This window comes from Pelmatolapia mariae, linkage group LG4 (assembly GCF_036321145.2).
Source record: "Pelmatolapia mariae isolate MD_Pm_ZW linkage group LG4, Pm_UMD_F_2, whole genome shotgun sequence".
Lineage (NCBI taxonomy): Eukaryota > Metazoa > Chordata > Actinopteri > Cichliformes > Cichlidae > Pelmatolapia > Pelmatolapia mariae.
Window position 1 is genome coordinate 30,598,243 of NC_086230.1, and position 119,114 is coordinate 30,717,356.

Consider the following 119,114-nt stretch of genomic DNA (forward strand, 5'->3'; position numbering starts at 1 on the left):
AAACTAAAGCACACAGTAGCACAGTAATAATTCAGCTTTGGCAGCATTCGCATCTTAACCATCCATTTAAATAATTCTGCAGGTCTGCGCCCTCATTAGGGCCCCTGTTTAAATGTTAAGAAGGTTTCACTGTGACAGGGAGGTACAGTTGAGACGGCAAAGTTTATTAAAGGGCTGAGCCACAGAAATGAATAAGGACATCATCTTGACAGCTATCATCTCTCCGAACCACCAACGAGAAGCCACAACTGGAACGGCAGAGCGTCCCATGAGCCTACTTAACAGTGGGTCTAAGATATCAAGGCTCAGCCTTGGCACTCTGGTTGTGATCAAGGCTGGCATACCATGTGTGGCAAACTGAAGGGGAGGCAACACTTCTATTTTGGATAAGGTTTGTTTTTCATGTAGCAATCTATTAATGCCTCTCTCAGCACTTCAATCCTTGAGAGGATCTGTGGCACAGCAGGCAGTTAAAACTTTCTTTAGGCTCCTGCTGAACCATCTTTCCCACCTCTCTCACCCTCTAAATCAGAGGGAAAGTCGGTCACTGAATTTTGCTTTATTAGGTGCTCGTCTGGTCCTCTGTTTTTCAGGGATGTTACCTTGATGTCAGTGTGTTTGCTGGCAGGATTTAATCTTTGACTCAACATGACGTAACCGAAGACGGGAGGAGGTTTTGTTTTTGAGAAACAATTCTCACCCTGAGAGACAACTGGGGCGTTAAATAAATGTCACAAAATCACCATGGAAACAGCCCCGTGCTGATTTCAGATATGTGTGATTAATAATATAACCGTTTTGCCAAAGACGGCTGGAACTCAGAAAGTGTGCGCTATGCACAGGAGTCCCGCTGGTGTCTCACTTTACTGAAGGAAATATCACAGCCTCTCAGAGGAAAATTTCATATGAAAGACTGTTCATAAATGGTTTTAAACCCCACAGAATAACATGAAAGTAAAGTGAGAGAAATTTTCCTGTTAAATTATAGTGAAATACCAGCAGCTGATTTGCCAGCAGTAAACTGTTATTTTACAATCTGACTGCTGTAATCTACAATAACATTCTTTATTGTCAAGAAATCTGCGTTGAATATAATCTTTACACTGTTCAGCTGTTCTTTTACTGTTTCTATTATCACCTCAATAAACAATTTATTACACTGTTTACTCAATTAAGACAAGTTACCATCATAACTTGCACAGCAGTTGTGCAACTATTGCCATCAGAGAATTTTAAAGAAATAATCAATAAAGGGGAACTCTCAGTCGCCAACTTCCAGTTTCATAGACAGCGTTAACAAGAATGAACTGGACCCCAAATTTGCAACAGAAAATGAAGCGGGGGGAAGCATTTTTTTTATTGTCTTTTTGATAGAAAGGACTGAGCAATGATGTAGCTCCATTTTGATATGTTTTACAGGGTTTTGATTGTAGCAAAGTGCGAGGCAGGCGTTACTGAAGCAATCATAACCCAACAGTCTATAGAAAATGTAAAACTAAATGAATAGACAGCAAATTTTTATAGCAGTTTATTGCAACGTACAACAAACAGTACCTGCTCAAAGATCATATCTGGGTCTCAAATGTGCAACTACCTCTTACTAAGCCTTTCAAAAAAGAATTTCTACAGTTTTCCCACAGTTTTCTACAATAGTGTCGTGGTTAGCACTTCCTTCTCACAGTAAGAATGTCCTGGGTTTGACTCCACAGGCCAGCTGGTGCCTTTCTGTGTGGTGTTTGCACATTTTCGTCGTGTTCCCTGTGGGTACTTTGCCTTTCTCCAGCGGTCCAATGGCATGCGTGTTAGATGAATTGATGTTTCCAAATTGGCAGTAGGTGTAAGTGTAAGCATGCATGGTGTGTGTTTGGCTCTGAAACATATTACTGTCCAGGTTGTACCCTGCCTCTCCAGCCCCCATGCAACCCTGAACTGGATAATAGATAATAATAGAATTGTAATAAAAAGCTATGTTGTACACCTGTAATTGCACATTAATAAAACCCAGGAAGGCAAGCCGAGTGTGAGTACATTTTCCTCACATTGTTTGATGGTGAAAGAGCGTTTCCTGACTAAAAGCAGTTCTATAGCTTTCTATTTTTTCTGTACAGCTTTCTTAGATGTAAAAGTTTCAGCTGTCATCGTATGAAATCTCAGTCGGAGCTTCATTCAGTGTCAGCGGAGCAGCAGCACAGCAATATGAGAGTGAATGAGAGTTTTGGTTCACTGGTGTCAAGATATGAGAGAAAGATATTGACGCTCAGAGACTCTGGTTTGACTGTCTTGAAATGTTATATGTGGTGTGACATCTTAAACAACCTTCACAGCTCAGATTAAAACTGTCACTGCGGTTAAAGCTAAATCTGCAGTTGCAGGCATTAATGGGAGGCGTCCGAAACAACAGATGAATAAAACAAACATTTTGGTCACGTGATAAACTGGAGACACATTAGAGAGGAGATTAGACTTGCTAATTTGCATCCCAACTGACAACCTTTTTTTCCCCCCTTACATCATAACTTGAAAATACGATGACAAAACAGCACAGGCTTTTTAAAACAAACGTACGGTATAAGATCTTTTTACCCTGTAGCTGCGTGCTGTCTCACGGCAAACAAGCACGATAGTGACACACTCACCAGTCTCTGCGCAGTTTCCTCCACTACACCCAGCAACGTTCATTGTGCAGTAAATTGAGTTTCACAAAAGAATTTTTAGCCCTCAAGGTCACTGCCACCTCCTCTCTGCATGATTACGCAGGGATTTTATACATTATCAGGATCACCCTTTCACATCTAATTTATAAGCTTTTCACTGCTCTGGATTGGTTATTTTTTTCCCATTTAGGTAGTTTGCATCATGAGGGTAGTATCAGCAAGCGCTTTAGATTTTTTCTGTGTATCCCAGGTGAAACATTTTATGCAGATGATGATAGAGGGGTGAAAAAATGCAAATTATTACCCAGCATCCAAAATGCAGCACGGAGAAAATATTTAAAGATGTACAAGGGACGTTTTACACTCGCAGCTGCAAGTGGCAATAAACGTGAAAAAACAGACAGCATGTGAAGTGTAAAAGACACACAGATTGCTTCTGTTTCCAAGAAGTGAAATGTCAAATAGCGGCGAGACAATATTTCTCTCAACACAATACTCCTTCTCTGCTGTTTATGAGGCCGGCCGCATTTGTACTCATTTGTTAATATGTTGAAAATGAGAAGCTTTGAGTGCTAAGAGGCCAGTAGGATCTCTTTCTTATCGCTCTACCAGACGGGTCTCCCACTCGACAAGCCGATCTATTCATTCAGAGAGCCAAGTAATTCGCGTGCGTACCTCGGCAATCCTTTGGATAAGTAAGTGAATTATTTTTGGCACACCCCCTGAGGCATAAAATACTCACACTGATGCCAAAGAGCTGATACTGAGCAGGTTTGCAATGTACACCATCTTACTTTAGTGTGTTGGAAAACCAAGATAGAGCATTAGCTAACATTAAATCACCTTAGAGCTTTTTTTTTCTTGTCTTGTCTCTTCTTTTCTTTTCTGCCATAAGTCAAAATAAAAGACAAAATACTTTTTTATAATGATTAAAAAGTTGGAAATTCAGCAGATTCTTTCATGGTTATCTGATATTTCTTGACATGTTTCAAGGAGTGAAAGATAACTAAATCCATTTACATACACAGCATAATAAAATGCAACCCTGAGCAGGTAAATATTATCTCTCCAGTGGATTTTTATGAAAGTTAACTAATTTTCACTTTGCTGGGTTTTTATATATGAAACATTATAACATACTGTGGAAATGATTTGATGCCCCGAGTCAAGTGAATTTATTTATGAGCAGCTTTAAAAGAAAAACAGATGACCAAAGTGCTGTACAGCTTAAAAAAAAATACGATAAAAAAACCAATAAAATATATTAAAACAATACAAATAAAGACAAATATTAGAACTTAGTCTGGCTTTGAAAGTCAGAAGCTAAAAATAGTATGTAAAAATACATTTTAAAATAACTCTCAAGCAAATAAAACATTTCCACGAGCAGCAGCCCAGTCTGGAAGAGATGATGCTCACTTTCTAGAAAACTACCCAGCATCCATTTTCTGTTTTTATTTCATTTTATTTTTGTTTTGGGGGGTTTTTTCTGATGCCAAGCTCAAAAAGAAATCAGGCCTGCTGATGACAGGGAATAGCGAACACGACATCCAAAATCAAGCTGGGAAACTAAAGCTCTGGTGTTTAAGGCTTTGCTGTAATGACCTTTCAGATGACATATTATTAGGCCTACAGATTAAGCTACCCATAACTGTGTAACTCAGTTGAAATTGGCACCACATTTACCAGCTGCAACATTATTTGATTACCCATTAAAGCTGAGCTAGGCAACATATTTTTGGCATCACTGGACATAAATATATATAATAACCTCTGAGTATGTTTTTTTTTTCAGGCCTTAGAAAATCTAGCCCACAATGGAGAACTCTGGCCATTGGCAAGACTTTTCAGACCATATCAGTTGAGTTAAGGGAGTAAACAGTGGTGTGATAGGCTGAAAGAGCAGAATTCAGCAGGAGGAACGTTCTCTAGATTTGTGTAGCATTATTGCAAATTCAAGTGATATAACATGGCTCATTCAGATCCAGGACATTCAAGGCATATCAGTGATAATCTAGATGTTTTTCATCAGGTTCAAGAGGTCCAAGAGGTAAATCCTATGACACACCTACAATCTGTCCCTGAAGCTAAATTTTATGTGAAATGTACTCTAAAAAAAAGCTTTGCTTTACCACAAAACACCATATTTGAAATGTGCACAAAGAGGAAATCTACAGCATCTCAGTTAGTCAAGGTTAGTGACATAGTTCTCTTTTGTAGCTCCACTTTGTGATCAAAGCTGATAAGATGGGTATATTTTATTGCAAAAAAAATCTTGCCTAGTGCAGCTTTTAAAGAACGATTTTATCCTTTTCTAATTATCCATAAGTGACCCGTTTCTCCTTCAGCCCACGCCAGTAGCACTTCTTCTACTGCAGGTCTTTCTGTCCAGCTCTGAGAAACCTGTAAGCAAGCCGCAAAGTCACAACCAGGATCACTGTAACCCTTGAACCCTCCCTGCTAATGCTGAAGGTAATGCACGGCTGATGAAGGCTCTGTCTGTGAGGATCCATCTGCGCTCTCATTACCATCCACGCTTCATCGACAGTCCTCTCTGGCCTAGATAATTTCACTAAACAGCCGTCTGCTTCCCTGTCTTCCAGGTATCTGTTAAATGGATAATGTCTCTTGCGGTCTCCATTCCATCTTACTTTTCACTTAATGCAAATCCTCACTCTCAGCACTTTTCTGTCCCACCAATTCTTTGTCCTACTTTAATCTGATTCCACTCTCTTCTGAAGTAAAGGGCTGAGCAGAGAGGCAGAAACTAGAACTGGGAGAGAGAAGAACAATGAGCCAGACCAACTGGGGTCAAGCAGCTCAAGGATTGGGTTCTTCGGTGGAGGAGATGAGATATAGGCTACATGGTTTATATTTAACAAATACCATGTGAGATGCGTGTTGAAAGAGGATTTACTCAGTTTTCGCTGACCCTGCCACTGCCAATACTTTCTTTAAATACACTCATCGCTTGATGCACAGTGCATCCATAATTATAGACCAAAAGCTTATCACTTATATCATTTTAACGTCTCGAGGACTTTAACACCTCATGACTGTGGCTAAAAACTGATTAAGTCATAAAACTGAAGTCAAGACAGAGGGGGGATTTTTAAGCTAAGTGCCTGGGTAGGGGATTTTCTATCTGACCACAGATACTAAAAGACGTATGCATACCTGAGTTTTCAGTGTGCTTAGAAAATAATCTTTCACCACATAGCGTGTAATAATCCATATAAGTTATGTTTTAGATATTTTACTCATCTTCGTGCACTTTAGAGCAGTTTAATGTTCTAATTTGGTTTTTGAACCAGTTATAAATTAGATTTAGCTCTTGTACATTTTCTTCAACCAGCCTGCAAATATTGCTGTTTTATAAGATCAATGTGTCCTTTGGCACAGCTGCCTTGATGTCACAATAATAGAAAGTCCTTTTACTACCAAACTCCTGACATATTAACACTGAGAAACACCAGTTTTGCCTCACATTTGAGCACAACTGGTTGAGCGTCATTCTTCAGCTTTCACAGCTAATGCGATGAAGGGGCGCATTTTAATCCAAACCACAATATTTTCCTAAACCTATTCAAGTCGGTACTGGTGCTTAACTCTTAGCCAAAAGTAAAAAGCATGTGAAAAAGAAGAAACGGAGTGAGAGAAAACAAACCAAATTAAGGTGCAACACACAAACTAAAGGTAACTTGTGACTTACTCCATCACCACCCCTCCAGCCTCCTTCCTCAGGCTCTGTAGTTCTTCAAAAATCTTTTGTCATGCAGTGTTGCTGTGGCCAATGCGTAAGGCATCAGTGCCAAAGGACATTGTGTGTATGTGTCTGTGATGGCTGCAAAATCTGACATCAGCATTTTTAAATCCTGAAAACAAGTTCCCTAAACCAGAGGCGATAACATTTTTTGCCAGCGAATAAAAGCCCAGGATCACTTTGTTAGCTCTGCTTTTTTTTACATGCAGGTACAAGTCGCTGAAAGAGCAATGAGATTGAACCAAATCAGCACCATTTGGGCTGGCAAACCAAATCTATGCTCTAATGACCCAATTCAAGAAGAATTAGTCAATGCCCATTTGTGTATCCAATTGGCTTTCCCGTGGCTGCTGTATACTTGCAAGCAGCTTTGGAGTTCACCTCTAGCACATCTCTTTTTGTCAGGTTGTATCTAACTTTGTCACTGTCATATTTGTGGTCTTTGATGCCTGCTCTGTTCTGTATGGGGATCTAGCTGCTGCTTTCCCTGTCTCGACCTTTCCATTTAAGGCCAGAGAAGTTCCCCCAGAGCAGAGACACGCCAGCAAATATAAATTGCTACAAGGAAATATCAATCTTATTTCGACTACAGTGATCCTATTCAGCCACGGAGGTGTGTGTTTTTGATCCTACACGGAGTAAAACCAAGATGAAATAATTACAAAAATAATAAATCTGCCACTTCTTTTACCCAATGAGGTGAGGCCCTTGCACGTGCCTCAGAAAAGCATTTATGCAGAATAAGGCTACTGCAAGCTAGAGCTTCTTTCTTTTTTTTTTAATCAATGCTATTGACACTGACCTCAAGACAAGACTTTGTCATGGTCGAGTTCAAACTTTAGGTATTGATCTGCTCGGCACTAAAGAAAACACTCGGCTTAGTGCTTGTGTTCCCTGTAGCGCAAGTGAAACACGCAGCACTGGAGACAGTTTAAAAAACATTTATATTCCAGAGATCACTTATATTACTATTTCCTCTGTAATGTTATAATCATTACAAATCATACGCATTAGAAAATACAATAAGAACCAGCAACTTATGAGTTTTCTGGGCCGTATCGCAATTAGCCTTAAAAATATTAGTTTCTCTTCATAAATCTGAAAACAATAAGTAGATTAATTCTGCGCTGATCCTCGACAGTCTCTCTCGCTCTTGCGCGCTCTCTCTCTCGCTCCGTCCGCCTCTCGCGCTCTCTCCTCCCGTTTTGCTTTTGAAGGGTAACCTCTGTGGAATGTGCTTCGTTAATCTCTCTTGACATTTCCCTGCCTTCCTTTGCTGCGTGCGCCTCCTGCTTATTCAGGCAGTTAAGCCAAAGGAGTCAGGCCAAGACAAACATTTGAATCTTGAAATCTTTCTCATCACTGAACAAAGCCAAAAAGGGCATAGATTCCTCATAAGAATGTGTGTTTTGATGCTAGATACTGAACAGCTGTCTCCTTTAAACTCAGTGACTGATATATCCGATGCTGCTGCAGCTCAAAAAAGGCACCCATTACACGGTTTTGTTTCTGCTGAAGCTTCATGTTGGAGTACCACTGAATACATTAAGCGTGTCTATAACCGTAAGCTATTGCACCAGCAGACATGTTAACCAGAAACTGGGGCTAGTGTGGCCTCCTCTCCAGCTGAGTATAATGCCAATTGGTGGTAACACAGTCCTGCTTCTCATACTTTGTTAATGCATCCTGGCACCGTTTTTCACAGCATCCGTGTCATATCCCTGCACTCTGGATGGGTGTGTCAGGTGAAACTATAAGCTCATGTTGCTGTGTGTGTTTGTTTGCATGTATGTAACAGATCCGTACTTTTTTACTTTTTGGAGTCAGACTTGCTCTAGAGGCAAAATAGCATGAAGACCAGGACTTAAAAACAGGATCTTTCTCCTGTTACACATTTGTAGGACTTGTGTCATTCATGAGACATAATATTTCTTTAAGATGCCAAAAGTTCATTTGTCAGCAGATGGTGATTCAGGAAATCAGACCGAAGAGAAAACCCCAAAGAGTGCGGATCTTAATCATGCAAAAAAATAACATCTGTGCCTCCTAACGGGCTGCACAACATCAAACTGTCTCATATGTGTGTCTGTGCTTATATTGAATAAAATAATTCTATCTAAGATAACTTATTGATTAAGATTACTTCCCACAAAGACACAGAATCAATTTCATGATCTTACAATTGTGTAAAAAAACCCAAAAAAAAAAAAACCAAAAAAACCAGCTTAAGCTTAAGATAAACAGAGGAAAAGGCGTGATGGGATTTTGGTACATGTCCACAAGGGAACTTTTGAATGATGTAGGTCAGTCCACTTACTAGCATTGTGTGCTTAATGGGCATGCCACTACACAGTACTGTGACAGACTTGTGACAATTGCTCTGCTACTCTGACTGTGCAAACTCTCAGCTGGACAAATGCCTCTCATATAACCTGTCTGATCTCAGATTTGAACTACAAACCAATGATTGCTTTTCTGAAAATATGGATTACATTCATATCACACTGAAACATAATCAAAAGATGATTTAATGAATCTGTCTCCATTTTAGGTCACCAACAACAAAATTAAAACATTTGTTTTGGTGTTTCCAGACATATCAAGACAATTTGGAAACCCCTAATTTGAACAGCATAGACTTCAAATGTATGTAAATAAAGACCGAGCAACTCAGTGCATCTCAAATACAGTCAAGTGAAAAAGGACGTTTTTTTCGGGACTTTATGCTTTCTTGTAAAAAAAAAAAAACGAATTACGCCTTTACTGCTTCCACACGATTAAGCAAGTAAGTAGGAGTAAGCAGCAGCCAGGTGCTGCTAGTCAGAGACAGATGATCAACAGATTAGAAGCTAGTGTGAGCACCTCCAGAAGGAGAAGTTTTGGTGCTTTGTTGGTCTGGAGACACATGAAGTGTGTGTTAATACACTACCACAATCATCCTAGGAGTGAACGTCCCATCAAACTGACCCCAAAATAAGACCATTCAAGCATCAGAGAAACTTAAATAAGCCTAAGAGCTACACCTGACACATTACAGGTCTGAACAAGTATGGCTCGTTTAAAAGGGGAGCCAATAGAAATGTCCTCTCCCGAAAAAAAAAAAAAAAGACAATAATAGCACAGCTTAAATTTGCAAAGTTGCATCTAAACACACCAGAATACTTCTGGAAAAATCTCCTTTGGACACATGAGAGCAAAGTTTAGATGTACAGCCCCAACACAGCATATCAATGCAAACACTTCATACCAACTGTCAAGCACAGTGGTGGAAGGCTTGTTTTGCAGCCACAGGACTTGGGCACCTTGCAGTCATTCGTCAAACACAAAGTCATTAAGGTGGGGGAACGTTAAGAGTGCTGTGCATAAATGAAAGCCTGCAAACTTCTGTGAACTCTTTAGTTCACAGAAGTTTGCAGGCTTCTGCAAACTGTTCTGTTTTAAAGAAGAATAGGCCAAAATTCCTCCACATGAAAGACCGATAAAGTCATACTGAAAATGCTTCTTTCAAGTTATTGATGCTAAAGTTGGTTTTACAAGCTACTGAATCAAGGGGTGTACTGAATCAACGTAACGCTAGTGGGCTACGTTTCCTTAAAGAGAGATGTGAGTATGTGGGGTTTGACTTGGCAATGGATGGAAAAAGAAAAGTGTAGGACCCCCGCATTTCATAACACTTTACATTTCTTTATAAGTTGACCCCAAAAAGTGGAATTTAGCCAGACATTTTTAACAGTTTTAATAAATAAATGTGATTCAGGAAGTAATTAAATCATGAACTTCAGAGCTGAGACTGTTCTTTTTGAATTAGTCAGATTTAACTCAACTAGTCAGGCTGCTTCTGCTCTGGGAGCAGCTCTGCTTCTTACTGAGTGATGTTTTCAGTAACTGAAAGTCCAATCCTCTCCAATTCTTACGCATTTTTGAACGCTATTCAACAGGGAATTCCTCAATGCCTGTAAAGCACCTTAATCCCAATATAAAAGCAACTCACTCCATTAATATACGCAGTAATCACATGTGGCCAAGCTGCTGCTGTTGCTACACTTTCCTTAAATCGCATGACGGTGTGACCGAAAGTATTTTTGTATTTTTTGTATTTTCCACAATATTCAGATACACATAAATATTTATATATATAAATGCAGTGTATTAACAGGGGAGAAATAAAAAGAAGATTAATATTAAAGCAGTCTATTTATAAACAGACTCTGTGTATGAGTATCAATGATATTATTGGCACTTGGCTGGCATCCACACTGGGAGCAGAGCATGACTGATGCAGTTTCACCATTTTATGATGAGGATGGAGAGCGAAGCTGTCAACAGAATCTGGGTACGCTTAAGCCTCTGCCCTCCCGATCACTCAATCATTTGCCAAGTTAATTTGACAGTCTTGATGATCTTTACAGCTGCATCACGTACTGAATAGACTGTCTCTCCATGTAGGAGGAGAAGGTAAATGGATAAATCTCGAGTAGCAATTAAATAGTTGCTTGACATGCAGGTAGTAATGGATGGTGTAAAACATCAAAGAGCAGATGTTCCAGTAATTCGAGTGATTGTCAGAATCAAGAAATAATAACTGCACATCACAGAGCAGCTTTCCATGAAATCAATTTTTGACACAGTTTTAAAATAAAAAACATGCAGTTATGAAGATTTTATTGATCTTTTTCTTCTTTTTTTCTGAACTGTTGACCAAAATAACTGCAAATATAAGAAAAAATATTACTTTGAAACTCAAAAAATCTGTATTGATCAAATGTCCACTCATCTGTAAAATGAAAGCCTCAGGAAGGGAGTTATTCTGCCTGGTAAATAGGAACTCGCAGTTTTAACTGCACTGATACAACCAGGAAATAAACAGGAGCGGTCTTTGCAAATCTGGATGACCTACTTTTTGTTTTCGGCTGCTTAGTTTTAGCTTGTTGGAGGGGAAAAAAAAACAATATTTAATATTTTAAGGGATTTTTTTTTCTTATGAACCTTTAAAAGTTGTAAAAGGCGCTTTGAAGAAGATTTAGAAGAAAATGGTTGAACGTATGCTCCTCCAGACTGTGTCTAGGTTTGAACCATTTTAATCATTATTGCCCTCCTTTTTTAAGAAGGTCACAGTTTACATAAAATCTACAATCTGAACAAAGCTTGGTTGAGCAATCTGAAAATATATGCAATAATCTCTGCATTAACCTCAACATTTGCTGCCACTAGCCTCTCAAATGTTCTTCTGTGATAGTAAACTGAGTGCAAGTGGGACAAAACAAGCAATTTGAAGGCGTCACCTTAGACAGCTAATCAATGGATCGAGGAAAGCGGTGGTATTAGTTGTAGCCTTACACTGTGTACAACAACAAACCTTCCTCAATCTGTGCTTTGATGAGAGATTTGGTCCCGAGATTGTTGTGCTGTCATCCCTTTAGAGAACCTGTGTGTGATTTATGTGTTGATTTATTACAGCAGAAAGGATGAAATGATATACTTTCTTCCCATTCTTTTCAGTATTTCATCTTGATCTCAAAAGCAAGCTCTGTGCTCCATAGAGACTTTACTATAAAGAAAAAGGTCACTAATAATGTTTCTCCCACTGAGAGAAGTTGATAAAGCTCCGACGGTGCTGACATTACCGTGTTATTCCGTTTGTACGCATTCTGCAACGATCCTGCATTAAGCCTGTCGTGGCCAAGGACCGAGGGATTAGACGCACAAGCTTGTGGAGAGAACACAAGAGACTGGATGGTTGTATATAATACTGACTTTTAATGATGATGATAAGAATTATGACTTGTTTGGATTCGACCAGTCATGTCTCTCTCCCCCTGCTTCCTCTTCGCTCCTTGCCACACGTGAGGATGAAGATTTATGGAAGAACGAGAGTGCAGAAAGGGAAGGATTTGGTAATCGGTTTGAAAAATGGGTGTGAAACTGAAGATTAGATTTTATAGCAGTGCTGTAAACTTTCCTGACAATTTCAATGAATTGACATTGTGTGAACAAAGAGCTCTCAACATAAGAAAACAATTACTAAATGCAATTCTAATTTAGACATGAAGAATCTGTAAACAAAGGCAGCTTTAAATACCATATTAAGCTGTCATCCACTTCAGCTTTCCATTTATTTCCTTTTGTCTTGCAGCTCACATCAACACCAGCCTGTGCTCCAAATAGGCTAAGGCCTCTCTCTGATCAAAGAGGAAGCTTTTAGAAAAAGGGATGCATTTCTGGGTGTGTATCCACTGCGCATCACACTGCTCGGTCTGCGCTCTGAGAGGCTTTGTTAATGATATTTCAGGGGATCAGTTAACTTTTCACACTCTTTTTGTAGGACCTCATGGCACAGTTGCTTGACTCTGCATCTGTCTGTAATCCATCAAGCAGCAGGCGCATACCTGTGGGAACTTGATGATAGCCTTGGTATGAAGTAATGCTACACTCGACCCGTTGTGAGACGCGTGGTTTTGGGAGCTGAAGAGCGGGGATGTGACATAATAGACATGGGAATACAGGAAGTTTAACCTTCTGCTAAACAACTGTGAAAACAAGAAGACGGGGTCTGGCACCAGTTTTACGCACAGATATATGATTGGTCCAGCTGTAACTATCACTAAGACAGATCCTTGTTTAGATCAAAAGAATTCAGTTGCACATCTTAATTCATCCTTTAGAGAAAGCAGTTTTATTCTTGGACTCTGCTGGAGTAGCATGATTCAGAGTTCAAATTGATCCTTATTTATCTTATACCTGGCCTTGGTGTAGCCTCTCACTTCATCCACCCGTGTGAAAAAAGCCATTTTATTTCCTTTAGCCTGCTCTTTAAGCCACCTTTTTTCTGAGTGGATACTACAAGTTAATGTAAGATTTGAACAGCTGGTAGTTTGGGCTTCTGTCCTCACAGCCAGAGCCATGTGACCATAATAAGGACATTCCCTCTCTCTGAAATCAGATAAAATTTCTTCATTTTAAAACAAAATAAAAAACTGAAAAATAATTTAATGGTTCAAAAAAGTGACATAGTCTCAATGGAGAACAGGCCTGCAGCAGTGCCGTGGCTCGATACTCAAATAAAAAGAAAAAAATGAAACAAACTAAAATTTATTAATCATTTTGGAGTTTTTTTGTCGTCTATTTACGCTCTTTAGTCACAGAAAGTTGTAGAAACATGTTTTAGGCTGGTCCCACGAGATATACTAAAAATAAAGACTTGACCCTCTAAAAACACAGCCAGCCCGCTCTCAGGATAACTAAGCGGCAACCTCCTGGCTGATAAATGAAGCCAGAAGTTGCAGAAACTGTGGCTCCATGACCACTTGATGCTGGCCTCAAAAGTGAGTCTGTCTCACCTGATTTCTGTATGCATAACTTCACAGCAGAGATACACATTTTTACAGGTTGGTACAAAAACATCTTGATCTCTAATTCAGAGGCAAATTTCCATCTAAATCTTTAGTTTAAATTTTATTAAGTTATTGTGGCATGGCTTTTTTGACTGGAACAGGTTGATGCTGACATTGATGTCTTTAGCCACTAGCTTTCTGCTACTTTTCACCTGTTTTCAGTCACTAAACTGGACAACTCAACAGCATTTGCAGTGTCTCTGCCTCTTGGTCTGTATTTAATTTAATTCTATTCATTATTTGACAAAAACTTGGCTTGATGTGCAGGTTTTTATTAGTGGCATTCTAATGCTCAACTTATCAAGTATCTATGTCTTTGCAAAGCACTCACTGAAGCACTAGCAAGAATTAAATGCAAAATTAGAATTTACTTTCTCTTTTTAGCTACTGCTGGCTCCAAAAGACCAGGATGGCAAAGTCCATTCTTCAAAACAAAAGCCCTCAAACTGACAGTTGGTCTTCTTAGCTGTTATATCCAGTCTATGAGACTAAAAAAAAGCTGGCATCAGCAGACGATTTACACGCAAACATCAAAGAGTCCAAAACACTCATAAGTAGCCGTTGAAAATGTGCAGTAGTGATAGCTGTTTTCATTTGTCTGAGCAGCATCATACTGTCTAACAGACAAGTCTGCAGAAGTTCTGCTAAAACAACTGGAGTAGGAGCCGAGCAGTTCGATGTGCTCACTCAAAAAAAGTATGGTTACTCCTACTTAAGATATTCAAGAACTTGATGCAGTGGATGGATGCAGATATCAGTCTACGTCTGCCCTTCATATGAATCTAAGCCAGATTCAAAGTCTTTTTTTGTTAAGCTGGACCGCACTCCATTGTATGCTAACAGGGGAGGGAGTGTTTGGGTAGAGATGGTGGCCTCTGGCAGCGTTACTGGTAATTAAAAATTGTGTTGTTATGTCTACGCGTGCTCAGCAGTGGAGCAGCGCCAGCAAACTGTCACCCTGCACCCTGCAACTATTACCATCAACTCTGGTGCGCAAGGTCTAATTATTCTGTGACTGGCTCATTCCAAAGAGCCCACTGGTTCACGAGACATAACAATCCATGATTAACATGAAAACTATGATCCTACTGGGCTCCTTTCACGTGTCTTATATGGGTCAGCTAAGGTCCATCCAAGTGTGTTTCCCCTCCCTCTCTAGAGGCGCCTTTCCTTTTGTGGATCCACAAGACCACGGCCATCGCTTTTACACTTGAGAACTATTCTTGTGGCTGTTTATTGGGATGCGTGCTTCTTCCCGATCACCAAGCCTTCTGAAGCCCCAAGCAGCCTTAACTGAGATGCCACTGGATGAGTCACATGAGCTGTAACCAGCTGATCGACAGGGGCAGAGGGGCTCCAAAGCTGAGGAAGTGTGAGGAAGTTCATGAGCGGGGCAATAATTTGGGATGGGTGGAAACACAAGAACAAGAGGAGACTGGGTGAAGGCTGTAATGTGGTGTTAGGAACATAATATGTGTGATGTCAGGACGCTGGCCTGGTGACACATTGGATGCAGGGATGGAATTACTGCTTGATGGGAGAATAAAAAGGGAAAGGGTATAAGGTACACTAAAGGGGACAGATTTCAGTGCATCAAATGCATTTTATCATGCATCAACGCTGACGTGCATTTCTAAATACGGACTTTTGCAGACGCATGTCGCTTTCAGCAAAATGCCTTTTTTGGTCTAATCCACATGACTTTGAAAGAGCTCAATGAGTAAAACAGATATCGGAATTATATATCTGAGAAAATGGAAGTTCTGACTTTTACATAACAGCAGTGATATGGTGAACTTCATGCAGATTGGCGAATGGGGAGATTGATGCCAGCAGAGGAGACAGTGTAATAGAATGAGGGAGGCAATCAGGGTCAGATAGATAAGGTGTCTGAGGTGCAGAGATACGACGGTAAGGTAGTTACACCTGACTTGACAGAGGTCCCTCTAACAAATCATTCCCCTCATCTCTCCGCTTTTATCTGTTACCTCTTTCTTCCCTCGTGCCCTCCTTCACTCCTTCCCTCATGCATGCTCTCATTTCTCCCGCTTCGAGCTGCAAGATGATTTACAGTTTGAGGTTGTTGCTGACAAAGGCGGCGGAGCATATTTCAGACCCAGTGACTGATAGAAACATTACAGTATACACTACATCACAGTGCTGTGGTGATGTTTCAGCGCTGAGATTACCAAATGTTATGCCACATGCATGGGAAGATTATCCTGCTCCGCTGGAACCACATACTTCCAGTTTATGGTGCAATGAAAGGGCTTATTATCAGTAATAAAAGAAGGCATTTACTGCCATTTACAGCCTCTGTTTTTCTTTTAATTAAATAACTTCAGTGTATATAAAATGTATGGAGTTTTGCATAATTATATGACACTGGATTTAGTGTAAAAACAAAGCGTATGCACTCTGTCTCTGTAATAAAACATAGTCACTTAAGATAATTGCATATGACGTGCATTTTCATCAGTTATAACTATGAAACTCACATCAGACGTCACTATAAGTTTGCCAACTTTTTCTGTCTTGCTTTCTTCAGCTAAATTAAACGTCATGTATACAAGACACTTTTCCTATAAGAAAACACAAGTTCAAGCAGCTAAAAATAATATATTTTTCTTTATTCATAACTTTGGATCATTTTATTTTTGATTACCAACATTTAGGCAAAAAAACTAAGTGCATTTCACTCTGAAAGTATTTTAAATATTTGTTAATGTAATGCTTTATTCATTAAAACAGCTGGGTTAGCTTTCATTGAACTCAGTTGCAGTTTCGCACTATACCTCAGGACAGTTGTTTGGGAAAGAGAAAGCAGCACAGCGATACCAAATAAAGGCATGCACCTATAAACCTAACACTCATGCCACAGATTATTAAACAGCTTTAATTTGCATGCCCACTAATAAATTGTAGTCTATATTAGGTAATTCATTACCAATGACTTTATAAAACTCCTGATTTACTGTGATTGAAAAGATAATTTTATCAAGAATAAACACTAAGGGTTAAAATTAGGAGTTAGAAGTGCCTTGTTTTTACTCCTCCCACACATCTGCACCTTGCACAGAATCACTAGCTTCCACGTCTGTTTTTTTCTGTTCTAATCTCACAGGATGGACCAGCTTACCTGGGTTCTGGGGCTCAGGCATGACTGTGTCTGTTTACAGCGATTCCTCTGAAAGCGTCTTCGTCCCTGCTTGGCAGTGGCTCTGCCTGCATTTCCAACTCTTCCATCCCTTTTTATGACCTCCGCCACCCCCACCCACCACCACCACTACCACCGCCTTATCCCCCTCATGCCCACCCAACACTTTTACTTTGTACCGCTGCCATGCCCCCCCCCCCCCCCCCCCCCCCCCCCCCCTTAACAAGCAGAACAAGGAAGGAGGAAGAGAGTGACAGAGATGTTGTCACTTGAAACCTTAGTGGTAGCTGCAGAGCCCTGAGGAGGCACTGAGACACCATGAGGGGTAAAAGTGGTTCAGAGCCATAAAGAATTCCAACCCATGGGAAAACCTGCCAGCTGATTAACTCATTAGGCCCTGTAGGCAGAACATTAATAAACTTACTGATGCTAATGAGCTCTGACTGACAATTTGACTGAGGGATGGAGTGGCAAAACTCCACAGATGTTTTGTGTTATTAGAGGGGAGGATAATATGTTTTGCCACTTTGATGAGGGTTAGGAGGTTTAAAAAATGAAGAGTGAATCTTTTCCTTTTTTCCATGCCCTAAATCTATAATTAAGCATAGCTTTAGCTTGGGAAGGCCACAAAGTCAAGCTCAGCTGCAGTATCAGCAGATCAGACAATCTCAGTCCCTGGCCACATCAGCTGATGGCTCAAAGGAAACCCCTCTACACTTCCAATTGACAAATAGGGCATGCTTTTTAAGATGCTTTAGCTCGCTGACAGTTGCTGCACATCTGCAACCCCCTTTGCAACCTGTAGGTCCTCACTTCCTCCCGTATCAGACTTAATCAGTGTCATATCTCTCAGTGATGCCTGCTCTTTTCTGTCTTCTTGCAGCTCTGCCTGCCTCCAGCTCTCCATGTATGCACATGGAAGGGTTGTGGGAGAACTATGTCACCATGTATAAATCACTGCAAATGCAAGTATCAGCCTTGCTTTCACTAACGGTCTTGAAATTAAGGCTTCTGTGACTCTAATCTTTTTCACTAGCCAGCACTTGCCTCACTTTATTCCGTAGCACAACAGACCGATCATGTAGAATTAACTTGTTATATAATATGTTTTCCACAAATATATGTTATGCTGTAGTGACTACCCATTTAGCATTGCTTAGCTACAAAATAAGGAGTATTTGGCAATTCTTTCTACTCCTAATGGGCTGTGTTGTTCCATTAACATGTAGGTTGTGTTGAAAAATTATTGTAAGAGGTGTTCCAGTATTTTTCTGTGTCATGAAAAGGGGTCCAAACTATATATCAATAACCCTGCGGAGGGTGTTGCTCTTCTGAAAAGCCTACCCTAAGGTTCTTCTCCCCCTCTTCCACCCAGTGATTTTTTTCACTGTCCCCAGCTGACAAGAAAGGGAGAGGGGGAAGGAAATCAAAAATGAGAGCAAAACAGCGGCAGCCGTGCGTTCCTATAGGCAATGACAATCCCATTTGTTCTTTTGTAGGCATAGCTGTCAACTAGCTGTACTTTGTGAGAGAGGAAAGCTTCATGCGGGGATTTACGGAGCAAGGTCAGAGTAGAGAGAGGTCACCTTATGAGTTCCTGAACTATATATGCTCACACTAGGATTTGTTCTTCACATGTGTGACATATGAAGTAATCAATATATTTACCAAAAAAAAGGCTTTAAATGACAGAAAAAGGACAGTAAGCTCTTACTGTAGACCAAACATCAGTGTTAAATTATGCATTTAATAAGCCTTTCACTTTCCATTTCTTCATCCATATGCAGTTCTCTTTTTTTCCTTTGGTTTCGGTGCTCATTTTTTTGCTTTCGAAATTACTCAGGCAGCCATAACCTTGCATAATAATACGCATTCTTTGAGACTTTAATTTTGGAGAGAGAACTTAAGCCAGAAAGAGAGGCAGAGATTGAAGAACAGCTATTTAAGGTAAGTGCAACTTAAGATTCATATGTTCAAGGAGAACAAAATACCCCAGAGGAAGATTATGGAGAGCTGTTTGAATAGGACATAAAAGGTCCTTGAGTCTGTTAGACTTACTGTATATCATAACTTTACATTACTTTACTTTAAAGCTGAATTATCTTCAATAAATCTTTTTTACGCATTCACAGGTCATCAGTTGCAATTTGTAATGTGACTAAACTCTCTGAATGAGCTGAAATTATTCATATATTGTGGATTCAAAGTGGCTATAGGAGACTTACTATAGGTGTCCTAAATGATCCACTGATTCCCTGCAGAGGATGACACCAGAGTTATTTAACGCTTGCATTAGTTAAGCCTCACTGAAAAACACTTTAAGCCAGCTGAAGCAGGTCCCCTCCATTCTCACAACAGCTTTCCCAAGACAGCTTCATAGCACTATATAGAGGTTAAAGCTTTTAATGGATGTCATTTAGCAATAATTTTTAAAAAATCTGTTAAGTAAATATATTTTATTGTGTTTGAGAAACTACATTCAGGGTGATATGAGAGTATTTTATGGAAAATGGCAGTAAAAAGACAGAAAATGGTCAGATGAGTATATCTCACCAATAAACAAAGGAGTCTCTAAATGTCTCATCCTGGTGTGTCAAATACTGTCATTCTGTCAGATGCATGTAGTGTCCGCATAGGTTGAGTCAACAGCCACAACAAGTTTTCTTTTTAATATTGTAGGGTCTTTACCTTGTGAAGCACCTTGATGCAACTGTTGTGATGAATTGGTGCTATATAAATAAAACTGAACTGAAAAACTGAATGTGTGGTTGGATTTATAGTCTGGGCAACAGGCGCAGAGATTGCTCAGATGAAGATAAAAAAGCATAAAATTTGCCATCCACCACATCATACTAAACATTTTCAGAGGTGGAATCAATGCAGTGTTAATTGCATAGTAATGGTCGCTAAGCAACTTATTTTCCTTACCAACTGGGAAATAGGAGGCCTACATACAAATTTCGCTAATCAATAGCACTGAAGTTTCTAGCAACCAAATAAATTCAGTGGCTCCACTACTTCAAATTACTAATATGCTTTGGAAAATATTTGTGCTAAGGGTTTATCACTATGTTGGCAGTTCTGGCTCTATTTTGCACCCATCACATAGACTACAGGAGGAAGGTCCTGGTATGAGCTAAAACACCATCTTCCCAACAATAGTCCTACATATTTTAAATGTTATGTTTATTATGCAGACCTATGACACTTTTCCTTGATTTTTATTAGACAGAGGCAAACTTTGAAATAATAAGGTGTATGTACAAGTACTTCCGGTGAGCCACAGGTTCAGGGTCACTACTCTAAATCTTCAGTTTCTAGTAGATTTTTTCTTCTCTTGAATCTGTATAGTGCCAATAAGATTTATAGTATGTCATCTCAGGTACAGTGCTCTGTCTATGGGCACAAGAAGCACCACCCAACTGCTATTTTTAAGAGGTGGAACCAATTAGAAGAAAAAGCAGGGTGATCTTAAAAGGAGAGGAGCTAAAATAACTCCTTTCAGTAAATTAGTGAACCAAGGGTTTGCATCAAAGCCTAATATAAGATAAATAAGGATTATTCTGATCTGTAACTCAATCAAGTACAAAAACATGGAGTTATTAATGAGTCCCCTTTAAGGGTGCTCAGTGTGACGCCATAAGCATGTACTTTATAAGCATCCATAGCAGTGAGTGACAGCACATACACCAAAGGAAAACCTTATGCATAACTGTGAGATGCCAGTGGCTTTGACAAAACAGCAGTATTTAAAAACAAGCTAGTTATTTCACCTGTACAGATAACGCAGTTTATAAATAAACCTCTGAAAGCAAAAATCTGAAAAGCTTAGATTGACTAGGCTCACTTAGAAGGAATACCCTCGACCTGCCGCTGGGCTCCAAGCAAGCACGTTTTGAACAGGCTGTGCAACAGTGATGCAAAATCTGAGACACCCTTTTTCAATATTTTAGTAAACAGCTAGGCCTAGACCTGATTTGAGTCAGGTCCATGGAAACCTGAGAAAGTTTCTACTAAGTATCATCAACCTGTTTACTCTGATGCCGTGTCCCATCAAAATGTATTTTACAATAGATCAGATTTCTGCAGTGGGAATGGACATACTTATAATGTACCCATGGAAAACTATCTCACAACTTTGCAAGCTTTGTAGAGTTATACCAGAAAAATATACTGTTTGGGTTCACTGCATTACACCAGCGTGTTTTTGGCCACAGCAGGTACCTGCTTTCAGGTAATAGTATGTGTGCAGCACACACTGCCAGAAACCAAACCTAGACAGCTAGCAACCATGCAGAAAAGAGTGGAAACTGAACCTACACACATCTAGTGGACAGAAACATGTCTCCACATGCCACTGATGATGTTGCTTTATATGGGATGTGTAAGCTGTTTTCTAATAAGTTCACACTTATGGTACACTGAAAAAAAGGGATTGGCCAGTTCTTGGATTTATGTAAGCATCTTGCGTGTATTTAACACAAGTGCCTCATGCTTTAACGTTAAGTGTAACTATATAGTGTAGAAACTACATGATATGCAGAGCGGGTAGATTAAACTGTTCATATCATGTTCGAGTGAAGTAAGTCAATAATATAGCAATGTTAAATCCCGCAACACTGCACGGGATTTCAGTCTCGTGCGCTTTGGATCGTGGTTTCAGGAAGGCATCCATCACAGTCAAGTCGAGCAGACGCCTCTACTTTTTTTGGTATACCGAAAAATATAAATTGGGTGGTTGTTACATTAAAAAAGTCTAACTTGTAATTTGAACACAATAATTTCATGTTTCTATGAACGTAATTAAATGAGGATCTGTACGAAATTCAACAACTTAATTTGTTCTTGTTGAGATGACATGATACAATCTAGTAAGAGTGGTTAGTTGCTAAACTCATGAAACTCACAAGATCGCAGGAGATGTCAAAATCACTGGGGATATAAGAGGCAGACAACTACACACACACCACGTGTATGCTATTGTTATTTATTGTGGTTTAACCTGTCAAGGACAAAAACAAAAAAATTCTGCATCAAGCCTTGAAATCATAGCTTTCCTGGATTTCCTGGATTGGTGACATGGTGGTTAGTGCTGTTGCTTCACAGTAAGAAGGTCCTGGGTTCAAATCCACAATCTGGCTAGTTTGTAGTGGTTTCTCTCTGAGTATTCTGGTTTCCTCCCACAGTTAAAAGTCATGCAGTTATTGGAGTTAGGTTAATTGGTGATTCTAAATTACCCGTGAATGTAAGTGCAAATGGTTGTTTGTCTCTATGTGATAGACTGGTGAGCTGTCCAGGGTGTACCCTGGCTTGTAACCTATCACTTCAGGGTTATACCCCAGCCCTCCTGCAACCAGGATAAAGATAGGAGGATGGTAGTTGTTGTAGATCCATTCAATTTTTATGTTAACCAGACTCTAGACTTTGTTGAACATTATGTAATATGAAGACAACATGTAGTATTTAAGTGACCAAGTAGTATTGGGGTAAAAGTTGAAATAAAATGACAAAATTGTGAAGGATTCAAACATTCCAAGAGCTCAACTTACGTCATCTAAACATGTTTCAATCGCGTTTTATGAACACAAAATGCACAGGTTTATTGAATATGAAAAAGTTGTGTTGATTTAACTCAGTTGTTTAAGTTTCTGCCAAAGCAAAACATTTGTGTGCAACCAATGTCCACTATTGAATTAAGTAAATCCATCATGGCCTTTTTTTCAGTGTAGATAGAGCAGGGTTCATAGGTTTTAGACTGCCGTAGATTGTTGTAATATGTTTAATTTGCTATGTAGCCATGGGATGGATGGATGGTTGCATAAAATTCAGTTCTTTACCGTGGAATATTAGAATGAAAACCCGAACAATCAGTTGACTCTCTATGAGAAACACTTGGCAACAGTGGGAACGAAAAACTTCCTCTTAGAACAAAGAGCCTCAGGCAGAACCAGCATAAAGGAAGATCTCACATGATCCTCGTGGTGTAACTCTACATGGAAGTCATACCTGCGCTGCGCTACCCCGATGTAGGATCAGCCTGACAGCCTCTAAAAAATTGTCTAGCGCAGCCACTGGGCTCGGTAAACGGAATAAAGAGGGATTCTTAGCACGGCGGTAAAAAACTGAAAACAATTCAATTTTAATTTCTGTAATTATCTGATTTGTCTGATCAGTTGTAAACACTGCAGTATGAAAAATTTATTCACAAAGACTACACTGCTGAGGCTTGGGAGAAAATGTTTTCTTTAGTGAAACTGTGGTAACATATTTACAACTTTGGGTGTTTTTTTCTCTTTTCTCACATCTTGTTCGCTTTCTCTCTCATTTGTCACCTTGCTCCATTTTTAACAGCCCGGAAGCAGACAGGACATGACAGTGTCTTCCTTCAAAGTGAAAGTCCTGTTGTCATTTCACATAAATATACATGCTTTCATATTTGACTAAGAATAGTAAGGTGACACCGTTGTTTAGGGCTGTGACAGAGAGTAATGGGCTCTCCCACTGGGGGGGGGGGGGGGGGGGGGGGGATACTGTATAGGGCTGCATGGTTTCAAAGGCAAAGCCGGGGGGGAATCACATGCCACAGTCACCATATGTTCCATACTGAGCTCTGCCTCCTTTAAGCTGAAGACGAAGCCCAGAGAGACAGACCATTTCCATCAACAGAAATGTAATACCATCAACAGAAATGTAATAGCAGTATGTGCACATCTATAATTTATGATCAAATAACCGGTTTGAATACATCATAAATACAGTTCATACAATATATTAATATATTAATGTTGGCAGATAAGATGTGGAAGGAATTTGTGTGTAATTTAAAGCAGGTTGCGAGCAGTAGGAAAATATCAATTTTGTAAATGTAGTAATTATTTAGCCATTTTTGCAAATTATTTCCTCGTTTCAGCTTAATAATAACTCTTATAAATGTCTGGAATAATAAAGGAATATGCTTTTTTTAAAACAAAAAAAGAGTTCTGTTTCAAAGAGTTATATGTATAAATAAAAAAGTTAAGTTGGACGTCCAAAAATAACCTTGACTTATTGATATTCCAAACTTTAATGGATTAACGATGAATTCAAAACTCCTTTTCAGCACTTTGATGCTGAAATGTTGAAGTTTAAAATGATTGATGCCTTTCACTTGTATCCACAGAGGGTTTATTGCATGTCAGCAGAACTCTTCGGCCAGGAATAAGCATTGAGAAATAAATCGCATCAATCACATTTGGCAGAAACGTGCAGCTGTTTTCTCTCCTCTCTGGTTTGATACTTTTATATTTGGCGGGTAGCTCTAATCAGTCAAGTCACAGCTACAGTGCTTCTTGTACCTGACCCTTGGATTGTCCAACAGCATTTCAGCACCTTCAAGCCTAGTTAAATTAGCAGCTGCAGACAGGATCCAGTGCTCACAGGCACAGAAAAGAGCAGCAACGATCTATAAATTCTGACTTGGAGGTGCCACATTTTGCAGCCTTTACTCACTGAGCCTATTGAGCTGAAGGAACGTTGCTAAGTGCTAACAAACTGAGGCAGGACCTCTGAGTTTATAGAGCACTGACAGAAAGCTGAACCCTTCATAAAACTCCCATTCAAAATTAAATCTGAAAAAATGATTAAAATACTTCTAAATCTTATCATACGCAGGCAGCTCTAAATGTAGATGTCCAAACACCACCAAGAAAACCCTAGGATTGAATACTTCATTCTGGGGAAAGAAGTGTGCATTCCTCCACCGAAAAAAGAAAATCAATATATGCATATTTTAAGTATTCATGTAGCCCCCTCCCTGTATTTGGTTTCTTCTAATTTAGCAGGAGCACAAGGGGAATAATTTGAAATGAGAGAAGAACCCCTAAACAGAAGCACTGTAACTGAATTGTCAGGCACTCAAACCCCTACATCAGAGGGCTACACTTAATCCATAAGCTTCCCGGGCCTGGGCAAAGTACATACTACCAACTTTAGTAATATTGAGAAGGTATTGGAGCCAGACTTAAGGCTTCAAATAGCCACTGCAATCCTCATTTCCAGTTTTTTTTTTTGGTGAGTTCTAATTGCAGTAGTCACAGTTTTGCAAAGATTTAAAAAAAAAAAAAAAAGTCTAGCAGGGAAAAGAAATCTGATCATAAGAGGCCACTTGAGACACATTCCAGTGCCAGATGTGAACTGCTGCCAGTTATGACTTGATGTAAAACCCTGATCTAGCTCTTTAGATTAGTGCAGGAGCGGATCTAAAGAGCTTTATTTGTTTCATCAAAGACTTACCCCTTAGCAGGGCATTTACCTAAATAAAACTCTGGCTGAGGTAGAGCATGAAATGCTGACTAAAAGATGTAACACATGAATTACCCTCTTCATCACACGGCCTTAAATATTTATTATTCAGCTGATAAAAATTGCACTTTTCGGGCCACTTCTGTGGAAGTAATGGGGGTGAGAGGAAGGTCGAGGCAGTGTTTTATGATCTGATAGCAGCCTCTGCTGGCGTTGGATGTGTCAGTACATGTTAATCTCACTCACAAGAGATCTCTATCATGTTTGTTTCAGTATTTCTGTTTTAGAATGCAAAGGAGAGTAAATTGGCATGTTTGGCATATTGTGACAGATATTAAACGTATATAAAATTGCTATTCCAATACTAATTCTACCCTAAGTAATGTCAGAAGTATACTCAGTTAAAAAAAAACTAAATATCTTAATTTAAATAGAAAAGATTTTTGGGGGTTGTTGGCTCATCTCTAAAGTAAATTTTCGATCTCTCATTGCACATGACATGACAAAATATAAAGCAATACTAATTAAAAATGTATACAGCACGAAATCGAAATTAAAACTCGTTTATGTGGTAAGAGGAATTCATTATTGCTGACACATTACAAGGCATCACCAGAAATATGTCTGTGAAGGTTCTCAGTCATCCAGGTCATCGTAGTCAAAGGAGTTTGCAAAGAAAAGCGTCTGGACTTCTTTAAGTTGCTTGAAGACGTTTCACCTCTCATCCGAGAAGCTTCTTCAGTTCTAAGGTCAAATGGCCGAGAGTCCCAGATTTAAACCCAGTGGGAGTGTCCCCCTAAAGAGGGACAAAGGACCCCCTGGTGATCCTCTAATCACATGAGCCAAGGTGTGAAATACAGACAGATCATCAGAAATACAGACCTCGATTATTAGAAGCATTCTGTCAACAGTTGTGTGCGTGCGTGCGTGCGTGCGTGTGTGTGTGTGTGCGTGCAAACTGTTAGTGTGCAAGCAATAACGTCACCTACATGTAGAGCACATGAAGGTCTCCAATCGTTATTAGGAATGATGCAGACAACGTAGGATTACTTGATAATGATTAATTGATGGTAAGTAATTAAGCTGTCTAACAGCTTAAAGAAAGAAGAAGAAAAACACTTGCATGTGATTAAATTTTATGTTGTTTGTTAACCCTTGGTTTGAAATCGTAATTACTTTTTGAAAAAGAAAAGAAAAGAAAAGGAGCTTCGTCAAAAGCTTTTGTTATGGAAATCGCCGGAAGTTCATGTGTTGTGCCACTTGAGGCGTTCTTCCGGTGTCTGTTTCTGTCAAAATGGCTCGTGTGGTACAATCTAAGGTTGCTGTTGTTTCCACTGTTTTCTTCGTATGTTTACATTTTGCATGTTGTAATAATGGAAGAAGGGTAAGTGTGAAGTGTTATAACATAGACGACATCAATTTAAATGCAGTAAAGTGGATGCTGTACCTGTTAGCTAATTAGCATTAGCTGTGTATGACCGGCTAAAAGGCTAACGGTGGATTTCATGTTCATTCTCAGGTTGGTGATGCCTTGGAGACTGAGTTCGGTGGTTTCTCTGTGCCTCTTGAACACTCATTTGAAGTTGGTGAGAAACATTTATAATTCTTTTCTTACTGTAACGTTGTATGATACGATATTGATTATGTTGGTAAGCTAACTAAGCTTAACGCAACAGGAAAATGGTAATGGTACACGCCCAACTCCATTTAAAAATTTGCCTGTTTAATATGTTTTTGCATTTATTAATGAATATACCTGATTTGCTACAAATGTAAGTTTTTTCAGAATTGTCTTTTTGCGTTTATGACAACCTATGAACGCCTATACTTTACACCTAAAGGAGCTTTAATGACATCCTATTCTAAATCCATTGGCATTAATATGGAGTTGGTTCCCCCGTTAGCAGCTATAACAGTCTCCATTCTTCTCGGAAGGCTTTCTACGACATTTCTGTCTGTTTAAAATTAAATTAATGCGCAGTATTCTCAATAATGCGTGCATCTGGGATAAAGTCAGCTGTAACAATACAAACAGTTAAAAGTCATTTCACAGGCCAGAATTAAACACCCTTTGAAATCATAGCATTTGAATGGGCAAATTCAGTATTTATTATACTCTCAAAATGCAAAATCAAAACATGCTGTCAATCAAATAAAAAAAAAAAAAAACAGGCAGTTACAGTTTATTCCTTCATTTAACAATAATAAAACACTCTGCTTTGATGACAGACTTCTACCTTCATTTTATGGTTAACTATGTAGAGGTACAGTGTGTTGGTACTTTGTTTTACTCCAAGCAGGGAAGGTTTGTTATCATTTGTAATTTTTTTTTTTTCTTCCAGATGATGTAGCAAAGTTTCAAGTGCGTGGAGCTTTGCTTTTAAAGCCTGGAAGAGAGCCGAGTGTCTCACTAAGTCAGAACCCGCTGTCAGATGAGGACAGGACCAAATTGAAGGTGAACCATGTTAACCATTGATTTAGTGATGTTTTCTACACATTTCCAAGATGGCCCAGTGATGGAGAGATTTCCCCTGTTTCAAATAAATATTTAGTTGGGGTTTTTTTTTTTGTTTTTGTTTTTTGGGTGCCAGGGGGGGGAGAGATCCATGACCAGGACATAAAAACTGTATTTAAATAGCAAGGGCTGTTTCTACTCTTGCCGTGTACTGCAAGTACTTGTCGGTACTTGCAGTGCACACTGCAGTCACCTATTTTCACGCTCACTCATGCATTCTGTTAGCTTCAGACATTTTTTACCTGTCACTTAATCACATATGCATCGAGGCAATTTGGGGTTCAGCATTTTTCCTGAAGAGCTGTAAATCAAATAAGCAGTCTTCAGATAAGTAGACAACCTTCTTCTTGAGCCACCACCTCCTCATCTGTAGAATTACCTGCGACTGAAAGTCACCCAAAATTTTGGTACCAACGTGGGTAACATCACTCACTTGTTCCACTGGTGTAGGATGTGTTTGGATGTTTGGCCAAGTAAAACGATAGGTGAACTTTCCTAGATTTATACTACATTAACCATAGTATCAGTTCAGGATGTGTTAATGTATCCTCCTTATAATGTTTCTGTATAAACATGCATTTCTAAATTACTTGTTTTTAACTTGGCTATCCCCACAGGAAGTGGCTGCAGTGGACGGTCTATACAGGATCAGAGTGCCTCGTGTTTTCCTGCAGGCTGACAGACAGACAGAGCGGCAGATGGAAGGCTACCTCACAGCATTTGTCAGAGCTGTATGTATTTCCCTCAAATTCTCCAGAAATTACAGATAAGATTAAAAAAAAACACCTCCTGTAAAATTGAGCACATGTTTATTGACGGCTTTTGAGGGTAGTTTTCACTGCATGGTTAAACTTAGCTTTTAGATGGAGACAGGAAAAATGGCTTGGAGAAAAGTGAGTAAAATCAGAGGATTTAATGATAGGTTCTTAAAATATATTACTGTAACTTGATTCCAGCTCCTATTTCTCCTCGTTCTGTTGGCTGTTATTGGCAAATGTTCATGGGTGTTTAAAGCAAATTAATTCACATGATTATTGTGAGGCAAAATTTCGCTTTACTCAAGAATCATGAAAATTACTCTAGACCGGCTCACCACAAAATATAGAAACTTTTTTGTGAATACAAAATAATATTAAACATTTTCTTCCAGCTATGAAAGAGCAACTTTGGGCAAACATTTAGGCTCTGAATGAGGTTTTTTATGATGTGGTTAATCTGATGTGTTTTCCCCAAATGATTTACAGTCTAGTTGTTGCTTTTTTTGCTCTTCTATGCAGGAAAAAATACAGTTGGTTTAGAAATGTTATGTTTTTCCACAAAGGATAGAACATAATATTTATACAGTTATATGTTATACATATTCTAATGTGAGTTCCTTGACCATTTTGACTTAATAAACTCTTCACAGTGGCCTTATCAAAGGCAGTAAAGTTAATGGAAGTTAACTTACTTGTGTTAAAGAACATATTTCTCACAGCAGGAGGTCGGTCGTTGGAAGAAAAGAATTGAAATAAAATAAAATGAACCGACACAAGGAGTGGGCGATGTAGCCTCAAAGTTATATCACCGTATTTCAAGGAATATGTGTAATGATATTTGACAATGACGTTTTATTGACGATTGCAGCGGGCAGCATTTATTAGTGCAAACAAAATAAATGGATTTTTCATGTTTGTGTACAATGAGCAATGATGATAGACTACCTAATTCCAAGTTTGAAGCTGTCAGCAGCAGCAATATAATACTACAGTAGTGGCACAGCAAGCACAAAAGTCACCTGGTTAGTGTTTTAAATATAACAAAACTACTTAAAACTTTAGTTTAACAGTAATTAGAGTAACTTAACCTTGTAGGTTTCCATTAAACAAGTTTATTGTTTCCATTTTTAGCTATTTTTTACATTTTGCAAAGTATTGCACATGTTGGAGGTCTGACTTCTTGTAGCCAAACTACTATTTGCATACCATTGAAGTAGCCTCTTTTATAAGTGCCACATATTCATCTGAGGCTGACGCGCTGCTCTCACTCTTAGACAGGAAAGGCGTGGTGCTTTTTAACACGTAAGCATTTATACACAGATTATGTGATGTATCATATATGAATGTATGAGTCCCTCTATCAGTGGAAATGTATTATGATAGTATAATATTGTGAGTTACTTTGTGATCCCATCAATGGAAATTAAAAAACTAAAATGCATTCACACTTTGGAAGTCTGAAATATTTGATCAGTGCTGGTTTTCAAATCAAAATCAAATCAATTTATTTATATAGCACTTTTCACAGGATAAAAACCACAAAGTGCTTCACAGTAATATAAAACAGAAAAACATAAAATACATTAATAATCAAAAATACATCACAAATCTAATTAAAAGCCAATCTAAATAAATGAGTCTTAAGCTGCTTTTTAAAAAAATAAATACAATCAAGGCAACGTAAAGATGGAGGGAGAGCATTCCACAACCTGGGGGCCATCGCTCTAAAAGATCTATCACCTCTAGTCTTAAAACGAGTTCGTGGGACTACCAACAGCCTTTGATTAGATGATCTCAGGCTGCGAGAGGGAGTGTGGGATTCTAAAAGATCGGAAATGTAGGATGGGGCATCACAATTCAAAGCTTTAAAAGTCAGTACCAAGATTTTAAAATGAATTCTAAAATGAACTGGAAGCCAGTGTAATGAACGTAACACTGGTGTAATGTGCTCTCTTTTTCGTGTCTTAGTTAAAAGCCTTGCAGCAGCATTCTGGACTAACTGGAGACGGTCAAGATTCCTTTTGCTCAAACAAAGAAAAAGACTGTTACAATAATCTAAGCGAGATGAAATAAAAGCATGAATAACCATTTCTAACTCAGATTTAGACAGCAAAGTTTGCAGTTTGGAGATGTTTCTTAGCTGAAAAAGGCAATTGCTAATCAACTGGCGAGAGTGTTGTTCTAGGGACATGGCAGAATCAAAGATCACACCAAGGTACCTGAGGCTCGGGTGAACAGATGAGCCAAGAGAACCAAGATGCTGTTTGATTAGAGATATCTGGTTGTCGGGGGCAATAATTAATGTTTCTGACTTCTCAGAGTTCAACTGTAAGTAGTTGTCACCAAGCCACTGTTCAATGGAAGCTAAACAATTAATTAAAGAGGACAGTTTATGGACTTCCATCGGCTTAAAAGAGCAATAGAGCTGAATATCATCAGCATAGAAGTGATAAGACACCTCAGGAAACTGCCTAATTATAAGTCCTAGAGGTAACATGTACAAAAGAAAAAGAATAGGACCCAGAACTGAACCCTGCGGTACCCCACATGTCAGATCCTTAGAATGTGACATAAACCGATTCGCAAAAACACTAAAAGATCTGTTGGAGAGGTACGACCGAAACCACTCCAGAGCCAGACCGGACACACCGACTATGTCCCGGAGCCTGTTAATCAGGATGGTATGGTCAATGGTGTCAAAGGCAGATGTCAAGTCCAACAAAACCATGACTGAGGATGCTCCGGAGTCAGCTGACATCATAATGTCACTAGAGACTTTAAGTAATGCGGTTTCTGTTGAGTGACTTTTACGGAAACCTGACTGAAATTTGTCATAAATTTCATGTTTTTCTAAAAAAGTGGTAAGTTGATCTGCAACTACTTTTTCCAGAATTTTTGATGATAATGGAAGCTTAGAGATAGGCCTATAATTCTTAAGCTGAGTTGGATCCAAACTGCTCTTTTTTAATATTGGCTTAACAACAGCATGCTTACAGAACCTAGGGACCACACCTGTTAAAAGAGAGGCATTGCATATCTCTACAATAGAGGGGCCAATGACAGAAAGAGCATTTTTGAAAAGCCCAGCAGGTAGAATGTCATTTGCACAAGTGGTAATTTTCATTTTATCCACCAGGAGTGAAAGGTCATGTATGTTCATTGGGTTAAACGCTGACAGTAAATGAGGGGGAGGTGGCCCAGAGACACAAACAGAGGGTATTGAAGAACCAATGCTCATACGGACATGATCAACTTTATCCACAAAGAAATTCAGAAACTCATCACTCTCAGATATAGAGGTCACGGGTACTGGGTGGACCACGGGGGAAACAATAGAGTTTATGGAGTCAAACAGTACCTTGGAATTTCTCTTGCTTGATGAGATTAACTGAGAAAAATATCTTGATCTGGCTGTTTTTATGGTTTCATGTAAGGAAACCCAAAGTTCCCTAAGGTGGAGCCTGTGAACTTCGAGTTTAGTTGATTTCCAAAGGCGTTCTACTTTTCTACAGATTCTTTTGACCTTCCTGACGTCATCATTTATCCATGGATGAGCTCAAAACCTCATCGGTTTTGACCTAAAGCTTATCAAACTGTGTGTAATTAGTGTAAATTGTAAATATTTCTAAGCAATAAGCTGTTATATATTGTTTTAACATTCTCCTCTGATCCTCAGTGTGCCATGGTTGAGTCCCATCTGAGCGATGTGATCGCGCTCCACACTGACGTCTCCGGTTACCTCATCGGTGTCTCCATAGTGACGTTACCTGGGGCCTGTAGGGGCACTGAAGTTGAGGATGAGGTCGACCTTGAGATTTTCAACACCACACTCAGCATAATGGCTCCAGTCAATGCACCTGGGTCAGTCACACTGCTTTTACCTGTGATTTTGTCCTTTTCTCCTTTACAGCTTCTTTACAATCTGACATTGCTTCCATCTCTACTTGTGGTTGTCTCTGCATAAGTCAAGACCTCCTGTGCAGGTTTTTTCCACATCCTTTGGTTTAGCTTTTGCCTTGGCTTAGCAGCTCTATGTCAGTTGTCCTGGGTGGCACAAGTCTTTCTATACCTTTCACAACACTAATTGTCGCCTTTCTTCCAGACCTGAGACGGCTTTCTTCCTTGAACGGATGGAACAGGAATCTGAGAAGAAAGGGAAGAACCCACAAGAGCAGAAATCTTTCATCGCTAAATATGTAAGTACTTAGAAAACTGCTGATAGGCTAGAAGGGCCTAAAGATGTACAGGTAATAAATAAATGAAAATGACTGTTAAGCTCGTATTTTCTGTTCTCAGATGCATCACATCTTTTCAAATGCGTCTAGTATGTTTTAATATACACCGGAGACATCAGTGCTGTACTGCACTTTTGCTTCTATTTCATTTGCCAGTATTTATGGCAGAAAAGTGAAAATATCTCCCAAAAAGTCAAAATGGTTTATTCCTGTTGTCCTGTTGAAAGGCTGTTTTCTACCTGCAGTTTGTGTCAAACTACGGGGGAAAAAAATCATTTGTCTGTACCTTTTAGGCACAGGTACACTTTTCAGTTTGTTTCTCTTACTCCACTGAAAGCAGCGATGCGAGTCCTCCTCCTTTCCTTCTTCTTTGCAATGCAACTCTGTTAAAGACACTAGTAAAAAGAACTGGACTTTGGTGGTCAAATGTAGATGGACAGTGTAATCAAACCCTTAATTCTGGAACGGATAGTGTTTATCTTTATGAGGCATTTAAGTATGCGGACTTGTTTTTCGTCTGATTTGTTTTCATACCAAAACCCGCTCCAGCCAGCTGGTCGCTTGCTAGAGGTCCCAGTTTCACGAATCCATGTGTTGCTAGTCGTCCAATATTAGTTTTCCCACAAAGTGCATAAGAACATAAAAAGTAATCCCTTAAACCCAGTGGTAAGGTTTTGTGTGTCTTCAGACTTTCTTAGCTTCGAGCTGTTTTTCCAGGCAGAATCCAGCCCTGTATCCTGTCTTAGTTTGCCTGAGCGCTGTTAAATCTGTCTTGTTTTGCTGTTCTGTGTGTTCCTTGCTGTGTTCACTGATCTGTGTTGACCTGATGCTGTACTGTGTTCCAGTGGTATTTGATTCTGGGTGGTGCAATCTTCCTCATGGTCACCAATTCAGCACAGCCCCCAGCAGGGGGAGGCAGAGAGCAGAGCTGAGTCCCACTGAAGTACAGTTTCCTTACTCGTCCCCTTCTTCAGTTTGTATTTAACCTTTAGTCAGCGTGACTAAATGAAACCCCGTCTCCTTTCTGTGTCCACTCATTCCGTCCTTCTGTCTTTTCATGGTCTCTTCAGGTCCAATGCCAAATACTTGAAATGGTGCTCCCTTTAGGGGTTGCCACAGTGGATCTTTAGCACCAACCCCCTGCATTTCCTCCTTGACTACATCCATCAACCCCCTCTGAGATCTTCCTCTTTTCCTCTGTCTTCAATATCCAGTGTCCCTCTTCTGCACATACTCAAACCATCTCAGCCTTGCCTCTCTGACTTTGTCTCTCATATACTCTTTTCTAATCTTGTCTTCCAGCTCCACCTTCTGTCTTTTTGTCAGTGTAATTGTCTCCAAACTGTACATCATAGCAGGTCTTAAAACCTTCTCTTTCACTCTTGCTGTTATCCATTCTGCATTTCTCTTGTGCACTGTCTGTCATTTGGGTTGGCCCCAGGTATTGAAAGTAATTTTCCTTCCCTATCTCGACTACTTGCATTTTTAACATTCCACTTGCCTTTCTCTCATACATGTGTGATTAGGAGGAAAGGTGAAAATGCCAAAAACATGAATTACAGAGATCAAATTTGTTTTTACTCGTCAGCTGTAAAAGGCTGATTGTGTATTGTCGTCACTACGCTGGGCTGGCAGGCGACATCGACACCCAAGTTTGTGACTGTGATAACTCAGGACAAGGCGACGTAGAATTTTGAAATTCATAGCATAGGGGTATCTACTAGGAGGCTTAGGGATACCACTGGCCTCCACCAGTATGTATTATTGGGAGTCTACAGGATAAACCACCAGTATATCTGAAATTATTATTCTGACTATATTTAGCATGTGTTTGGTGTTTGACCCCTGAGATCGTCACTCTGTAGCCCTGTCACCCACTTGTGCCTTTTCTTCTCTTCTGTTGTGAAAATAAACTGAAGCTAATCTGGGATGACCAATCAGGAACCACTGATGCTAGATGATCACAGTTGATTTGTTATGTTGAAACCAAAAATATTGCAGTATTTAGTTGCCCTTTTCTTCTTCTCTTCCAGTGGATGTACATTGTGCCTCTCGTTCTCTTCTTGATGATGTCTGGCGCTCAGGATCAGTCGGGAGCAGGAGCTGGCGGTGGAGCAGGCAATGGCGGTGGCCGATGATCAACAACACAACAATTTTTGTTTTGTTTTTGTTTTTTGTGAACTAAACAATACTTCTTGGGCAGTTTTTCATTGCTGTACATAATGCTGTTAATGGAAGATACATGTCGGTCACACACAACTTACCTGTACATTGTAGAAGAGATATAGTGCCCTGCAGATGACTGCGTTTTTAATTCTAATGTGAAAATAAAGTATTTATTACTTGAGCTGTCTTTGTTTTTATGAGGGAGAGTTACTCAAGCTTATATTATTGCTCCTCTACTATACTATACTATAGGTCCTCTTTACTCAGATTTGTATTTAGTTGCACTAGTAGTGTGCTTCCAAAACTTCATAGTCAGTGGAGGTAAACAAAAAAAAAAAACTACTATAGTGAAAGAAAAAATTAAAAATCAATACTTGTGAAAAATTGTGGTGCATTCGCTTGTGTTCAAGAAACCAGTTTGAGGTGATTTGGGCTTTGTGACATGTTATCAAGTTTGAGGCAGTCAGGCAAACTGGTCATAAAGGGATAAAGGGACATGGTCAGAAACAGTACTCAAGTAATCTGTGGTGTTTAAACAATGCATGGTTAAAAAAAATGTATATATTCCCCACACCATTACATCACCACCTCCAGTCTGAAAAGTTTTGACAAGGCAGGTTTCATCCATGTTTCCATGTTTCACAAACTCTGACCCCGTCACTGAATGATAAGATAAGATAACCTTTATTAGTCCCACACGTGGGAAATTTGTTTTGTCAGGCCACAAACATCAGACCTCTCTGCCTGGGAGGCAGAATGTCACATCACAAATCGAGGCTCCTCAGACCAGACGATGTTTTTCCAATCTTCTGTTGTCCTGTTTTGTTGAACTGTAGCCTCAGCTTCCTGTTCTTAGCTGACAGGAGTGGCATGTGGTGTGGTCTCCTGCTGCTGTAGCCCATCTGCTTCAACGCTGGATGTGTTGTGCATTCAGAGATGCTCTTCTGCATACCTTGGTTGTAGCAAGTGAACATTTGACTTACTTTTCCCTTCCTATTAGCTTAAAGCAACAAGACATTTTCACCCAGAGCACTGCCAATCACTGGATATTTTCTCTTTGTTGGAAAATTCTCTCTTATAAATGCAAAAAATGGCTGTGCAGGAAAATCCCAGCATATCAGCAGATTCTGAAATACTCTTGCCAGCCTGTCTGACACCAATAACCACATCAGAGTCACTTAAATCACCTTTCTTCCTCATTCTGATGCTCAGTTTGAACATTAGATGATACAAACAGACAAAATGTCCACAAAAATGATGAAAAGACAACATAATAGTTGAATTAATTGGAAAGAACACATTATTACTGTAATCTGACGAAGTAAGGAGCTTGTTCTCAAAATTAAATTCCAGTGCTTTCCTCTGGCTTGTAGTGTTGTTTATCCATCTAAATAATTTTTTTTTATTTTAGTTGCCTCATTTTGGAGGGTATGTGTTTTCTTAATGGAACTGAATGGCAATTCATGTAGGAACTGTTGCTAAAACTGGACAACCCGCATTCAAACAGTCCAAATGGAAACTTGCGCTTCAGGCTAGGAAATAAATCAATGTGTGCAAAAGTCCTCTCTTCTTGACAAAAACTGCAAATGGAAGAAGTATAAATTAAAATAAACTGCAGATAAGAAGTATAATAAGATCTAGAAAATGGGGTAACCAAATCTAATGTATGAGTGACATATACTTATTTTAAGACCTAGCCTCATTTTCAAAACTGTTACTTGAAATCTAGTTCTATCTGCTCTTGTATATTCCGGCTTTCTTCCTGTTTTCTTTCACTAATGGGTGAAGCAAGAATTGCCTCTGTGTCACTTCACCACATGTGAACTGGAAATCCTCCATTCAGCAGTTTAATCTTTTATAATACACCCAAGGGTTAACCCCGTGGGATTAGAGCAGCTGCTGCTTTCCCCCAGCAAGTGTCAACTGTTGTGACAGTTTATTCAGTAAGTGCTGCTTAAACAAACTAAAAGTGCAAGAGAAGAATGCAATACACTGAACATCAAAATACAAAAAGCAAGAAGGCTCTGCCTTTTTCTATAGAGTTTCCATGTTCCTCCAACTTGGTCTGGATTATCCAATCGGCATTCTCATTCTAGGCATTTGCTCAAGGATCCACACACCTGCCTGTCTGTTAGCCCTGTGATGAACTGATGATCTGTCCAGGTTGTATCACATCTCTTGCCCCATCACAGCTGGATAGGCTCCAGAATAAATTACAGTCCTCATAAGAATCACATCACAGAGTCCCTTTAAATCAGTCAGATTCAGACTTGGCTCATCACAGAAGGTTTCAAGAAGCTAAGATAGCGACAGCAAAATGCTCAGCTTAAGGCTTTACTAACCATGATTGAAAGCAAGGTGGCTATCACCATCCTTCATTTACAGTCTATGGTAGCCATACATTAATCAGCTGCAGCTGTGTGTGATCAATCAGCTATGATAATTAATGAAAGGAAGAAAAAACAGTTATTCAGTGAAGAGATTTTGTTAATGCTACTGATTTCAAAGGCATAATCCTAGAATAGTAAGCTATTACTTGATTGGACAGCATCCCAATCCAAATGAAAGCGGGACAACCCCTCTACCACGGATCCTTTCTCTGGCCATATTAGGGCGAACTAATGTGAGCATTTCCTGCTACCAATCTGTGTATTTATAATTATGACTCAAGGAGAGAGACCACAGCTTCGTGGCTTTAGTAACAGAATGTCCCAGAATCCCCGAGTCAACATTCATCAGCATATGTCAGTCATACTGGCTGTTTTGAGTCCGCATGTCCAACTGTGAGGGACATCCTCTTCTTTTGGGAGGTTAAATGTTGCGCCTCAAGACTTTGGTCCCCTTTGCCCTCTTCCACTCACCAACCAGGCATTTCTCAGAATGACACACACACACACACACAGTCCTACTCTGTGACTGTTTTCAGCCACTGCCTGTGCTATCTTGATGAATAACATAAGGGATAAGGTGATAACAACAGCTGAGAGAAAGATGAGAGCTGGAATGAAATAAGCCATATGACAAAAGTCATCTGTTTGTAAAGAGATCTGCTTCTGTCAGACAGCAGCAGAGCTTAGACTAGAGATGGTGATCAATCTGGGTTTTCATGTAACATCAGCTAAATGAGCCGAGACTAAACTTGTTTTGAAATGTTTCCTGCCACACAGTTTAAAAACCAGAACTACAGCTACACACTTACATAACTCACACACTAATAAATCCAGGGGGAAAGTCAGCAGGGGGTGTGATGTATGTCCCTGTACCAGGGAGCGGGGAGGGGGACCCTGACAGTGACACATTATTGTTGTGCTGATGTTTAGGAATGGAATCCAGTGTATTTGTGGTTACACTGAGAGTACAGTCTCAGAAAATGGGAACAGAGACATTACAAGAGAGTTCTGAAATTAAATCTAAAGAGAGTTCAGCAAAAGCAAGTCTGGGTTGGAAAAAAAAAACTTTTTTAAAACACTGTTTTTGGGGAAAAATGAGCAAACCTTTTAAGTAGTTTTTAATCACATTTGGCTGGTGATCTAAGATATGATGGTTGTTATTTTTAAATGTTGCTATGATGACTGAAATTAAACTCAGCAGACAGAGATTTAAAATAAGTATCCAAAGGCGAGATCCCAAATTCCTCAGAGTGGCACGATCTGTTTGTACCCTTGGAGTCTGCATCTTATTTAGAACAATTTAAACTGTGGTAAAGATTTTGAGTTTAAGTTAATGTAACATACAAAAATTACCCTTTTAGAAAAGTTGCAATTTTTTTTCATTTTATATAAATTCATTAACATTTTTAATGCAGTTTGTCTCTTTGCCAACCACTCAGAAGAAACGTACACATATTTATCCCAAAGTCCAGAAATTAGCGCTTGTATGTTTCAATACCATAAGACGCTAAAAGATGAATGACAGAAGTATTACTGTAGATAATATGATGGGAGAAAGCAGCAGGGTGAGGAGAACAGAGGAGATCTCAAGCAGGCTGCTTGTACTGCAGCATGTTGCTCACAAATATCTCTGTGTTGGGGGAGCACCAATGTCAGCATGTCACTATGTGAGGAAGGACGCCCCAACCTTCTTTCACCATGTGATTTATGAGCAGTTATGAGTTTTATGTTGTGCCCAAACTTTGACGACCCAGTTGATTTTGGCCTGTCATTTTCACACTGTAAATCTGGGCACTCTAAACATGCAAGCGTGGAAACCCGGTAGAAGCTCTGTGCCATGCTGCCATGTTATTTTTAACCTCCTTTTCTCTTGTTTTGAAAACCGATGTCCAGTATGTCCAGACGACTTGTCTTTCTTTTTATAGTTATATTATTGTATAGTTTTTTATAATGTGCTAAGTACGTGTGCACTTTTACTGAGCTGTTTTTAGTCTCATTATACTGTGTATAATGACAATAAAGGTTTTAATTCTTGTTTTGTGGCTAGCCAGGCAGTTAGGCTCTGTACCACAAAGCAAGACTGACATACCCAGGATCGCTGACTTCACTTGTCTTAATGTGATGGTTTGTAATGGTTTATCAATCTAGCTATGACTGCATTCGCATGAATGAGGCAGCATTTGATTAACCACAAAAGAGTAATCAAATAAAGAAGTTTAGCCCATTAGAAACCAGAACTCTAACATTTAACAGAGTATCAATGTTCCGTCAGTGCGATGCAGGATCTGATGGATTCTAATTGTTATTCCGTTAAAATAATATCTAATCGTGCATGAGATGGTATTCTCTCAGCTACAGCTCCAGTGGTGTTTGATGATCTAAGAGTACAGATTAAATATAAAAACTTCTAAAAAATTAAAACAGACTTATAAGCTGTGCTTCTTGTTTTGGCCTTGAAGACCCTGTCCACCCTATCTGTTCCCTCCTTTTGGTTGTTTGGCCTCTTTATTTATTTTCCGATAATTATCACTCTGTAAATAAATGTTGAGTTCAGGAAGTTGTAATTTTTAATCCCAAAAGAAATATTTTTGATATGATTTACTTGAATGAATATTTCACAAATTGATCGTATATGTGTCGTGACCCTGAAGAAGGTTCCTGATCCCCTTGTTGGGTCAGTATATGAAGTAAAATAGTCAAATCCTAGAGACACATTAATGCTCTGCTGTCTTTGTTCTTTCTCACATCTTTCACTTTTGCTATATTTAATTATATATATTCAATAACAGATTTAGATTGTGTACCTTTTGCATAAAAATGCGACTATGTTACTTATTTCTTCTCATTAAGTAGATTTAAATTGTTGCTTTGATCGTTTTCATGAAGCAAAAGACCTGAAACATTTCTTTTTGTCACTGATTGACAGTAAATTTAAAAAACAAACAAACATGCAGTTGTTTCAGACCCTTCTGTCAGTCTGGGATAAACACTCTTCATAGCATACATACTGAGAGCCAAATACTGTAAATGTGGACAAAACACTGAGAGGCCAGCACCTGCCTCGTCAATCACAGAAGAGCTAAGAAAACTACAAGGGGAAATCTTCACAGTCCCGGAAAAGCATCCCAGCAGGCCTCCACAGATTACGGTCTCACACTCAATGAATCCCCTGCGACCAATTGTGCTATACATTTCACCACAGCCCCATCATTATAACATGCAATGAAGTAACATGATCAGACACTTAACAGCCAGGTTTGGGGGGGGGGGGTAAAGTGCACTGGAATATTACATAGTGATTGCTGAGTGTATAATGTAGCACCCCTAAACACACATAGACCAAAGGTCATGGTACAATACTGGTTAGACCGCTCACTGACAGCAGTAAGCAGCAGGTGCTGAAATTTGCTTTCATGGCTTACAGTGTGTATGTAGTATCACAGGAACCATCGCTAAGCTGCGACTTGCGCCTCGTTAAAATTCCTCTTGTAATAACAGTGAGACGGAGTTATTTCCTCTTTGACTGTAATTATCAGGATGTGCCAATAAATTCAATACTAAAATGTTGCTTACACTTTAGTGTGCTGTAGAGTAGTTATAAGTAAAAAAAAAAAAAAAAAAAAATGTTCCTTTTACCAAACATTATTTCCCCAAAAATTGTATATTATTAAAAAAAAAACTTTGGGGTTGTTAACGTTGTTTTCCACATAAAGTTAAATATTTCAGGCTTTTGTTATTTTAATTTGAAGAATTATAATAAAATCAGACCTCTCCCTCACCATGTGGTCTGGGCTCCGTCACCATGGATTGTTGCATTGCTTTGAATGTTTTCCATCCACTGAATGTGTGTTATCGTTGGTAATCAGGCCCATAGACAGAAGTCCAGGTTGCTTTGATAGCAACCCTCAGCTCATGTGTATTTTTGGGTCGCGTGTTCCTCATCTTCCTGTTGACAATAGCCCGTAGATTCCATGTCAGGTCAGGCATGTGTGCTGGCCAGTCAAGCTACAGTAATAACATGGTCAGCAAGCCATTTGGTAGTAGCTTTGGCACTGTGTGCTAAGTCTTGCTAGAAAAAGAAATTGGCATCTCCATAAAGCTTGTCAGCACATGGAAACCTGAAGGGCTCTAAAATTGGTTGCATTGATTTTGGACTTGATAAAACCACCAACCAACCACCATCAACACCAGCAGATGATATGGCTGCAGATGTTGCAGAGCCTTCTCAGATGATGGAAACTTCACCCTGGACTTCAGACATAGCGGATTCAGGGCCTCCCTACTTTCAATCTGTTTCTTTGGACCAATGATTAAGGTCCAGTTCTTTTTCTCCTTCCCCCAGGTAAGATGCTTCTGGATCAGGAGTGGGTTGATATTAGGACAGAACCTTTAAAAGGATGCCTGTGCATGGTGTTTACAACAGTATAAACATATAACTCCACAATACTGTAAAAATGTGTTTTATCTTCAAACACAAAACTTGCAGTACACTCACTATACTAACTATAAATGTATGCTAATGTTATATTTAATTATTTAATATAACTGACAGGAAATGTGAGTAAACTCTGGACAAACAGACTAATTAGAAATTAGAAATTGCTATTTACAAGCTTGAAGTGCAGCAGCATTTTGATAAACTTTGCTCCAAGTTCTTTGCCATGTGCGCTCGAAGCAACTGCAGATAGATGAGCTTTTTGGGTTGACGACAGCTCCCCGGTGGGTAGACATCTCCCACCCTCTGTACAGAAAATAACCCCCTATAGCTTGTGTTAGTCAGTTTAAGCTGCAGTTTAAAAAGTCAGTCAAAGTTCATCGTGTTGCTGAGGTGACAGGACGAGTCCCGTATTTGCAAAGGGTCACCACAGTGTATGGATCTACATATGTGACTTGGCACCGATTTTTACACCAGATGCTTCCTGATGCAGCCCTTACAGGGATTTGTGTCTCCTCCTGCTCTTTCATGTATTAAGCAGATATGCTAATGACTCCTCTATGATGCGACTACAAGGCTAAGCACTGATATGCCCTGTAGATGTGAGCATATGCCAATTAGCCAAAACATTAACAGGTTGCATGAATAGCACTGAGTTTCATGTTGAAATGCAATGTTCTGGCAGAAAACTGTACGTTTCCAAATTCATCTTGATGTGGTTTTGACATGTTGACCTCACCGCCACCCTCCTACCATGGCAATGACACTCCCCAAAGGCAGTGGCTTCTGCCAGAAAACAAACACAACAAAGTAGCAAAGATTTCGAGTTCCAAACCTTCCAAATCCAATAGATTAACAGAAGCCACATGAGGCAATCCACAGCACACAAAGGATCTGCTGCCAACGTCCCTGTTTGTCTACATGCATGACACAAAGAAGTTTGGGCACATTGCTATATTTTCCCCCCATTCTTTAAACTAGACACTTAAATTTCTCAGTGCTAAATGTTATGTAAGCTCTGGGGTTTACCTCGTGCATGTGCTCAGTCCATGTGTACGCAGATAAGCTTGCATACTTGGGATGTATTTGCTCATCTCCATCAAGCGATCCCAAGAAAGGATCAGGAGTTTCAAGTAACAGGACCATCCCTTTGGATGGCCGGTACATCCAACCCAAACTCATGTACCTCCCCTCTCTACTGATTTGGAAGTTAATAAGAGTGACACTCCGGAGATGCACAGGCACTGTCACAGGACGTCCCCGATTGATGCCAAACTGCGCCGTGAGCAACACGAGAATCATGCCCGTACCCAGGAAAGCAGGTAAGAAATCAATCTCACCTGAGTCTTTATGAGCATTGTGTCTTCAATATGTCTTTCATGACATTTGAACTGTTGTAGTCAATATTCTAAAGCACGAGTACATTATACTGTGATGCATTTAATGACAAATACGGCAGTTCAAATGTTTGACTTTCAAATGTAATGTGACCCAAATGTTTTTGTTTGATTGGTTTTTTGTGTATTTTAAATTAAGGTGGCTCAGGAGGTAAAGCAGGTCATCTGCTAATCGTAAAGTTGGCGGTCTGGTCTTTGGCTGCAGCAGTCTGCATGCCAAATTATCCTTGATACTGAAGCCTGGGCTGCTCAGTGTGAATGTTAGATAGAAAGCACGTAGGCACAGAAAAAAGTGCTTTTGTGAATGAGAAAAAAGCATTATCTAAGAACCAGTTCATTTACCATTCCTTATGGACTTTAAGGCCCTTTTCTCCACCCTGTGTCTGTGGGTTGTCAGATTTAATCCCACATTGCTGATTCTACACTGGCCATGGGTGACAGATAGCCATAGATCTAATATAGCCATTATTCCCTTTAATATTTCTCTCACTCTGATTTTCTCTCTTTGTGCAATGTCATCTGTGCAACTGCCCAAATTTCCAATCATCTAGATTGCATCAGTCATCCTGCAATAACCACAGCGCCCAGTGATGTATCACGCTGTATCATTTTATTACCCAGTTCAAATCATGACACTGCTTGAGAGGGTAAAAATTTTAATTACAGTCTGTCACAGTGTGTTATTACTGATTTATTATGTGTTTTATATGTTGTTTATTTGACGTTGTTAAGTTACCTCACGCTGACCATCCCTGGACGTTAGATGGGAGCCAAATATCCTTCCTCACCTTGGATTGTGCCAGTTTGTTGTGGTCCATTAATCATGTCAACAAAGAGCCTCTCGCCGGGTGGTGGTCGTTTCTTCTTCTCTAATTCCCATCAATGTCACAGCCTCGCCTGCAGTTTCAGTGCTCATATTTCTGTCTGTCTTTCTTGTTTCTGTCCCCAAGCAACGTGACACACCTGTCCAAACACGCCCACGTTGCTTCATTTTCTGTCTCGTGCTAGAGGAAGATATTTCATATAGATTCTCCATTTCCTACCTGCTTCTTATGGATTTTTTCAGTGTTTCCAATTCCATAATAGCTTACATAACCCAAATCACCCGCTCTCCCTCCTTCTACATCCTCAATTGTTGCTAATCCCTCCTCTGGCTGCCACAGTAATGAAGTGTGAAATGCTGCACAGTAATTCAAGGACCAAAATGCAAAAGCTCATCTTGGTGTTATTTATGGCTGTTTGATTTTGCCTTTATGTAACATACAGCACCCGCGGCTTCTGCAGTTTGTCGTCTCCTGGAGGAATTAGTACCATTAAAAGTTTAATTTGTCACCATAAAGTACATGAATGCAAGCGTAATGTGGCAAATCTAACTAACTAATGTGATTAGCTAATCTTTGATGCATAAAAATACTCTAAACATAATTAAATAATTCAAAATGGAAATTTGTTATGGGAGCCTACAGGAGCCCATAAACGAGGCCCTCTTCTACTTGTATTAGCCCTTCAAAAAGGCCTTTTCCTTCTGAGTGTACTTTATGTTCTTTCAATCTCCATCTCACATGTGCCCTCGTCACCCATAGGGCTTCTAGCCAGGAAGTTTTGACACTTGACAGGAACTAGAGGGATGATCCTGGATCTCCCTCCACCTCATCTCACTATCTTCTGATCTTGCTGTCTCAGTGGGATGCTCTGAACCCGATCTGTGCAGATAGCTCTGTCCCACTGAGAGAGGAATCTGGGGAGGGGGTGAAAAAAGAGGTTTACCTCGTGACACTCCAAAACAAACACTTCTTGTGAAACACTGGGAGAGTCGCCGTTGACCTTTCCAGCTGGACTGAGCTGAGCTCGAGCGCTCTTGGGGAGGGCACCAGAGTTTTAAGTAAAATCTTTCAGGGAATCTTTCTCGTTTTAAAACGGTCAACTTGCTGAAACACCTCCTGAGAAATGGCTTCCTCCAGATATCCATCCATTACAACCTGCAGCTTAATCATTAGCCGTCCCTTTTATGGCCTCACTGCCCTTAAATATTTTTATGCCACACACCTCACTCTGTTCCCTCCATGTCTCTATTGCTGTTGTGTCATGTCATCAATCTTCTGGGGAATCTGTTTATCCCAGCGGGGCTTTCTTGTTCATCCTGCTGAGTGTAGACAGGAATCCAGAGAGGTTTAACCTTCACGGTGCAGCCAGAGATCTGGAATATTTCCAGTAACCCAACTTACTTACTGCTGGCTTGATATCTTGATATCCAAGGTTATCTGAGATGTTCAATTTATTCCCTTCAGACAGTTGCCAGGGACATCATATTTGGAGATGAATTTAATGACTGTTGGCCATTTCTTCGAAGGTCCCTTTTTAATCTGTCCAATAGCAATTCCAGTAAAAATCAGAATGAAGGCTTTTCTTGTATCGTGTCCCCATCCCACCTGCTGTGTTCCTTTCTGAAAGAGCTCAAAGGAGGAGGGGAAAAAAGACCGATGAAGTGATCTGTCACCAGCGACTTTCTGCTCCCACAGTTTCCAATGATGACTTCATGACCTTCACGATATCCTGCTTTGTCCTGCCAAATCTCTGTCTGCCCCATCCATCAATGGTGCAGCATTATGCGCACGCATCAGTCTATTAAAACGTTTGAGCTTGTGCATTGTAAACTGGCAGGCTTGCTGCTGAAGTCAATCATGACATGTGGACAATATCCAAACTCAAACCTTGTCTGTAACTGAATCCTACTACTCAGTAGGGTTTAATTAATATGTCTGCATGCCCAGCCAATTATCAAATTCTCTGGTCTTAGTGATGTTGGTCGGTTAATTGTTCTTGGCGTAATGAGCTCCTGCAAAACAATACCTCAGCATATATTTAGGTTTTAATTAAAGCATCCAGTGACACACATTACTTTACCCATCTGAGGAAAAGCCAACACATTTAAAGTTGGCCCACTCCTCTTCTGGAAACCCTACCCTACCCTACCCTACCTCGGTGCATTAGCCACAGTTAAGAGAACTGCAAGCCAACACATTTCAGAGAAAGCAATGCCACCCCTTCAATTATATCTGATGTTTGCAGATGTTATGCCAGGCCATCATTTGTCCTTCTGGTTGTCACGCTGCTGGCATCCTCCCCAGTGGAGGGTCACGCAGGTCGGAGAGGTAAAGTTTCCTCAGGCTCAGATGTGTGTCGGATTCTCCTCTTCAAACATAGGGAAACCCCTAAGGGCTCAGAAGTCACCTTTCTAAAGACGCGGGATCCAGTGCATTTGCATTCCTGTTAATAATCTAAACTACACACAGGATAACCATTATAATCAAAAACAGCTTTAAAGAGTTTGTAGTTTGTCCCATTAAACAATCTATACAACAAAAGAGAAAAAAAAAAGAAAAACATAAGGACAATGATTAAAAAAAACAATAAATATAAAAATCAACTAAACCTGAAGATATATAAAATCAAAGTGAACATGTATAAAGCTGAAGCATGAATTTATTCGCCTTATCCTGTCAAGTTTATGTCCTTCCTCTGTTTAGGCTTCCAAAATGAGCTAATGCTATTAAAGAAGAAATTACCACTACAAATTCATGTTCAAAACATCTTTGTATTGTGTTTAAGAGATAGTAACTGACTGAAGGTTAACTCAGCCAGGCTGTACTTTCATATGATAGCAGTTTGTACCACAAGATGATGCAGCAAGTCAGTGTCACATTTATTTAAACAGGCAAAAGAACAAATTCCTGTACAGTGGTGGTGTGGGAAAATGCTGCCCCCTGGTGGTAAAACCTTTAGTTAAAATTGGCAGACGGGAACTACAAACAGTACCTTTAACAAATAAAGTTTACAGGTATATGAGGATTTTTATAAAACAGGATGCACTGTCGCTGCGTAAAACACCCAACAAATATTTAAAGGAGTTAAAATCAACTAATCAAATTACGTCATATTACTGAAGTTAAAAATACTCCTGCACTGGATGCTTTTATTTTCTTACATCATTTTTAATTCAAGACTTTTTATGAAGCCTACAACTGGGACTGAATAAGTATACAACAATGTAAAAGTAATGTAATTCTGGCCATTCAACAGATATTATACAGCTTTAATAAAAGCACAACTTTCAAATTAAGTTTTTATGTACTGACCCATACAAAGCTTCCATTCTGCAGGAAGTACTAGATCACTAAAAGCAACGACTTATACAATTATAATTGAACAATCAACCCTTAATCTACATGTCCTCAGCAAATGGCTAAGCCTTAAATCTTTACTATCATTTTTAGTGGAGATAAATGACAATCAGGGATTCGGTCATAATACTGCCATAAAACTATATTTCAGTCTGTTAGAATCTCTTATGGTATAAAAATGAGGGGAGGGAGAGCAGAGTTTAAGTAGGGTGAGGTTTAGTTTAATTAAATTGTCTTGATTTTTTCTTAAAAAGTGAAAGAAAGCATGTTTTATGACTTCTTCCCAAATAAATTTTCATAGCTTTGAACACAGTTATACCCTCCATATAGGACTTCAGAAAAACGAGCCTGTTCTGTCTCATTTTGTTAGACACAAATCAGATAAATACCGGGATGTAACAGTCTGGTGAATGAGCGTGAATTATAAAATAATCTAATCGTTTTCTGTGTGAAATCTGAGAGACGGTAACTTGACATACGCAGAGGCATGATTGATGACCGGACGGGCCGGTGAAGGATCACAGTTTTCTCCGAATGTCAGAAGACGCAATGACTCACAAACTGGAGGAAGAACAAACAGAGAGCCTGTGACACGACAAACACGCCCACAGCGGTGCGAAGGAAAAGCATCCCACAGAAAGTTTATTCTTAGAATCAGCTTCCTGTCATCAGCGGCCATGAACGGTGTTCCCAGCAAATGTATGCGGAGTCCCATACGTTGAAACCAGAACCTCGAAAAGCATGAGGGAACTCCATGAATCAGTGCTGAGCCGACATTTCACGCATACCCCTGTGTGATCTACAATGTGTTGAGAGCAGCAGGTGATTAACTGCAGCTGCAGTGCTGGCAGACACTATGAAGAAGGTGCAGCCTTTAGAGGAAGATGAAAAGGTTTAAAGTAACCGCCGCTGCCACCCTGGGTGTCGAGCTTTCAGCTTTTTGTCATATAAGCTCATGTGAGAAATCATGTCTGAGGACAGGCTGTAATTCCATATACAGTGTCTGTAGTAGACAGCAGTGAAATTATGCTCTCGTTTTCTTTTCCAGGGAGAAAAAACAGTAGTGCTACAGAAGGTAAAAACCAGCATGGAGTCCCGCTGTTGTGAAGGCTTTGCATGTGGATATCAATGCATTAAATTAAATCAATGTTTCATTATTTATCCACTCTTTCCTCCTCTTTTCAGTAACACTGCCACCATATGAGCCCAATATCCCCGAGCCAACCACCAGGGCCGACTTCATGAAATGTAAGGCTTTTTATTTTAAAATTAAGCTCCAGAGTAAAGAAAAAAAGATGAATAATTAATAATTAAGTAATGTCACGCCATGCTAATTTTTTTTTTTATTCAAAAGAATTATGGAGCAAACTTATTAAGATGATCAAAGATTAAAATAATAATGGTCAAAGTTTGTACTGCATAAAAAGGTTAATGAATAAAAATTTAGAAAGTAATCATGGTTTAAGACTTTGAGATATCTGGATCACTTAATACCAAATTCAATAAGTCTATTACACTTTTTAATATGTATTTAAAAGGTTATTACATGTGTCCCAGAACCAGTCACTAGCTACATTATTAAATAAATCTGTAACAGCATATTCACAAATGTTATATCCCACAGAAACAGCGCACCACTTAAACGTCAAATGATTCAAAGCTGCCTCATCACTTGCCAATAGTTGCTTCTAATGTTTATTATTATTATCATTATTATTATTATTATTATGATGCCTGTTTTTTTGGTTGTTGTTGTTGTTTGGGGGGATTTTTTTTTTTTAGACCAGGCTGACTGTTAAAATAGGGTCAGTAAATATTATTTACCCTGCTATACTCACTGCTCACACAGTAAGCAGCTGGTTCTGAGAAAGACTGTAGGGGAACACTCTGCAGGGGGCTGACTCTCATATAACCCAACTTTTTTTTTTTTTTTAAACTTTTCCAACCCTGAGATTCATTCACTCACATTGCTGAGTTAGATTACATAATCAGGTTACTGATGTTGTCAGCAAACATGTACTATAACATGATCCACATTGGAATAAATTATAAGTATAATACTGTATTTGCGCAGGTGTGTCCTCAAAGTGGGTGTCAGTCATACAGTGGGCCCACAGCATGCCTTGGTTTATCCTTTTTTCTTTTACTCAAATGGGACAATAATTTACAAAATAACTGTGCTGAATGAAATAAGACTTTAAAAAAATAGCGACTGAGACATTAAACTTTTCCCAGACATTTCTACACAAACCTCTTTCTGCAACCTTATATGATGCCCCTGCTGTCTGTTAGACAGAATAAAGGTTTATAGCACTGACTTTCTTTTTCAGACCCAGGAGTTAATCTTTACCAAACAAAGCTAGTAATGAGAAGCAATAATGAACGAAGGAAGGATACCGAGAAGGATGTTAAGGGTCATGAGGAGTTAAGAGAACTGGGAGTTCAGAGAATCTGACGGCACTGGCACTTCATGTTTGTTTGCTTGCTTGTTAAAGCATCAGCCTCAGCTTTAGCTGTTCTTCCTTAGGACCGACCTACATACACACAATCAAGCTGGTTCTACTTATACAGGTACCATGTAATTTATACAAAAAATAATCATTCTAATAAAACATTACTTATCTTCTAGTCCCGTTTACAAGATCAGGGTTATAAAGTTTTATAACCGGTCTTCTGTATATTACTTGTATTAACTTTTGGCCACATGAGCCTAATTTATATTGCAAATCAGATTTGATATGTTGGCTAAAATTCTAAAACAGTCTTCGATATAATACGTTTACATTCTTATCACGAGTGTTTTTGTGATTATACTCATCAACATATAGGCCGACATCTTTCTAGCAGTTGAGTTACTTGTTGGAAGCACCAGATCACACAGCAATAATCAAGCTGTGACAGAACTAATGCATTTAAAACCAGTTTTATAGCCTCTGGTGTCATTTTAAACCACTGACAGACCTCCACCTGTTTAACTTACAATATCATTGATCATCTAATGCACAGCTAATGTGGGTGATTTTACTCTGCAAGGTTGAAACTACAATGTCCCAAAAATGGATCCCAAAAACTGCCTCTTGAGTTCTTACCATGTTGTTTCATGTAGGCTGTATAAATGAGAACCACCTTCTGAAAAATATCACTTTAATACCAAGGACATTAAAGGAATGCCTGTCACACTGTCCACACACACTTGGGATGATCCAGTGTAATTACCGCCTTTTTTTTTTTTAAAGGCATTTTGTGGATAAAGTTAAATTAATTATGCTAAAAGGGTAAGGTGGGGTGGGTGGATAGGTAAGTAGGTAAACCTATGTTTGCAGTGTTCATAGTTCACCTGCCAGTTTAACGCAGCCTGTCATTGAAGGGTCACTTGTCACATTAATCAAGTCTTTCCTCAACTCTCGCGCCGAGTATCCCCAAAATGAGAGAATTTTTCACATTTACCCAGGTGTTATTAATTAATATAAACTACTAATACTCTCAATAACACACTGGATTTGACAGAGCTACATGGTAATTCACAATATTTCCCAAATCCTAATCACTACAGGAGCACTAACATGAAGGTTTTCTCTTATAAACAATCAAAAAACAGCTAAGTCAGCTATAAAAGCTTTTATGTAGAAACTCAATACAACAAAAATGTACACATGTTAGAAAATCTGTAATCACAGAAACAAAAAAGAAAAGTGAAAAAGCAGTGGAGGAAGTAAACTGCGCAGCAGTGCTCCTAAACTGACATCATGGTCAATGCGCTGCTTGCACAGTTTAACTCTGAAAAATAGACTTACAAGTATTGCACAGGGGTGGTACTGGGCTTTTCACTGAAACTGGGATGGAAGATCTTATGTGGCAGTTCAGGGAGTGCAAGAGACACCGCAAAACATCAGTGACAGAAAACTCTCGCTGGCTGTTCGGAACAAAACAGCAGGAAGCACATTCTTCTGTCAGATGAAACCAAGATAAATTTATTCGGCTCAGAAGGGGTCCAGCGTGTTTGGCAAGAACCTAGCCACGACTTTCACACTGAATGCATCACAGTGCTGACAGTGAAGCATCGAGGTGGTAGTTTGATGATATGAGGATATAAGAGTGCCAAAGGTTCTGGGGACATAGCATTTCTAGATACCCTTGGATGGACCAAAATACTTGCTGACAAGGTGACTTTAAGATTCCAGGAGCCTGTCAGAAGAGGAACGGTCCAAAACAAAACAGTTTCTATGTCATAAAAATATGACATTTAACATCTTTGGGTTACTTAACAGAAAAGTAAAACAAAGAGAAGCTGAACACAGTGGTCTATGAATAATGACAGAACACCTGTCTAGATGTTTGGTGAGAAGGCCTGAATCTGTTTTATTAAAGGCAAAAGTAGTATTCAAGTATTCATGCAAGTGATTTGAACTTGGGGCAAGTACATGCACAAGGATGTACTTACAATGACAAAATAATGTTTATGTAGTGGAGGAGGGAAAAGTACAATAATGTGGAATAAATGCAAAAATAGTTAATTAATATTACTATTTTAGGTTAGTGCCTCAATTAAATCCAAAGATATCAGTTAAACATACTTTAAGCCAAAAATCAAACAGAAAAGTTGCACATTAATACTCTGAAAACTGCAACAACAGAAATTTAAGATCAAGGTTTTTGTTTTCTTTCTCAAAAATCAAATTTCTGAGTTGGATTCAGTAGATCTCGAAACTTAGAAGTGCAATTTTAAAGTTGAAAGTCTTTAATTTTGGGTTACTCTGAAAGACAGCCACCAGTCCATCACCAGTCTCCCGGTCTTAGTTTGTATTTTTGCCCTCCCCTTTCCTCAGATTGGATCCCCCTCTCTTTCGATGACAAAACTGCAGAGAAACTGTTGTGGATTTCAGAGGGCGGCTCTAAGGTGGCTCGTACATCAGATGCAGTGTGCCCTTATCCCCAGAGACCTGAGAGATACGACCACTCACCACAGGTAAGCTTGGAGTTAATCATCATTCTGGGCATTATGGGAACAGGCTCGGGGGCCCATCAAAGAGACAGGAAGTAAAACTAACAGGAACCAGAACTTTAAACTTTTGGTCTTGTTGTTTTTTTCCCCTGTATGTGAAAATCAAAAATGACTAGAGTCTTCCAAGTTAATATCTTGATCTGACAACAACAATTAAGAATCCAAAGACAGTTTACTATCATTAAAGACAAGCAAATTTAAAGGTTCAGAAGTGCATCTACTGGAAAAAATTGATTAGGTGCATTACTTCATCAAATTGTCTGCAAATCAAATCAATAATTCTGCTCATCATTTAATTCTTGAAGCCATTTTTTTGTTGCTAGCTTAATTTCCTACTATGCCTTGTCTAACCTTTAGGTGCTGTGCAAGGAAGGGCTGCTGGGCCATCGAGGGTACTGGGAGGCGGACTACGGCGGCTGGGTGGTGATCGGGGTGGTCAGCGAGAGCTCACCCCGGAAGGTGCAGGACGGATCCTGCGGCATCGGAGAGAACAAAACCTCCTGGGGTGCTGGCTGGTCTGGCTCCTGCTATCAGATCTGGCACAATGCGGAGAACGTGGACATCCAGCTGCCCCTGTCCTCCACCATGGGCGTCTACGTCGACCAGCCCGCAGGCATCATAAAGTTCCTCTTGGTGGAGGGAGAGGGTGAGAAGGAGGTGCGGCTAATCCACAAATTCAAAGAAAACCTCCAGGAGAAGGTCTTCCCTGGATTCTGGGTTGGCACCAATTCATTCTGCCTTATTCGGAAAAAGGATCAGTGACACAGTAGAATAAGCAAATCGGGGAAAGGGGAGAGAGGGTCACATATCAATTTAAAAAGCAGGGGGAGATGGGGATCTTGTGATGTTTGGGGAACAAGTGCTGTAACCATTTCTGCTTTCTCTAGTGCATGAAGAAAGCTTATTGGTTTCAGACCATCCCCAGAGATGCCCAAATGTCGTACTAACGGGCATTTATCTGTGTTATTTAAACTTAGAAGAATGGGCATTTAATGGTATGTTTCAATCCAGCTGGGACTTTGCATGAGCTAGACTGCATGTTTTATTCAGTCTGGATGTTTTGTATGTGCCAAATGTAGTCAATAAACTCTCCTATTGTGTAATAACACTGAGCTCTTCTGTTACATCCGTGTGACCGCCGCCTAGCAGACTTAAACACAGAGCGCTGGTACACTCTAGAGGCCTTTTATAAGAATACACCTATAATGATACAGAAAGTCTTTTCTCTTGGTGTTGCTCCTTTATTTGAAACATAAAAGTAGTTAACGGAACATTTGTTTGTTTTTTTGAAATGTCAAAGATGGACATTTATCTTTTCAGATCCACTCTACTTCTCTTTCACCCTCTCTCACACAGTCTTCTCATTCATTCAATCTTTTCAACAACATATCAGGAGCAAAAAAAAAGAAAAAAAAAAAAGAGAAAAAACCCATCTCCTAAAAATCAGTATTGATTTACAATCATTCTATCAGTCAGTCATTCATTGGCAAAAGTAAAAGTAAAAATAGGCATGTTACGACGAGGTGCTGGTGTCCTCTGCTCTCTGCTCACATTATCTAAAGCCACAAGCTTCATATCAAGTCAACCACTGGTTTCTACCCCTTAGAAGGAATAGACTGGTTTCTTTTGGGGGCAACAGCAGGCCTCTTGGTCATCTTACCAGGTAAATGATGGGAGTACACAGAAGGAAAAAAAACAAATGTGGCAACTTTAGGCCTTGCAGTTAAATCTGACCTCATCAATGATTAATGACCAACAGATGCAAACGTTTTCTGCGTTTAAACCCACAGATCTGTGCGGATCTTATAGGATTTTTTCAGGGGAATGTTGGATTTATGTTTCTCCATAAAAGTTGAGATTCTTCCTGCAAGTTTTAAACTTTAAAAGGAACAATTTGGCTATTTACCTTCTTTGAAACATGAATGCCTTTGCAGGTATGAACTGAGAGCCAGAGATTAAATAGCACAGGGGCTGGCTCGCTCTGAAGTAGGAAAAACCACTCTTAAAAGTCACTGATTAACATGCATCTAATTTGTTTACGGCAACGATTTAAAGACAGTTTCGTGTGCATAGTAAAGTTACTGAGCACCACTACCTATTGCAAATCATTTAGACCCATGTTAGTTTCCTCCTGTAATTCTGAGGTGGAGGTAGGAACCAGTTTTAGCACCATATGCTGCCGAATTTGTGTAAAGAACTACAGAACCTCTTATAAAATTTACACCATATGTAAGGGTACAGTTTCACAGTACAACTTTAAACAGTTTCACTGTAATGCTGACAGTGAAAAGAAACACCCCTGAACACTCCTAAGCTGAAATTATGGCCAATGTATCCATTTTTCCTTGTTTGTTGACATTTGTAAAGCTAGAAATGCTGCACAGATGGGTGCTGCTGTGAAGGGCTGGATAAACTAGTTACAGGCCTAGATCCCTCTGTTGGTAAAGACACGGGATATAACATGTTAATTTTTAGCTTTGGTGGGGCTGATAGGTTGAACTGAGTCCATCTAGTTTCCGGTTTGCTTTCAGCTTTTCTGGTGTGCAAAGCTTTGCCAAACTGAGACGAGCTAAGCTAACAGTCTCCGGATTATGCCTCAACATTTAACAGACTTGAGAGTGGCATCGATTGCCAAAAAAAAGGTTTAACTATTAACTACCACATATTGCCTCATCTTCATAATAAAGCTAATACCACTCAAAGTTGGAACTTAAGCACAAAAGAAGCAGCATCTATGATGAAGCGGGTACAGGCAGCTCTTCCCCAAAGTCTCATCACTTCACAGGTAACCTGACCAAAAGGCAAACGTCCAAAAAACACCACGTACATGATTACACACCCTGTTTTAGTGACTTTTAGTTCAGTGCAGTGGGTCACTACACAAACATCTCGAGGTCCAATTGTAATGTAGTGTCGTGGAAGCTAGTATTGACGAAGTGGGAGGGGCAGGGGTAGTGTTGAAACGTTATTAGTGTTCATAACCACATTTCTTTAGGAAAGTTACTCCACAAAGCATGTGCCGTTAATTTTGGTTAGTGAGAAATAAATGGAGGTACTAGCTTTTACACTGTGTCACATACTGTACGTCACATTTGCCAGAAAATCCAGGGTTCCTCCTGTCACTCCTCTCCACATTTCCTCCTATCCCTTTATCACTCTCCCTCTTTGTACTTGCCTCACTCCCTTTCCTTCCCTCCCTACACCCTCTCCTTCCCCCCTTCACTCAGTGCTTGAGAGAGAAGTCCCCTGTGTTGAGACGGGGTCGAGGCAGGGCCCCAAACATTTCCGTCCCATCAGTGGCTCCAGGGGCCAGCAGAGCCTTCATACTGGCAGCGATGTGCTCCAGGTCAGCACAGCCCGACTAAGAGACAAACACACAGGGAAAACGAGGGGTTAACAAGGGATATGGACTGAAACTGATCAGTATCAAATATTGCCTTTTCATGTTCATTTCCTGTACATTTCTGGTGTTCGATTTTCCCAGCTCGACCGTAAACACTCTTTCTGTCAGTTGTGTTCAACAGTGCCGTCATGGCCATTAATGGGTGCAAATGAATAGCGTCTTTGTTTTAGTCTTCAGACAGCATGAAATATGTCAGGATGGACTGACACCAACGGGCATGAACGCTAAAAACAAAAGCCTGCTTAATTATCAAAATGTCATGACCCATTTCTTTTCAGGAGGTCTGTTTATCTATGCCCATCAAGCTGTTGGATCAGAGCATCTGAATTCTGTCTGCTCATTTTTTTCCAGAATTTATTTTCAGGACTAAAAAAAAAAAAATCTTTAAACTGTCTGTTCTTAAACAGATTATAACATTCGTGTTTAAACTACTGACCAGGCATTATGTCTGCATTCATTCTGAATCAGAAAACCTCATAATGACATTCTAACATTTGATACCATTAAAATTTGTTAGTTACAGATAGTACCACCAGATAAACCTCAGCTCAGCACTGAGTTTAACTCATAGTAAGTTATCCAACAATTAATTTAAAAAAAAAGTGAAATCTGAAATGAAACGAGATCAAACCATCAAAAAATAATGTGTGTTTATTATTGTTTAAACCTTTTTAAAAGCACCACATGACTGCACTAACTATTCACAGCTGTTAAAACATTTCAGTGCTACTTGAATGTACCACATCTACATATTCCTAATTATATCTCCCACTATCCCCAACATTTAAAGAAGAAGTTAGAACCAGTCTGAACCGTGCTGAACCGTATCAACCTACATAAGCACAACAAGACTAGCGCTGTAACTGTGCTGCTATATATTCAGCATATTCAAGATGAAGTAATGAAATACATTAAAATGACTCTTTTTAAGAACTGCAGCGCTTGCACTTTTGGTGCAGCTCACATGCAAAGAACACATATCACAAACAACCATAAACTGAGCAGCCACCATCTCCCGAACAGATAGCTCTGGTGTTTCAGCTCAAGCAAAGCAGGCATCAATCATCTGCACAGTTGAGAGTTTCTCATATCTGACCTCTAATTTGTTCCCCCTCCTTTCATTTATGGCAATGAACAGGGGTTGTAAAACACAACACTCTCTGTGCAGCTCCTATACATCACTCTTTGATGCATTATGCATTTACTTATGCAAACTATTATTTGTTTACGCATGACAGCGTGTGGATAGAGGCATGCCTGAGTTTGGCCCAGCAGAAACTCCACTTTTTCCTGGACTTGCTCTCCCAGCTGCCGTTCTGTACTACATAACTTAGATTATCTAGTAAGTTAAAGGTATCAGCCTCCAATGTATGATCCATCACACTAACTTAACATTACATGAGTGCAGACCATAGAGCTACAGTAGCAGACACCATCTGGCAAATTAAATTGTGGGGTGGCCTAGCATGTTATCTGTGATCGACACAGACGCACTACAAATAAATTCGTGAGAGCTGGTGAACGTTGTTGTGATGCGATTTGATAACATTAGCACACAGATTAGTTTGATAAGAGCAGATGTGAGGTCACTGACGGGCAATCAAAATGAAATGCATCATTAGATTTAATAAAACTGAATTCTCTTTGGATTCGAATGTTATTGGACTGTTATTCAGGATTATGTAAGTATATTAGTGGGTCTACTGCATACTTATTAAACTGTATAATGCTGAAATGCTTAAAAAAAACAAAAAACATTCAAAATGGTTGAAAATGAAACACTGCAGAAGGCACCCCTAATTCAACCTACAATCCAAATGTTTCTGCTGGTTTATACCCTAAACTATCACTTTGCGTTTTATGTAATGTTTTGGTCCCAGTAAGGATTCTAACAATTTTTCCAGTTACCCGATTGCTCAGTAGTCAGTGCTGCTGACCCCTTTTGACCTGAGTCTGTATGTAACCAACCATGGTGATCAACACTTAAGAGAAGTTAAGAGTTAAAACTAGTTAGTCTGAGCTGTAAACGACTGACTGGCTGCCCACCGATCTCCATGTGTGACACAGAAGGTCAGATCATTTGGCCTCAGTGTCCGAGATGTGCTCACCCGTTCTCCACTGTTGCTGTCTCCCTGAGCAGCTCTGCTTCCTCTGCAGCCCCACACAGGCACAGATACAGGCAGGGAGCGGGCCAACGCCATGGGATGGGACTGACGGGATGAGTACGCACCCTGACCCACAGCCATACCGCGTGATGGCGGAGGGGCATCCTCACTCAAGGAGCCTGAAACAAATTTAAAAATAAAGAAATTCAGCTCATGCACATATGTGTATGTGTACATATGATGCTCAGCATATTGAACGCTCACCATCCGTGCTCTCTTCCTCTCCATCAGATTCAAAGAACGGCTCACAGTCCCGAGAAACAGAGTCCTCATCCATAGAGAACACACCTGAAGCAGAAGGCATACTTTGAATTGGAATAAACACAACACATGCATTACAAATTGATTTCTCGTTTTCTTTTCCTAAATGTTTTTTGCACCCATTTCAACACCATCGAAATGTTTTAAAACTCTTTGTTTTAACATTTCTGTTTCAGAAAGTGAAAACGGAACGAATGAAGCGTTTTAATGATCAAAAAACTGAAACAACCTGAATAATGAGCAACCTCCTCATTATCTAAAGTGTGTGTGGCTGGAAAATATGGCCGGCTCATAAAAGCTCATAAAACTAGCAATTAAATAGTCCGAGGATGGAGAGTAATGGTGCCAGAGAGCCTGCAGGACTAAATGAGCAAATCACTACCAAGTCCCATGTAGATATTTTGGGTTTGCCCAGGGATTTTCCTTTTTTGGATGACAATTAGAGACGCATTGTAAAAATTAAAAAATGAATAATAATAATAACAATTATTATTATTATTATTATTATTATTATTATTATTATTATTATTTCACAAATGTCAAAGACCTCTCACACTGAAAGATTATCATGCATTATATCTGAGCATGGTTACGATACATTTGATAAATACTGGAAAGGATGCACTGAGTTTACTAAAACACAGGATATCAACAAAAACACCTCACACCAACTACTAAGCACGGTGGTGGAGGAATGATGAATGATGCTTGTTTTGCACCATCATTTGCGGGACATGGGCACCTTGCAGTCATTGAGTCAAGCATGAACTCCTCTGTCTACCCAAGTATTCTACAGTCAAATGTGGGTCCATCTGTCCAGCAGCTAAAAATAGCTGAAACTGGATCATGCAACAGGACAGTGATCTTAAGCACAACAGAAAATCTCCAACAGAATAGCTTGAAAAAACAAACAAACAAAAAAAGAACCAAGATTTCACAATGGCCCAGTCCAGACCTCAACCTCACTGAAATGCTGTGGAGGGACCTTAAGAGAGCTGTGCATAAATGAATGGCCACAAATACCATCTTTAGGCCTACAAAACATACTAGGTAAAGGCAACGTGTTGAATTTTTATTAAAATAATTCAGCACACATAAAGTCAAACTACAACTGAATATGTGTGGACGCTGACGTGGTTTTCATGTGTCCTTTTGTGAAATCGATTGTAGTTTAATAGAACTTATATGTGGGCATATGTATTATAATAATTAAGGTTTTTTTCTTAAATTAAAAAAAAACAAAAAAAAAAAAACAGAATACTTCAAGTCATCACATTTCCAGTGAGAACACAGTAAGAATCTGCATGGATCAGGGACACTGCAACAGATTACGGTATCGTTCCTCACCTGCACTTTCATTCCCATAGGGTCTCCTCTCATCCATGTCCTCTTCCTCTTCTTCATCCTCACCCTCTTCTTCTAAATCCTCAATCCCAGACCTCTGTCGACCTCGCTCGGCCTCCAACGCGCTCTTCTCACGTTCCCTCTCTCCGGTACCGTTCTGCCCGCCGCCCTGCCCGGTCACGGCTCCTGAGCTGTAGATCGACGGGTAGTTTTGGGAGTACAGTCTTCCATTAGGACTGACTCCTCCCACTACAACGTCACTTGTTAAGCTCTGCACCAACAACAGAGAATCAAACACATTACAGATGTGAACTTTCTGAATCAATACCGCAGTTTGCTATCTAAAGCAAACAGTTCACTCACCCCCCTGTTTCCAGGGTCAGAGGTCAAGTCAACCACTAGCTTGGTTCCTCCCTCTCCTCCAGCTTGGCGTGTGTGCTTTTGGGCTGTTAGCATGGTTGTGGAGTGCAGCACACCGATGTCATCCATGTAGCGACGCGCTGACTCAGCCAGAAATCCCTGACCCCATACATTATAAGAGAAATCGCACTCCCTCGAAAAGGCACTGCCGCTCTCCCGCTTCCTCCCCACTTCTCCTTCTCCAGTCACCGACCGGAACTTCTTACAGGCTGTGAGTATGGCCAGGTCGCAGCCAGACTTTTGGCAATACACTTCTGCTGCAGAAAGTAGTGCCAGCCAGCTCTCTTTGTGGTTGTCTGGGATTTCGAGCTCGGATGACTGCGTGATGGAGGCCATAATGGTGCTAAATGCTGTTTACAGATTTCTTTGATGAGCTGATTTGATGAGACAACTGAGTAATACTAAGAAGTGATGAAGAGCTTTGAGGACTTGGGGGCACCAAACTTAACAAAATACTGACTTTGGTAGCTGTGGCGTGTCTGACTTTGCTCAAATGGCTGAAAACTTACAGTTACTCACTTGCTGGTGTATGGATAGTTTTTGCACTGATGAAGATGAAGGGGAAGGGTAGGACCTGTTAGGCAGAGAGGCACTGGGTGACTTTGAGATATGACATACAAGGTGGTGTCCTTACACACTGGAGAGCCAGGGGAGAGAAGAGGTGTTGTCAAGTTGCTGGTGATACCTAAAAAAATAGAAATAAATAGAGTTAGGTTAAATCACTGCTGTTTTTTTTTCATGTGAACAATAAACACAAAAAAGTTGGAAGAACTTAAAAAAAAAATGCAGACAACTGATTGGCTCAATTTGTGAATTTGTGACTTCTCAAAGAACATTACAAAAAGACTTAAAAGTTCTTCAAGCACAATCCAAGACTTTAAACTGAGATCATAGTGGAATTGCCTCTAATTACATTGAACATCTGATGTTTAATGACAATTAAAGGATTCCAATTATACTTTAACCCCTTTAACAGCCACCACCAAATAACGTAGGGGTTGAAAGAGTTGCATATTAGGCAACAGCCACCTAACACAGGACCCTGGAAAGATTACCTAAAATTCACCTTTGGTATTTTTCCACTGGATTGTAAGAAAATACATAAATCATACAGAGTACCAGTGCTTGTTCCTGTTACTGCATGTCACAGACATTAAAAACAGACTGATTTTGCAGGGGTTAGATGGGAACATTTCTCACGATTCACTAATTTTATATGGGTTTAGCTCCATAGTGTAGTGATTAACACATTCACTTGGCAAGCAAATGGTCAGTGGTTTCACTCTAGCCCGAAATACAAATCCCTTTGAGATATCAGCAAGAAAGGAAAACTCTTCCATATCAAAATAAGTGGTGATGCCATTTACAAGTACCTGTAAACTCCATAAAAAGGGAAAGATGACAACCTAACCCTACCCCAACTCACTAGGTGGATGTGAAGAGGTTAACTGGGGTTTAGTCAACCTAGAAAACACACCCAAGTCAATCACAGAAAGTTGATTCTGGACGTAGTTTTTTCAGACAGAAAAAGTCACTTGTCTGGTGTACACAAGTCAACATGTGAGTCTCACAAGGAATGTAGCAAAATAAAAACCCAAAAAACCCCCAAAACTTGTTGATCTATGGATGTACCCCTACTGGCACCCAAAGATGGTCCCCAGACATTACAGCAGCTGAAATAACATACCTTAGCTTCCCTTTATGCTTACACGAAGTTGTAACAATTGCATTCAAATAAACTGTTGTATATTTGTTCTTCGTGTGATCAACCCCAAACCTTCAACCTGCGTAGTTTATTTTATTAAGTTAAATATAATAAAATGCCATCCTAATGCCTTCCACACTGTTGCATGCAAACACGCTCTCTGACCCACATTTGGTTTTATGGGACCTGGTCTAATTTAGGTGTGTGCAGGTTAACGTGTAAACCTGCATGAATTAGTCTGACTGTCGCAGCCCCCACCAGTTCTGTGGGCTGCATGACACCTACCGATGCTAACTACTGTAGCTACTGCACCGCTTTCAAACCACTCTGCTCGCTCCTGCTTCCATTTGCTGCCACCTCTGCACTGATTTATGTCTCATTTCTGAACTGCACGCTGTGGGCATTACTGCACGGTTGCCACCACTGCTGCTGCTGTTGTTGTTGCTGTTGTTGTTGTTGTCGCTGATCTTGTTGTTTAATCAGTGTTGTGTGCAACCTCCTCATGATGGAAGCACACTTCACCTCCATTTTCGGGCTTTAGTAGGAGTCAAGATTTGGAAAGATAAATTACAAAAACGAGGTGAGACCTTCACCTACCTTGTCAGTTTCTTTCTTCCACGCTGCCAGATGTTTATCGACCTTAAAGTTGTTTGAATCTTTCGTACTGTGCCTTCTACCACGGTTTCTCTCCCCTTGCTAGGCTCGACACCAGCGAGAGCAAGCTAGCAAGGATTAATAAGGCCTTTTCCGGTCATGAATTTCGCAATAAAAGCCTGTTTCGTTAACATAAAACGTCGTGCATTTTTTTAAATTAATAAGTAAAATACAATTATTTAAAGCAAAATAATCTTGAACTCAAAGCTGTTGGTAAAAAATATTACTTTCGGAGAAAAAGTATTTTTTAAACTCTTACTTTACAGGAGGAAAAATCAGTATACAGTTACCCATTGTTTTTTAATGGGTTTTTAAAAGAATTTAAAACCTGCATTTTTTTTAATCTCTCAGTGTGCATTTAAAGTGAATTTAGATTAAGTTTCAACTTAACTTATCAAATAAGCGTCCCAGTGTTTCAAGGTTGGCCAGACTTGCTTTTAAGGATTTTTGTGTAAACTTGGATAACTTATTTATTTACTTCCTAATAACTTCCAAAACTTGAAATTATTTAATTATAGGTAGTTACATACATTACTTGAGTTTATTGCCAGAGAGTCACGTGGACATGTGTCGTCCTCAAAAGGAAATGTAAATCAGTTAATAAAATGTTAAAAAATAATAATAATAAAAATCCACTGGTCCTACTAAAGATTAAGTTGGGGTACTATTAAAATGACCTCACCCTGACTACATGATCACACTCCCAGATCACTACACTCAACTTTTCTAGAAAGCTACAAAGCCATCGTAGTCCACTGGCCTAAGTGTGCGCCGGAAGTCCTAGAGAATACAGAAGAACTGAGGTCAATTAAAAATCCTAAACACAAACAGAACAAAGCAAGCCCTATACTGAAAGTACAACTCAATGAATGACAGAAATTCAACACCACGGAACCAAGGTATATGGGTATATGACTCCTGAGGAAATACTTTAAAACGAGTCTCTCTGGAGGAAAACCTATCCCCCAGTTATTACTTAATCAGCTAGAGTAACTCATTCAGGGAACAGTAGATCTACTGCACACATACAGATTAGAGTACTGTGTTGAATCAGCTTCCTTCTCTGAGCAAGACAAAGCGGCCTATTACACCTGGTCCTGTGCTACCTTAGCATCTCCCAAAAACACAGTTCTTACAACTGCTGAATCTCCTAAGCACCAAAGGAATCCCTACACTACATATGCACTACATATTTAGTAACTAAATGACAAAAAGATAAGCACTTGGGTTTAAGTTAGGTTTAGGGTAATAGCAATAAATTATTTATTTAATTTAAAAAAATGATAAACCATTTTATAATGCCAGGGTTTGTGTTATATATAGCATTTTACATTCACTTAATACGGCAAATGTCAAGGTGATGCTAATGTATTTAAATTAATCAGTAAAGCCAGCTTGGATTCTGACCCCGTTTTTTATTTTATTTGTTTATTTATTTATTTTGTTAAGAAAAAAAATTGAGACGTGTATGTAAGAAAGCCGTCCTAGAAACAAGTATTTCCACTTCATCTAAATTAGTTTAAATTTTAATTGGAGAAAAGAAAGAAAGAAAAATACATGTATAGAAACACAAGTCAAATCCCTGGCTAAAAAAAAAACGTTTAAATATTTTTAAAATATGCTTTGCCACATTTTTTTTTACCACTATCTCTGCTCTTTGAACTCAGGACTGTCCCTCTCTCTCTCTCTCTGGCTCTTATCCGTTTTTTAACTCTGCCTAACTTGACGCCTCTCTGACGTCACCTGTTTACTGCCTTCCATTCGAGAGCACGTTTCACACGTGACAGACGTTTGGGGCCGGGCTCGTGCTCGCTCTGTTCTTGTGCACATGGAGCTGTCCCCCCTAGCCTCATCAAAGCCCACCTGCCCTACCAGCTACTCGAAAGTTATGGTCCTGCGTTGTTTCTGCAGTAAAAGCTGGATAGCTCCAGCAGCTGCCGTCCCTCCCTTTAAAGTGTCGTTAATGACGCAGCCCTCGGTAAACAAGCAGCCTGAGTGATTTTGGAGTTGTGTGTTTTCTGCCACCTGGCGGTCACAATGAGAGCTTGCAACAGCACACTTGGGTGCCGACTAAACATCAATCCAATGATCAGTATGGGCCGCTCGTATTGCTGTGATTATTACACTGCTATTTGGAAACACCTGAGAGTAGTGTAATTATGTTCGTCTGTACTGATGGATCTGACAGCTCTATGAAGAATTTTAGCTGTAGTCTAGCAGTTATATTGAGAAAAAGTGCAACATCACTGTCAGAAATTGCACAATAGTAAAAAAAAAATGTGGGTCAGCACCTCTAAATGTGGCATTTCTTCCTTTCTTTCTTGCGAGGGCAGAAGAAACTAATTGTCAACACAGCCCTGATATCATCATCACGTTCAGTAGCTATAGATCAGCATGAATTTGGAGTCATGTTTCTCTCAGCTGGCTAATATTTACTCTCCTCTGTGCGCTCGGCAGGGAGATGTGGTCCTTTTGTAGCTAGATGCTCTTTTGCACTCTCCTCAGGATCTTCCTAGAACTTTATAAATCTGTATTTATATATTTCCCAAATAGACATTAATGTTGACATTTATCCTTTTAATAAGTTGCAATCAAATAAATATTGATTATAGCAGCTCTTGGTCACAGTAAAATTATTCTAAACACATAAAAAGGTTGTAAATAGATTAATTATTTAAGCCCCAATCAGCCACACTATTTTAGCAGCAGATATAGAGCTATCATACTATCATACAAAAACTCTATTATTTCTCTGTGATGGATATCCTCTGTTCTAATGTAATTATCTTGCTGGTGTAGAGGGGATGTAAGGATGCCTGAAACTGCGACTGCATCTGAAAGGTACCATCTGTTCATCCCCACCAAGATCAGTGCCAGAAATATTGCATTTGAAATATCCCTGAAAGCAGCGAGTTTGTCTATAGCCTGCCGATCAGCTCTGGTTATTCAGCTGCAATTTGACAGCTAAATTTAAATATTTTCATCTTTCCAGTAACTGTAGAGTTTTAGTATTAGTATTAGTGTGTAGTATTGTATTGATCATTCTGGTCATGTCAAGGCAAGATGATCAGATCCCACGAAGTTTGAGGCAAAGAGTGTTATATTTTGATGTAACTGTGAACAATATTTTATTTAAATGAAACTTTCCAAAAGCATAAATGGAAGCTTAGGAATATTTTTATGGTCTTATGTGATATTCTTGAGCCACATTCACATTAAAATGCTGTGCATGCCCACATTTTTCTGTCTTTAAAACCAGTAAATTTTGTAACATCCTTTCTTCTTCCTTTAAGTGAGCTGAGTCATTGGTTTGTTTAAAAAAGAAAGTGCTGAAACCTAATTTTGAGTAGTCTAGAGTAGCTTTCATGTAATCATTTCCTCATTATTTTAGCTAAAGTTTACATCAAGTACTTAACACATGTACTGTGTGTTGGGATGTGCACAGTCTTTTGATGTAGGTGTTCATCCTTACTGTGAGGCACTTTGTAACTGTGTTTGTTGTTGTCGTTGTTGTTGTTGTTGTTTTAGACTACAACTAAAGTTATTCTTTTTTTTCTAATCCAATGCTGTTTAGAGGCAGCGTTGTTTGCTGCCCTATAGTGGTTGTCATGTGCATTACATACAAATTTACATTAAGGCATAAAAGGACACAGCCTGTAGCGGACATTAAAATCAAATCAAATCAAATAATACCATAAACTCTTACATAAAGATTGGCCTCTGTAATAATATTAAAGCGTTTAAAATATAATTTAAAAACAAAGCAGTACAAATTACGTTCTGATTGGGTGTTTTCTGACATGACGTTGGCCATGGGCGGGGTTTTCCATTAGCAGGAAGCTTGACGTCACGTTTGTTTTGGGAGAACGACGGAGACGACAGGAAAATGGAGCAAAGCGCTGAGGATTATAAGGTACTCCTGAATTAAATGTTTAACACGTTTTCACTGGCTGTTTCTGTGAATGTTCGCAACTATGCTGTTGAATATTGGGCAGAACTTCTGATAGCTAACTAATGGTAGCACCTAAAGCTAGCTGTGGATCTCCAATAACGTTCGTTAAGCTCGAGCTGGGCTACGTGCTGCTTTAGCTGGATATAAGAGCTGGATATATTTTTTGTATAGTTGTGTGTATAACCACACAGACATGAAAGCTTAAAGTGTGTTCAGAAAGTCGCGAACTTAATTCAACTTTTCCTGTTTGGCTGTCTCGCTTTCACCCACTGACCTGAGCAGAGCAGTGACTTTATAGTCATGTGACGTGAATGTGTCATTTACCAGCTCTTTGTTATGATTTACCTGCCGGGTCAACTGTTTGACTGGTCACGTGGTGCACGGGCTCGTTAATCACATTTGGGCACTGGGTGGGCTACATTTGCATTTTTTTATTAGTATGATTTAGTTTTTAATTTTAGTTTGCTGTCCAGTTTTCCAAAAAGTTTTAGCCATCGTCAATCATTTTTCAAATGAGGTTTAATTTGCCCAATTCTTGTTTCTCAGACGGTGAAAAATAACAGGAAAATACGTTAATCTTCTAAATAAGGTCTCGAAGACCTCGCTTGCCATAACTATATGATATTAAGGCGTTTGAGCTATTTCCTAGGAAATACCGAGCTGTCATTTAGCTTCCTGAGTTGAACCCACCATGGTTTTTGTGGGTTAATGCTTGTGGTGTTGACTGACAAAGACTGAAACTAAATGAGCTAATTTTACAGTTTGAGTGTTGTCATGTAAGTATTTCAGTTAGTTCTCATGATTTCTAAAGTTTACGTTATTTTTACAACGATCAAGTTTTGTTTTGTTTTTCTCACTTGACCTCAGATAACTACGAGTCAGTTTTTATCAGCTGTGTTAGACGTTAATTCTTGTATCCATCTGCCATGTGATGAGTTTATTCCACGTGGATGTTTGGGGGTTTTTTTTAACTGCAAGACAGTAAACTTTCTTTGTTTACAACCAACCTGCTGTCAGTATAGTACCACCAATTAGCCCGAAGTCAGGAACACAGACCTGTTTGGCGACCACTGGTTCCTAAGGCAAAGTGGTTGCTGGAGGATTTTGGGTTGCCAGGAGGTCACTGACCAGTTTGTGTGTGTGAGTGGGGCTGAAAAGACACGTTGGGCTATGGGAGGACGCCAGAGTACATGGAGAGAACCCAATCAGGTGTATTGAGAACATGCAAATTCCACAATGATTGGGCAAAAACAGGGCTGGGCTAGCCTGAAATGCTGCTTAGATGTCACACAGAGTGCCTAGCCTTTGTGAAGAGGTGTGGACAACCTCTTTACCCTGAGAACACCAGTAGCGATAGGAATTCTGAGTATGCACAGGTCGTTAAATCCCTGCTCTTTGTATATGGTTCAAGTTCAACTTCTGAGAGAAACAAGTGGTGTTCAACCACACAAGGTATCAGTTATACTGTAGTTATTGATGACTGATTAAAATAATCTTTAGGCAAATTCTTATTACCTGCCTGTTTAAGTGACTGAAATTTGACACCACCCAAAAAACCCACCTTTAACTGCAAATACATTTTACACTTAATTTCTGCTACTTCATATTTATGTGGGGCTTTTTTCTCCTCAGCTGATATTTGAGAAGGAGGGGGTATACCTCCACACAAATGCCAAGAGGAATAACCAGGACACTAGCATCCCAGGGTTCATCCGCATTGTGGAGCGGGTAAGAAAGTCTGTGTGAGCTAAGACTGTTTAGGTCAAAGGTATGATCAGGAAAGCGCGGGGGTAACCTATCATGTCTTTATTTTTTCAGGCTGGGCTGCCAGCTCTAGAGTGGAGTCCACTGGAGGATGACGGTCGCAACGCTCCTGCTGTACTCTACAGCAGAAAGGTTAGGAACCATCTATTTGCTACATGCTGAAAAATAAAAAGTATTTGTATTTGTAATTAGCTCGAACAGGATTCTCATCCAATAATCTCCACCTGATCAGGATGGTGATGGAGGGGAAGAGGATACAAACTTTGACCCGGGGTACGAGCCAGACTGGGCAGTTATAAGCACCGTGAAGAAAGAACGAGAACACGTCCCAGTCAAAAATTCAGGTGCAGTCTGCTTTTCTGGTGATCCTAGCAAAGGCTCGTGCTCAGAAAACTAAAACCCCCTCTTTTTTTTCGCAGGTCAGTGGGCGTTCTCGCTGCCTCTCTCTGAGCTGTACTCTCTTCGGAGGTCTCGGTTCTCCTTGGGTCGAAACTTTCTCGTGCTGACTAGTAGAGGTGGCCACCCACTGCCTCCTTTGCACTTCCACAGAGGAGGAACCCGGGAACTGCTGAGGGCACTTCAGCGCTACATTATTCTGGACCCGTAAGCATCACTGCAATCATTTTAGCAGCAGATTTCTAATTACAGTGGAATGCCAGCATTGTTTACATGCTGGAGAAACCCTGATTAGTACCTCAGTTTCAGATGCCCTTTGCTTCTTTGTCAACGTGTCATGTGGTTTCTGTTCTTGTTATCAGGTCACCACTTGACGGGCGGCTCTTCCTTGCCTACCCCCAGGACTCAGGCACGCTCCCTCAGTCCTTTGATAGGCTGCAGTTTCTTGATGATGGAGGCAATGATCTTGTCTCAGTAAGTAGATTTTTTTGTTGTTATTTTTTTAGAGGATAGTGCATGTTGCATTTCTAATGAGTAATTTTTTTTAAGTAATCTCGCACTTAATCATTTTAAAATCTATGAATTACTAGCTTGTCCATTAACACCAGTGACCCAGTGATGAGGTCATCTTCCACCGAAGCAGCATCAGAACTTGAAAACAAAAGCTAAAGTGCCAAAATCTCAATTTCCTCTAAAAGCAGCTTGAGCTATATAGATCCCCGATGTTAACACCTCCAACTGCAGAGTAGTAATAAACATGTTTATAGCATTTTTGCAGTTCAGAGTTTTTGGCCTCCATAGCCAGTCTCCCCTCGGATGACAACTAAATTCCGAAACCAATTTCAGATGTTTTTATGTTTAAAGTAGGTTGCATTATTAGGGCATGGTCACATTGATAGTTGGATGCCATCACAGGCAGATTTGTCCAGTAGCTGTTTACCAGCCTTCGCCTCAGCTACTGCACTAACCGTGCAGGTAATTGTACTAATAGATCACACAAAACAGAAATTATTAGCAGGTTTCTGTATCTGTGCACTGCTCTCATACAGATTATGAATATAGAAGGCAAAATGGGATCGGCCAAAAACGAAACCATCAGAGCTTCAAACAGGTTCCACCAAGTCAAGTCAAGTCAAGTGGCATTTCATTTCAATCATATGCAGTGGTACAGTACACAGTGAAGCGAGACAATGGTCCTCCAAGACCTTGGTGCTACATATAACATATAACAGACAATCAGCACAGGACTACATGCAGTGGCAGCGACACAGTGGTTTCATCTGTCTTTTTTAATCATAGCGTTTGGTACCAGCTAACACTAGTGAAGGAAACATCATACTTAAAACGACAGGCCTTCATTTGCATAAACATTCTTTTTATTTCACCTATAACAGAGATTTATCCATGACCCGTATGCCACTACATTTGGTGGATTCTCCAAAGTCACAAATTTCTTCAGGGCAGCACTTCGGCCTCCAGAGTCCCCCATCCACACACGTACTCCTCAGGATCCCAGTTTGCCTCCACAGTCTGATGAAGAGCCCGGATTCGAACTCATCACCTGCGTAAGAGAAAGATACAAAAAGATCATTTGAGCGCGGATAGATGGAATAAAAAATAAGTTATTAATGTTTGCTTTTATTTCTTTCATCAAGGGTGTGGAACTTGGTCCCAAACCAGATGTAACAAGGGGACAGCCTCTGGATAAGTGGGAGGAGTTTTTGGACTCTGAGGGGCGAGTGACTTGCAAAGAAAAAATCAAAGAACTTGTGTTCAGAGGGGTAGGACAGTAAATAGAGTTAGAGACAAACATGTGTTTCTCATGTTTAACCAGGTGTGCATTCTTTGATGGGGTTTTTGTGTATCTTGCAGGGCATCACACACTCACTGAGGAAGGAGATATGGAAATTCCTGCTGGGGTTTTATCCGTGGAACAGCACTGCCAAGGAAAGAGAGGACATTCTTCGGGTCAAAACGTTAGTATAATTTTTTTTTCCTGTCATATCTTTATGATAATTTATTGAGGCTTTGGGAAACACTCTCATTGCCTCGCTTGGTAAATGGTAAATGGACTGGTTCTTATATAGTGCTTTTCTACTCCACCTGAGCGCTCAAAACACTTTATACAACTTGCCCTGTTCACACACATTTCCTACAAAAGTGCTTTCATAGCTAATATTCAAACACACATACACACACTCCGATGGATACATCAGAGAGTAACTTTGGGTTAGTAGCCAGGGTTCGAACCACCAACCTTCCAATTAGTAGATGACCTGCTCTACCTCCATCCTGAGCTAGCTGCAGCCACTTTTTTTATTTTTTAATGCTTAGCAGCGAGCCAGTGTATTTCCTAAAATCTTGAACTATTCACTTGCTTTAACAACCCTTCTGCGTGTGCAGGGATGAGTACTTCAGGATGAAGGTGCAGTGGAAGTCTGTCAGTGAAGAGCAGGAGATGAGAAACTCCCTCCTCAGAGGATACAGAAGCCTGATAGGTCAGTGCGTCTAATAACAGAAGATCTGTTCAGCGTTTAGTCAGCTGCCCGTCAGAAGTTAAACTGTCTTTGTTCTGTTGTGACAGAGAGAGACGTCAACAGGACAGACAGACACAACACTTTCTTCTCTGGGAATGACAATCCGGGACTGACCCTGCTTCACGACGTGCTGATGACTTACTGCATGTACAACTTTGATCTGGGTGTGTATTTATGAACTGCTGGTAAACAGATGTGCATTTTCATTAAGTGCATTTCTGATTTACTGTTTGTGACAACCAGCATTGTTTCAGGGTCAAGCTGTAGAGAGAGAGTGAAGCAAAACAGTAGCATACTGTATTCTCATGTCTTAAGTTATTGATTTTGTCAAGCCGTGTGCTGCTCATTTATTTTCAAACAGGTCAAATGATGAGTGAGTGTAAGAAATATTAAGTGGCTTTCAATAGTATGTTGGCAGTGACGATAACCGTGGCATTTACTTTTTTCAGTTATAGTTGTCATCTCCACCACAGCCCACCCGCCTGGTTTAGATTGCCCTTACCCCAAAGCTTCAACAAACACAGCAACAGATAAAAGTTAAGGAAAATCTTGGTTAGTAAATCAAGTCCTGGTGGTAAATCTGACCTATTGCAGATGGATTTACACAATTTGAATAACAGTATACACACATGCAATTTTGAAGGAGAAAAGGCAATTAAAGCAAAAGTGACAAATACACAGGCTTGTGAAGTTTTCACTGGAGTTGTGTAGAACAGCTCAAGCACCCTTACTGCTTCCATAGGAATAAAGAAGTTATCAGGCGCACTTCATAAATTGATCATCGGTACATGTGACTGACAAAAAGACCACCTTTGGTAGTTTCCTGGTCTTGATCTTTCAGGTGTGTTTTAACATAATGCCACAATCTTCCCAGAAGTGGACGACCCCACAAATTCGCCCCAAGGTCACACCGTGCAAGGCGCATAGAAATAGCAGAAAACCCATGAGCTAAGTTCATGACAAGTATGGCTTGTTTGTAAAAGTTGCCAGGAGAAAGCCCGTTCTCTCTAAAAAGAACATGGCACAGGTTTAGAAAGAGCAAACTACAAGACTTCAGGAACAATGAAACCAAAGTAGATGTGTTGGGCCATGAAGAACAGTGCCACGGCTTTGCAGTCACTGCCTAGACCATGAACTCTTCTGTATACAAAAGTATTCCAGAGTCAAATGTAAGGCTGTACGAGAGCTAAAGCTTGGCCCAAATTGGGTCATCTACCAGGACATCCTATCCCAAGCACAACAGCAAATCTACAACAGAATGTTTGAAAAAGAAAATAATCAAGGTGCTGCAAGGGCCCAGTTGAAGTGTAGACCTCAGCCTGATTAAAGTGCTGTGGTGGGACCTTAAGAGAGTAATCCCTTCAAAGCCCAATTAATTGAAGCAATGCTGTAAAGAAGAGTGGACCAAAACTCCTCCATATACCGATGAAGTCATATAGAAACCCATCACGTCAACCTATTGCTGCTAAAATTGGTTCTCTAAGTACACCACGTGATTCAGTAGCTTACTTTCACATGACTTCATATTGTTTGTATATGAAAATAAAAGTTGAACAAGCATTGCGGTGCCAGTACAAGTGGCGTCTGGTGTCCAGAAAGATTTGCAACAACAGGAGGAAAAGTATTCTACAACTTCCTGTTACTTAACACTAGCTGGCTAATTTTCTCTACTTCCTTGTGTTCAACAAAAAACAAAATAAACAGTCAAACAACAGAGATGTCCATGATGTTTTAAGACCAATCAACAAAGGGTTTGGCAGCGATTAAAAGCGGTTTGAGTAAAGTATGTATGTAAATATGTTTGTAACACAGGTTTAACACAGGTCTCCTTTTTCATCGGTGCAGGTTATGTGCAGGGGATGAGTGATCTTCTTTCTCCTATCCTGTTCGTCACCCAGAATGAGGTGGAGTCATTCTGGTGTCTGACAGGATTCATGGAGCTGGTGGTTAGTAAAAATATCTGTTCTCTTTTTTGTTATCGTCTGTCACAAACCCGTGATCTTCTGTTGAGACACACAAGAGCTTTTAAAGCTGTTACTCTATATTTGAGTCGATTTCTGCTCCGAATGAAGAATAATTAACTCGGCAGCAGCACAAACATAACCTTTGAAAGTCTAAATGCACTTGGGCCAGTGAAGTGATTTTTGTGCGGTGACTTAAGACCTCATCAACATCTGATTTGAATGAATATAAAAAGCCCACACTTAAAACTGCTTTGGATGTCTCTCAGTGTGCTCTTCTGCTAACTCGCCGCTGTCTCCAGTTGTGAAGCAACCACAAAAACACTCACTGGATTTTGGTTTGTAGCCTGAGGCTGTTTGCCAACAATCACAAGCATTACACCTTATTAAATGTTAAATAAATGCACATTCTCTCTCTTAAAAAAGAAAAAGTCATCTGGTTCTATTTTGTGCTGAAATGTGATATTAATCATTGAGATCTGAGGAAGCAGTGAAAGAAAAACAATAATGAAATTATCTCCAAAAGTTGATTCTGTTCATCTGGACGTAGCGTTTTGTGGGAGAAACGTTTCGTCACTCATCCAAGTGACTTCTTCAGTCTCAGCTGACTGCAGGTTTCCCCAATCTTATAACCAGTACATTTGCATAATGACTGAAACCAGCCCACTGAAGGAGTGGCCCACTGAATGAGTGACGAAACGTTTCTCCCACAAAACGCTACGTCCAGATGAACAGAATCAACTTATGGAGATTTACTTTCCTGGATGATTGAGAATGCATCAAGACAAATAATGAAATTAGTGGAGTGTCAAAGCAGAAACATCCAAAAGATTGATGTAGTTGTAAGAAGCCGTAGACTCCAGCTGAAGAACAGGTCTTTGTTTTTCTTTTCTGCAGCACCAGAACTTTGAAGAGTCTCAGGAGGCCATGAAGCAGCAGCTTCTTCAGCTCAGTATCCTGCTGAAGGCGCTGGACCCAGAGCTCTGTGACTTCCTGGGTAAGTGAGCTCCTATTTAGCCAGGCACATTAACAGTAGAAGTGAGAGTGTAAAATGAAACGTGCAAAGTAAAGCTGGGCATGATAAAGAAGTTTTAAAGCTACCTCCTTCATTGTTGTGTTGATTTGCACCTCAGCACTAATTTCAGTTCCTATCACTCCCCAGAGGTCTCATTCTGACCACATGTACTTGTATACATGTGCTTCTGTCTAAAATGAGCAACTTGTCAATTTGCATGGCATTTGGGGAAGAAGATAAAGTCACAGGGAGGGAAAATCTGGAAGCTAGGGCAGGTAGTGACCAAAGATTGTTATGTCATGTCACCACAGTTCCACTCATCCCAACTGATTGCTCTTACTCAGATGTTATAGTAGAACTCGGTTTGGAGAGGTTGTTCCTGGCGGATGAATTTACAGTTTGAGGTTGGGTCAGTTTGACACCGAAGGCAAAGTCGAACCTTAAATATAGCAGCAATGCAGAAAGACGACCAGAGGTGCACAAAAGGAAGACATTACCATGTTTTCTGTTGAATCTGACCTCTCACATATAAGTTTAGATATGCTGAAGGTGACATACATGCCATGCATATGTATGAAACTGAGAAAACTCTGAATGTGCAATAATAATTTCTTTTTTGTAAAGAACTAAAATTCCAGTTCTCCCTTCCTTGCATGTCCTTCAGACTCTCAGGACAGCGGCTCGCTTTGCTTCTGTTTCCGCTGGCTGCTCATCTGGTTCAAGAGAGAGTTTTCCTTTGAGGATATCCTCACACTGTGGGAGGTGAGTGCTTGACTGTACCAATTTAACATATTTGTGTCTTGAATTGATTTTTTGTTTTGAAACTAAATGCTTCAAGTTTAATTGAAATCCCATATTCAATTTTTTTATATATTATGTGGTACTATTTTACAGTCTACAGTAAGGATTGTTTGGGCTGCATCTTGACATCGCATTTTATAGCATCGTGTTTTCTTCCTCAGGTCCTCTGGACTCGTCTTCCATGTGAAAACTTCCACCTGCTGATCGCCTGTTCGATCCTCGAGTCCCAGCGAGAAGAGCTGATAGGCTCAAACCATGACTTCAACACTATTCTGAAGGTGTGTGTCTGGATTAAAGATGACAGTTTTTTTTTTTTTCTGTAATCATACAGATTTTCATCTTCTATAATGTTTTTCATCTGCAGCACATTAACGAGTTGACAATGAAGTTGGACCTGCAGAGCGTTCTGCGTGGAGCCGAGGCCATCTACCTACAGCTGTTTCTGTGCAAGGTAAGACACAGGGCCACTTCATACCTCATGATTCGACATACAGCCAGTAAAATATCTGTTGGTCCAAATCTGAGTTGTTGTTTTTTTAAGTTATTAGTATTATCAGAATATAATAGGAAAACAATTTATCTTGTGCTATATTATGTTAACTGATAATTTAACAACTTGCTTGCTTTGTAACTTCCCCTTTTTCGTCTTCCCTTTCCACCCCAGGAGCTTCCTGTTATGGTGAAGCAGGTCCTGGGCCTCTACGTCCCACCCAGCTCAGAGGAAGAGAGCCCAGACTCACAGGCCAGCGAGACACAGCGCCTCCTCAGCCAATCACAGGAAGGAGCTGCAGCTTCTAATTCAGCATGTGGCCCCAGCTGCCCTTAAATCTGATTATCAGCTGGTGGACTGACACTCGCTAAGAGATGTGTAAAAGACATTTATATATGAAATATGTACTAAATATTATACCATGGTACGGAGTGAAGACTGTTGTTACTGATGGTCAGAGGCAGGGGGCACTGTGGAGTCTCTTTTCTCTCACTGTGTGTTCATGAAAGTTACAATCCAACGTGTTTAAACACTATAGTCGTACTTGCAGTGCTGTTTTTGTGTGTATGCTGTCCTCTGTTTCCTTGTCACTTCTTTACATCTCCTGTTTTCGTGACACTTTTGCTTCTGCTTTTACTTATTATTTAACTATATTAATTCGTTTATCACTTGATTACTTTTCAGTTTATTTTGTGTTTTCTTACGGTCCTCTCACCACTCCTCCTGTAAAGGGAAATAGACGAAGGATAAACTCATTGGCAGCATTTTGCTAGTACTGTAAGATGCCATTCCAGCCCTATGCAAAGGTTGTGCATGCCTTATAGGTTCCACATGCCGCTTTGGTAATATTAAGCCTTGTAACTATATGTATGATGTTCTAGCATTTTCATCTTGTTATTACCAAATAAATGGTTGAATCATAACAAAACAGGGTATTTAAACTCTACTTTATCCATTTGTAAAAACTTAAGCAGAAGAAGTTCAAGATAACTGAACTTGATCCCCCTGTGGATAAGAATCAGGTGAGGAAGGAACAGACGATAACATCCTCCCCAAGACTTGAAAAGGATTCATTTATCAAATGGTGGAGGTGAGCCTCTGAGTTTACCTGCAGACCCACAGCAACAATAATACATGAGGCGACCGTGGGTCAGGGGGTTGGAAGCTCATCTTGTAAACCTGAAGGTTGCCGGTTCGATCCCCAGCTCTGTCTGTCTCGGTCGTTGTGTCCTTGGGCAAGACACTTCACCTATCGCCTACTGGTGATGGCCAGAGGGGCCGTTGGCGCGATATGGCAGCCTCGCTTCTGTCAGTCTGCCCCAGGGCAGCTGTGGCTACAACTGTAGCTTGCCTCCACCAGTGTGTGAATGTGAGAGTGAATGAATAGTGGAATTGTAAAGTGCTTTGAGGGTCTCGAAAAGTGCACTGTAATTGCAGTCCATTATTAATACACATATCAGTGAGGAGTAACTTCACACCTTGTCCTATAAAGTTACTTCTCATGCATAAACTCACCATAACAAGGTCTCTCTCCCTCTCGTGCTGTTATGTTTGTTTTCTTGGAGCTGGCGAGGTGTGTGGGTGTTCCTCGCCTCTCGCCCTGTGGTAGCTGGGATAGACTGGGATAGGCTCCAGTGTATATATTTAATTATTAATTATTAATTATATAGCCTGTAAATATCTGTATATTTACATATTTAAAATATCTCTAGTTATATATCTTAAACTATCCAGATGCAAATGTTTTAGATGTAGTTTAAAAACTGAAAAAATGGGAAATAGTTGTTTGAATTTTACATGTAAATACATAAAGATAGAAATTGAAATGAAAAGCTGCAGAATGCAGGAATCTATAAGAAAGATTCCAGCTCAATCAATGAGCTGTTTTAACTCCTTCCTTTATTCTGATTGGTTGCCCCTTGCAAACAGCAGTTTTGAACAGCAGATGCATCTCAGGTCCAGGAGCCAATGCTGTGTACCTGAGATGACTACTTTAGGGATATCAGCTCTCACTGACATCATATAGAGCCAGGAGTAGAAAAGAAATACCTAAACTGAGTGTTTAGAGCACTCTGAGCTTTTTCCTCACAGGGATTAGCTGCACACCCTGTCATTTCATTATTTGAAACTTTGGCCATATTTAATATGACCATCAAACATCGTAACTGTTTATAACAGAGGTAATAGCTTCCCTTTAGTGTAACACCCAAATGCTGTCAAAAACTCAACTGATAGTCTCAAAATTGTGATAAATACATTGATTTAGTGAAGATGTTTCGCTACTCTGCGTCTGTGTAAAAATGATTCCAACGACTCGTTTACATTTGTCCGATAAATCTGAGGTCAAAGACTGACAGACTGTTACAGTAAACTGCACTTGTTTATGTCTTAACTTGTGAACTGGTTAAACTTTGCCCTCTCTCCCCTCTCCTCCCCCACTGGCCAGCAGGTGTCTGTGTGAGGTGAATAGCTCAAGGGGAAAATAGGGCCTCTGTTCTCCACTGTCCTGGGAAATGAGCTGGAAAATGAGGGGCGGGCAGCCACACCCCCTTCTCAGGACCTGCTGCACTCCTCCTTTGGCTGGTGGCTGTCTTCGAGCCCCTCGATCCATGTTGTTTGAATACAGCTGCGGTGTATGAATTTAGCAGGGTGCTTAAACAGCCCGACGATCTGTCACTCTCGCCCTCTCGCCCTCCCACCGTCCCACCCCATCCTGACCTCACTTGACTGGCAGAGACAAACTTACTCAGTCCTTCATTCAAACTCAATCTGCTTTCAGCCCTTTTCAAAGCCTGTTTTATAGGCGAAGGCCTTGTCGACTGCTTTAAACCTAATATTCTCTCACTAATGCTACAATCGACTAAGAATTGCAGGATTATGTCTCTTCGTGTTGTCATTATGCAGAGTGTCTAAGAATAACCATCTCAGTTAGATAATGTGGCTGCTGATCTACTCCCTGTGCCTGAGATTCTCATCTATGATTTGTTTATTGCAAAGCAGAAGGACGCAGAAGATGCTAGTAGTCGTTTATTGTCATTTGACTTTGAATTCAGTTGCTCAGGAAAATTTAATGAATCTGGTCTAGACTTGGAACAGGTTTAACAGGTTTAAACTTTAACCTTGCATGATTATTTTAAAGGGAAAACATTGTGCTCTTGTGTTAATTAGTTGTAAACTTTGGGTAAGTTCATGTACAAGCCCTGAAATACCCTAAAAGAACTCAGAATTTCAGTATAGATTCAATACCTGCATGTAGTACATTCAAACACATATTATAATATGTCTTTACCCACTGATTCTTATTGCTTTGATTGTCGTAGAACATTATTAGTAATGTGAAGTATGCGATTGATAAATACCTACCTGATAAAGAGGTAGTGGGAAATTTCCAGAGCAGGTTTGCTTGTTTCTCTTTAGTTTTTCTTTTTTCTTTTTTTGGGGGGGGTGGGGGGGGTGGGGGGGGGTATAAATTTTAGGTTTCAGTCTTTTTAATTACTATTGTGTGGACGCCATATGTTAGACACAAGACTTGGGAAAATTACATCATGTATCACATTAAAAACACAGAACTTATTGTAATCATCCAAAGTCTCAATAAATACGTCCACATCAGAGTGTAGTTTTAGTTAATTAAAATGTTTTTAAACATCCAGTGTTAATTTTTTTTTTGTTTAGCTTCAGTAACAACCATCATATGAAGAAGGAAAATGTTATGCATTTTCACAGAAAGTGGGACTCTAGTCAGTTTAATCAGGTCTGCATTCTTGGGGATTTTAGCTTTAGCTTGTTATGATATGGGTTTCAGGGTTTGGAATATTTTATGAGATTATGTTGGTGAGTCTCAGATAAGTGGTTGTGATTATTTTTTATTTTCCTGACTTTCATCAAAGTAGCTCGTGCTTACGTTTACAATAGCGAAATTAAATCAAGTGCTTTATCGGAACATTACTCATAGTATTAGTACAGATTTCAGGTGCATGTTCTCCTATAGTGTATTTTCATCTTTTAACTCTTTCTTATGTTTGTTCAGTTTACCATTTTAGGACTATTGTTGTGTCATATTCTGTCTTACTGAGTTTTTTATTTATAGTCCTTTGGTTGCTGTAATACAGAACCTGCCCAACTTTGGAGATAAATGAAGTGTTCTTTTTTTTCCCTCCATAAAAATACTGTTTTGGGTTGCATATGAAACTGAATCACTTCTTTGTCACAGCGGGTATGAATTATTGATGCTCAGCTGAAATCAAGTCGTGGTGATCCACGGCATGGTGTTCGTATCTCTGTCCATTTAACTCCCATTTGAAACCTTAGCTGCCATTGACGCCTTAAATGTGTGAAGAGCCACCTGTAATGAGTGTGTCAAATACAATCTGTATTCTCCACTGGGGAGTGCGACCCCATTGTGACCATCAGTGGGCTCCCCGGGGAGTGTGTGAAAAGTGTGTCTACCCCATGAATGTGTGAAGTGTGTGTGTGCGAAGAGCCAGCAGCAGGCAGAAGGCCAGGAGCTGTTGTCTGACACTGATTTGTAAAGGGAGACAATACGGCTCATTGACCTGCCCGGCTCCACTGTCTGTTGCACATACCTCGCCCGGCCCTCCCGCTGGCCTCGCCGCTCTTTAAACACGAGCAGCAGATTGCCACAGGGAGGGGAGACTGAAGGGGACGCAGGTTGCTTTGACAATGACAATCTGTGACGAAAGGACAGAGAAGCTCAGAGCCAAAAGTTTGACGAACACATTTATAACTACTTTTGAAATCCCTTCCTCTCCCCTGATAAATGGTGAGAAACGCAAGATGTGTGCAGTATTCAAGGTATTTTAATGTTTCCATCTAAAGAGTGCAAAAGCTTCCAAAAAAGAAATCTGTTTGTAACCCCACTGTCAAATATTATTTTTCTTTATTGACTAATTTGTAATTGTTTCAAAAATTGATTCATTTTTTTGTTTAGTATGTTTGCACCCAGCTGTTATATTGTTTCCTTACAAAAGAATCTAGAATCTATCTAGAATTACCTCATCAAATACCTTTGTTAAAAAAACATTTGTAAAAACAAAGAACCTTTGGGGTATTCTCGCTTGAATGAAATGTGAGATTTTACTCTCATTTTATCTATCTTTAATTTTTAATCACTTAATCACAGTTCTCCAAATGCATCCTGGGACATAAGCAACTTTTTAGGATTGCAAGCCTGCAAACCACCGACTCAAATCATTATACGACACAAAAATCCCTGAAACTGCACAGACAGCAATAATGGGACTGTATGTATGAATGTATGGGAAGCTAAAAAAATATCAGAACTTGAGGGTCTTTCTCTGACAGCAGGACAAGACTGAACATCCATCCAGCGTTTAACATCTCTCCTCCCGTGCTCACGTTGTAAACAAACACCCTCATCCTTTTGTCATCCATGCCCATTGTCACAGTCTGGAGGTGCTTCTCTCTCTCTCTCTCTCTCTCTCTCTCTCTCTCTCTCTCTCTCTCTCTCTCACACACACACACACACCCCTCGTTGCCTTTTCTTTTCGTCCTTCTCTTTTTTCACTGTCGGTGACAAGCTGTTGCTCTGTCCCTGCGGGCCACACCCTCTCTTGTCTGTTCCTCTTTTCCCCTCCCCTGCCTCCCTCTCTCCCCTTGCTCTCCTTCTTTCTCCCTCTCCCCACCTGTTGAGGCAATTGTTGCACCGATCGCATTGTTTGTTAACTTATTATTTTATGTCGCTCATGAGGGTCTCTGCCCCTTCCTATGGCATTTCCCACCCCTCTGGACCACTCCCCCTCTCTCCCCGACTGCTGGGTATAAAACTTTGAGCTTCTAGTGAGGGGGGATATTCAGCAGGGCCACCTCAGGAAGACTGATTTCAGCAAAAACCAAGAAGGCTCTACAGTGATTTACCAACTTCCATTTACCTGCAAACTATTCAGCTTCCTCGTGTGGCAGAAGGACGTTGGTTTTTCTTTTAATTCCCTCCTGGACATAAACAAGTTCATATTTTAGCCAGCAGGCTGTGCAGATGGACAGAGACATGTCTGTGTCTCTGTGGTGTGAGGAAGTGGAGGATGACCAGACTCAGGATCAGAGCCAGAGGGAGGCACAAGCCCAGGGCCACAACAGTGGCTCGCCTCAGCTGCGAGCCGCCTGGGACCCAACAGTGTCGGGGCATCGAGTGATCCAGAGGCTGCTTCACGTGGAGGAAAGATACATGCCCTCCATGCTCTACATCACCCTCATCCACAGGGATCCGGAGCGCAGGGAGGAGCTTGCCAAATGGGCCCTGGAGGTATTCAGCTCTCTCATGCTCCAGTTTTTCGAGTTGCCTCATAGTGCTGGGTGAGTTATGTCATCGGGACAGCTGTGATCCTGACATCTTTCATCCTTTTTCCCTCCTCTCCAGGTGTGCTGTGAGTGTGGTTGTGATGAGACAGTCTTCCCCCTGTCTGTCTCTCTGATGGACAGGTTCCTGTCTGCGTCTCTGTCTGTACCGGTCTCATTGTACTGCCTGGCTGCTGGCTGCATCCTTATAGCCTCGAAGCTCACAGAGTGTGACAGCGTGACCGCTGACACCCTGTGTGCGGCAGCTGAATACAGTTTCCTGCCATCGAACCTGTTGGTGAGTTTATTTCAAAGCATCTTACACAGGATAGACAAGGTTAGATACCTTAAAATTAGAGCTGTAGGCAAGAAGACTCACAGAGTTTAAGCAAAATACAAATACTGTGGCCTCTCATACTCCGAATAACCTAATCCCATCTGGGAGTCTTTTCCAGCTGTGGCCCTCTAATACCTAACGGTGATTTGTCTCCAATGGATGCCAAAGTCTTTCAAATGTAGCCCATAAAGTTGGGCTTCAGCTAACATTTTCCTGTTTTCATGCTCCCTTCCATTAGGAAATGGAGCGTGTTATCCTCGCCACCCTCCGATGGGACACAGCAGCAGTGACTCCGCAGGATTTTCTCCCACATTTTCTCGCCTGTGTAGAGGAGAGAGGAGACAGTGGTGAATCTGCAGAGGAGCAGCTTTCCACCCTGCGGCGGCACAGCGACACGCTGGCCGCCATGTGTGTCTGCGACTCCCGGTTTCTGGGAGCCCCGCCATCGCTTGTTGCTGCAGCATCACTGAACTGTGCCCTACAAGGTCTGGGCAACAAGGGCCTCACTCAGCTGGCCCTTATGAGTGAAGCATTGGCTGAACTGTGCCAGACCGACCTGGTGAGAACGCCTGTTTTGTTTGCAAGTAGACTCAATTATTAGATTAGATTTGATTTAAATGAGGTTTTCAGTTGGAATTTTAATTTTGCAAAGGGACAGAATCAACAAGAAGCATTTTTTTTGTTTTGAAGGGCCTCCTTGTTTCAAAGCTTTGTCAAATGCAGTGAAATACACATATCTTACACAAAAAACTTCATTTTTCTCTTTCTTGCTTTCCAGGCTGTCCTGCAGTGCTACAGTGAGATGATTGAATATGCCCTCCGCCAGCGTCTGAGGAGTGGGCTTCAGCAGGGCCCCACAGAAAAAGACGAGGAGGTGGAGAACGAAAGGCCTGGAACACCAACTGACATGAGAGAGATTGACTTGTGAACACTGAATGAAGTGTTGCATTGAAAGTGTGAACCAATCAAAACCCTTTAAGCTCATCAGTCAAACTGATATAAATTCAATATGACCTCAGAATGCTCTGACATTTTTTCCTCATATAATTTAGCTATTTTTGTGTGTGCTTGTTAATTTATTTTTGTTAATTTATTTGTGAAAAGGCGTGTTTTCCACGTGCCATATTTGATACTTCTATTAATTTTATATTAGGCCTAGATTTTTTAAAAGAATCATATTTATACCTTTTATTTATTATTCATGCGCAATTGTTGATTCATTTTATGTTAATTTATTTCAATTTACCATAACTTTGTGTTTTTGTGCTGAGTTCAATACACAGAAAATCTATTTTTAAAGCTATTAAAAATGTTTGTACATATTTTGTGTCTATTTTTTACCTAATATCCGGTGATGCCTTCATGTGCAAAGCCACGCGCCTCCAAAAGCAATCTTTTATATCTGATGTTATCTCACTAAAGGGGGATTTTGTCTCATTAATTATGTGGCACATTTATCACGGTGAGCTTGCATTATGTTCACTATAATACAAAATTGTGATTACAATTCCAAAGCTTCTTACCCGTAAAAAATGATGTGTATGATATTTCCGACGTTACCTGAAGGGAGCACACAGGAGGAGATCCGCATTCCCATGACGTCAGTTTTATCCGACGCAAATACAGCTCGTGCTTGAAGCATTGGGTCAGATATCCAAAACAAACTTGCGGTAAGACACTGCCTATGTAAGGATGTTTTTCAGTGTTATGAGAAGTTTTAGGTGTCATTTTAACGCCGACCAAGAGTGTACGAGAAATTAAGAGAAAACTGTGTCGTAGAAAGAAATGTGCTACGCGTTTCTTGCTTACATGTACGGCAATGTGAAAACACGGAGCTCTAACATCATCTGTAAAATCAATTAATAACGAAAGAGGCCTGAAATAAGCCATAAGCGAATCATTAGGTTTGTGTTGGGTTTACAGTGACAGGGGCTCGCTGTTAACGAATAGATTATTTTTGGGGGGCTAAATCGTCATCACTCCGTATCCATTTTCCGCATCCGTAGTGTTCTTACTTAAGCTAGTTAGCTTCCTAGCAATAGCTAAAAAATACCATTAATTAACAAATGCCTTATTAATAAATAATAATATAGATGGTATCATTACAAATGGCATATGAAATCTCATCTCAGAATGCCGGTATAGCTCCTATTTGTAACACTTCTTCCCTCTTGGATTACATCTATTGCGTTAATTCTTATCAAAATGTCATATTACTGTTTTTTATATATCCAAGGATACATCGAAATCTACGAAGAACTACAGCTTTAGACTTTGTATAGATCCTTGCAGTCATCTGGTGAATTCGGCATTCATCGGTCATCAACTAATCACATTAAAACCTAAAAGTGATTAGCTCACTTTCCTGCTGTAACCACTGCGTATAATTTGTTAACTGAGATTAAGGTTGTATAGGAGTTAAATTATATAGTATTGCAAAAATAGAAAAAAGATGATAAACTATGTCCAGAGCACTACCTGAGGTTTATTATTGGTGAAGATCCATCAGATTCTCCTTCTCACACTTCCTAAACTACAACTACAGATACCAGAAGACATAGACCACTCCTGGAAATCTACATAATGTATACACCAAGTATTATGAAGTAAATGTAATGTCCCTAATATGATCAAACAATAGGAAACATTACCTATTTGCACATGAGTATCCTTACAGGGTCTTTTGTTTGAAAATGTCATAATTGAGTTGTGTGTTGTGAGATTTTAGGGGAAGGAGGTTCTCTGTGAGTTAAATGCATCATACAGATTTTTTTAATGTACCAAGTTACATATAAGTGTAGGTATGTAGGAGAACTGACACTGGAAGATATTTATGTTATTGATATTCATATCAAAGGAGGATGAAGTGGATATCTGGCTGGCTCCTGCTCCTGTCCATCTCTGTCGAGGTCTGGTCAGTGCCTATAGATCGCAATGCAGCCCAGCAGGTCCCTAAAGAGGAAGTGCAGGAAGAGAACATGGTAATGGCTCATTATTCTGTAATTTGTTTTTTCTTCTACCTCGTGACCTGTTTTTATGACCAGAGACTTGTTGTGGATAACTTCTCCTTACAAAATAGGACACTGGCCTGTACTACGACCGGTACCTCAGAGAGGTGATTGAGGTTTTAGAGACAGACCCGCACTTCAGAGAGAAACTGCAGACAGCAAACACAGAGGACATTAAGGTTGGTTTCCACCTCTGCCTCTGTTTCACGTTCTTCCTTCTCAGTCGGTAGGCTTCCCTGTGTACTGTTTACATTCTAGCAGCTGGCGTTGTGTCCAAACTGTTTAAACTCACCTGGATTTCTCATGTTTGCCGTCAGAACGGGCGTCTCAGTAAAGAGCTGGACCTGGTCAGTCATCATGTCAGAACTCGCTTGGATGAGCTGAAGCGTCAGGAGGTTTCTCGTCTCAGGATGCTGCTAAAGGCCAAACTGGACAGCACCAACACACAGAGTGAGTGGGATTCCTTTGATCCACATCACTGAAAAGTTTGCAGTTAACTGTATACTAAGGTTCTTATTAGATTTAATAATTTTTTAAAAAAGATGAAAAAGATTTTTAACACCTTCACAGAAATTTGTGAACCATTGACTTTTTCTTATCTTAACTGATTATGGAAATTTTGTATGTCAGTCCATTTTTATCAGTCTGTTATTTACAAAAAAAATCTCTGTACAAATCTGTGTATTTATTCAGTAATATATATAGAACCAAATGGTAGCCCAGTATGTGATTGGTTATTCACATATGATCCATACAGGTCTTCAGATGGACCATGCCTCCCTTCTGAAGCAGTTTGAACATCTGGATCCGCACAATCAAAATACCTTTGAGGCCAAAGATCTCGAGCTTCTAATCTCAACTGTAAGTTGCTGCAGCGATAAATGAAGAAGAATTTTAGGAGTTTTTAAAGAAATTTTTGTCCATTTGTTTCACAGAGTGTGACAGATCTCGAGAATCATAACAACACTGATCAGACTGTCCATTTTGTGCTATACCTCACCTATTTTTTTAAAAATTATTATTAACAGCAATAGTAGCAGCAATAATATCTTTTATCTCTCTGGCTCTCTCTAGGCCACTAAGGACCTGGAGAACTACGACGCAGAGAGACACGAGGAGTTCAAGCGCTACGAGATGCTGAAGGAGCACGAGAGGCGGGAGTACCTGAAGAGCCTGGATCAGGAGAAGAGAGAAAAGGAGGAGAAGAGAATGCAGGAGCTGAAGGAGAAACACCGCCAGCATCCTAAAGTTAACGCTCCGGTGGGCGCTTGATACATCCGTGTTCGTTTTTATCAGAAACCATTAGAAATGACTCAGGTTTTCAGTCTGTTTTTAAAAAATATTTTTCCCACTCAGGGTAGCGTTGATCAGCTGCGGGAAGTTTGGGAGGAGACAGATGGACTGGATCCTCAGGAGTTCAACCCCAAGACCTTTTTTAAACTGCATGGTGGGTGACAGCAACTCGCTTTTAGCCATTCTCTTTTTTTCATGTTAGTGGGTTATATGTTTTTTAAAAAACAAAGAAAAAAGGGTTCTCATTTATTCTCTGTTTCATTTAGATACAAATGAAGACGGCGTTTTGGACGAACAGGAACTGGAGGCTCTCTTTACAAAGGAGGTGTACAATCCTGCTTACATCCACATCATGACTGCTTCAATCAAACTTTGGTTTAGATTTAGATTTAGTTTTATCCTGAGACTGCTTAAAATCCTGGTTTGATTTCTATTTCTTTCAAAATGCAGCTCTTCTCTGTGTTCCTAATCTCCTGCAGGCTTTTTTACAAGCTGACAGCAGACATATGCACAGCATCAGAGTAGCGGCTAACATCTGTTTATTTCCCTCTTCCAGCTGGAGAAGGTCTACGACCCAAAGAATGAGGAAGACGATATGATGGAGATGGAGGAAGAAAGGCTGAGGATGAGGGAGCATGTCATGAAAAATGTAAATTGTTAATTATTTATCTCACCATTTCCCACCTTTACTGGGTTTTTCTTTAACTGACGCAGCCAACCTTCCTGTGTTAAAAGGTGGATGCAAACAAAGACCGGCTCGTCAGCCTGGAGGAATTCCTCAAGTCCACAGAGAAGAAAGAGTTCAGTAATCCCAAAGAGTGGGAGGTAAGGAGCTTAGAGGTGGTCTGAAGGTTGGGGAAGTGGGTGGATGCTTTGCACTGGGTGTGTGGTTCAAGTTCCCAGGATGAGCCTGGAAAGTGTGGGTGCTGAAGTTGAACAGTTAATGAGTCTCTCACAAGTTGACCCAATGAAAATTCCCCATAGAAATCACATTTAATCTGACCCCTCACCTAGAACTAATTTATCTAGGGAGGCTTTGGGATCACTGTGGCCTTCCATGGCTAGGGTGAGAATTGATATCTCCAGCTCTGAGCCCATGTTTCTCTACCATAAGAGGGTGGAGTATCCACTCCAGGTTAGGGCAGAGTTTATGGATGAATTGGAATTCTCAGAGTCTTTTTCACCAGTGTTTTCACAGTGCGGAGCAGGAGATTGAGATACAGATTGGTGCAGCATTTGTTGTGATGCAACAAAAGAGAGAGCTGAGCATGAAAGCAAAACTGTTGGATCTCCAGTCGATCTACATTCCTATCCTCACCTATGGCTCCAAGGTAGTGACTAAAAAATAAGCTGAAGGTTAAAAGCATTACAAGTAAGCTTATGCATAGGGTGGGAATCTTGGCCATTTGGGAGGCAACTCCTTTGTGTCTAAAGGAGCCTGTTGAGGTGCTTGAGGCATTTAAACAGGATGCCTCCTGTGAGGCTCATAAGTGAGGTGCTGGTGTTGGACATGTGCTACCAGTAGGAGGCTCTGCGGCAGACACTGAACATGATGGAGAAGTTATAGGCCCCAGCTGGTTTGGAAACATCTCGATGTCCCTCCCTGGGAAGAGGGAGGGACATGTTTTATTTTTTAAATGGATGGATGTGTGCGTTACCTGCATCCCGCTGTTGTCGCTGCAGACTCTGGAAAACAAGCCAGTGTATACAGAGGAAGAGCTCCAGCGATTTGAGGCTGAACTCAGGGATAAGGAGGAAGAGCTGAAGAGGAGGGCTGAGACTCTGCATCAGGAGCAGGAGCTCCTGAGGGAGAGAGGCAAAGCCTTGGAGGCCCAGAGGAGAGAGTACCAGCAGGTAACGATCCTAGCATGGCGGTCACTTTCCTACATCATCTGAAACTTAAAAAATAGTTAATTCTTTTTTTTCTTTTTTTAAATGGCAGGCTGTATTAGAAATGTCTCAGCGACAGAAAGAACAGCAGGCAGTGGATGGGCAGCCTCCTGCGGGTCCTAATGGAGAACTACAGTTTCAGCCACAGACACAGAAACCTGAAGATAAAGGTAAACTGACTGTGACATATCCAGCATTGTTGTTACATTCTTTGGCTTGTGTTTTAATTCATTAATTTTTTTCATATTTCTCCCACAGAGGCAAAAGCTCCAGCTGAGCCCGAAGCTGAAGCCCAAAATAATCTGCCTGCAGAACCCCCACAGAATCTGCCTTTGCACACCTAATGTGCTCAGGCAGCTTACACACACACACACAACCACACACACACCTAAACATACGCACATGTGGTTTGATTTACCCTGACACAGATATCCAGATGGGTTCTGCAAAATGCATTATGTGATCTGTGTGCATAGGTTCAGACAGACCGGCTTGTTTATTGTGACATACTGAGTGTACTGAGTGTTCATGTCTGTGGTCTACATTAGATTAAAGATATCAAAGCACACGGTATTAGTACATGTATTCTCAGAAATCTTCAGTTTCAGTGAAGCTGTCAATCCTGCAGAATCGCATGTGTAAAATCACAAACGTTGCCGAATAAAAATCTTAATTTAAAAGTTTTTTGGGGAGCACCGTGTGGGTTTTTTTGCAACACTAAATCGCACAGCTTCAGACATGATCGATTGTCATTATTTTTATGAGTCTCTCACAAGTTGACCAAATTTATTTGTTTAGCCAAGACAGGAGGACGATTTTCAAAGTTTGTTATTTATATAACAAAATTTGGAACTTTACATGCCAAGGTCAAGAATTTCCAGAGAGTAATGCAACACTTCGCTTTGTGGATAAGGAGAAAAACAACAGAAATATTCGCTTGTTTCCGAAATTCAGTTTTTCTCAGAAAGATCTGAAAAAGGTTTTTTTTGTGTGAGCCATTTATTAATGTCAAATATGCAAGGACAGTTTAACGAAGAAACAGTCAGCAGGTATTTTACACTCTTGAACTATTGTGGAAAGAGATTAACAGTAAGTAAAAAGAGCCCGCGCTTAGATAAACTGGTCCAGTTTTTTGGGAGGTGCTGCAGGAACCATATTCTTTGGTAGAAGTGTAAATTAATCAAAAAAAACTATAATAATCCAACTACTGAGGTTTTTTTTTCAACATTTCCAGGTTTTAACACACAAAAATATTTGGTTATTATAAAGCCCCATAAAATAAAATAAAAAAATAAATATCGATTCACACTTCCGGTGCAGGGGGAGCGCTTCCTGGTAGCTGAAACCCGTAATGAATACGTGATCATGCCTCGGAAAAACGAGCTTTCGGAAGCTTTACGATCGCAAATTGTTGATCTGCACAAAGCTGGAAAAGGTTATAAAATAATCGCACGGACTTTGGGTATTCATCGCAACACAGTTAGGGACATTGTGCTTAAATGGAAGCGATTCAGTACTGTGGCTACTCTGCCGAGAAGTGGGCGCCCTAGAAAGACGTCTGCAAAGACAAAGATCAGCGAGGTAACCCTTAATTACTCTGCAAACAGCAAATCAAGCAGCCGTGTGTACAAAACTAGACGCCTGCAGCATCCAGACGGGGTCTTAGGTGTGAACCCTGATGAAAACAAATATGGAAGTTATTATTTAGCGGCCAGTGGCCACATTGGAGCATCAGCGGTCATGCCAAAGCGCATCAGTTGGATTTCAGTTCAGACTTAGACTAGGCTTGTTTTTCTCAAGGTGTTTTAAACCATTTGTGGATAATATCTCTCACTGTGGTTCGCTGATGTCCCAAAGCCTAAGAAATGGCTTTGTAATCCTTTCCAGGTCGGTGGATGTCAGACAGCTTCTATTTAAGTGATTTCTGTAATTAATTAATTAATTAAATAGGAGTGTGGCTACTGAAATTGAACTCAGCTTTCCAGAAAATGTTGATTAATCACAGTTAAGTCATCATTTAACAAGGGAGGAAATTACTTTTTCTTTTTTTTATGTATCCTTTCTTTTTTAATTTAGAATTTCCCAGAAACAAAGAAAAAAAAATTTTTTAAATAAGGAACGTAATACAGAACAACCTATAAGAACACAAATAAACCGAAATAAACAAGTAATCAAAAATAAACAAACGGGTGTACCATCTAGTTTATATATATATATATATATATATATACATATACACACACATACATACACATACCTACATACATATATACACGCCTATACATACATACATACACACATATACACATAGCAGTTCAAAAATATGGCATACAGAATTACAGAGATTCAAACAAAATCGGGTCTCCTTGTCAAAATATAATGTTTCCATTTATCCCAAATCTCAATAAATATGTCATATTGAAATCTGTTAGAGAAGGTAATTCTTTCCATTTTAAACAACCCATAAACAGTCTCATGCCAGTCATTTAGTGATGGAATTTTCACACTTAGCCATTTCTTAGTAATAGTCTTTCGGGCAGCCAGACTCAGAATACCATATAACAGCTTGGACATTTTATCTACATTCACTGAGTATAAATATCCTAACAAAAGTTCATCCCAATTAAAGGGCAGTTGCATACTAAAAATGGTCTGTAACTCAGAGTGAATCGATACCCAAAAAGTGTTGATCAATGGGCAAGACCAAAATAAGTGGAAGTGTTTTATTCCTTGAGCCCCACAGTTTCTCCAGCAGCTAGAGTGATTAGAATAGTGTTTACTTTGTGCAGGTGTAATAAAAAACTTACAGAGACTCTTCAATCCAAAACATCTCCATATATTAGAGCTAGAAATTCTCCACTGAAAGGCACACTGCTGATACCAGATGTCATTTGAAATAGCCATATTTGTTTCCCTTTCCCATTTTTGTTTAATGTAGATAGTATTCAACTTCTTAACCTCTTGTAAACCCTTGTACAATCTAGAAATCACCTTGAGGCCAGGATCTGCATGGTAAGCCTTGACAAATATATTCAAAACGGGAAGAGAGAAAAGATCTGTTCTCTTAGGTATAAAGTTATGTAGATGATGCCTGATTTGAAGAAACCTGAAAAAATCCGTATTGCTTAACTGGTATTGATCTTTTACTGATTGGAAGTCCCTAAGAGTTCCCTTATCATAAAACATACAATATGCCATTAAGCCTTGCCCTGCCCATTTTTTATATCTTGCGTCTAACTTATTGGGTAAAAAATCAAGGTCATAAGCGCCCATCTTAAGATCCTGGCCTCTTCATTCCTATCATTCTTATTAAGAAATTGTAACCAGAGTTTTAATGGTAAGTTAATCCATTGGTTTCCTTGATTAATTTGTTTTTTAATAAGTGTCACGTCCCCTAAGCTTGCCTGAATCGGAAAATCTCTTGAGGCAACTGTTTCTATTTCATTCCATCTTGCTTGGTAGTCTACATTGCACCAACACACTAGGATCCTCAGTTGAGCTGAAATATAGTAATTAAGGGAGGGAATTACTTTTTCACATAGGGTCAGGTAGGTTTGGATAGATTATTCCCTTAATAAATTTTAAAACGTATTTAAAAAGTTGCATTTTTTATTTACGCAGGTTAAATTTTTCTAATATTAAAATTACTTTGATGATATGAAACATGTAAGTGTAATAAATCAGGAAGCAGAAAACGAAAAACTTTTTCATGGTACCATATATTGGTCCAGCTCACAGTATGTGAGCATGTGATCATACATGAGACAGATCAAGTGACACCCCCCCCTTGCATTACAAAATTCTCTCCATTAATAAAAGCATTTTTGCCATTTTTCATATTTACATTTTCTAACCGCTAAAATGTCTTTTTAGGGAGTAATCTGAATGTCATTTCAGTTTATTTCTTTAAAATTAAAAAGGAATTTTAATGAAATTTGCTACAAATTTTTAATTATTTAATTTTGGCAATTCATTCCCTGCAATTTACCCCAAAGATTCGCACAATATTGTTTGAGTAACTCTTGTGAAATGCACTCAAAGAAGTAACGAGATGAACAGGATATAACATGGGTGACATCCCACCAGTCAATACTTGCCCCACCTACCTATTCCAGTCCACACCAATAAGAGCATGTTACTTTTCCACTCCCCAAAAATCCAGAATTTAATTTTTATTTGTATAAAATTATTTTGGTAATGGGTTCACTTAAAGAAATGTTAATCACTCTACTGAAATCCATGACAGTTTGATCTCTGAGGTGTAGCCGCAGATTAATGTTTACCATATGAGTTAATGCATCTTTTTCTGTCTCTTAGGTTGGTAATGGCTCTAGTGAGCCAAAAGACAGAGGAGAAGATTTGCATCACAAAAAGGTAAATTTGATTAATTCAAGGATTGATGAACTTTAAAAGGAGAAATAGAAAGACGAAATGTGCGAAGACTCTCCATGGGGAAAACTAAGAATAGAAAAACATATCTGATCTAAATTTGGCTCCAGTCTCACTCAGACTGGTCTCTTTGTGCAGTCCAACTGGTCTGCCTTTCAGACTAATACTACTAGGAGTGGAACTAAAATCTCCAGCCAAATTTTAAATTTCAACTTTTTATATATGCACACACTGCATAAGAAAAATAAAGCCTTTCCAGGAAACTGCAGTACCTTAAATGGCCACTTATGGTTGGCTTAAAAACTGAGCTATACATATAGACTATTAATGAAGGATGGACTTACCCACACACGTTATGTGGCTAACTTTGTAGCCTCATTATTGGTATTTTGGCTACAGAAATGTTGGTTTTTCAGTGCCAGACCACATGTTTACTCTTAAAGTTGGACATTTTAACATGACACTCTGTTGGTTTTAACACATTTTTGAAGCCAGTTTCAAGTGACCACTTGAGGAACTGCAGTTTTTGGCACTTCTGTGTTTGGTTTTGATTTTTAGCCCTGCAGATTGCCACTTGGTTCATCTCCATGGAACCCCATGCTCTCCATTGTTAGTTTTCTATTCACAACAACTGTACTGCTGATCTGCGGCTTACTGCTCCTTGTAATCTGAATTCAACCACTTAATTCAACCAGATGTGAGCAGATGTTTTATGAGTTGTCCAGGCTGATCTCTGTCGTCTACACTGACAGTTAGACTTGTAGTCAAGACCGCCTAAACCAAGACCAAGATAATACCAAGACCAGAGGGTATCGAGACCAAGACAAGACCAAGACCAAGACAGACCGAGTCAAGACCAAGTCGAGACGAGACCGAGACAAAAAAGTCTTTAAACTGCAGCCAGATGCTGCTTTGTTTACGGTGTCAGGCATATTTATGTGTTTTTGCGATGCACTCGCACAGCCCTCCTCACCGCTGTCTACTGTCTCACTCACTTACTGAGAGGACGGACGCACGCTCCACTTGACTGTCGCGTCTCTCACCATCTCTGTTTTTCACATAATGATATTATCCTATATCCTCGCATGTGATTGGCCACAATATGGAGGGATTGGAGCATAGCTGAGCCACTGTGTGAGAGCTGAGCAGCGAAAGGAAATTAAGTGAGGAGCCGGCTCTCGCTCAAGGGGAGTCGACTCTTCTGATTCACTACAAAGCACTCTCTAAGCACGGCTCTTAGAGCTGATGCTTTTGCGCATGACACATTATCGAACGCTACGTTGTGTCTCATGGATACTGTTGACTCCAAATCTCCCGACCACTATGTCGATCTGAGACAGCAAGACGGGACCGAGACCAAGACAAGACCAAGACCACGTAAAAGTGGTCTCAAGACCAAGACCGGTCTTGAGACATCCAACTCTACTGACAGTATACTGTTTATGTTGTCTTTATACTAGACAGTAAATGTAAAATTTACAGTGACTTCTGATTTAAAATAATGAGGGCTTACATGTAAGCTTTAAATTTAAATGAACTTCTTTAAAGTTTATAATATAATGGTATTAATTTTAGTGCTTGACTGAGGTTTTAGTTATTTATTTTGGAGTCATGTATCTCTCGGCATATGTAGTGTAAAAGTGTGCTTGACTGTGAGGATACTTGGGTTTTTTTCTTCTGGCTCACATCTATATTCTGTCTCTTTCTCTATAGCAGCGAGGAAAGGCTACTGCTGTTTCATCTAATGACGAGACTACAGAACAAGACGTTAGTGCTTATGTATTTTTTTAAATTGTTTAAATGTTTGTTTAAAATATCTGATTTTTAAAGTAATCTAATAAAACCTATCATTCTATATATTTCTCTTTAAATCCAGAGAGACTTTAGCACTACCCACAAGGATGGAGAAATCATACATTCCGACTCATTTCATACTCAAGCAACAGATGAAGAGAATATGGTGTGTTAGCTACTGTATATATATATTTATAAATGATATACAATAAATTATCACATGAAGATGTTTGTAGCTCATCACTTCCTGTCTCCTAGGCTGGAACGTCAGATATCAGAGGAGGAAGTTCAGCCCATAAAATGGTAAAGCATCTTCAGTTTGAGCATTGTTTGGAAAGACAAGAACCCCTCATTCTGTTTACCTTTTAAAATCCAGAGTCGATTAGTCGACATAGAAAACTGAAAAATACCATCTCAATATTATTAACATGCCTGATCTAAATTTGGCCACATTTACATTCAAATTGACCTCTCTAGTCCTTTTAGGGAGGAACCAAAAATAGCAGATAGCATGGTTTCAAGTGCAGGTCCTCATTCTGTTTTCCTGTTAAATTTTTAGAGCGATAACACCATCTGCAGTGATGGAAACACAGATTCTTACTCATCTGATGAAGATGAAGAAGACCCTATTGTATGTGAAGTAACAATAAGTGAAAATGATTTTAAGGATATCAAAATGATGACATCAAGATGTTCATCAGCCATCCTTTTCTGACTCGTAGGCCAGTCATCTGTCAGCTGGAATAGCTGAGAGCAGAGGAGGAGATCCGGACCATGAAATGGTAAATATGCACATGCAGAAAGAAGTGCAATAATTACTTAGTTAAAACTAAAGCAAACCATCCAAATAATTAATTTAAAGAAGGAACCCACACCACAAACGCAATCAAGACGCCCAACTTAGGCTACGTTCACACTGCAGGCGAAAGCGCATCAAATCCGACTTTTTTGACCCTATGCGACCCATATCCGATCATGGTATGCAGTGTGAACAGCACAAGTCCGATATTTTCAAATCCGACCTGGGTCACTTTCGTATGTGGTATTGAATCCGATGCATATCTGATGTTTTAGAAAGCGACTGCTGTTTGAATGGTCATGTCGCATTCAATCCGTCTTTTACGTCACTGACACAAGACAAACGCCAATTATCAGCGCCGAAGAAGCGCCCGAGAAGACATTGTGAACGCTTCCTGGCCATCCAGTGAAACTGTTGGGAAGACAACGTTGGAGAAACGTGAACATTTTATTTGTACTGTATAATCTGCAGATTCTGACAGAAATCTGCAACTATCCTATGAAGCACCGCTCCTCTAAAACAGCAATAAGGATCATTATTAGGCCATATGCAAATAACAAAATAAATTTATGACTTAAAACAAAACTGGGAAACGTAAAGTCCGAAACAAGTCTTTATATTAAGGGCCATCAGTCAAACAATACTGTTTGGTCTGGGTCTAAACAGAGCGCGTTGTGTGTGACGTCTTCTTTTGCGCATGCGGGCCGCTTTGAGGGTTCACACTAGAGCGCGTTTGCTGTCACATTTTATTTGTAGTGTGAACAAGCAGACAAAAAAAATCAGATTTGATCAAAAAATCGGAATTGAGCATTAAGACCTGCAGTGTGAACGTAGCCTTAGTGACTCAAATTAATGTAGGTGAGGTCTAACAGAAAGCTACTGGCAACAACAGCTGTATTAGCACACCTGTCAGTCACAACCTGAAGCCTTAATAAAATCCAAACAGTAAAAATAAAAACACCACTCATCATAAAATTGTTATGAAGCAGTACATTAGCCATAGAGAGGGAAACATTTTTTTGTACCAGACTGTAAACGTGATAATTTAAAACAGATAAGATAACCTTTATTAGTCCTACGCGTGGGAAGTTTGTTGTGGGAAACTTCTGGACACATTAACATGGGAGTCTGTGGGGATTGACTCTTTTTTTGTGAATATAGCCTCAAGTGGCCATTAGAAGAAGTAAAGTTTTTGACACTTGTTTTAAAAAATCCTGCTACGTGGTATAGATCCCCATAATTTCATTAACCTTCAACCGATATCTAACCTCGCTTTTATTTCTAAAAATCTTCAGAAACTTGTCACCTCTCAGCTTCCCACACACCTCAGTAACAATAATCTCTATGAACAATTCCAGTCTGGTTTCCTTCCACTTCACAGCAGAGAAACAGCATTATTAAAAATCACCAGTGACCTTTTGATGGCAGCTGACTCCGGTTCTCTCACTATCCTCATCCTTCTTGATCTGTGTTCGGCCTTTGATACGATTTCTTACACTATCCTTCTAAAAGACTTGCATTCATCAGCATTAGTCATACCCACCTTGTCTGGTTCACCTCATATCTCTCGGATTACACTCGGTTCATTCAACTTAAATTTCACTCTTCAAGTTTCTTTTTCTGTTTCTCCTGGTGTGCCCCAGGGTTCAGTATTGAGGCCTCTTTTAATTATTATGTTCATGTTTCCACTAAGTCACATATTTCGGAAATGCAATATTAACTTTCACTGTTATGTGGATGACACTCAGCTGTATATTTCTTCCAAGCCCATTTTCACCCTTCCACCCATCTCCCTTTGTGACTCATCATCATCATCATCATCGTTTATTTATATAGCACTTTAAAAACACACAAGGCTGACCAAAGTGCTGAACAATAGAAACATAATAGATACCATAAGAATAATAAATACGATAAAATAATAAACATAGCGAAAACAATAAAATATAAGTAAATACAAGTCAGTCAACCACTGAGTCAAAAGCTAGTGAATAAAAATGCGTTTTCAATCTAGATTTAAAAACCAGCACTGATGTCGATTGCCTAATGTGAAGAGGAAGATTATTCCAAAGCTTAGGAGCCACAATAGAGAACGCTCGGTCTCCTCTCAGTTTCAGCCGTGATTTGGGGACTGAGAGCAACAGCTGCTCAGCTGACCGGAGCGAACACTCCCTTATGGTTAAATCATGGTTCTCCTCCAGTTTTCAAAAGCTCAGTAGTAATAAAACTGAAGTTCTACTCATCAGCACAGCTTTGTCTAACCAAATCCCACAAGTTTTCCAGTAATATTGACAACTCCTCCATCCTTCCCTCCCCTCAGGTATCAAGTCTGGGTGTCATCCTCATGAGCACCTTGTCATTTCGGTCTCATATTAATTACATCACCCAGTCCGCCTACTTCCACTTACGCAACATCAATCGTCTCCATCCTTTCCTCACCCCACATGCTGCCTGTATCCTTGTCCATAGCCTTGTCACTCAGATTGGTAACTGTAATCCTCTTTTCTTTGTGAAGTTACTTGTTAGGGAGACCAAATTCCCAACTCGTCCAGAATTCTGCAGCCCGAACCTCTCGCACACCCTCCAGAGAGCACATCACTCCTGTTATTCAACAGCTTCGCTGGCTGCCTGTAGTTTCTAAAATCTCTTTCAAAATATTGCTTCTGACTTTCAAATGTATCCATAACCTGGCCCCACCCTACTGGTGTGATTTACTCCACATTGCTACTCCTTTTGTTCTCTTAGGTCTTCGTTGGGCATTCACCTTATTGTTTCCTCTCCCCACCTCACCACTATGGGGAACAGTGCTTTCAGGTGCTTTGCTCCTGATATCAGGAATACTGGATCTCTTCCCTTATTCAAGTCAAAACTCAAAACCCATCCACCCACCCACCAATGAGGAAACTCATTTTGGCCACTTGTATTCGCAACCTTGCCAGTCATAACACAAATCTCTTGGTTGTAATTAATGGGTGGAATTCAGATGAACTGTCAAAGCAAAAGCTTTACCTTTCTACTCTGATATGTCTTCACCACAACATCCTTCATAATGCCCATATTACTGCTGACGGAGCGGCACTTCAGGAGTCGACTGCACATGTTCTGCCGTCTGATTACTTGTGAATAAGATCCCAAGGTACTTGAACTCGTTCATCTTGGGCAGTCTTTCCCCCAACCCAGAGCATTATACCATTTTCCAGCAGAGAACTGTGGCCTTAGATTTTGAGGTCCTGACTCTCATCCTGGGCATTTCAGATGTGGCAGCAGACTGCTACAATGCATGTTGAAAGTCATGCTCCATAAAGCTAACAGAACCAAATCATCTGTAGGAAAAGTGGATTTTAAGCCCTATGGGATTATCCCTCCAAGAGGGTCATGTACCCCCTATTGATACTCTACCTAATCACACGAGCGAGGGTGTGAAAACAGGTGTGGGTCACAATCAGCCAAGGTTTCAGGTGAACCCATAGTGAAACCTAGCCCAGCCCTATCACGTGATTTATGTGAACGTCGAACACAGCTTGGATTTAGAGGTTAGGAGTTGGTGCTCTTTACACTACCCTAGTCCTGGTTAGCTGTTCCTCCCTGCGCATACAAGGTCTGAACCAAGGCCTGCTTTCCTTTTCAGAGAAGACTTCCTTGAGTCCAGCAAAAACAGCTCCTCTATTGCTACCCTGAACTCATCCCACAGCCAAGATTTTGCTTCTGCAATAGAAGCCTCAGCCCTCTTGACACTTCAATACACACCTGTTTCTTCAGGTGACCCCTGGATCAAACCAGGCCCAGAAAGCCTCCTCCTTCAGCCTCATTGCCTTGCTGATCTCCATTGTCTGCCATTGGGTCCTTACGTGACCAACATGGCAGGCACCAATATCCTTGTGACCACAGCTCCAGCTGTGCCCCCAACCCAGAGGGATTTTAATGCAAGACCAATCCTTCTAGACATAAGGGTTAAAGATTCTATAGACAGGGCCTCCACCAGACGTTCACAGTTCAGCACAGTTTGAGTTTGAGTTTACTAGGTCTGCCAAACACTCTTCCACACTATCTGATCCAACCATGTAGTGATATGGTGGCAGCTGTGGTCCTCACTTAACCCAGATGCCTAAGGCATAGGGACTCCGATCAGAAGTTATTTTAGCTCAGTGTCACGGTTCTGGGTCAGTTCGACCCAGTATTTTGAGTTCTGATGTTTGGTTTATTTTTGAATGATTGTTGTGGTTTTCGGGTGCTATGAGTATTATTATTATTATTATTAGATTTCTAGGTTTCTGTTTATTCATGTTTTAGGATTTGTTCTTCGGTTGTGTCTCACGTTTAGTATAGTTCAGGTTCCATGTGTTATATTCAGTCTGTCTTTCAGTGTCGAGTCTGCGTCCTTGTGTAGTGATTTCTTGTTTCCTGTTTTATTGTGAAGGTCTGCGTCTCATGTGAGTGTGTTCAGTTTACCTCCCTTGGCTCGTCTCGTTAATTACTCCCAGCTGTGTCCCCCACCTGTGTGTAATCTCCCTGTGTTTCTCTGTGTATTTAAGTCGTGTCTTCTGTTGTAGTAGTCGCTGGTCCGTCTGTGTATCCACCATGTCCCATTCGTGTGTTCTCCCTGCTGTCACCATCTTGTACCGTCGTCTACCTTGCTTCATGTTTGAGTTCCGGTTCGTATTCAGTAGTTTAGTTGTTTCCAGTATAGTTTAGTGTGATCTCTGTTTGCCGTTTTTCCACTTGTGCATTGTGCTCAATAAACCACCTTCACTCCTCCACGACTGCCTGCGATTGGATCCTCCTTTATTTTTCCACACGGCTCACTCCACTCGCCGTGACACTCAGTCAGTTATTGAAGTTTGCCCTCAAGTGTTTGGTGCCAAGTACACTAATGAACCACCTAATGTTTGCACATGGTCAACCTATGTCTTGCATAGAAATACAATAACAAAACACTCTTCCGTTGAAATAGGGAGTCCCAAGGCATTTTTCCCTTTCCCACTGCTGTCAACAACAGTCAGAGCCTTGCACAAGTCTCATACTCACATGAAGGTGACACTCGCATTGTTTGGGAAAAACTAAAAAATGATAGTGCTCTGCAGAGAGTTTTTGAGTATCCCCACATCTGCCCACTGCCTCGTACCATGGACCATTTCAGAAAAGGAAAGACTCCAATCCTTCTCCATTAGTTTGGCTCCAGGACACTTGCTATGTTTGAAGGTGATCCCAACCATATCTAATCAGTACTGTTCTACCACCTGCATTAGCTAAGTTTCCTTCCCTACCAGTGAAGTGACATTCCAAATCCCAAAAACCAGTCTGTGATGAAGGAGTAAACATATTCAGGAAACCAAATTTGACCAAATTTGATTTAAGTTTGAAGTTATGAATTATTAGGCACCACGGGTACTTCAAGGGTACTGACACAGGCAGCTGTAACCACTGAGTTCCTTCACCTCTTGAACCTCAGCCATTTAGGATACATCCTAAGCAAACATTGGTAACTTCTCTGTTAAAATATTATATAGTAGTATTTTTAGTAGTGCTGTTAGTGTTAATCTCGTTAAAATGACGTTAACGTCATAACCGCATTAACGCGGCAAATCTCCATTAGTGAGTTAGTGCGGATCACCCTGTGTGTGGGGCTGCACAGTGCACAGATTTTGGATCAACATTTAATCAATTATTTAATTAATGCTTGATACACTGAAATTTTTGGAGACTGTATGTATAGGTGAAGAGGAGCTTAAATGTAAGCGTAAGCAGGGTTAGGGTTTTTCGTGCACCTTAACTTAATATACCTGCTTATATCTCTTTCTCTTTTATGTTATAGCACCAAGGAGCGACCAACTCTGCTTCATCTGATGATGAAACTACAGAAGAAGATCCAACAGTTAGTATTTTTCATTTGTTATTTTTATATATATATGGAAATGATGACATTTTGGTTCATTTCTATTACATTTAGCTTTTAAAGCATATTTCTGGCCTGTCATGTGTTACTAGGAGCAGTTTTTCTGTGAAGAGAAGAAGATATATGCTGGTTCCTCAGTCACAATGGGAGCCCTCCTCCTGCTCCTCCTGGCGTTCATTGTGAAGCACGGCTTGTCAAAAGCAGCAGCCAGAGATCTCCTGCACCTCCTAAACTTGGTGGTACCCGGATGTGTTCCAAAGTCGCTTCGCTTTTTAAAAAAACATTCGACTGATTACAATGGAAAGACTGAGATTCACTTTTATTGCCCCAGGTGTACAAACTACCTTGGTGTGGGTCCCGGTAATGAGTGTAGTGTGTGCCAGCAGAGCTTGAACAGAAAATATCTGATCTTGAAGGCTTACTACTTCCTTGTAATGCCGCTAGAAATTCAGCTAAGAAACCTCCTTGCACGCGTCCACTCAAAGCTTGGGATGCATTTCACGAGGGATGATTCCTTCTCTGATGTCCACACTGGAAACGAATACAAGAGTGAAAGACAAGATGGCAGTATTACACTCACCTTCAACTGCGATGGCTTGCCCGTCTTCAGCTCCTCAAAATACTCCATCTGGCCCATCCTGTGTACCATCAATGAACTACCGTATGTGGAACGATGCAAAAACGTTCTGTTGCACACTTTATGGTTTGGCAAAGGAAAACCACAAGTTCAGAGTTTTTTGACTCCGTTCATTAACGAGCTTCAGAAACTGTCTGCTGCAGGGTTCTGTTGGAAAGATGAGATCGGCTCGGAGCATCACACCACAGTAACAGTTAAAATATGCACATGTGATGCGATAGCAAGAGCAATGGTGCAGAACTTTGAGCCGTTTAACAAAGAATTTGGTTGTGGTTTTTGCTACCACAAAGGTGAGATGGTTATAAAGGGCAGGGGTTTTACCAGAGTTTACCCGATACAGATGGACGGCTGTGATCTGAGACACATGCCTGAAACGCTGCAACATGCTGAGTTAGTGATGGGAAATAGTTATGACCAGAGTCAAATGGGGGTTAAAGGTCCAAGTCTCCTGTTCCTTTTGCCGTCATTTGACATTATCAAAGGCTTTGTCCCAGATTACATGCACTGTTTTTGTCTGGGCGTTGTCCGTCAGTTCGTCAATCTGTGGTTTGACCCGCTTTATGCCAGCAAGGACTTCCATTTGACAGATGAGCATTTAAACGACCTGGACAGAGCCTTGTGTGAGATCCAGCCACCAAATGAAATCAGCCGAAGTCCCAGGAGCCTCAGTGAGAGGATGCATTGGAAAGCTTGTGAGTGGAGAGCATTTGCTCTCCTCTATTCTCCTGTAATACTGAGGAATGTTTTACCGGCAGTGTACTATAAGCACTGGATGCTTCTTCCTTCTGCCCTTCACGTCCTCCTCTCCCACTTTGCCACTCAGGATGAGCTCAACTGTGCAGAGTTGTGTCTGGTTCAGTTTGTAGCACAGATACCGTCTCTCTATGGACTCGAGCATTGTTCGTACGACTGCCATTTGTTGACGCATCTTACAGAAGGTGTCCGGAACTGGGGGCTTTTGTGGGCCAATTCAGTGTTTGTTTTTCAAGACATGAACAGCAGACTGTTGCAGATGTACTCTGGTACACAGTCAATTTCATTACAGATTTTCAAGAATTTCTTTTCATATGAGAAAATAATAAGACAAGGAAGTGCTACCCTTCAGGACACCAGCACAGAAATCAAAGACTTCTTCTGTTCCATGACAAGTTATGATTGTTTTACAAAGTCATTAAATTACATTGGAGAAGAGTTAGTGACTCTGGGAAGTGACTCTCAGAGAGTTTTGACACCAAGAGAAATTGCAGCATTGCAGAAGAATGAAACACTTTCGTGGTGCCAGCCACATCGTGACAGTGTAACCGAATATAAGCGTTGTGTTTATAAGAACATGCTGGTTACTAGTTTGGAGTGTAGTGGTACATTAAAAAGAAACAATTCAGTAATAGAGACGAGCAGTTGCTTTGCCGTGGTGGAGTCCTTGGTCGTTGTACCGAAACCCTGCAGCTGTGAAGGAAGGCCCGGCTGCTCCTGCAGAGAACTGGTCTTTTTCTGCAAGCAGCTGCAGCGACTAACCAGACAGCCAACTATCCACAACACACAGATCAACACAAACATCGCCAAATTCCTTGTAAAAGTGAGGAACTCAAATGAACTGTGTGCAATAACATGCCAGGACATTGTTTCCAAATGTTTCATGATTGAACACGTGGGTCAGTTATATGTCATGAGAATGCCTGTGTTTGAGACACATTAAAGTCTGTCATTTATGATTCATGTCAGACCTCTCTGAGCTTGGGTTGGGAGTGTTGGAAATGTTCCAACCAACCATCGTTACTTTGACAACCCCTGATTAAATCAGATAACTCAAATAAGAAAACATGCTGTCCATTTTCCAACAGGTGATACATCCAACACAACCCTACCATGGGCAGTACCGAAACATGCAATAAGCACAACTTCTGTATTGCATTACTTTATGCTCTTATTGCACCATCTGGACAAAGTGCATTAAAAATACTATTTTATCATTATCTTTTTCAGTTGTGCAGTGTTCTTGTTGTACATTAAAGTGCACCTGTACATATGTTTTGTATGTAGCAGAAACTACCAGTGAAGGTCCTTCAATTTCATGTTTGTTTTGTATTCAACATCAAATTGTTAATATCAGCTTTGATTAAAAACTTGAATCTTTGAAAAATTGCCTTAAGTTTCAGAACATCTTTGTTTGGTTCTCTCATTTGGCTTTAATGACAGACGCACTCATGCTTTATGGATTCCATAAGTCTTTAAAATCACCATCATTATCGTTGTCATTAGATGGATCTGCACTGCTCCATTGGGAGTTGGGGCTATTTCCCCATGGACTAATGTAGAATGTGACTTCTTTCTACAATCACAGGAGTCACCTCCCTGGAACCCCTAAAAAAAACATATTTTGGAGAGTTCAGAATATCAGAGTACAACCCATGTAAAAAAGTTGTAGACTGATCTCAAGAGAGCCATTCACTGAGAGAGTTTGAGAATCAAGGTGTACCAAAGCTGTTCGGGCAAATCTGTAGCTGAATTAAAACAATTGTGCAAAGAAAAGTGGGCCAGAATTCCTCTACAACAAAGTGATGGACTCATTGCCAGTTATAAAAAACACTTTATTGCAGGTCTTTAAAGTTGGCAAAACTAGTTATTAGCTTTGGGGGGTAATTCCTGTTTCACACATGGCCAGGCAGGTTTGGATAGCTTTTTTACCTTGTCTGACATATTGTGTTTGTCTTGTGACTTGTGACACTTTAATCACACTCTAGATCTTGTTTTAAAATTATGCATAGAAACTGAACATTTAACAGTGTTTCCTGAAAACCCTCTCCTGTCTGATCATTTCCTGATAACATTTACATTTACAATAATTGATTACACAGCAGTGGAGAGTAGACTTTATCACAGTAGATGTCTTTCTGAAAGCGCTGTAACTAAGTTTAAGAATATAATCCACCCACTGTGCATTTTCAATGCCCTGTACCAACATAGAGCAGAGCAGCTATCTGAACGCTACTCCAACAGAGGTCGATTATCTTGTTAATAATTTTACCTCCTCACTACGTACGACTCTGGATACTGTAGCTCCTGTGAAAACTAAGGCCTCAAATCTGAAGTACCTGACTCCGTGGTATAATTCTCAAACACGTAGCCTAAAGCAGATAACTCGTAAGCTGGAGAGGAAATGGCGTGTCACAAATTTAGAGGATCATCATTTAGCCTGGAGAAATAGTTTGCTGATTTATAAGAAAGCCCTCCGCAAAGCCAGAACATCTTCCTATTCGTCACTGATTGAAGACAATAAGAACAACCCCAGGTTTCTCTTCAGCACTGTAGCCAGGCTGACAAAAAGTCAGAGCTCTTTTGAGCCAACCATCCCTTTAATGCTAACTAGTAATGACTTCATGAATTTCTTCACAAATAAAATTCTTATCATTAGAGAAAAAATTACCAATAATCATCCCACAGATGTAATATCGTCTACAGCTACTCTTAGTACCATTGATGTTAAGTTAGACTCTTTTTCTCCAATTGATCTTTCTGAGTTATCTTTAATAATTACTTCCTCCAAACCATCAACGTGTCTCTTAGACCCCATTCCTACAAAACTGCTCAAAGAAGTCCTGCCATTAATTAATTCTTCGATCTTAAATATGATCAACCTATCTCTAATAATCGGCTATGTACCACAGGCCTTCAAGCTGGCTGTAGTTAAACCTTTACTCAAAAAGCCATCTCTTGACCCAGCAGTCTTAGCTAATTATAGGCCAATCTCCAACCTTCCTTTCATACATCCTTGAAAGAGTAGTTGTCAAACAGCTAACAGATCATCTGCAGAGGAATGGCTTATTTGAAGAGTTTCAGTCAGGTTTCAGAGCTCATCACAGCACAGAAACAGCTTTAGTGAAGGTTACAAATGATCTTCTTATGGCCTCTGACAGTGGACTCATCTCTGTGCTTGTCCTGCTAGACCTTAGTGCAGCGTTCGATACTGTTGACCATAATATCCTACTAGAGCGATTAGAACATGCTGTAGGTATTACAGGTACTGTACTGCAGTGGTTTGTATCATATCTATCTAATAGACTCCAATTTGTTCATGTAAATGTTGAGTCCTCTTCACACACTAAGGTCAATTATGGTGTTCCACAGGGCTCGGTGCTAGGACCAATTCTGTTTACATTATACATGCTTCCCTTAGGCAGCATCATTAGAAGACATAGCATAAATTTTCACTGCTATGCAGATGACACCCAGCTCTATCTGTCCATAAAGCCAGATAACACACACCAATTAGTTAAACTGCAGGAATGTCTTAAAGACATAAAGACCTGGATGGCCGCTAACTTTCTGCTTCTTAATTCAGATAAAACTGAGGTTATTGTACTCGGCCCTGAAAATCTTAGAAATATCGTCTCTAACCAGATTCTTACTCTGGATGGCATTACCTTGGCCTCCAGTAATGCTGTGAGGAACCTTGGAGTCATTTTTGACCAGGACATGTCCTTCAAGGCACATATTAAACAAATATGTAAGACCGCTTTCTTCCATTTGCGCAACATCTCTAAAATTAGAAATATCCTGTCTCAGAGTGACGCTGAAAAACTAGTTCATGCATTTATTACGTCCAGGCTGGACTACTGTAATTCATTATTATCAGGATGTCCTAAAAACTCGCTGAAAAGCCTTCAGCTGATCCAAAATGCTGCAGCAAGAGTCCTGACAGGGACTAGAAAGAGAGAGCATATTTCTCCTGTATTGGCTTCCCTTCATTGGCTTCCTGTTAAATCCAGAATTGAATTCAAAATCCTGCTCCTCACATACAAGGTCTTAAATAATCAGGCCCCATCTTATCTTAATGACCTTGTAGTACCATATCACCCTATTAGAGCACTTCGCTCTCGCTCTGCAGGCCTACTTGTTGTTCCTAGAGTATTTAAAAGTAGAATGGGAGGGAGAGCCTTCAGTTTTCAGGCCCCTCTTCTGTGGAACCAGCTTCCAGTTTGGATTCGGGAGACAGACACTATCTCTACTTTCAAGATTAGGCTTAAAACTTTCCTTTTTGCTAAAGCATAAAGTTAGGGCTGGACCAGGTGACCCTGAATCCTCCCTTAGTTATGCTGCAATAGACGTAGGCTGCCGGGGATTCCCATGATGCATTGAGTTTTTCCTTTCCAGTCACCTTTCTCACTCAGTATGTGTTAATAGACCTCTCTGCATTGAATCATATCTGTTATTAATCTCTGTCTCTCTTCCACAGCATGTCTTTCATCCTGTTTTCCTTCTCTCACCCCAACCGGTCTCAGCAGATGGCCCCGCCCCTCCCTGAGCCTGGTTCTGCCGGAGGTTTCTTCCTGTTAAAAGGGAGTTTTTCCTTCCCACTGTCGCCAAAGTGCTTGCTCATAGGGGGTCATATGATTGTTGGGTTTTTCTCTGTACCTATGAAGCACCTTGAGGCGACTTTTGTTGTGATTTGGCGCTATATAAATAAAATTGAATTGAATTGAATTGAAAAGATGAATGTCACATGTATGACCAGTTGAGTCATCCCACAGGCTGTTTTTTCGCTGTGTAGCACGTTTGTATCCTGTGTATAACACACTGTGGTTTCTCCCTGTTTACATATGCTTTTCATGAACCCAGCCTCCCTCTCCTCCTCAAAATGATCATTATCTGATAGAAGCAAAGTATTAAGGATTAAAACAAAGTCATATCCCACTACTGTTTTCTATTCACTTTTCATCTCATTTATTATAGAAAAAATGTATGGGGTTCCATGAAAAACTTGACTTTTTTTTTTTTTTATTCCTTTAAATGACATCGAGCAGAGACTACAGGTCATTAATTAAATTACTGGCCTGTCTTGGTTAATCTTTGCCAGTCAAAAAGAAAGGTCAAAGAGGCTATAATAACAGTGGCTACAGTTTTTACTTTGTTGTTTTTAACACATTATTACGTTATTATAAAGCCTTCCCCTCCAAAAAAGAGAAACATTTTTGCCTTTTTTTAGGTATTTGTTTGGGGGTTTTTTCAAGAAAAAACTATATCCATTCACACTTCCGGTGCAGGGGGAAGCGCTTCCTGATAGCTGAAACCCGTAATGAATACGTGAATCATGCCTCGCAAAAACGAGCTTTCGGAAGCTTTACGATCGCAAATTGTTGATCTGCACAAAGCTGGAAAAGGTTATAAAATAATCGCACGCACTTTGGATATTCATCGCTCCACAGTTAGGAAAATTGTGTATAAATGGAAGCGATTCAGTACTGTGGCTACTCTGCCGAGAAGTGGGCGCCCTACAAAGACGTCTGCAAAGACAAAGATCAGCGAGGTAACCCTTAATTACTCTGCAAACAGCAAATCAAGCAGCCGTGTGTACAAAACTAGACGCCTGCAGCATCCAGACGAGCTTCTTAGCTCTGAACCCTGATGAAAATAACACTGCTTCGCAGCTTTCTGATAACTGGTGTCAACTGGAAAGAAAAAAATATGGAAGTTATTATTTAGCGGCCAGTGGTGCCAGCTGTGTATAAGTGGGAGGTACGTGTCAAAGTAAGATCCGAGGAGCTGGGAGTTTTCCTGCATTACACTGTAACAAATGATCGGCGCTATTCACCTACTCTGATGTTTCAATGTGGTAACATTGTATACAAAAAAACCCCGCAAAACCTTCTGTCATTAAATCATTTCTACCGAAAGAGGCTTTGTTTAACTATTTGCAAGATACACTGGAAAAAATGTATTTTTAGTCATTATTAATATTATTTGCATACTTGTCACACGTTTAAGAACATCAAACAAATTTGAATATTAGGCAAAGATAAATTGAGTAAAAACAAAGTGCAGTTTTTAAATGTTGATTTCATTTATTGAGGGGAAAAAAGCTTTTAAGACCTACCCGGCCCTGTGTGGAAAAATAATTGCCCCCTAAACCAAGGGAGGCATATGATTGTGCCACCCTTGGCAGCAAGAACTGCAACCAAGCATTTGCAATAACTGGAAATGAGGCTTTCACTGTGGAGGAATTTTGGCCCACTCTTTGCAGAATTGTTTTCATTCAGCAATACTGGAGGGTTTTGGAGCATCAACGGCCTGTCAAAGGCCATGCCAAAGCATCTCAGTTGGAATTAAGTCCAGACTTAGACTAGGTTGTTTTTTCTTTCTTTTTTTAGCCCATGTAGCCCCAGACCATCACATTATCACCATCATGTTTGACTGTTGGTATGAAATTCTGTGTTAGTTTTACGCCAGATGTAAAGGAAATCAAACTTTTCAAAAAGTTCATCTTTTGTCTTATTAGTCCACAGAATCTTTTTTTGGTCAGGAATGGTTTTCTGTTTGGAACTCCCCCATGGATGCCTTTTTTGCCCAGTCTCTTTCTTATTGTTGAATCATGAATGCTGGCATTAAGTGAGACAAGTGAAGCCTGCAGTTCTTTAGAAGTTGTTCTTTTGTGTGTCTGTGTGTGTGTTTCTTTTTAGTCTTTTTGAGTAATTTTGGTAGGACAAGCATTGCTGAGAAGGTTTACCACTGTTCAAAGTTTCTCCGTTTGTGGATGTCTCTCACTGTGGTTCACTGATATCGCAAAGCCTAATAAATGGCTTTGTAATCCTTTCTGATGGTTGTCAGAAATATTAAAATTACCTTGATATGTGAAACATGTAAATGTGACAAATCAGGAAGCCTTCTTTCTGATTTGTCACACTTACATGTTGGGAAGCATTTCACGAGGGATTTTTATATTTACATTTTCTAAGAGCCGAAATATTTCTGAATGTTGTTTGCAAATGTGTTTTTAAAGAGTGTGAATATATAATTATACCCTAAAAAAGGCATGAACTATTCTGAAAGTCATTTCAGTTCATTTCTTTTAGATTAAAAAGGAATTTTAATTAGATTAGCTACAAAATCTAAGTTATTTATTTTTGTCAGTTCACCCCCTGTAATTAACCACAAAGACTTGCACAATATTGTTTCAGTAGTTATTTTGAAACACATGCACACAGAGAAATAACGAGATGAACAGGATATCCTGTGCCTCAATAATCCTCGAAGCTCAACTCTTCCACTCCAGCTTGTTAGTCAACCAGGGACCCAGGCGGAGTTTGAATTCATTTGAAAGCCTGATGCTTTGCCTTGTCCTCCCTGGCTTAAAAACTCAAAAAACAGTTTTATTTGCTGTTATCGATTGTCCTCCTGGGCCTTACTACGAGTGTCTGTCTGAATTCTCAGACAGTAGTGGGGAATAGATTCCATCACAGTAGATTTCTTTCTACAAGTGCTGCAACTAAGTATAAGGATATAATTCACCCACTGTTATCTTCTTCTACGCCTTGTGCCAACACAGTGCAGAGCAGGTACCTGAATGCTCCTCCCACAAAGGTCGATTATCTTGTTAATAGTTGTACTTCTTAACTGCGTACAACTTTAGATACTGTTGCTCCACTGAAAAAGAAAGCCTCAAATCAGAACTTCTTGCCTTCCTGGTATAACTCTCAAACGTGGACTTTAAAGCAGATAACTCATAAGCTGGAGAGGAAATGACGTCTCACTAATCTGGAAAATTTATTGTAGAACACCTGGAAAAATAGTTTGCTGCTTTATGAAAAAGCCCTCTGTGAAGCTAGAACCTTATTATTCATCACTGATTGAAGAAAATAAGAACAACCCTAGGCTTCTCTTCAGCACTGTAGCCAGGCTGACAAACAGTCAGAGCGCTGTTGAGCCAACTATTCCTTTAACGTCAACTAGTAATGACTTCATGAACTTCTTCACAAATTAAATTTTAACCATTAGAGAAAAAAATTACTCACTCATCTCACAGATGTAACATGATCTACAGCTACTTTCAGTACCACTGATATTTATTTGACCCTTTTTCTCCAATTGATCTTTCTGAGCTAACTTCAGTAAATAATTCCTCCAAACCATCAACATGTCTTTTAAACCCTGTTGTTGGGGTTTTCTCTGTTTTCTTTGTATTATTTTTCTTATAAAGCACCTCGAGGCAACTGTTGTGGTGATTTGGCGCTATATAAATAAAATTGAATTGAATTAAATTAAATTAAATAACATGGGTGACATCATATTTCATGCCACAACAAAGAGGGCACGTTACTTTTCCAGTTTCTAAAAATGCAGTATTGCCCAGGATTTCATTTTTATTTGTATGAAATAATTTTTTAATGTTTGATGCCCCCAAAGGTCTGGCTGTTCACATGATGCTTCGTTTAATTAAAGAAATGTTAATCACGCTGCTGAAATCAATGACAGGTTGATATCTGAGGTGCAGCCACACATTAATGTTTACCATATGTCTTGATGCATCTTTTTCTGTTTCTTAGGTTGGTCATGGCCCTAGTGAGCCAAAAGACAGAGGAGATTCACACACTAAAAAGGTAAAAATTTATTAATGCAAGGACTGATGAACTTTGGGAGGAAAAATAGAAAGACGATATCATTCTATTTTTCAGTTAAAAAGCGAGAGAGACTCTACCGCTGTCCGCAGTGATGCACAGATTATATATTCCTGCTCATCTGATACTGAAGCTACAGATGATGATCCTGTGGTGTGTGAGCTCAGAATAAATTAAGCGTTTCTGCTTTGTTTTTTTCACAATATTAATATGATCATATGAAGACATTTATAGGTCATCCCTTCCTGTCATCTAGGCTGGACGTGCGTCTGCTGGACCATCAAATAATAGAGGACAAGGTGTAGGCCTTAAAACGGTAAAACATCTTCATTTTTAAAGTTTGAAAACACAAGAACCCTCTAATTTTGTTTACTTGTTCAGAGAGATTATAACCCTTAATGGAGAGAATATGAGGTCTGGTTAAAATGTGCAAAGACTCTATTGGGGAAACTATGAAATAAAAACATATCTGATCTAAATTTGACTCCAGGCTTATTCAGCTTATTCAGGCTGGTATCTTTGTCCAGTCCTCTTCGCCTGCCTGGAAATTTCAGGTTAATACTGCTAGGAGTAGAACTAACATGTCCAGCCAAATTTAAATGTTCAACTTTTTATATATGCACTCATTGCATGGGAAAAAAGAAGCCTTTCCAGAAAACTGCAGTACCTCAAATGGCGACTGAGTTATACATATAGATTGTATATGAAGGATAGACTTAACCATGGTCATATCATCTGTGGGTATGTGGAGAACCATGAAGCCTCATCATTGGTATTTTGGCCACAGCCATGTTGGCCTTTCAGCGCAAGACCACATTTGGACAGGAGAATTGAATGCTAAGTTATCAGCAACCAGTATTCATACACGTTATGGCTGTAGTACACCCAAATACCTGCTAGAGTAAAAAGAAGATATCACTAATAAAACAGTTTTTTATACCAGGATGTGAACATGTCTATTTCTAAAGTTGGACATTTTAACATGACACTCTGTGGGTTTGACTCACTTTTGAAGCCAGTTTCAAGTGACCACTTGAGGAACTGCAGTTTTTGTGCTTGGTTTTGATTTTTAGCCCTGCAGATTGATGCTTGGATAATCTCCATGGAACTCCATGCTCTCCATTGTTAATTTCCCATTTACAACAAGTGTACTGGGGTAAAAGGTTTTTACAACTCAGAGGTTTGATTGTATTCAAGTTTAAAGCGATGTATTATTGGATGGATGCTTTAAATGACATGTGGGTATCGCTATAGCTGTGATAACCACTAACTCTACTGTGTTCACCTTTTGTTTAAGAAACATTCTAAATTAACATAATGTCTCATTCTAGGTTACTATATGGCAGTAGTTATTTTAGTGCTTGACTGAGGTTTTAGTTATTTATTTTGTCATGTCTCTGGGCATATGAAGGTAAAAGTGTGCTTGAGTGACAGGATACTTGTGTTTTTTTACTTCTGGCTCACATCTATATTCTGTCTCTTTCTCTATAGCAGCGAGGAAAGGCTACTGCTGTTTCATCTAATGACGAGACTACAGAACAAGACGTTAGTGTTTATGTATTTGTTAAAATTGTTTAAATGTTTGTATAAAATAAATATCTGATTTTAAAAAGTAATCTCATAAAACACGGCATTCTATATGTCTCTTTAAATCCAGAGAGACTTTAACACCACCCACAAGGATGTAGAGATTAAACATTCCTACTCATCTGATACTGAAGCAACAGATGAAGAGAATATGGTGTGTTAGCTACCATACAGTATTAAAATTATCACATGGAGACGTTTGTAGCTCATCATTTCCTGTCTTCTAGGCTGGACCGTCAGATATCAGAGGAGAAAGTTCGGACCATAAAATGGTAAAGTTCCTTCAGTTTAAGCATTGTTTGGAAAGAGAAGAACCCCTCATTCTGTTTACCTTTTCAAATTTAGAGAGACACTGAATGGGCATAGTCCGCATAGGAAAAACAGAAAAATACCATCTCATTATTATTAACATACCTGATCTAGATTTGGCTGCAGTTACATTCAAGCTGACCTCTCTAGTCCTTTTAGGGAGGGATCAAAAATAGCAGATAGTGTAAATTGCACCTTTACATAGGTGATGTTGCAGAACTTCATATATGATCACGAGCCACTTTGTGAACCACCCTAATTCATTATTGCATAGAATGTAATAACATCACACAGTTGCTGCAAATCTGTTGGCTGCACATCCACAATCCAAAACTCCTATCTCATCAGATTCCACCAAAGTGCTTTATTGAATTGAAATTTGGGGCAGTTAGCATCTTCATTCTGTTTTCTTGTTAAAATCCTCAATAGGTTATTATGATAGATAACACCATCTGTAGTGATGGCAACACAGATTCCTACTCATCTGATGAAGATGAAGATGAAGATCCTATGGTATGTGAAGCAACAATAAGTAAAAATGATATTAACGATATCAAAATGATGACATCAAGATGCTCCTCAGCCATCCTTTTCTGACTCGTAGGCCAGTCATCTGTCAGCTGGAATAGCAGAGAGCAGAGGAGGAGATCCGGACCACGAAATGGTAAATATGCACATGCAGAAATAATTACTGTGTATCCACCCATATGTACATACACCCATATGGGTGTAATATGATGTATCCACCCATCATATTACACCCATAAACTGTATGGCTGCAGTGCACAGACCTAGATACCTGCTAGTCTAAATAAAAGATCGATACAATACTAGAAATTCACTCAGTAGAACTGATGCACAGTTAAAAAGTTAAAAATACAAACCCTACAGATAATTAAATTAAAGGAGGAACCAGCACCACAAACACAATCAAGACGCCCAGCTTAGTGGCTCAGATTTATGGAGGTGAGGGTCTAACAGAAAGCTACTGGCAACAACAGCTGTGGTAGCACACCTGTCAGTCAATCACACCCTGAAGCCTTAATAAAATCCAAACAGTAAAAATAAAAACACTGCTCATCATAAAATAGTTATGAAGCAGTACATTAGCCATAGAGAGGGAAACAGTTTTTTGTACCAGACTGTAAACATGATAATTTCTGGACCTTATGCCATGTGAGTCTGTGGGGATTGACTCTATTTTGTTGTTGTTGTTTTTTAAACCCAGTCTCAAGTGGCCACTGGAGGAAGTAATGTTTTTTTCCACTTCTTCATTTGCTTTGGGTTTTGTTCCTGGAGCTTTCTCTTTTTGACACAAAGGACCAGAGGTTCTATTCCAAGCTCCTCATCCTATCTCTGAGGCTTAGGTCAGCCACCCTATGAAGGAAAATCATTTTGGCCACTTGTATTTGCAACCTTTCCTTACCTTTTCACCAGTCCAGCAGTCGAATCCATGTTCTACCTTCTGATCAGTTGTGAATAAGATCCCAAGTTTCTTGAATACCTTCACCTTTAGCAATCTTTCCCCCAACCAAAAGGCAGAATTCTAACATTTTCCAGCAGAGAGTCGTGGCCTTAGATTTAGAGTCCTAAATTTCATCTTGGACATTTCAGACTCAGCTACAGGCTGCTGCAATGCATGTTGAAGGTCATGCTCCATGAAGCTAACAGAACCACCTCAACTGCAAGAAATGTGGATGATATTCTTAAGTTCTCAAAGGGGATACCTTCCTCATCCCAGGAAAGTATGAGAACCTTTCCATACTTGTCCCAAATATGATTGGATACAGGAGCAAACCTGATGGAGTCCAACACAGACTGAAAATGTACCTGAATTTGTGCCAAAGACTCCAACACAGCTTGGATTTAGAGGTTAGGAGTTGGTGCTCTTTACACTGCCCCAGTCCTGGTTATCAGTTCCTCTCTGAACATACAAGGCCTGAACCAAGGCCTGCTTTCCTTTTCAGAGACGACTTCATTGAGCCCAGCCAAAAGTCCATCTCCATGGCTACTCTGAGCTCCTCACACACTCAAGTTTTTGCTTCTGCTATAGAAGCCTCAGCTCTTGTGATCCTTTGATACCCATCTGCTGCTTCAGGAGACCCCCGGGTAAAACCAACCCCAGAAAGCCTCCTCCTTCAGCCTCACGGCCTCACTGACCTCCATTGTCTGCCATTGGGTCTGTGGTGACTAACATGGCAGGAACCAATGTCCTTATGACCACAGCCCCAGCTCCCTCTATCATGCAGGTTCATGAACATGGCCCACTGAAGCACCTATCTAGAGGAATTTGATGCAAGCCCAATCCCTCTAGACATAAACATTAAAGATCCTATGGACAGGGGCATGCACCAGATATTCACAGTTCTTCAATAAGTGTTTACATTTACTAGGTCTGTCAAACACCCTTCCACACTCTCTGATCCAACCAGGTGGTGATATGGTGGTGATATGGTCCCTTAACCCAGATGTCCAAGGCATAGGACTTCTGATCAGATGATATTTCAGCACAGTCATTTATTGAAGATTGCCCTCAGGTGTTTGGTACCAAGTGCACTAATGGCTAACACAGAAGTACAATAGCAAAACACCACTCTAGGATTGTATTTAGGTTTAAAGTTATGAATTACTAGGCGCATGGGTGCTTCAAAGTTACTGACACAGGCAGCTGTAACCACTAAGTGTGTACTAGGCCTCATTTAGGATACATCCTAAATGAACGTTGGTGACCTCTGAGTTACAGTATTGTATAGAAGTGTTTGTAGTAGTACTGTTCATCTTACCGTGAAGTTTTAGGAGAGGTTTTTGTTCAACTTTTATTTAAATACCTTTCCTTAGTTCAGTTACTTATTTTGGAGACTGTATGTGTAGGTGAAGAGGAGCTTAAATGTGAGCATGACAGCAGGGTTTTTTCATGCACCTGAACTTAATATACCTGCTTATATCTCTTTCTCTTTTATGTTATAGCACCAAGGAGCGACCAACTCTGCTTCATCTGATGATGAAACTACAGAAGAAGATCCAACAGTTAGTATTTTTCATTTGTTATTTTTTTATATATGGAAATGATGACATTTTGGTTCATTTCTACTACATTTAGCTTTTAAAGCATATTTCTGGCCTGTCATGTGTTACTAGGAGCAGTTTTTCTGTGAAGAGAAGAAGATATATGCTGGTTCCTCAGTCACAATGGGAGCCCTCCTCCTGCTCCTCCTGGCGTTCATTGTGAAGCACGGCTTGTCAAAAGCAGCAGCCAGAGATCTCCTGCACCTCCTAAACTTGGTGGTACCCGGATGTGTTCCAAAGTCGCTTCGCTTTTTAAAAAAACATTCAAATGATTACAATGGAAAGACTGAGATTCACTTTTATTGCCCCAGGTGTACAAACTACCTTGGTGTGGATCCCGGTAATGAGTGTAGTGTGTGCCAGCAGAGCTTGAACAGAAAATATCTGATCTTGAAGGCTTACTACTTCCTTGTAATGCCGCTAGAAATTCAGCTAAGAAACCTCCTTGCACGCGTCCACTCAAAGCTTGGGATGCATTTCACGAGGGATGATTCCTTCTCTGATGTCCACACTGGAAACGAATACAAGAGTGAAAGACAAGATGGCAGTATTACACTCACCTTCAACTGCGGTGGCTCGCCCGTCTTCAGCTCCTCAAAATACTCCATCTGGCCCATCCTGTGTACCATCAATGAACTACCGTATGTGGAACGATGCAAAAACGTTCTGTTGCACACTTTATGGTTTGGCAAAGGAAAACCACAAGTTCAGAGTTTTTTGACTCCGTTCATTAACGAGCTTCAGAAACTGTCTGCTGCAGGGTTCTGTTGGAAAGATGAGATCGGCTCGGAGCATCACACCACAGTAACAGTTAAAATATGCACATGTGATGCGATAGCAAGAGCAATGGTGCAGAACTTTGAGCCGTTTAACAAAGAATTTGGTTGTGGTTTTTGCTACCACAAAGGTGAGATGGTTATAAAGGGCAGGGGTTTTACCAGAGTTTACCCGATACAGATGGACGGCTGTGATCTGAGACACATGCCTGAAACGGTGCAACTTGCTGAGTTAGTGATGGGAAATAGTTATGACCAGAGTCAAATGGGGGTTAAAGGTCCAAGTCTCCTGTTTCTTTTGCCGTCATTTGACATTATCAAAGGCTTTGTCCCAGATTACATGCACTGTTTTTGTCTGGGCGTTGTCCGTCAGTTCGTCAATCTGTGGTTTGACCCGCTTTATGCCAGCAAGGACTTCCATTTGACTGGTGAGCATTTAAACGACCTGGACAGAGCCTTGTGTGAGATCCAGCCACCAAATGAAATCAGCCGAAGTCCCAGGAGCCTCAGTGAGAGGATGCATTGGAAAGCTTGTGAGTGGAGAGCATTTGCTCTCCTCTATTCTCCTGTAATACTGAGGAATGTTTTACCGGCAGTGTACTACAAGCACTGGATGCTTCTTCCTTCTGCCCTTCACGTCCTCCTCTCCCACTTTGCCACTCAGGATGAGCTCAACTGTGCAGAGTTGTGTCTGGTTCAGTTTGTAGCACAGATACCGTCTCTCTACGGACTCGAGCATTGTTCGTACGACTGCCATTTGTTGACGCATCTTACAGAAGGTGTCCGGAACTGGGGGCTTTTGTGGGCCAATTCAGTGTTTGTTTTTCAAGACATGAACAGCAGACTGTTGCAGATGTACTCTGGTACACAGTCAATTTCATTACAGATTTTCAAGAATTTCTTTTCATATGAGAAAATAATAAGACAAGGAAGTGCTACCCTTCAGGACACCAGCACAGAAATCAAAGACTTCTTCTGTTCCATGACAAGTTATGATTGTTTTACAAAGTCATTAAATTACATTGGAGAAGAGTTAGTGACTCTGGGAAGTGACTCTCAGAGAGTTTTGACACCAAGAGAAATTGCAGCATTGCAGAAGAATGAAACACTTTCATGGTGCCAGCCACATCGTGACAGTGTAACCGAATATAAGCGTTGTGTTTATAAGAACATGCTGGTCACTAGTTTGGAGTGTAGTGGTACATTAAAAAGAAACAATTCAGTAATAGAGACGAGCAGTTGCTTTGCCGTGGTGGAGTCCTTGGTCGTTGTACCGAAACCCTGCAGCTGTGAAGGAAGGCCCGGCTGCTCCTGCAGAGAACTGGTCTTTTTCTGCAAGCAGCTGCAGCGACTAACCAGACAGCCAACTATCCACGACACACAGATCAACACAAACATCGCCAAATTCCTTGTAAAAGTGAGGAACTCAAATGAACTGTGTGCAATAACATGCCAGGACATTGTTTCCAAATGTTTCATGATTGAACACGTGGGTCAGTTATATGTCATGAGAATGCCTGTGTTTGAGACACATTAAAGTCTGTCATTTATGATTCATGTCAGACCTCTCTGAGCTTGGGTTGGGAGTGTTGGAAATGCTCCAACCAACCTTCGTCACTTTGACAACCCCTGATTAAATCAGATAACTCAAATAAGAAAACATTCTGTCCATTTTCCAACAGGTGATACATCCAACACAACCCTACCATGGGCAGTACCGAAACATGCAATAAGCACAACTTCTGTATTGCATTACTTTATGCTCTTATTGCACATGCGGGACAAAGTGCATTAAAAATACTATTTTATCATTATCTTTTTCAGTTGTGCAGTGTTCTTGTTGTACATTAAAGTGCACCTGTACATATGTTTTGTATGTAGCAGAAACTACCAGTGAAGGTCCTTCAATTTCATGTTTGTTTTGTATTCAACATCAAATTGTTAATATCAGCTTTGATTAAAAACTTGAATCTTTGAAAAATTGCCTTAAGTTTCAGAACATCTTTGTTTGTTTCTCTCATTTGGCTTTAATGACAGACGCACTCATGCTTTATGGATTCCATAGTCCATAAGTCTTTAAAATCACCATCATTATCGTTGTCATTAGATGGATCTGCACTGCTCCATTGGGAGTTGGGGCTATTTCCCCATGGACTAATGTAGAATGTGACTTCTTTCTACAATCATAGGAGTCACCTCCCTGGAACCCAAAACACATTTTGGAGAGTTCAGAATATCAGAGTACAACCCATGTAAAAAAGTTGTAGATTGATCTCAAGAGAGCCATTCACTGAGAGAGTTTGAGAATCAAGGTGTACCAAAGCTGTTCGGGCAAATCTGTAGCTGAATTAAAACAATTGTGCAAAGAAAAGTGGGCCAGAATTCCTCTACAACAAAGTGATGGACTCATTGCCAGTTATCACAAACACGTCTTAAAAGT

General features: G+C 40.1%; 7 protein-coding genes across 12 annotated transcripts; 6 read left to right on the forward strand and 1 right to left on the reverse strand.

The window, feature by feature from the left end:
* Positions 1–26,504: 26,504 nt before the first annotated feature.
* Positions 26,505–35,100, forward strand: emc10 (ER membrane protein complex subunit 10). 2 transcript variants are annotated; one of them, XM_063472396.1, is made up of 8 exons: positions 26,505–26,629; positions 26,765–26,831; positions 27,588–27,700; positions 28,378–28,491; positions 32,195–32,379; positions 32,621–32,714; positions 33,599–33,696; positions 34,787–34,897. In XM_063472396.1, the coding sequence occupies exons 1-7, from the start codon at positions 26,540–26,542 to the stop codon at positions 33,683–33,685; spliced, it is 750 nt and encodes a 249-aa protein (XP_063328466.1). In that variant the 5' UTR covers positions 26,505–26,539; the 3' UTR covers positions 33,686–33,696; positions 34,787–34,897. The 2 variants fall into 2 exon arrangements, with proteins under 2 accessions (XP_063328466.1, XP_063328465.1); XM_063472395.1 differs by lacking the exon at positions 33,599–33,696 and having other exon boundaries at positions 34,787–35,100.
* Positions 35,101–42,946: 7,846 nt separating this feature from the next.
* Positions 42,947–53,397, forward strand: zgc:195001 (uncharacterized protein LOC567531 homolog). 2 transcript variants are annotated; one of them, XM_063472398.1, is made up of 5 exons: positions 42,947–43,066; positions 48,371–48,397; positions 48,508–48,570; positions 52,149–52,288; positions 52,682–53,397. In XM_063472398.1, exons 1-5 carry the CDS (start codon positions 43,012–43,014, stop codon positions 53,084–53,086), a joined length of 690 nt encoding a protein of 229 aa, XP_063328468.1. In that variant the 5' UTR covers positions 42,947–43,011; the 3' UTR covers positions 53,087–53,397. The 2 variants fall into 2 exon arrangements, with proteins under 2 accessions (XP_063328468.1, XP_063328469.1); XM_063472399.1 differs by lacking the exon at positions 48,371–48,397 and having other exon boundaries at positions 42,948–43,066.
* A 151-nt stretch (positions 53,398–53,548) lies between these two features.
* On the reverse strand, positions 53,549–62,349 carry akt1s1 (AKT1 substrate 1 (proline-rich)). Its single transcript, XM_063472397.1, has 6 exons — positions 62,220–62,349; positions 59,861–60,602; positions 59,501–59,768; positions 58,097–58,180; positions 57,836–58,011; positions 53,549–55,685 (listed from the first exon to the last, which is right to left on the reverse strand). Exons 2-6 carry the CDS (start codon positions 60,251–60,253, stop codon positions 55,548–55,550), a joined length of 1,059 nt encoding a protein of 352 aa, XP_063328467.1. The 5' UTR covers positions 60,254–60,602; positions 62,220–62,349; the 3' UTR covers positions 53,549–55,547.
* A 3,752-nt stretch (positions 62,350–66,101) lies between these two features.
* On the forward strand, positions 66,102–76,114 carry tbc1d17 (TBC1 domain family, member 17). The gene is made up of 17 exons (XM_063472400.1): positions 66,102–66,189; positions 67,861–67,956; positions 68,047–68,124; positions 68,225–68,336; positions 68,412–68,595; positions 68,751–68,862; positions 69,783–69,953; positions 70,044–70,169; positions 70,261–70,364; positions 70,792–70,886; positions 70,973–71,089; positions 72,771–72,871; positions 73,784–73,883; positions 74,566–74,663; positions 74,864–74,980; positions 75,067–75,153; positions 75,367–76,114. The coding sequence occupies exons 1-17, from the start codon at positions 66,163–66,165 to the stop codon at positions 75,526–75,528; spliced, it is 1,887 nt and encodes a 628-aa protein (XP_063328470.1). The 5' UTR covers positions 66,102–66,162; the 3' UTR covers positions 75,529–76,114.
* A 4,933-nt stretch (positions 76,115–81,047) lies between these two features.
* ccndx (cyclin Dx) lies at positions 81,048–83,042 on the forward strand. Its single transcript, XM_063470842.1, has 4 exons — positions 81,048–81,475; positions 81,590–81,805; positions 82,083–82,403; positions 82,623–83,042. The coding sequence occupies exons 1-4, from the start codon at positions 81,209–81,211 to the stop codon at positions 82,770–82,772; spliced, it is 954 nt and encodes a 317-aa protein (XP_063326912.1). The 5' UTR covers positions 81,048–81,208; the 3' UTR covers positions 82,773–83,042.
* Positions 83,043–83,420: 378 nt separating this feature from the next.
* Positions 83,421–88,718, forward strand: nucb1 (nucleobindin 1). The gene is made up of 13 exons (XM_063470843.1): positions 83,421–83,514; positions 84,702–84,825; positions 84,924–85,031; positions 85,170–85,302; positions 85,610–85,713; positions 85,927–86,112; positions 86,209–86,299; positions 86,412–86,470; positions 86,702–86,794; positions 86,881–86,970; positions 87,829–87,999; positions 88,088–88,205; positions 88,294–88,718. The coding sequence occupies exons 2-13, from the start codon at positions 84,706–84,708 to the stop codon at positions 88,377–88,379; spliced, it is 1,359 nt and encodes a 452-aa protein (XP_063326913.1). The 5' UTR covers positions 83,421–83,514; positions 84,702–84,705; the 3' UTR covers positions 88,380–88,718.
* Positions 88,719–89,362: 644 nt separating this feature from the next.
* Positions 89,363–118,620, forward strand: LOC134626508 (uncharacterized). Of its 4 annotated transcripts, none has more exons than XM_063472401.1 (12): positions 89,363–89,616; positions 92,353–92,409; positions 110,865–110,918; positions 110,994–111,089; positions 111,193–111,252; positions 112,428–112,481; positions 112,594–112,677; positions 112,751–112,795; positions 113,262–113,345; positions 113,437–113,496; positions 115,800–115,859; positions 115,971–118,620. In XM_063472401.1, exons 1-12 carry the CDS (start codon positions 89,401–89,403, stop codon positions 118,209–118,211), a joined length of 3,111 nt encoding a protein of 1,036 aa, XP_063328471.1. In that variant the 5' UTR covers positions 89,363–89,400; the 3' UTR covers positions 118,212–118,620. The 4 variants fall into 4 exon arrangements, with proteins under 4 accessions (XP_063328471.1, XP_063328472.1, XP_063328474.1 ...); XM_063472402.1 differs by having other exon boundaries at positions 112,431–112,481; XM_063472403.1 differs by lacking the exons at positions 89,363–89,616; positions 92,353–92,409 and adding an exon at positions 107,594–107,851.
* The last annotated feature ends 494 nt before the right edge of the window (positions 118,621–119,114 follow it).

Coding starts and splice junctions, on each gene's coding strand:
- emc10 (XM_063472395.1), top strand. CDS start 26,540: ATGGCTCGTGTGGTACAATCTAAGGTTGCTGTTGTTTCCACTGTTTTC. Junction 27,701..28,377: donor AGGACAGGACCAAATTGAAG/GTGAACCATGTT, acceptor CTATCCCCACAG/GAAGTGGCTGCAGTGGACGG. Junction 32,715..34,786: donor AATCTTTCATCGCTAAATAT/GTAAGTACTTAG, acceptor CTTCTCTTCCAG/TGGATGTACATTGTGCCTCT.
- zgc:195001 (XM_063472398.1), top strand. CDS start 43,012: ATGCCAAACTGCGCCGTGAGCAACACGAGAATCATGCCCGTACCCAGG. Junction 48,398..48,507: donor AAACAGTAGTGCTACAGAAG/GTAAAAACCAGC, acceptor TCCTCTTTTCAG/TAACACTGCCACCATATGAG. Junction 48,571..52,148: donor CAGGGCCGACTTCATGAAAT/GTAAGGCTTTTT, acceptor CCCTTTCCTCAG/ATTGGATCCCCCTCTCTTTC.
- akt1s1 (XM_063472397.1), bottom strand. CDS start 60,253: ATGGCCTCCATCACGCAGTCATCCGAGCTCGAAATCCCAGACAACCAC. Junction 58,181..59,500: donor CTATGGGAATGAAAGTGCAG/GTGAGGAACGAT, acceptor CTTCTGCTTCAG/GTGTGTTCTCTATGGATGAG. Junction 55,686..57,835: donor ACAGCAACAGTGGAGAACGG/GTGAGCACATCT, acceptor TTTGTCTCTTAG/TCGGGCTGTGCTGACCTGGA.
- tbc1d17 (XM_063472400.1), top strand. CDS start 66,163: ATGGAGCAAAGCGCTGAGGATTATAAG. Junction 68,125..68,224: donor CTGTACTCTACAGCAGAAAG/GTTAGGAACCAT, acceptor CCACCTGATCAG/GATGGTGATGGAGGGGAAGA. Junction 73,884..74,565: donor AGAGCTCTGTGACTTCCTGG/GTAAGTGAGCTC, acceptor CATGTCCTTCAG/ACTCTCAGGACAGCGGCTCG.
- ccndx (XM_063470842.1), top strand. CDS start 81,209: ATGGACAGAGACATGTCTGTGTCTCTGTGGTGTGAGGAAGTGGAGGAT. Junction 81,476..81,589: donor TTGCCAAATGGGCCCTGGAG/GTATTCAGCTCT, acceptor CCTCCTCTCCAG/GTGTGCTGTGAGTGTGGTTG. Junction 81,806..82,082: donor TCCTGCCATCGAACCTGTTG/GTGAGTTTATTT, acceptor CCCTTCCATTAG/GAAATGGAGCGTGTTATCCT.
- nucb1 (XM_063470843.1), top strand. CDS start 84,706: ATGAAGTGGATATCTGGCTGGCTCCTGCTCCTGTCCATCTCTGTCGAG. Junction 86,300..86,411: donor GACCTTTTTTAAACTGCATG/GTGGGTGACAGC, acceptor TGTTTCATTTAG/ATACAAATGAAGACGGCGTT. Junction 86,971..87,828: donor GTAATCCCAAAGAGTGGGAG/GTAAGGAGCTTA, acceptor TTGTCGCTGCAG/ACTCTGGAAAACAAGCCAGT.
- LOC134626508 (XM_063472401.1), top strand. CDS start 89,401: ATGCCTCGGAAAAACGAGCTTTCGGAAGCTTTACGATCGCAAATTGTT. Junction 110,919..110,993: donor GAGATTCACACACTAAAAAG/GTAAAAATTTAT, acceptor TCTATTTTTCAG/TTAAAAAGCGAGAGAGACTC. Junction 115,860..115,970: donor CTACAGAAGAAGATCCAACA/GTTAGTATTTTT, acceptor ATGTGTTACTAG/GAGCAGTTTTTCTGTGAAGA.